Genomic DNA, 130,740 nt, shown 5'->3' on the forward strand with positions numbered 1-130,740 from the left:
TGCTAGAAACAGCAGCCAAATTTTAATCAACTCTCAATGTGCTATCTTTACAAAGAAGGAAGGACATGTTGGATCATGTGACATGGTGATGACTAGAACGCTTTTTGATCATAAGTATATTCGATCTTTGCTGACCTAGGGCTCAACAACAAAAGCATGTTATGATATAATCAGACCATGATTCTTATAATTGCATTAAATGTTTGTTGCTTTATTTGTTCAGTTGATGTAACCGAACGGATCAAATTTTAACTACGAATCCACTGTTCGGCTGTGATTTTATGACTCTTCCTAAATTACACCATTGCATCAGCGTTCATTCAACAATCACGTGATCACATCAAGGTCTTTGCTGTCTGTCAATCGACAAGATATTTTATTAGATTTCTGCTCGTTTGCACAAACCTATGTGTTTACTCAAACATCATAACAGGGGATGAGGAGAGAGCAAGATAGGGAGAAAGGGGGTGGCAAAGAAAAGTCAAGATCAGAACAAAAAAAAAATACTTGTATGGCGGTTGAAAACTAAATTTGATTATGTTATATAATGTTTCAAGTCACGAACTTTCTATATATCATAACAGTGTTTATTCAAACTTCAAACGAAGAGAAAGAAACACAGAGAGAGAGAGGGAGTGAGAGACAATAGAGAGGAAAGCAACAGAGATAAAAACAGCGAGGTGATAGAGAGAAGAGACGAGGAAAGGAAGACGGGAGAAGAAACAATAAGAGTAAAAGAAACGGATGTGGAAAAGTGGAAAAGAAGAGAAAGAGGAAAAAACAAGGAAAAATCGGGAATATGTAATCATGAAGTGAGATGAAAGTTGGGAAATGAAATTTGATTATATCATGTTATATAACGTAATACAGTCACAGAGGCTGAAGGTTCGAAACTCAGTGAAATGAATAAAAATTATATTATTACTTATATATATTTTTTAAAGTTTTACAACGCTTTCTTTCGTCAAACGAAGATTGAAAACTTAAATTTTATACGGATTTTTTCGGTTTGAACTGCAGTTTTTAACATGATTTCTAGGTAACTAAAAAATTTAAAACTTCGTATACTGGTAGAATGTGTTTATAAAACATCTTTTTCTCTTGGCTTTATTGAGAAAATTCTATAGTTTGTAAGATATTTGTTGTGTTTTTTTTCTTCAATTTCTGCAATTTCAACCAATCAATGACGTTCTGTGCCGTATGAATATGTCCCTCGTTTAAGAAACAGATTGGGTTTATTTACATTTGTGAAGAAAAAAAGATACCCTTCCCCTCACCCCTTCCCCTAACTCTAAAACAGATTGAAATGCAATAGATCGATACTAGGGTCATAATTATGGGTGACAATTTCATATGACACCGCTAGAAAAAACTGCCGTTCAAACCGAAAAGATCCGTTTATACTTCGACTGAACTTAATGATGTGATACATATATATTTACAAATTTCGTCAGCACCATAGATATTGTATGAAGGTAGCGATCTGGTTTCAAATACTAGTTCAGTGGTTCCCAATCTGTGGTCCGCAAAGATAGTACTGGAGGTCCGTGAACATGTTAAACTGACAGACCTTTCAATATTCTGTCGTCCGTGGGAAAACTCATTTTAATAAAAGCAGTCCTAACCACTGTACTAGTTAGATATTTTAAATTCACTTCATTTTCGTTGATGTCGTCATCGTTGCTGTTATCATTTTAAAAGATTTTGCTGGCAAGGAAATTACAGGGGAACTTTCACCTGATTCTTCCAAATCTTTCTTTTGAAACCATTTGTGGAGATTTTTTTTTATCACAGCAACTGGTCGTACACCACAAGGTTTAACGGAACCTACCGAAGCAAACCAGCACGCTCGCAGCATTACCACGGACGATGGCGAGGGTAAGGCATTAAAGCTCTAGATCTACTCTAATCCTATAGAGCTATAATGAAACATGTTCCATCATCTATTATAATTCCACTTACGTTTTGGGAGCGTTATAGAAATATAAGTCGACTCCAGTTGTTGGATCTTTTCGATTTGAACGGCAGTTTTTTCTAGCGGTGTCATATGAAATTGTCACCCATAATTATGACCCTAGTATCGATCTATTGCATTTCAATCTGTTTTAGAGTTAGGGTTAGTTAGGGTTAGGGTTAGGGTGAGGGGAAGGGTATCTTTTTTTTCTTCACAAATGTAAATAAACCCAATCTGTTTCTTAAACGAGGGACATATCCATACGGCACAGAATGATTTTACCTCAATGGACGTATTTGATTGGTTGAAACTGCAGAAATTGAAGAAAGAAACAACAAATATCTTACAAACAATAGAATTTTCTCAATTAAGCCAAAAGAAAAAGATGTTTTATAAACACATTCTACCAGTATACGAAATTATGTTAAAAACTACCGTTCAAACCGAAAAGATCCCCATCTTCTATTATAATTCCATTTACGTTTTGGAAGCATTATAGGAATATAAGTCGACTCCAGTTGTTGACTAGTACTTCATTTTATTGACGTCAGAAGAATGAAGGGTAACAGTGACGGCATGCGTACACAAATGCGTAAGTACGGAAACGAAATTTGCTTAGTGGGTGCAGACCCAGGTTCGAATTTTTTTCAGTCTTAATATCAAAACAAACCCAGTTATAATAATTATTAGGCATTCTTTCGATATGAGTCCCATTTACCTCACGTGTATTTGTTTACATTTGAAGAGGATCGTCACTTTCCGTAATTTTTTTCTTTTTTTATATATGTAGGGTTAGGGTTAGGGTTAGGGGTGGGGGGAAAGAGTATCTTTTTCTTCAGAAATGTAAATAAACCCACGTGGGTTTATATAAGTGACAGTTATGTTACTAGTAACGAATGATCGCCAATTACGACGGAAACTTGTGCTACGACAAGCGAAACATCGCCGATGAATTTAATCATGAAAAGGTAATGTTTCTAATCAGTCCACCAGTGTTTCTATGTTCCTTCGTGGATGGAATAAAGTAAATTTTTTGAGTAACACCCGCACGATTTTCACGAAGTAAAAAAAACTCAGATTTTTTGCGTGGAATCAAGCACCCTGACCTCCTAATATGATGCAAATCCTTTATTTTGGTTCGGAAAAAATGGGGACGAGGGGGTACTTGATTCAATGCAAAAAATCCAAGTTTTTTTTTTTCTTAGTAAAAATCGTGCGGGTGTTACTCAAAAAATTTACCTGGAATAGATTCTTGTTCGTTTCGGCGAAAAAGATCTTCAGGAGGATGTTCAAAGTGTTTCCTTTACCTCCACCCACAAAGATTTAGAGGGTACGCTTGTACCCTGTCTTCCCGAGCCAATGCTCGGGAAGACTAAATTACGCAGGCAATTTTCCACCCCTTGCTAGTTGCATAATCAGCAACCACAAACCTACAGTGTGTTCACGCTTGACTTCGTTTCCTCATAACTTTCAGAATAATGAATATTTTTGAAGGAAATTTTCTACAAGTACACTGGGGTACCTAATTTCAAGATTTTAGGACACGTAATCACAGAGACACCCTTGCTGGATTTATATATAGTGTGCTTATTAAGAATAGCAACCAAATTTCCTTTCAGCTCCTTCCATCTTCAAACGGGAGAAAACGTTGAATAACGCAGTCCAAGAGTTTTCCTCACTCTCTGCTTTCCTCTTCACTTTTCCCTCATTCTCACTTTCTCGCCTTCGTCTCTCTCCATATCTATCTATCCATCCATCCGGACGGACGGACGGACGCTAGTCAAATGGGCTCCACGTAAGTTGTCATTTTGTACGTTGAAAATTATTTATTGTGAAATATTTTGTGTTTAAAAGTTGTGCAACAACATCCACTGTAAACCTTTGATAAATATCTACACAAAATTTGCCCTTGTGGGCAAAATTTAAAAGAAAAAATTCTCATAGCCTTGTGGTTTCATTTAGCCATTTTATTTCCAAAATGGCCACTGGTCACCACGAGGCTGAGGTGCAAGTCAACCGTGACGCAGAGGCAGAAAAACAGGATGCTCTGTTACCTTACGCTGAACCTGACAAACGCCACCATCAACATCGACAACAGCAACAAATACAAAACAAAGGTCGCAAGGCCAAGCACCGTCAACACCATCAGTGAGTCCACCACCACCACCAACACCACAACAACACCATGGCAGAATCTGCTACTAAAACTGCTATCCCTACTAAAGACGTCGCCACCAATAACAATACCAACATCACCATCACCGCCACCAAAGACCGTGCCGTCAATGCTACTAATACTACTAACACCACCGCCGTCACCAAGAACGACAATAACAACAACAACAACAACAACAACAACAACAACAACAACAACAACAACAACAACAACAACAACAACAACGACGACGACGACGACAACAACAATTCCCTTCAACCACTGCTCACTCCATCACCAACAAGTGAAAAAATAACGACGACAAGCAAACGAAATGCCGAAATTTGCGCTAATGCAGGACTAAATTACGCAGGCAATTTTCCACCCCTTGCTAGTTGCATAATCAGCAACCACAAACCTACAACCCACACCCCTGCCATCAACATCAACAGTAACAACAATAACAAAACAACAACAAACTTCGCCGAGGCGATAAAAGAAAAGGTAACAAAAGTTTCGTTTACTACACAACAGATTAAAGATTGCAGAAACCTTATTACAAATCAAAACGGAAAATACTCTTACACATACCTCAGCACATACTGAATGAGGAGAAAAAAGACAATTGTATATTAAATCACAAATAAAAAAAACAAAAAGTCCAGAAAAGGCAAGCACAGACAAAGTCGAAAAGTGCTTACGCCCCATCTGGGGATACAAGGATTGTGACTTGGGCGAACAAGTTCGCACACGTACAGGTGGTTTTTCAGAATGAAGAGTTGGCGAAGAAATTCTCAACGATAACCTTCATTCTGATGAACTAACGTTGACACCGAGTTACCTCGGCCAGAAGGTGACGAAAGTCATTATCAGTGTGTCCCCCAAGTGACTACAACACTGTGGATTACATCCGCCTTAACATCCGAAATGGAGGACATAAACATCCTAGATATCGGTGTTTCGGAAAACAAGGACTGGCTGGGAAAGAGAATAGAGTTCCTCTTCCACATAAGTCAAGAGGACATAAATAAAATCCCCACCACGTACATCTTGAGGATGGCCGCAAGTTATACGTAGTAGTCGAGGGCAGAGGCCACGATGCTATACATGTGGCAGTGAGGCACACCTCAAAAAGGAGTGCAAATCTGCCGCAAAATTACAACAACAACAACAGCCACAGGAAAAATCACAAAAGCCAGGATTATTGCCCACACCACAATATGGACAGCTAGTCAAGAAGCTGTATGCGGAAATGCAGGAAAAACAACAAAGAACAAACCAACCCAACCAAACAACACCAACACCAGCGCCAAGAACAGAATCATCACCACCAACAACAAATAAACCAATTCCAACACCAAGAATAACAACGAAGAAGACAAGCACCAAGGATGTAGGAGAGACAATAACCACAACAAACAAACCCCCAGCAACACCCTCCCCGCGCACCACAACAATATCTACAACCGCACAAACACACCCAGACGCTTTACCCTTGCCCCCTGCTGATTCGTCAGACTTTTCATCTAACGATGAAAGTTCGACAGAATGGCAAATAGCCACAGGGGGTAAAAGAAAAAGATCAAGAAAAACCAAACAAGAAATCGCAACCAAAGCAGGGAGATACCTGAACCCTGAAAACTCCATACACAACAAAACAAGCACCAACACCACAAAAACAATGCTATCAGCGATAGACACAAAAGACTCCAAACTAATGGAGTACATCACAGGATACACAAACATTTGTGAAGATGACTTTAAAAATAGCAATCATCCACGCACTACACCACCCAAACACATCAAAATACTACACATCACACAAACACAACACCACAAACTCAAAGCCCTCTTCCCAAATGCTGTAGGGGGTTTCCAGAAATATCTGTCCCAAAAAACTATAGAAACCTCCTCGAAGACACATCAAAGAACGAGGAAGCCAAAACTTTCGACACAAGTAAGTAACTCTCTGTACTTTCATTTGTGTGTTTTAAAGCACACACCCCAATAGAATCATGGTCAAGATTGGTTGTGTGAATGCGCGTGGCTTGGGGTCTCCTTGGAAACAAGGATACCTCCTAAATGACATCAAGTCACATGATTTGGGAATCATAGCCATAAGTGAGACCAGACTCCACGAGCCACGGGCCTAAAGTCCATGTTTGGCGGACAGTTTAACATTTATTTCGCTCCCTGTCTGCCGAGGATGGGCGGTAGTGGCACCGCGGTACTTTTTCACAAGAGCCTGGATCTCGAAGTCAAGACGATATTCGTAGACCCGGAGGGTAGACTGATCGTTCTGGATGTTGACGGCAGCAATGGGTGCGCTTTTCGACTCGTATCAGTCTACGCACCGCCCTTAACAGGTCGGGCGGATTTCTTTCGACGTCTAGAAGTATTCTTGGGAACGTCTCGTCCTTTACTCTTAGTGGGGGATTGGAATGCTACCTTGGACACGCATGTAGACTACGTGGGTAGAGACAGAAACAGAAGGGGATGCAAATGCCTCAGAGACCTGAGACGATTCCAACTGTCTGACAGGTACCGACTCGACCACCCAAATGCACCAACGTGGACATGGAGCAACCGCAGTGGGTCGTCGAGATCGTATCTAGATAGGATACTGTGTAGGACAGTAGACAAGGATAACTTAGGATGTCCACAATTCCACACAGTCAGCTACACGGATCACAAATTGGTGACGTGTACGCTAGACTTAGATAAGGCACATAGACAGGGTCCTGGGTACTGGAAACTGAACGCATCATTCCCGTCCAGACAAGTTTTCAGAGACCGGATTAGCACACTAGTAAAGAGGGCTTTGACGGGAGCCATCATCAACAACAAATGGTGGTTTGCCCTCAAGAGAGCAGTAAAAGCAGAAGCGATTAGGTACAGCAAAGCACTAGCCATAGATAGAAATAGAGTAGAGGGTGAGCTAGTTAAGAAGCTAGAAGAGGCAATTAGAAGCGGCATCGCATCCGACGTTTTGGCGGCGAGGTTGGCCCTCGACCAACACTTCAACGCCAAACACGAAGGATGTGCTGTCAGAGCTAGGATGCGTGCTCTAAGGAACGAAGGTGTTGGAGCCGCGAGAGAGGCCGGGTGGCAGAGGCGCAACAGGGCAACAAAGCCACCATTCGGTCACTGGTAGATGAACAGGGGCGCGAATTGCTCGAGCCAAGTAAAATGTGTGAGGCCTTTCAGCAGCATTTTGCCCGACTGTTCGGGACGAGTGGAGGGCAAGAACGTAGGGTAGACTTCAGTGCCTACCTACATAGCCTGCCACGACTCTCGACAAGAAAGGCAGGGTGCTGCGAAGGTGCCATCACGGCGGCGGAAGTGCGGAAGCGATGGCAGAATGCTCGAGGGACAAATCACCGGGTTTGGATGGTCTACCCTACGAATTTTACTATTGTATGCCAGACTTGTTTGGAGACGTCTTGGCAGCGGTATACTGCAACTGGCAGCAAAACGGGAGCATACCCGGTTTTGTGAGTCGAGGAGCTGTAACTCTGCTGAAGAAAGATCCAAACAAGGGAACATTATAGATAACTTTAGGCCAATCACTCTGCTCAATGCAGACCTGAAAATTTTGACAAAGGTGTTAGCCAAGAGGTGGCGCTTGTCATGGAGAAACTGGTCGACAACGCACAAACGTGCGCCGTGCCGGGCCGGAGCATCCATGACAACCTCCATCTGATGCGCTACATCATAGACAGGGTAGTTAACGAAACTGGCATGGGTGGGGCCCTGATCAACTTGGATCAATCGAAAGCCTTTGATAGGGTAGACCATCGATACTTGGAGGCAGTCCTGAGAGCGGCTGGTTTCGGTCCCGTCTTCCGCGGCTGGATAGCTGCCTTGTACAGAGGCATCCGTTCGGTAATTCGCGTAAATGGACATCTATCGAGACCCTTCGACATTGCACGTTCGGTCCGTCAGGGATGCCCCCTCTCGGCGCTTCTATACGTATTGACTCTTGAGCCACTACTGCGGAAGCTGGCGACTCTGAGGGGCATCCCGCGAGAATTAGGATGCGGGACGAGCGTGTCTGCATACGCGGACGACGTCACCGTCATAGTGTCAAGCCACGAGCACATCGAGCGGGTCGGCGAGACACTGAAAGACTACGAAGCGGTGACAGGAGCAAAAATCAACCGGGAAAAGTCAGTGGGCTTGCGGCTCGGCACCTGGAGAAGCAAACCCATGCCGTCCACCAGTACCTCCGTCGGGACGCTGGACAGACGGCCGGTTGAGTTGCTCGGGGTCTGGTTCGGTCCGGACCTCCAAATGGAGAAGAACTGGAACGAGATAACGAGTAGGGTGGTCACTCTCGCCCAGCAATGGGCCGAGAGGAAACTGTCCCTAAAAGGTCGGGCGGAGGTGGTGAACGCGTACATCGCGTCCATCATCTACTACCGCCTGACCGTCGTACCTTGTCCCGACCCTACCATCACCAAACTAGAACGCATCCTCTTCCGCTTCTTGTGGAAAGGATGCGTCCCGATGGTCAGGCGATCCATTTGCTGTCAACACCCGTTAAAAGGAGGGCTGGGCATGCCGTGGTTGATGATGCGCAGACACGCGCTGAGACTGCGACATCTCCGGCTCTATGTAGACGACGGTGAACAGGTGTGGTCGCCGTTTGTGAGGCACGCATTCCGCAACTCGTCTCCATGACCGAACTACAGTCGTGGATCAAAAAGAGGCCGAAGAAGGGCGAATGGCACCGCGAGTGTCGCGTTGCTCTCAAGCAACTCTGCCGTCCCGGGTCGACCTTGAGTGACTTCAACAAAAACAAAGCATTCTATAGGGGATTAGTGGAGGGGAGGTACGACGACGAGCTCGGGGCAAACCTGGGCGTCGACGAGGAATACCTGACCCGCCTGTTTCAAACGACTTTCGGCCCGGGACCTATGGACAACTTCCAGAGATCCCTGGCCTGGCGGTGCTACCGAGAAGCGCTACCCGTTCGGGATAAGCTCTATAGGCATGGCTCGAGAAACACGGGGCCGACCTGCCCGAGATGCGGGCAGAGCGACGAAACCGCTCTGCACGCAATCGTGCAGTGTCCAGCAATTTCCCACCTGTGGGCTTATGTCGAACGACTGCTGTCACGTGTGGGACGTGTCGGTTTATCAGCCGAGTCTATCGTTAATATCGTCACGCCTCCTTCCTTCAAACGGGAAGGAAGAGCTATTTTTATCATACTTGTGGCTATGGCGAAAGAATGTATCTGGTGGACGCGTCTGAAAGGATTAGAGACAAACACTTCCTCTCTGGTCAATCTCTCATCAACTTCTTCAAGTATCACTTGAAGAAAAGTGAGAGTAGAGAGGCAAGTTTTGTCTAGTGAATGTTTTAAAAAAAGATGGGTGAATGTAGCAAGGATGGCACGTATGAATGACGAAGCCACCTTGACTATGATTCTATGAACCGTAAAAATTAATACAGAGAGTTGCTTATTTGCAAAAAAAAAAAAAAAAAAGAAATATAACATGTGACTTCATTGACCGAGGTTACCGTGGTCTTTCCGTAGGCTTTTCTTTCCACGGGTAAACCTCACCTGTCCCCCCCTTTACACTCATATTGACATTTCTGTGATAACGATCCCTATTGATCAATTTTTTCCTCTCCCCCTTTTTTTTTTAACCCCCCTTTTTTTTTGTCCTTTCTCTCCTTTTACGATCCCTTTTGATCGACCCCCCCTTTTTTATTTTATTTTATTTCATTTTATTTTTTCTTATTTTTGATTTATTTATTTATTTTTTTTAATTTTTTTTTTTACCTTCAAAAGAAAAGCTCTACCTTGTAATTTGTTCTATCTGTGTGCAGCCCTGTGTGGCTAATAAAGAAACATATTATCATCTATCTATCTATCTATCTATCTATCTATCTATCTATCTATCTATCTATCTATCTTTCTTTCTTTCTTTCTTTCTTTCCTTCCTCTATGTCCTCCCCCATATCATGGGTTGATCTCAGCTTGAATGCCGTTGGAACAACAAAACCAGCAGCTGTGGTCGGTTTATCTCAAACTGTCTACATTACCTAATATGTCGTTCATTTTGAATTGAAATTCCACCGAGATTGACTCTACCTTTCGTCCTTTTGAGGTCGATACCAGTCAATCAATTTCCTCCTCTCCTCGAAAACTGCTGGCCCTGTGGCAAAATTTTAAACCATCATTTTTTTTAAAACGTGTGTGTTTGTGTGTATATACATGAGGAATTTGGCTGCTATTTCTAGCAGATCAAGTAATCCCGTAGTTGCTCCTTCGTCGTTGTTCTCAACTATATGAGTTAAAAAGAGTGTAGGAGGTAGTCTAAAACAAAACAACATTATGAAATGACACCATTATAGAAAGATAAGCTCAAAAACAGAAGCAAATAAGGTGCAGTTTAAGTGTCTCAGGAACTTCCCTCTCAACGCAATGAATGAACAAGCGTATCATCGAGATATAGTGATGTCAAAACAATTGAAGGTGTGGTGAAAGTTGTGGTTAAATGACTAATGTTCAACAAAGTTATTCAGGTTATCTCCCTTCTTGACCAACTCTCCTATTTCGTTACCAGTTCGCCAATAGGTTACTCTAGTTTTTCTCAACTGGGGTTCCCCAGTGACCTAAGGGTTCCATGAAAAATAGTGGTAAATAGATTAAGGAAATCTGGGGGATAGAAATGTTTGTTCCCACCCAATTTTTATATTTTATGTAATATAGTTTTTACAAAAGAAAGACAAAAGAAAAAAAAAAGCAGAAAAATGGAGGGAAAAGAGAAAAAGAGAAGAAAGAAAATAACATCAATGACACACCAGGTGTTTCAATTGGTCACACACCACAAAGTTCAATGGAACCTACCTAAGCAAGTCAGCAAGACCACAGCATTGCTATGGGCAATGGCAAGGCTAAGGTGTTGGAAAAGCCAAGCACCATCACGGGTATCACCTGGCACCTCGGTGAGACAAGCTGCCAACGATGACAAGAACTTCATGGTTAGTGGCCCAGTCCCTTCAGACATCTCAAATGCCACAGGCTGGAAGAAATTGTTCACTGTCAGGTCCTGATACTTCAGGACCTTCCCATTTACAACAGCATCCAGGATGTAGGAAGGAGCAAAAGATTCACAGACTGTAATGTCCTGGATGAGGCACCTACCTCTAACCCAGGGACAGAGGGTAAGACCATCTGGTCTCTTTCCATCACTTCTGGATAATCCCACTGGCTCCAGAACTGAGGAGATATCAATAGACTAAATATATACAAATACATTTTGAGTAATTTTCATGTTACATTCTACATTCGTGATTTTACACTGCATGCACTATTTGAAATACTAGCATCTGTCAATAGTAAGGAGAAAAAAGGAAGGAAAAATGACCCCTTGATCGAGAATTGTAGAGGAATTTGGTAAAAATAAACTCTTCATTAAAGTTTTCTTTTGTAATGTTTGGTAGAGTTAACAATGCCAGACCTTAGAGACAATTTTATGATTCGTTTGATCATCATCATTATCAGCTGTAGCAGTATTTATCATCCAATTTTCCATCGGTCAAACGGAATTTGACGAAGCAGATTTTCTATGACCAGTTGCTCTTCCTGTTGCTAACCTAATCTGTTTCCAAATGAAGTAATATATCCCATAGCCATACATACTTTTCATGTAAGAATGGAAACAATCAACACACATTCTCATTAATAAACATTACATAATGTCGAGATAAGGTCATATACACACCAAACACACACACACACATATCATCATCATCATCATCCTCATTTAACATCTGTTTTCCATGCTGGGTTGGATGGTTTGACAGAAGCAGGCAAGCCAAAGGACTGCACCAGGCTTTACTGTCTATTTTGATATAGTTTTTGCAGCTGGACACCCTTCCTAATCCCAACCACTTTACAGAGTGTCCTGGGTGCTTTTTACATGACACCAGCACTAGTGAGGTCTGCTTTGGTATGGTTTTTACAGCTGGATGCCCTTCCAAATTCCACAACGGGCTTCTTTGAGTTTTCACCCAGAACAGTTGATTGGCAGAAATGTTAGCACATCAATCAAGATGCTTTGTAGTTTCTGTTCTGGCTCTTTGCATTCTGAGTTCAAATTTTATCTGGTTGTTAAGAGCCAGGGCAAGTACTCTACCCATAGATGCACCGTATCCAATTTGCAGTTAGCCAAGGTGGACATATATACTTACAACCAGCGGAGCTAAGGCAGCAATGGTATTCTTAGGCATTTCTTTGGCAGAAAATCATCAGTGGCAGAATGAGAGAAAAAAAATACATGTCAAGGATCAGATTTGAGGGAGATATGACCACTATTTCTCACAGGTCAAGTAGTCAAAAGGGGCTATTACATTAGATCAAGTCCTGTTTTTGAGTGACATTTTTGTTGCTAACATAACCATTTGAACACAGAAAATGGATATCATATGATCATGTGATCAACCAGTCTGTCAGATATTGTTATTTATTACATACATGTGAGTGAGAACACTTTGAGATATTTTTGGTATCTAACATATGTCAGATACTGCAAGCGCTGCTTCAGATTGGTCAATCCATGGTGATGACCTGAGGTCACGGTGACAGCGCTGCTTCTGATTTGTCAATTCATGGTGATGACCCGAGGTCACGGTGACGGCACTACTTTTGTCATTCATAAGTTACAACTAAACGTGAAGAATTTAGTTATTGGATTAATAAAATATGGTCGTTTATTCGTGTGTAATAAATAAAATACCAAACTCATTCCCTATGGATACCGTATTTATTACAACTCGTGGCTTGTAAACGTATCTAATAAATATGGTATCCATAGGGAACTCGTTTGGTATTCTCTATATATTGCTGGTCACAATGTGCTTTGCATCGTTTTGACCATCAAATGACACCACCCTGCTGGCTAGGTGAGCAGGCCCACATTACCCACCTAATTGAAAGGAGAACTGGAGCAATGTGAAATGAAGTGTTATGCTCAAGAATACAATGTGCTGCCTGGTCTGGGAATCGAACCTATGTTGTAAGTGCAACAGCCTAACCACTAGGCCACGTGCCTAGTGGATATATCCACTCAAAATTTTGTTACTGTTAACTGGATGAAACAAGTAAAAGAATAAAAGAATAAACCTTACAGAGTAAAATTGTTGTCTTTTATTTGTTTCTTTTTTATATTTAAATTTTTTTTATCTTACTTATACTTCTGTCTGACTGTCTCTCTTACATGCACACTATATTTCTCTCACACACTCTCCCTCTCTTTCACACACATACACACACACACACACACCCTCTCTCTCTCACATATACACATACACACTCTCTCTCTCACATACATGCACACACACACACATACACTCTCACACACACACTCTCTCTCTTTCACCCTCCTTTCTCTCACACATACACACTCTTTCTCACACAACACACACACACACACACACTCTCTTTCATATACACACACCCTCTCTCTCACACACATGCACACACTCTCTCTCACACATTCTCTCTCTCTCTCTCTCTCTCTCTCACACACACAAACACATTCTCTTTCATATACACACACCTTCTCTCTCTCACACACACTCTTTCTCTCACACACACACACTCTCTCTTACATACACCCTCTTTCATACAGACATCCTCTCTCTTTCTCTCACACACACATGCATGCACACAAACACTCTCTCATACGCATACACACACACACACTCTCTCTCTCTCTCCACACATACACCTCTCTCTCTCTCCTCTTCTCTCTCTACCTCTCTTGATGGAATTTCATAGAAATTTTGCAAGTGGAAGGTGTTGACCATCAGAAAGCAACTACTGAGGAAAACACAGAAACCTAAAATCTGTAATCGTCCACAATTAAAAACCTCACAGACCCCCACATATTATGTATCTAGAAGTGAAAGAAATGAGAAATGCAGTATCCATGTCTCCCTTTTTTCTCCCATACACACAGGCATACACATGCATGAGCATGCACACACACACACATGCACATGCTCACAGATATATGCCCTATGTAAGTGAAATAAGATGCCTACAAGCTAGCAAATTTGATTCATAGGAAGTGGAAATGATAACATGCAGAACTATTTCAAATCTAAGTGTAAGACAATAATTTGTGGAAAAAGGAAAAGATTAAAAAGAAAAGAATATTTTTGATTAAACTATAAAAAGGAACAACAATAAAAGCCACAATATCAAGAATACTGGAAATGTTCCAGATTTTCAAATGTCCAGAAGCAGTAATTAATGAGTCGGTAGATAATATTTTAAAGACTGCAAAATATGTAAGATATGTGAAGTGTAGGAGTAACATGTGAATATGAAATGGGAATGGAATAAAAATAATTCTGAAACAACTCAATGTTATTTTTGTAAGCTAACAGTGAACAGGTTCTCCGTCAGTTTTGATGGTGATCATTCATCAACATCATCATTTAATTTCTATTGTCCATTCTGGTCTGAGCTGGTAAGCTGGGGATCTGCACCAGGCTCCAGTCTGATAGGATTTCATGCATCTAATAGTGTTGCATCAGTCTGTGCAGTTTGCATTGCATCAGGTACTGCAAAAAGAAGGGGATGTCCTGCTAGATATACTGAGTTGCCCTAGGCATGTTGTTCTATTGTCTTCTTTAAGCTTCCAGACAACATAACCATCCATAGTCTTTTATTTTTTTGTATGCAGAGACCAATATTGCGATGAGGAATCAGTTTCTGACTGAAGAACGAAGGCTTTGAATGACCCGTTATTTTTTATGTTCGTCCCTTCGTGTATTTCACATTATTTATTTATGTAAAGGTTTATTATATATATATATATATATATGTATGTATGTATACAAATAAGAAAATGGAGGAACAAATTCATTTCGATCATCAACTTACGGATATTACAATTTCATATTATTTATTAATTATACAAATAGAAACATGAAATACCTTCACCCATTCAATACAATAAATTAATTAATTGCATCGCAATTATAAGCATTTATGTATTTAGTATTTGGGTACTTTACCAGCAGTATATTGGATAACTGATATCCCATAGTGGTTTACCCTCATAACTCCTATCTTACTTTGTACTATATATATATGTGTGTGTGTGTGTGTGTACATATATATATATATACTATAATATATATATACACAATGTATATATACATTAATATCAATCAGTGTGAATGAGTGCTCAACACCGCATTGCTGGATAAATATTTTTTATTTGTGAGTTAACCAGGCTACCATTGGTTTCATGTTAAAAGCAGTACCTCTCTTCACAATTTTCATGCCTATTGTATGGGACGTTGGTATTTGCCTCCATATATACATATACATACATATTCTCACCCTTTTCAAGCCTAGCCAGGCTTATGGGCCCAGTTTCCTGGTTTCTGTGGCATATGTGTTCCCCCCAGCTGGACGGGACACCTGTCCATCGCAGCGTTACTCAAGAAACAGGAAAAGTGAGTGAGAGAAAGTTGCAGCGAAAGAGTACAACAGGGATCCCCACTACCCCCTGCCGGAGCCTCGTGGAGTCCGCTGCCCTAACCACTGGGCCATTGCACCTCCACATATATACATATACTTAACCATATATATGTGTGCGTGTGTGTGTGTGTATGTAAGTAAACATAAGTAAATATTATATATATATATATATATATATATACACTGTATATAAAATACAAATTACAGAGATTTTCCCCCTCATTGTTACTAATAATTTCTTGTGTCAGTGATATTTGTCAAACCTCTTGCTTTGATCATCTGTACTTTACAGAAATATGAATTATCTTTCCTTAACACTATAATGAATCTCAATAGCTGTTGTTAGAAATTGACGCATCAAAATTCGAGAGATTAGTTTATGAATAGCAAGGCCTTGAGGAAAACAAATAAATTGACAATGTAAAGCATAAGAATATATTACATACCCTACACATACATACATGCATACACGCTCACATACAGACACATGCAACACACACGCACACATACATTGAGCAACTGTCAAAACGTGACTATAAGTGAATGTAGAGATAATTTTTATCTATATCTATATCTATAAAAGAGAGTTTGTGTGTGTGTGTGTGTGTGTGTGTGTGTTGCGCGTGTGTGCGCGCGCGCGCGTATGTTCTTTATGCATTCCAAAACCGAGTTGCCAATTTTGCCGTTTGGGGTATCAAAATATTCAGTAAGCTTTCGGCTACCAACTAAACTTTATTTTCATTCACATATTTGCATTACAAAAATTTAACATTATAATTTTTGTAGTAAATAATAATAATAATAATAATAATAATAATAATAATAATAATAATAATAATAATAATATGGTTGTGTTTGTTTTATGTAATATACACAGTATACATATATGCATTTATGCACAATATCGGCACCGAAGTGGCTGTGTGGTAAGTAGCTTGCTTACCAGCCACATGGTTCCGGGTTAAGTCCCGCTGCGTGGCAACTTGGGCAAGTCACCGCTACTATAGCGTCAGGCTGATCAAAGCCTTGTGAGTGGATTAGGTAGACAGAAACTGAAAGAAACCTGTCATATGTGCGTGTGTGTATCTGTGTTTGTTCCCTCAACATCGCATGACAACCGATGCTGGTGTGTTTACGTCCCCGTAACTTAGCGGTTCGGCAAAAAAGCCCGTTAGAATAAGTACTAGGCTTGCAATGAATAAGTCCTGGGGTCGATTTGTTCGACTAAACGCGGTGCTCCAACATGGCTGCAGTCAAATGACTGGAACTCGTAAAAAAAGAATGTGTGTGTGTGTGTGTGGTGTGTGTGTGTGTGTGTGCGTGCGCGCGTGTGTGTGTGTGTTGGTGCAAACAGTAAAAATAGAACTCAAAATGTTAGTATATGTATATTTTTATAGATATTTAGCAGAAGCAACAGAGTGACTCAAGGTTCGAGAATTTCGATAAGTGCCAATGCACAAAACTCTCGAAACACAGCGTCCCTCCTTAGTTGTTCTGTTTGTCTTGTGTCTGAAAGTTAATTCTGCTTCCTTAATGCTTAACTGATATTACCTTATATATAGTAACATGCAACGTGTTTTACATCGGTCACGCTGGTCGACGGAAACCAAAACAACAAACGGAGTGGGCGTGAGTGACAATCAGAGATGCTCAATGCAAGTGAACTTTAATGAGATGTTTTGCTCTGAAGTCGCCAGTATCTTGATCAAAATGAAACGCGCGCGCATGCACACACATATGTATAGACGTGGATAAGAACAAGTGTCTTCTACTATAGCCCAGGGCTGACTAAAACCTTGCTTGGATATAAGAATTTTCAATGGTTAAATAATCTTTATCGTATTATATTTCTCTCGTTCATATATATATGTGTGTGTGTATGTATACATACACAAATATATATATATATATATATATATATATATATATATATACATACACACACACACACACACACACACACACACACATATATATAATATATATATATATATATATAATATAATATATATATATATACATATATATATATATATATATATATACATATATATATATATATATATATATATATATATATATATATATAATGTAAAGGCGTCGAGCAGGCAGAAACGTTAGCACGCCGGGCGAAATGCTTAGCGGTATTTCGTCTGTCGCTACGTTCTGAGTTCAAATTGCACCTAGGTCGACTTTGCCTTTCATCCTTTCGGGGTCGATAAATAAAGTACTAGTTTTGCACTGGGGTCCATGTAATCGACTTAATCCGTTTGTCCCCTCTATGTTTAACCCTTTGTGGGTATTAAAGATATATATATATATATATATATATATATATATATAATTGGTAACAGATGACGTGACCTATACTATTCCTACATAGTCTTCCATTGAACCATGTCTGAAGACTGTTAATTTATACATTTCTAAACTTGGAAGATTCCTTAACACGAAATCGTCCGATTACATGAATTGGCTGTTATCAAGTGAGTTTTATAATACCGCATAAATAATATATACATGTGTATGCGGGTGTGTGCGCTTGTTTGTCTGGAAAGCATTTCTTTGTCATTATGTCCTTTCAAAGCTTTTTTAAATTTGCTAGCGTTCCTTTTATTGTCACTTCGCTTTGATCATATACATTAATTCTCTCTACTAACACTTGTTCTCTCGTCCTTTTCTTTATTGCCACTTCCTCTCCTGCAATTTTTCCTCGTCCTTTCCTACATTTCCCCTTTCTCGCGCCATAAATTTTATTCCACACTGTATCATTTAGTTACACTGGTCTATGACCTATTTCTTTACTGCCCACAAGGGGCTAAACACAGAGTGAAAGACAGATAATATGATGCTTGTGTGCGAATAGCTTGGCTACATGGCAGTCAAACACGGGCTGTGGCAGCCGAGGACATGCGTAGGCTTGAAAGAAATGAAACCAGCATGCTTCGCTGGATGTGCAATGCCAGTGTATATGTTTGACAGAGTGTAAACAACTTAAGAAAAAAGTTAAGTATAAGAGGTATCAGATGTGGAGTGCAAGAGAGACGACTGCGCTGGTATGGTCATGCGATGCATATGGATGAGAACAGCTGTGTAAAGAAGTGCCGATCTCTAACTGTGGAGGGAACCTGCGGTAGCGGTAGACCCAGAAAGACATGGAACGAGGTAGTGAAGTATGATCAATGGCTAACACTGCTTTCTTCTGTCAAAGCCGTTCTTGAAATTTATTCAGATATGCTCATTTCCTTACAAGAAGCAACAAATGAGTTTGGCACCAACATTGCATCCAGACCTAATGGTATCCTTACGTGTCTCTCTACGGGCCAATGTGTTGTAGTTCCATTACTTCAACTCCTTGAAGGATTGAACAAATCTTTCCCAAGTACCACCGTCAATCTAGGTGGCATGCTGCATAGTGTCAAACTGGTGCAGGAAGAGCTAAAAAAATCTATACAGTTGTTACGGAATCACCCTCGTCGCCCGTCCCGAACGGCTCACACAAGTTCCGCCACGGAACCCAAAGAGGCGGAGAGAGGAGATACAGATAGATACTGCCACAACCTCAACAGCACAGAGATACAGAGGCACAACCCGAGATACAACCCAAAGAGGCAAGGCAACAACTGGCAACACTGGCTTATATTCAAACAACAGTTTATACGACAATCAATTGCTACACATCAAATACATTTAAGGCAAACAACAAATCAATACATCATACGGTATACCACAGATCAAAGCATTTAACAACATGCATGTAACAATATAACAGTGTTCAGTAACGACACAACAAGTCCAGATCAAATAATGTTCACGATACGTCACAGTCCAATCAGAACACTTCGATACATTATACAATGTTCGTATCACAACAATTCACGTTACAATTCAACAAGTCCTTTACTCAATTCACAATGTTCTTTATCGACTACATCGACAGAGTCCTTCTTTTTCTCTCTTCTTTCTCTTCTTTTCTTTTACATCGTGACACGTATCAATACACAATCACATACCTTAATTCCTAACTGAATCGCCAGCGTCCCATTCTTGTCTCATCTCTTAATACTGCTAAATCCTCTGAATACTCTGCTAATTCCCCTCTGTGCATATTCCAATCGCTTGCTCCTAGGCCTCCCCGCTCCCAGGAATTCCAACGCTTGCTCCTTAAATCCAAGGTCCGTCTGTGTTCTTCCACGACCAACCACGACTGCCAGATCCGTCTGTGTTCTTCGACGACCGCTCAACGACTGCCCAAAACCTCACCTCCTCGTCCTGACTTCCACTACCTCATCTCCCTCTGTACCGCTCACACCCTCTCTAACTGCCCTGGTCCCCATACTCTATCTATATCCTCAATCTGTCCCTTACTGCTTATCCTTTCTATTTGCCCTCTGCTCTTACTCTATCGCTATCGCCTGCCAGACTCTTCCTCTCTATCTGTCCCTTTTCTCTTACTGTCAATACCCTCTCCATCTGTTCTTAGATTCCCTTAATCTGTCTTCCTCTTTCACTTCTTCAAGGGGTGCTCAGAATGACCTCCAATCGACCGCACAAGGTCAGAAAGGTCTCATTAATCTCCCACTAGACAAAGGACCCGTCACTTTTCACCAGACATACTGGAACCATTATTCCTATGTGGGTCACCAGAAACACTACACTAATTAAACCCGAAATGCACTTAGCCAACCGTAACACAGTGAAGAAAAATTTCAGCTGTTCAATACAGCAGAAAAAATTATTTATCAACTCGGTGTTTCGGCTTTGGAGCTACCCAGGCAACGAAAAGCCCCTAAAAGATACTAGGAAGGAGATGCGTTAAAATATCAACACTGCACTGTTTTGGATCATTGCAGAGTGCAGTAATTACAGATAGTGGATACTGCAATAGCAAATTTGAAAAATTATTTTATTTCACAGGATTTAGCAGATTATGAAAAACTGAGCCAATTTTATTCAATGGAAATTTTTGTGCTGAAGTGATCATGCAGTATCCAGAGCTTGATAAATTTTCTTTAAGGAACGAAATACATTTTTTTATAGAAATCATCATAGTGGATCATCTCTTGAGGATCATCGTAAAATATTCGGTGAAATGCAACCAGAAGTTCGTTGCATGTTTCCAAATGTTGAGCGATTGCTCAGGCTACTTTTAGTGTTTCTAGCCAGTTCTTGTGAAGCTGAAAAATCTTTTAGCGGTTTGTGGAGAAGCAAAACTTAGCTGCGATCGACCTTGACTCAGCAAAGGTTGAATCATATTCTAATACAGTGCTTTTCAAACTTTTTGCTGGAGCGGAACCCCAAGGAAACATTCCACTGGCTCGAGGAACCCCTGTGCAATAATTTAATAGTCTTATGCACACATATCTGCACAGGAGAATTAAAAATTACTGCCGATTTTAGCAGTTTTGTAACTTCTTGCGGAACCCCTGGACTGTACTGGCGGAACCCTAAGGTTCCGAGGAACCCTGGTTGAAAACCACTGTTTTAATATGCCACGTTCATAGAGATGTTTTGAAAAAGATTAGTTGTGAAAAAGTTGCTAAATTATTTATTGACAGCAATGATGCGAGATATAATACATTTGGAAAGTTCTAAAAGACAATAAACTTTGTATTTTTTTATTCAAACGTGTGTATTATTTTTTTGATTATTTAATATAATATTACTGAGTGGGATATTATGTTCGAAAAGGAAAGACTTGAGAGTATGAAAAATGGTTGCACCTCTTGAATCAAGCGGCAATTTCTCTGTGAACAGCATTTCCTCACAAGGTTGAAGGTTTTCGCCGAAATACCGAACGTATATCATCAAACATTGATTGTCCACAACAGTTGACTCATCCGCTTGTATAGGAATTTCAGAACGATGGAGAATATTAATGAGCTGATGTTTAACATCGTTGGCCATTTTATCGATGCTTTGAGAAATTGTGTTATTACTAAGTGGGAGCTTCTTCATAATGTTATCGGGTTTTTCGTGCATAACGGTTAACAAAACCTCTTCGATAACTGGGCGAAGTGATGTTTCTTCAAATGTGTGAGATTTCCCTGACTTAGCAACAAGCAATGCAATGTTGTACGATGCAATCAATCCGTCATTCTCCTGTTTACTAATTTCCTGGAGTAGCGTGTTGAATGTTTGTATTTAATTTTTGAAAGAGGAGCTCAGTTGCAAAAAGTATAACGATTTATCCGTCTTCTCAGAATTCTTTGCATCTATGTGATACTTCAAGCGTGAAGGTTTCATTGCTTCGTTGGTCGGTGTTTGATGGCAAAGAAGGTACATTGGTAACTGACAGTTCTGAGGAGAGGGAATAAATTCAAACGATAAATAATCGCTACTGTACTGTCGACAAATTTTCTGGACTGGAGGCATAAGTAAAGTGAAAATGTGAAAACGAATTTCTACAGATGGTGTCAGAAATGCAGTATGGTATTCCCAAAGAGAAGAAGTCAATAGAGCAGAGTCAGATGAAACATCTTTACTGGAGCAAATACGGATCTAGTTCGTTTGGCTGCCAGCATTTCAAAAATTGAAATTTACGAAAATTTTAGAATTCGGCTCATTAATGTACCTTTCCAAGCTAAATTGCTGGAGCTATACAACTTTTTCCAGAAAGATGTTTTTAAAAAGTTCTAGAGGTTTAAAGTCTGATAATTTTCAACCAGTCAAGAAACACGATTTCAAAGCTGTCATTTTGTGCCTGACTGCGCATTTTATCATCATCCTGAAAATAGCACTTGTGTTTTGATACGAAGCCACAGAATTACGCACGGCATATAACACCACATAGCTTTTTTTTTTTATTTTTCGGAGTTTTCTACACGCGGGACTTCATACGATTATACCGAAGAAAAAAAATTGTGTGGGGTGTGATTTAAGGCCTAGGCCTATTTGGCAGCTATTTTTAGCACGCATAGCAACCATCTCAATAACTGCGACAAAAATATTCTATCGATAAACAAGTCCGCTTTTTTAATACAAAGGTACGTCTCATGCGAGTAGTCAAATCGATAAAAGTGCATCCTTATTCTAGGCATCCCAAGATATCAGTAAACGCAGACTTAATTTCTAAAAATTCATTGTCACCCACAAAATGTTCATATCGCCCGCCAAAATCTCAAATCGCCCACCATTTTCTAGAAATTCGCCCATCGCCCACCTGTAAGTTGAAATCGCCCACCAGTGGGCGATATCGCCCTCTTTGGGATGCTATAGTTTAAATGTTTGAGTAAACAGATGCATACACTGGCAGAAATGTAAGAAGGATATGATGGATGGATGGATGGATGGACGGACGGATAGAAGAACGAGCGGTCGGATGGTGGGGCGGGTGGATGGATGAATGGATGGATGGATGGATGGATGGATGGATAGAAGGGCAGGCAGGCAGGCAGGCAGGCAGATAAACAGACAGACAAACATATCGACTTGCCCTTTTAATTTCTGCCAACGTGAATTTTTATATCTTCTCAAGAATCAAATGTTTCAGAAAAATATACAATTTCATTACACAATTCACAAAATATCCGTGGAATTTCCGCCGGTACTGCTAGCGTAGAATATAATGTGTCTTGTTGCATAAAACGGAAAAGACAAGTGTGAGAAAGAGAGAAAGGCAAATAAGACGGAATGGGCCCTGTTGTCAATAGTTTAACAAGCTAAAAAAGAAAAATTCCGTTGTGATAGGAAAACAACACAATATTTTACAGTAAACAATGTAGCTAATATATACATATACAATAATCACTCGTCATATGGCGGTTCACCTATCGTGCCCTCAGTACATCGTAGATTCTTCTGGCTAATATATATAAATTTATATCGCGGACATCTCGGTATATCGCGGGTTACTGCGACCGATAGGTATTTAATATTATTATTATTATTATTATTATTATTATTATATTTCTTTTTAGACTTTAAGTGTTTCTGTGGTAAAACAAGTGTTTTCACGCCTAAATATTAATAAATGAATAAATAAAAATACAATACAGTACTGCACTGTATAACACATTAAAATATATTAAAAGAAAATACGGATCTTTTCGGTTTGAACGGCAATTTTTTCTAGCGGTGTCATATGAAATTGTCACTCATAATTATGACTCTAGTATCGATCTATTGCATTTCAATCTGTTTTATGGTTAGGGTTAGTTAGGGTTAGGGTTAGGGGTGGGGGGAAGGGTATCTTTTTTTCTTCACAAATGTAAATAAACCCAATCTGTTTCTTAAACGAGGGACATATTCATACGACACAGAATGTTTTTTTTACCTCAATAGAAGTCAGTGATTGGTTGAAATTGCAGAAATTGAAGAAAAAACAACAACAAATATCTTACAAACAATAGAATTTTCTCAATGAAGCCAAGAGAAAAAGATGTTTTTGTAAACACATTCTACCAGTATACGAAGTTTAAAATTTTTTAGTTACCTAGAAATTATGTTAAAAACTGCCGTTCAAACCGAAAAGATCCGAAAATACGTAGTGTACCGCTGATGAGTGAACAAAGGATCAAATACTGTATGGAAAACGAAACTTGGGAGGCGAGTGTGTGATCCCTGGGTTATAGCTGATCGCGGCAGTAACTCAGCCGGTTAAGAATTTTGCGACTGAAACCAGTAGTGACGACAATAATATACCAAAATATCATGTAACACGTTTGATATCCGATGTTTGGGCTCCCTGTGTAGGTTTCGACAACTTCTATACTCATAAATTGTCAACCATCCACTCAATTGTGTTGATCCAAATGATGACAGCATCCATACACAGACTATAGGAGGGTAATGGATACTCGCCAAGAAGAACACTTGGCAACAATATAAGAATATTGATATTTATATCTTCACTACCCACAAGGGGCTAAACACAGAGAGGACAAACAAGGACAGACACACTGATTAAATAGATTACATCGATCCCCAGTGCGTAACTGGTACTTAATTTATCGACTCCGAAAGAATGAAAGGCAAAGTCGACCTCGGCGGAATTTGAACTCAAAACGTAGCGGTAGACAAAATACCTATTTCTTTACTATCCACAAGGGGCTAAACACAGAGAGGACAAACAAGGACAGAGAAACGGATTAAGTCGATTATATCGACCCCAGTGCGTAGCTGGTACTTATTTAATCGACCCCGAAAGGATGAAAGGCGAAGTCGACCTCGACGGAATTTGAACTCAGAACGTAGCGGCAGACGAAATACCGCTAAACATTTCGCCCGACGTGCTAACGTTTCTGCCAGCTCGCTGCCTTATGCGAGAATATTGATATTTATATCGTATCTCCGTGAGCATGTGTGACGAAACAAATTTAGAAATCGTGAAATTTACGAATTTTCCCCAAAATGTGAGTGTTTTCATCTTATACAAAACGTATATACGGTTTCCGTGTTATATTAAATATATGTACGTTAAAAAAGGCAGAGATCAGACGTCGAAGACGCAAAGAGCGACTCGCACTTCCTTGTCTCCCGCTAAACTTCTCCTGTGATAAATGCTCTTCTATTTCGCCCTTAGATACGAGAATTGAAGACACTTCAGCCAATGGATCTCAGCTCTCCCGCGAGGGCGCCACTAGATAGTTGCTCGATCTGTTGGAAATAGCAAACAAAACTCACTTGTATTTTAGCCTAACGTCTTCAAAAAGAACGATGTAGTTCTGAATATACACGCTGACCGAAGCCTTACCTGTTGATTTGGTTGACGGAAACTGAAGAAAGCCCGTGTATGTCAGTGTGTCCCACCACCGCTTGAGAACACATGCTGGTTTGTTTACGTTTCCCTAACTTAACGTCGGCAAAAGAGGCCAATAGAATTAGTTCAACTGAATCAGCATAGGACACCGCTGCAGTGCGGTCAGCTGAACTAATCGCAATGACCGAGACGAGTAAAAGAAAACGTAGACGGATTACGAAGCTAGCGACCGCAATATAACTAAATAGAACCTAAAGAGGCCCGTTTCTCACTGACGATTACGTCAGCACAATTTGAAAAGCCCTACTTAGGCGAAACTTCGCAGTAGCTGTCACTTTAAAACGAAATAAGCAAAACATCCCACACACACAAACATACATACAGACAGACAGACAGACAGACAGACATACGCACGTTGGGTGGTTGTGGTGGTGGTTGTAGTGGTTGTGGTGGTGGTGGTGGTGGTTGTGGTGGTTGTGGTGGTGGTGGTGGTTGTGGTGGTGGTGGTGGTAGTGGTGAAGTTTGGGAAAAGAAGGAATTGTCTGACCACCTTAATAATCATAGGTCTGTTTGATCAAAGTTGACCTTGGGTTAAATAACAACGGCCACAAGTATAAAAGCTTAAAACAAAGTCCTTTGATGTATGGCTATTTGATTACACAAACATGTGAAATAAAATGGTTTATCAGTTTATTATTTTCTGATAAAAGGTTGTTTTTTTTTTTATCTAAGTGAAGGCTGCATACTTATTAAGCTTTACTCATTTCATGTTATGCACAACTATTCCTCCCGTTCCTTTCACCATGTAGCTTATCTGACTACCAAACGAAGAGTTGTCACTTTATTTTGTACGTTTTGTTTGCTCGGTTAACTACGTCGTTGTCTTCTATGGATGGTTTCCAAGAAACTGTTCGAGCTACGAAATCGAAAAAGTTTTTATTCGTGGTTTTACTAATCTTGATAATTTCGATTTCAAATTTCGGCACGAAACCATCAGTAACGAGGGAGAGGGTAAAGTAGATTACATCGACCCCAGTACTCAAGTGGTACTTATTTTATTGACCCTAAAATCATGGAAGTCAAAGTCGACCTTGCCGGAATTTGAACTCAGAACGTAAAGACAGACGAAATACTTATTTCTTTACTACCCACAAGGGGCTATACACAGAGAGGACAAACAAGGACAGACAAACGGATTAAGTCGATTATATCGACCCCAGTGCGTAACTGGTACTTAATTTATCGACCCCGAAAGGATGAAAGGCAAAGTTGACCTCGGCGGAATTTGAACTCAGAACGCAGCGGCGGACGAAATACCCCTGAGCATTTCGCCCGGCGTTCTAACGATTCTGCCAGCTCGCCACATAACTAATTTTAATAATATCGAAATATCTTAATAGTTTAGAAATGATAAGTCTTAGTACTATAAGAACAAGGCCTGGAATTTTGGGAAAGAAGAGCTCGTCGATTACATCGACCCCAGTATTTGACTGGTGATTTTATTATCGACCCTGAAAGCATAAAGGTAAAATCGAACGCGGTATTTGAATTCAGGTCGAAAAGCCGGAAGAAATGCTGCTTAAAATTTCGTCCGGCGCTCTAAGAATTGCAAAATTTTGCAAACTTACCGCTTTCTTAATAATAATGATTTTGAATTTTGGCACAAGGCCATCAAGTTCGGGGGATGGGGTTAACCAATTACATCGACCCCTGTGGTCGATTAGAACTTATCTTATCAACACCGAAAGGATGAAAGACGAAGTCGACCTTGCTGGAATTTGAACTCAAATGGACGAAATGCCACTAAGCATTTCTCCCAAGGCGGTAACGATTCCGCCAGATCGCCACCTTCACCTTCTTAATAATAGGAGTGGCTGTGTGGTAAGTAGCTTGCTTACCACACATGATTCCGGGTTCAGTCCCACTGCGTGGCACCTTGGGCAAGTGTCTTCTACTATAGCCTCGAGCCGACCAAAGCCTTGTGAGTGGATTTGGTTGAGGGAAACTGAAAGAAGCCCGTCGTATATATATATATATATATATATATATATATATGTATGTATGTATGTATGTATGTATGTATGTATGTATGTATGTGTGTGTGTGTGCGTGTGTTTATATTTGTGTGTCTGTGTTTGTCTCCCAACATCGCTTGACAATCGATGCTGGTGTGTTTAGGTCCCCATAACTTAGCGGTTCGGCAAAACAGACCGATAGGCTTACAAAGTATAAATCCTGGGGTCTATTTGCTCGACTAAAGGCGGTGCTTCAGCATGGCCGCAGTCATATGACTGAAACAAGTAAAAGAGTAAAAGAGAAAGATAAAATTAAAAATGCCGATCAGCTTTATTCAGCATTCTATATTAATCGAGCTGTGGGTCACAGAATGAAATCGGTTACATGAAAAACGAAATACAGTACTGGGAAATATTGGAAATAATTTCAGATGCTGATGACAGTTCCGAACTATGACTGTCGTACTAAAGAACCATTTCCTTTTTCTTGTTAACTTTTCGTACATATTTGATAGAAAAAAAATTCTTTTTATTCTATAACAAATTAGGCGGAAGAATTGTACGTCAGTCATAGACTATTTTGGTTTCTGAATAGTTTCTTAATTAGGTTACTGACCTCGCCAATTAATTATTTGATTGTTTTATTGTTAAAATTTAAATGGCGAGATTTGGAAGTTCGAAAGGGCTACATTACAATTTTTATGTTTCACTGATAATGAACAGCTGGAGTCGAGGGCTTCACTGATTTAAGTTGTTCCATATGGCACCAACGATTTGATCATTTCTCCCCAACTAGTTTCTTCTCGTGTGTTCTTGCCGCAGCATTTACACTACTGAATTGGGTTGAATTGAAAAGCGTGAGTTCGTTGTTCAAATCGTTTACCTAAAATCCAGTATGTATCTGTTCCCGGATCCGGTAACTACTTGCCATGATATACGCCTGCGAATATCTCGTGGCAAGTCACAATCATCTAAGTTCAAGAAACGTGTCCTATATTCAGCGATCTCCTTCATCCATGCTAACCGCTACGACAGTTGGGAACTGGAGAGCAAGAAATGCAGCTGTGGATCATATAATCACAATGCATGTTGGGGAACGCCTGAGAAAACCAAAATATTCAACAAAATTCTTGCATGAAATCGTACACACTTCAGAATTCGGTTACTGCTATGACATTCACGAAATTTGACACACTTGTTCTCGAAGCGGAACAAGTGATAAATTTACAAGCTGGCGTACTAACTCACCGAGAAGGAAGCAGTTTCTGTTGGAGGTTTACGAAAACTGAACCAACTTCTAGGATCAATCATGAAGGACTATCCACCATTAAGTGAAACCATTTTCGATACCCAAGATGTACAGTAATTATTTCGAATCCAGATGTTCCCGGTTTATGATCATTTTGCAAACCACGTTTACAAATAGCTATATATTTTACTCTCTATACAGACAATCCAGATATATCAGTGAAACTGGTGATCGGTAATAAAGCCACAAATTTGGCTAGGAAAAAAGTCACAATTATTTTATGATGGCCGCTAATAAAGTCACAGGAAAAAAAGTAACAATTATTTTATGATGGCCGCTAATAAAGTCACAATTATTTTATGAAGGCCGCTAATAAAGTCACAATTAATTTATGGGATCTGGACAAAAAACCCTCGTACAAAACTCCCCGTCAAAACCCCGGTGACTTTATTACCGTGACTTTTTTTTTTACCGGGATTCGCGAAGCTATCCATATATTGAAGAACACCGGGGCTTCGGATGAAAGTGATTTAACTGTCACGATCTTCAAAACTGCTCCGATTGCTTGACCTTCACCATATGACCATTCTTGTCTGATACATTGAATCTCGCGCAAAAATGAAACTCGTGTAGGTAAAGGTAAATAATCTCCGAAGGAAATTGAAATTCGATTGAGGACTCGTTTTTCTATTTTCTGTTTCACCGAGGGGAAACCTCCTCCCACCATCCCTCATGTCTCGTTGGTTATGAATTTTCATCGATGCTTCTGTAACTTACCTTTTTTCTAGGTAGTGTTGTTGGCCTATATAAAGCTAATGCTGTACGTCTAGCAAGAGGTGGTCCATATTAATCTGACCTCTATCCTTTGACCTTTCCTGTATGGGAGGTCCTACTGGGAGTTTGCACTCCGTTGGCATAGCTCTCAGAGTCACTGAATTACACAAGCTACCGCAGTGCAAAAAGGAGTAAACCTTATCGTGGATACCACCGCAGTGTTTAAAGCAAAATACTCTTGAATTACACAATCTAAAAGGAAAATAAAAATTACCCATATTTTATTACCATAATTCAATAATTTTCTGTGTGGAAGTGCATATTAATATTAAAGTTGTATTTTTTTATTAGATTAAAAGCAATGAAAAATATGAACAGATGTACTTTCTCCTTATTAATTCGTTAGATCGATTGTGTGCTCTCTCTCTCTCTCTCTACGAATGAATGAATGTTGTTGACCTCATGAGAATTTTTTAAAAAACTTCAAGAACGCGAAATAATTCTTTTTAGGAACCATAAATCTCGAAAAAAATTATGTTGTTCACACGAGATGTAGATTCGAGTCCCACGAGTCGTCTTCGACATTATCTATCTAAAGAATTTTAACACAATATTTTCATGCTATTATTTATAGTTTTACCGTTCCTATGTATCTTTCAGGGCCGCATAGAACATTAAATCGCCCCTGTCGTTTCTGGTTTCATTGAATGATTTTATAAAATGATGCTAGCCCCTAGTTCACCTCTCCATAACAAGGGAAACTATTCGTGTCTCCTCACCTCCGTCCCATGCTCCTTTCACAGTGCAGCATAGCCGATTCTGAATGTAGAAAGTGAATTAAGAACGAAATGCAAACCTGGCCTCAGTGAAATTTGAACTCAGGATGCAAAGAGCCAGAACACTTACCGCGAATCATTTGTCCGACGCTCTAACGATTCAGCCAGTTAATCACCATAGAGGAAAACATGACCTCGCACGTTTTTAATTGTGTCAGATCCTATAATACTTATTTCCAATAACTTATCACTTTCTGGAATTACTTTCTCGCTAGCATTTTTCTTCCTACTCACCCTCATTTGAAAGGTCTTCACTTGCAAGTTACCGGATGACATCTCTGGTGCGGGTACCATGTAAAGAGCACCCAATACACTCTGTAAAAATGATTGGCGTTAAGAAGGGTATGCAGCCGTAGAAACTATACCAAATCTGACAGCAAAGCTTGGCACAGTCTTTTGGCTTGACAGCTACCAAACTGTCTAACCTAAGTCTGTTAGATGATTATGATGTTTAATCGGAACACTGATTTCATTGTTATTAAAGTACTGGAAACAAGGACAGCCTAGATAATGGTTGTAACAACAGATAACGAGCACTAGAATCCAGGAACTAAATATCTCTCAAATCACTGTTTAATGCAGTGTTAAATATCTCTAAAATGACATAGTCATAATTAGTTCCAGGCTGAGTTGGAGCTTAATAAAACATTTCAGACACGACAAACTACGGATTTCTGCGTCTGAAAGCGTCTCCAGAGCGCAGGCCGAGTTAGGGTTTCATCTTCTTTCTTTATTATTACTTTTTTCCTTTCAGTGTATGTGGGAAACGGCTGTCCGTGCGTAAATCACCTCTCTCTACACCACCTATGTTGTGCAAGGTAAAAACAAAAGCCGATACTGCTCAATACCGATGTTGCTACAAACGTTGCTGCCAGGACGCAAAGAAGTGGAACAGATGTCACGAAGAATTCTGCCCATTGCTCTAACAGTTTCGCTACTCCAGCACACAGACTGTCGGAATAAATACAAGGCATTGCAGTCGAAACTCAAACCATTCTACCATTGCAGCAACTAGACAATCATGCTTCGAAGCATGGCATTAAAAAAAGATTCCTGTATTTAGTTTTCGTTCCTCTTCAATCGATGTCTTTAAATAATAATAAAAATAGAAACGAGATGATGACAAGAGAAGGTCTTTTGCAATAGATCTGATGGATCAAGTATAGCTTTGAGCTAGACAAATTTAGATTTCTAATAAGAGACCTTCTATGCGGTCACTTATTTTACTAAAAATAGCAACTAAATATCCCATTTCAAAAGAGCATTCGAGTATCTATTCTTAGATTAAACCGCCTGGGCAAAAGACACTAGTCACGGCTGAAGTCGTCTTTTCAAAGAGGTGTGCAGAATCAGGGTTACAGCACGTTCGAAATTACATGGCTATCGATCATCCTTAAGACAAGCAACTAACGCAGTTCATAAAATTTAAAAGCAGCACAACAGTCAAAATTTGTTTTGCAATTAACTGGCAATAGATCTTGACAACCGTAACATCAATATTCAGATATTGGAATTAGAATATGAAAATGAACGAAGTATGCGTAGCATTAAGTTGACGACTTAACTACGTACAACTCCTTCATCCCTGAGAGGAGCACGAGTGTGTTTATACATCACATAAAGGTAAATTTGTTAGTTCGGGTCATAGTGCTAGTGCATGCATATACAGCTGCGTGCGTGCGCACATACACGCGAGTACTGTCCAATCTCCGACCAATCACATACAGCTAGCTGGCATTCAATTGGCGTATCAAGTTTCGGGCATTTTGATTGGGTTTTGGATAGAAAATTCACAAAAAAGTCACTTCTATTGATTCTTTAATGGCTTTGCGGGGTGACTGGGGAAATGTAAAGATGTGCACGACCACCCTTGGACGGTTTTGAATGACCATAGAAAGTGCGAGCCCTCTAACTGAAAAATTGTGGATTTGTATAAAGGATACACACACACACACACACACAGACATTTTGCCGTTTATATTTATATATATATGTAAGATCCAGTGATCCAAATGTAGGGAGTTAGTAAGCTTCAAGCAGTCCGTGGCAGGTATAGATAACAGAAAGTGTATAATGTACCACTCGTTGAATAATTATTACATCAGAGAATCAGTTAAGAAACATACGTCGCCTAGATTTTGTTCCAGTCCCTCAATTTGTATGCACACACACATCTGGTTTGCAAGATTCTTGATGGGAATTCGTGTGTTGAAACAAATTTAGTAATTACGCCAATAACATACGCACAGGTTCAAATTCATTTCTATGTTAGCCAATTGGTTAAATATCTAACCAGCCAACTAATCGATTGTCTAATGTATTGATTAAATAATTGATTGGTTGTTCGCCGCCGTTTCATGACTTCTCTTTCCTCTCGCTCCAAGGTCTGCTTTGCTTGTCTGAGAATTGGTATTATGCCTGTGTATAATATACATACACACACGTATATGAGAAAACACGTGGTTGACTGCATTCAAATGAGCTGTACATGTTATATAGATCAGTAATACCAAGTTATTTTCTAGAGCAATGTTAAAAAAAAAAAAAAGAAAAATCCATAGATCACACAAATAAATTAGAAGATAAATACATAACAAAATAAGACAAGAGACACATTGGGATTGCTTCACATGAATTAAATATTTATTTGTCCATTAATAGTACGTGTCATTAATAATATACACGACTCATTTTAGGTAAGACAATTCACAAGTTTGTATGTTTTCTACATACACTGTGGGTCTAGTATCCGGAAAAAATAGTAGAGGATAGGTTAGGATGAATTTAAGGACCCCAAAAGTCAATTTTATTAGTTTTTTTCCTTTTGTTTTTTTTTCTTTATTTTTCCTTTGTCTTCACTAAAATATAAGTTGAGAGTGGGGGGAATGTTTTGAGGTCAGACTGATGAAAATCCAGTCATCTGGTCAGACTAAAAATAATTGATAGGAAATGTTTCGTAAGTAACCATACACCCCTGACTCAACAGCAGTTATTTTCTTTCTCGTGCAGACTCTCTCCTTACAAACAACGAACTGTTTTAAAGTCTAAGAGAAGGGGAACGGCAAGAAAGGGGAGAGTGGATGGGTGGGTGTACGGGAAGAGAGTGATAGGTGGCTTTTTTATTTGTTTTGTGTGTTCTGAAGTTTTACCAAATTATTCCTCACCGATCTTTTAATGAGTATTAATTTGATATGAAACTGTCCAGCAACTCTTAAGAATACTTTTGTTTTAGCTTTTAACAAGGAGAATTTATGAAACATACTGGACAAAGATGATTTTTTTCTGCCCCTTTCAGTGGGGTGGAAATCAAACTTTGAAGTAAGGAGAGAATTAATACATTCCCTCACCATCAATTGGAATCTGAAATACCAAACTGCTAATAAAACGGACAAAAACAGACATCTCATAATGTTTTCTCATTAACACCTTAAACTACACATAACATAATAACACTAAATAACCTGTATTTCTTACAGATTACAAAATAACTTCTGAGAATACCAGGTTCCACACAGAAACTGGAAAGTGTGTTAGCAGTGGAGTATATCAGTTTTGCTATGCTAATGTGAAAATTTTTATTATAGTTATTTACATAACTGCATTAAGTTTCAGTTTTCATTTGCCACAAAGTGTTGATGAGAGAAATCTTTTCAAATTAAAAAAAATAAAAATGCAGCCTCTTAGAGGCTTTCTAAGATAACCAACCTCAGAGTAGAGATCAATGGTCAAAATGATTATTTTCTTTTAATATCTACATCTCTCAATCAACACTTAGCTTAGCAGTTGAGCAAACGTGAACTGAGCTAGCTAGCCTTTTAGTATTTTCGTTTGTCTTTTTTTTTAATATTGATAGCTCTCAGGTCTCTCGCAGCTACTTTATTATTACTTGCCAGCAGTCTTATTTAACAGCTGCGACAGAAAGTGGTACTGGTGGTGTTGTTAAAAAAAAAAAAAAAAAAAAAAAAAAAAGGAAATTATACCATTATCCAACAGTTAAGTCAAAAGCACTAATACATGCATGGGAAGCTCAGATTTCTTGGCCCATACTTGTAAGTTTTTAATTATAAATAACAGTGCTTCCGATGTAACAAATTGGCCCAAGACACCATCACAGCAAGTAGTCAGCATACAAGTGAATCATATTTTAAGAATACATTGTTTAAGCAATATATATTTGTGCTGGTTTAGTCCTCATATTAAATCTAGATAGAATTCTTATTTTGTTTTATTTATTTTCACATTTCAAAGTTTCTCTTGCATAAAATTTTATGCATGTATTTATATGCAAACACACTCCAAAATGTGTTATGCAGTGAGAGAAAAGGTGTGAGGAAGAAGTAAAAACATCTGTTGACAGTTCTAATTTAGGTGGCCTGGTTTCAGAATTTGGAACATTCCCTTAATTTGTCCAATGTCAGCAACCAAAGCAATATATATATATATATATATATATATATATTTATTTCACTCAGAGGAAAAAAAAAAACTTTATGTAAAAATAATTTTTAGACATCAGCTAGATAATATATATAGGAACTTTGGAACAAATAATTTATTTTTTATTGAGAGGGACACTAACTGGGTGGAGATTGGGGGTTGGGAAAGGAACTTCCAGTTTGATTTTTTTTACAACTTTATAAAAGTTTTTACTCCTGAATGAACACCCACCCATCCCACATACAAGCAGTTTACATTGACCAATGCTAGACTGAGAAGATAGAGTAAAAGAACCAGCTAAAACAGCACTTTGATAAGAATAACTTCCCTGATTAGCTTAGTCAGTGAAGTTGATTCCACAGCAATGGTATCAATTTTTTTTTTCCGTTTTTGTTTGGTTTTTAAAACTGAAAATCAGCTTAGCAACAAGAAAGACACTAATAGTGCAACAAACAAAATGCTAAGTATTGAATTCAAATGACCTGTGAGGAGAAGAAAGGAAAAGAAAAGCTGTATATTGAGTAAAAGGTATATCAAAATGCATTGCTTGTTTGGAAGGTGAATATTCGTTTTTTCTTTCTTTTTAATAATAGCTGAAAATCTATCACATAACACAGACATGTCCAAGGACAGAGATTAAAATGGAAGTTCATTATACAGTTTGTCAGTATGTTTCAAGAGCATTTGTATAGGAGGAACACAAATTCTTGGAAAAAACACTATTCCAAGAAATAAATATATAAAGTTTATGCAACTGAAGTTTTTTTTTTCTTTTGAAATGAATTAAAAACTGGTTTAGTCCCCTATGTTGTTTTTGAAAGACCAAATTAGAACAATGTGTGGTGATGTAATTTCAGTATTATGCTAACTTAATTGGACACCAACAAATTGCATAAACAAGAGCAAGCAGTTAAATTCTCTATTAGATCGCTCATCATACAGTAAAGTGAAAAGGATAGGGATTAAAAAAAAAAGAAAAAATTTTTTTGAACCAAAAGTCGTAACAGAAAAGGTATGACTGCACATTTTGAAACAAGAGCAAGTCAATTTTTTTTTTTTAATTATTATTATGGAACTTAAATCTTCATGTTGCAAAAGGAATGGTTCTTGATATCATTTGAGGGAATAAAAAAGAAAAAAAAGCAGACATAACAGCAGAGGCACTTGGTCGTTCAGTTACCATCATTTTGCATCACAATCTAGTACTCAATACTCTTCAGCTTTCAGAGTGCAAGAGTTTTATTTGTTTATTTATTTTGCTTTGTTAAATCTTTCACCAAACAGAATATCTAAAATAAAAACAGTCTTATGCAGAAGACATTACAGTAGTTTATTCTTTTGGTTTCTTTATATCTCAAAATCTTGGACCTTTAAGGACAACAGAATATCACACATACAGAGGGTGGGGAAAAAAATTAAGGGCTATCAAAGAGCAGTAGATGTAAATAGGCGAGGCCTTGTCAGTGTAATTTTGGTAAAGATTCAAAACAACCTCATTGTTTTGCTCATTAAATTTGGGAGAAGTTCTCAGGTGATTTATAATTTTTTTTTTGTAGTAGTGGCAGATCCAGTTCTTTAACCTAAACTATCAGTAATTTTTTTTACAGTCCTTTTTCTTTTTCAGAAAGAGAAAAGATGTACTAGATACATTTATAACAGAATATAATTAACTTCAAATTACCTAAACCCCAGCCAAACATTTTAATATTCAAAAGAGATGGAATGGAATGTAAGTTCCACAGAGATGGAAATTTTGGTTATATATATATATATATATATATATATATATATATGATTCTATGCTATCATGACAGTACAATTATGTTACAGTCACAAAATCCAAAGTTGCAGATCACTGATGACAAATGAAAGTGCAGACATTTAGCAAAAATGAAACACTAAATTGCATACAGATATTTCAAAGAGACATCACTGCAGAAGCAGCAGCAGTATTCCAACTCCTCAGACATGACACTATCAATGATACAATCATTGATATCTATGAACTTAAAAATCAAAATTTCCATAATATGTGTGTGTGTATATTATAACATTCTTTACTTTCAGGAAATTTAAACATATTTATATGTCAGCAGAAACAAAACAGGAGTGAAAAGGAGATTAGCTAGTTCCCATTTAACAAAATGATCTGATATCGACACTATCTCGTTTCCATTTATTAAGCATATTATATCTTAGTTTTTAAAGCCATTGGTAGATAGAGCTTGGAAAAGCATGGTTGTTTGAATCAATTCAGAACAGCTCGACCAGATGGAATTACATGGTAATTTTCTTAAAGCTTATCAGGTGAATATTTTGCTATCTGTATTATAAACATAACAGAGCACAAATACTGTTGAATCTTTGATTCAATTGCAATCCATTAAAATCCCATACAATTATGTTGAACTATTTAAGACGTAGATTTGGAAGAAAACATTAATAAAAGAACTGACAGTTACAAGAGAATATGCATATCTTTAGTGTTTAGTACACCTGTTAAGGTATATAAAGCTTTTTGAAACATTTAAAAATAATAATAATGATGATAATAAATAAATAAGAGACCGAGATGGAACCAGTGCAGAACAGGCTTTGGAAAGTTTAGATTATGAATTTAATCCAGATTAAATAAATATAGAGGAAGATGCAAGAAAATAGTTACATAAATAGATGAAATAAATATAATCTGCACAAATCCAAAAGAAAAAAAAAATAAAGGGAAAAGAAAATGTTTAAAGTAATTTTAGACTCAACTGATGTACCAGACAGCCTTACTAAGTATATATATATAAAAAAAATTTTAAAAACCCAATAAGCTAAACAACCATGCTAATTCTGCTACATATAAGTCTAAGTTTGGTGGAGCAACAAATTATGAACAGAACTATCAGCAACCTAAAATTAACACCTGCCACACAATATCTTCACACTTTTCTCTCTCTCATAAATATCTATAGCTATCTATCTATCTATATATATAATAAATAAATCACTTATTTTTTTGAATCAATCTAAGAATAGTGTTATAAGTTCACAATGACCAATTCTCTTTTTAAAGACTAAATATTAAAGTATGCAAATGAAAAATAAGAGCACAAATTAGCAGCACAATGCAAATCAACAGTGTTAACACCAGCAGCTAGGAAACAGTATGCAGTAACATGAACATTTAGCCTTGATGCACATGGTGGTCTACTGGAGCAGAAAGGGTGAAAGAAGGAAAAAAAAACAAAAAAAAAAACCAAAAGCAAAATGAAAAATAATTACTCCATTTTGACACAATTAAAAGACTATTTTTGCCAAACCATTAAATTTGTGGCAGTGTTTAAAATGTCTGACATTGGAACTACATTCAGGAAACATTCAAGAAGGGTCTTGATTAGCAGAAACTTTTACAATTTACCTTCGATACAGGTTTTAATTTTGGAATGGTTAATTTGTTAAGTATTTGATTACTAACTTTTTTTTCCATAGATATTAAAAAATCTCAATAAAGGCTGTACTTAATCACATAACTAATGCAAGATATAAGGCTACCACACAATTAATGTTTCAACTAATGACATATTCAAGTTAGGAAATTTGGGTCCAAGCCAAACAATGTCAGTGGCTCTCTTCAGTAAATACTGAATAAATCTATCCAGGTAGACAGAAACTGGTATCCAGTTATATAGGACTGTCTATAATGGATACAAATTTCAATTATATTTTGATAGCAAACCTTTTTTTGGAAGTTAATAAAATCTTTGGAAATACTAAATGGGAAAGCTAAAGCAGTTATCTTACTGTATTAAATAAGCTGGAAGAGTGGAGGGGTTGAAATTAAATGCTAGTCTTGCTTTGATATTTAGCTAAAATGTATTTTCTTTTTGTTCTGTTCTGTATATTTTGAAATAAAAGTTGGAATAACCAAGACAGAATTATTTTGATTGTCTTTTTAAAGTAGTCATTCAATGAATAGCAGCATCACAAAGTAGAGCTATATATATATATATATATATATAATGTATATAAGTCAAATAGAGAAAGCAGAAAAACAAAATTAAAAAGGGTAAGCTACTAAATAGAAAGTTGAACTGAAATTACTCAAGAGCAAATTCAACACATCAAAGTAAAATGGCAGACAGAAAATTTAAGGCAGTGTCAGCAACTAATGGAATAAATTGATAGTGAAGATTGAAAAATAAGGTCTAGTTGGGAGGAGGGAAATGGTAAAGCTCGAGAAATAAAATTTGCAACAAGGTCAAAAGTAAACAAACACTGAATATTAGAAACCTAAAAAGAAAAAAAAATTACTTAAGGTTTCTCTACCAAATAGAAAAAAAGCGGAAGGGCATAAAAAATGTAACCTTCAGATAAATTTATAGATAAATTTCAGCAATTTAAATTCAACTTCCTCCATAAGAAAATAGTAAGAGAGTAGACAGTAACCTCACATCTAAACCAACAGTTCATAAACATGTCCAACACTTAATATTTTCATGGCAGCAGGCAACAAGGATTCTGTTACAGAAGACCAAATGGGTGTTCTTAGCTAATTTCAATATGCCGATTTCAAATCTAAAATTAAATTTTTTTTCTATCATGTCTAGATTTTGTGTAAACTGTAAATTACTCACTAAAATTTCCTACAACATCTAGATTTTGGTTTTAATCAGCTTAATGCCCATAAGATGAAACTTGATTTTGTTTGACAACTGTATACAAATTCTAACTATTTTGATCAATAAAATTTATCCCTAGTTGGCAACACTGAGTTAAGAGCGTAATAACAGCCCATGGTTAGTCACTACAGTCAAGTAAAGCTTTTGTTGAAGCTCTCTGCTGGTAATGAAGTAACAGGCTGTGGTAACGTGTTGTTATAGCATTTGTTTTGTACTATGATGTGTATTTCTTTTTACTTTGTACATCATAATTATTACTTTCTACATTTTTTCCCAAGATATTGTAGGATAATTAAAATGCATTCAAATAGATGTGCTTGTGTAAATCACCCAGACAACTTCTGCTATATCCGAGAATAATACACACCTAAGCCAAAACAAAGATTAAACTTGCCTACAAAATATTATTTTGACTAAGTTAAGAGAGAGCAAGAGAGGGATGAATTGTAAAAGAAAAGCTATGCCATTCTCAGTTATTTATATTTGACAAAGATTACTGGTTTCCCAAAGAAAAGTAAAAAATTGTGTGCCCAAACTGTGAGTCAGCAATAAGTACCACACGATCAAACAACTCCACCAGCAATGACAACAGACAGCAGTTCATCTGAAGATTCTGCAATTGATGCAGAAACAGGGAAAGATGCAACTAGTACCCCACATTTGTGCGGTCAAGTGGGTGTTAAATGATTAGTGTGCAATTTGGAGTTACCAAAAAAAAAATGGAAGAGTTGCCTGGTTCCAGACTTCAAACACCAAAGTTCCCCATTTCCAATATCGTCATTTGCAGTTTTCATTATTTTGTTTACTGGAGGAAAACGTTTGTTTCTGTCATGATATCAGTGGCCTGATGGAAAAGATTGGCTTTCACTATGATCCAAAAGAATGGAGACTGTTTACTGACTCTAGCACAGCTAACCATAAAGCTGTATTACTGTACAATGGCAATGAAAAGCTTTCATCCCTGTTCACTAATCATTTAAGTATGCTTGACATAAAACGCAGCATGGTAAAGTAGATTAGACAGCTTCTGTAATAGAAGTGGGTGAGAGAAAATGAAAAATATGGGTTTTCATTTACACAAAATCTGGACGAGATAGGAAAATTTAGATATCAGATCTGAAATTAGCATTAGAAATTTGGTAGGAATCAGTGTTTTTGTTTTTTTTTACATGTCAGTAACAAAAAAAAAATGTTTAAATTTGTTGCTTTTTAAGAGATAGAAACAGATAGTTTAGGTGATTTAAATAAATAAGAGTATATATAATTTAAATAAACTCACAAAAAAAAAATTACACTTTGAGATTAAAAATTAAATTTTAATATATATTCTATTGGGAGATTCATTCCTAGCTAGCTTTTCAGGACTTGTTATCTAATTACAGAAGTGGACGGGAGGTGAGGTGTGATGGGAAGGAGGCAGAAGATTAAGTTCGGGTGGGGGTAGAAGGTGCCAGCAAAAATAGTTTTAGGGTTATAGATTCCAACTTTTAAATAGTGTATGGGGTGAATGGGAGAAAAGAAAGCCAGTGGCCTTTTCTTTTTTTATTTTTTTTACACATTTTTACATTCAAGTTTACATTCAGTTGATTGGTTGAGACAATCTTATCCAACATCACTATATGTGAGCTAAAAGCTTTGCTATATCACAGTCTGTTCAGCAGATCCTAGCAAACCCGTACCTCAACAGGAAATAAAAAAAAAAAGAGCACGGATAGGAATCTAACTTGGAAGATATATTGATACAACAGATCAATGCAGAACTCTTTCTTTGCTTTTTTTTTCTTTCAGAAATCTCTGAAAATCTTTAGTAGTCGTTTTTTATTATTTTTAATTTTTGTGTGGTCAATATTTGGTTTTTATCAATCTAACATTGAACAGGAGGGAAGGGGCCAAACAAGCACACAATGAGCTATAGAATGTGTGTGTGTGTGTGTGTGTGTGTGTGTGTGTGTGTGTGTGTGTGGTGTGTGTGTGTGTGTGTGTGGTGTGCGTACGTGCTATTCCTTTCAATAATTTATTAGTTGTTATGCAAAGTAACATTCTTTTTAAACCTCAACAATAAACTGAATCTGCATTTACACACAACCAGAGAATGATTTCTGCAATTTTGTATTTTTTTGTTTTAACTTCAAGAAATTATTTCAGCAAGGTTCTAGAAGGAAGTGGGAAGTTTTGGGGGAAAAGGCAGGGCATGGGAAGAAATCAAACCAATATTATTTTAGTATTTTTTTTGTTAAATTTCATTGTTTTTTTTTTTGTTTTATACTTAGGAAAGGAAGAGCATGAGTTAGCTTATTATTTGTACACATGTTGGGGAGAAATCTTTTGAAAGACAAAAAACATCCTTGGAGGATCTATATTATTATTATTATTATTATTCCAACACACTTTGTTTGTACCATGTATTTATGTCTGTGTAAGACTGAGCAGGAGAGAGAATGTGTGCATGTGTGTGTGTGTGTGCGTGTATGAGCGAGAGAGAGTGAGGAAGGAAATGTATGTTCCAATTAAACTTGTTTATAATAAACAGAATCTGAAAAGAAAATGTAAAAAGAAATTGGTTTCACTTCAAGCCAATCTTTCGCTCTCTCACTTTTTAATTAATATTATTCTTTCTTCGTTTTTTTGAGCATGTATGTAAAAATTAGCTTTCTCTTGAGACTAGGAAAAAAAAAAGGAGGGGAGTTGGAACTGGAAGAGGTGTAGGAATGGATCAAAAAAAAAAAAAAACCATCACAGAATGAGTTGGAAGTTAAATACTGACAACCAGTCGGAGAAATAAACATACATTTACATACACACAACTCACACACATACACACACAATTCTGTAAAAAGATATTTTTTTTCTTTTATAGATTAGTGTATGCATTAAATGTATGAAACATAAGATAGCTTAACTATCATTCAAAAACTACTCTGCTCACCATTAGGTAACCCAAATAAGATTTTTGACAGAGCAAGATCTTGAGAGAAATTTGCAATCACACCTTCACTCTTGCTTTCTGTTGTTTTTAGTTTTTGTTTTGTATTTGAACAGTTAAAATTACTTAATGCTTTTTTTTTTACTACTTTTTCTTTTTTTCCTTTTACTTTTAGCATTATATAGGAAAGAACAGGGTTTATCCCCATTTTTTGTTGTTTTCTATTTTTCATTTTTTTTTCCATTTTTTATATGCAAATTTATAGCCAAAAAGTGTTTGGCTGAAGTTTTTTTAATTAGTGACTTAGTAAATCCAAAGTCCAACAATCAGCTGGTCATTTGACAGTGAAAAAGGTCTAGAATCGCCATAGCATAAAGAAGGGTCAGAAAAGAAAGCCAAAGAGCCAATGTTAGGATCTCATCATAGCCATTTGCTTTTGGTCATAATCTGAAACCAACTTTTTTATATGTCTCAATTTGCGGTGTAGGAATTCAAATCTAATTTTAGTTTCCATAAATTTTGTGTTGTTTTTAGTTAGTTCATATTCTTTAAATATTTTCCTCTCCAGTTTCTGAAAAAAAAAAAAAAAAAAAAGAAATAAATAAATTAAATGGCATAAGTAAAAAAAAAAAAAATACTGAAAAATCAGAACAGAAAAAAACAGTAAAAATTTAAATAAATGACAGAATAATTTGAATAAAGTCTCTGTAAAGACAAAAATATTTTTACAGAAATTTTGGGGCAGTCACAAGACTTTGGTCAATTTGGGGTTATAACAGAAGACATTTGTCTCAAGATGCCAAGCAGTGGGACTGAACCTGGAACCAAGTGGTTGAAAAGGAAAACTTAACCCATGGCCATGCATTATTATTATTAATTCAATAAGTATTCTAAATGTCAACTGTATGCACAGTAACAATTTACTTGCACTCATAACTTTTTTTATCCAAGTAAACAATACCCATCTAATGAATCATATTCAATTTGCTTTCGAAATGTAGCAGACTAGTCGTGTTCACAACTATTACAGTCCTTGCATAGATTTTATTATACAGTTGGCTTTTCATAAATAAAGCAACAGTACCATTATCACTTCCAAAACTTAACCCTTTAGCTGATTATTCTGCCACAGGTAATAATTGGGCAAACTGATTTGAATTAATCATGTATTATTTTATATCTTCAAGATTTCAATGACATGATTATTTTTAATATGATAGTGTGTAGGTTAGGAGTGAGGGGTCAAATCTGACCAGTTTGAACTCAAGAATAATTAACTGGAGTAAAAAAAAAAAAACAACAATGTATTTTACCTCGTAATCTGGAGACCCCTTTGAGACCTTCTTCATTTGGCTATTCCAATCCAGAAATTTCTGGGAGACTTTGTTAATAGCGATATATAATTGTTGGTATTCAAAATAGTCGACATTGAAGTCATTTTTATATTCCTGGCGTTGACTATCACGACATATCACAGAATATTTACTGAAAGAAAAAGATTCACAGTTTAGGAAAACTAGCATAATAAGTAAATCAAATAAAATTGAAGAAATCTCTAGCAAAAAAAAAATTTGAATGAACTGTCAGGAACTTACTTTAGATAGTTAGAAGTATCATTGTCTGGTGAAGACGAAGGAGAAGGTATTTCTGAAATAATAAAATTATACGATCATATAAGATATAAAATAAAATATACAAACAAAATAAAATAAACAATCAAAAGAGGCTCTCAAGTGTTTGCTAAAATAATCGAGTATTTTTAGTTGTAGCTGTTCTTTAACCCCAGATCAAGTATAGTGTTTGTTGGTCAAAAAATATTCCAGTCATAAACATTTTTTTTTCTTCTTTTTCTCGAGAAAGTACCCAAATTAGTAACAGTAACTAAAGCCAAAGTAACCTTGCACTTTTAAAGATAGTGAAGTGTGAAATGTGAGAGGTAAAGCTGCTATTTTGGGGAGTTAAAAAAAAAATCATACACAAGCACAACTTTCCTCAATAGCAGAGACATTATGACCAACTAGGACTTTTTTTTAACCACCAGGTATAATTTAAAACAAACAACCAAACAAACGTGTTTAATTTTTAATCACTAAACCAATTCCAGACAGCATTTAGTAAGATCTGAACAGCAAACGTAGTCCATGTATTATGGTATTATTAAACTCCAACTCAACCCTGAATTACTTTATGATCAAAAGCATTCCAGCAGTGACTATATCATTTTAGAGGTATTTACTTAATACTTAACACTACATTAAACAAAATGATTTAAGAGAAATTTAGCTTCTTTTTCCATCAGGGCTGAGAAATCAAGCAACTAGTGCCTTGCACATATGAACAAACACATACTTTGCATCTATTGTGATGGCACTTGTACTCCCCCAATACATCAATAAATTAACTACTAGACACTCTTCTATGAAAGCAAAGAAATAAAATTAAAAACAAAAACAAACCCCAACAACAACCCGTAATGTGGAAGTCTGAAGTAGAATACATACCTTCATTTTTGCTGGACACAACAGCTTGATGATCACTGTAGTTGCTTCTAGAATTTTGATGAGTCTGGTTCTGATCAGCTGTTTTGTTCAGGCCATTAGTTAAAATGTTGTTTGCGACGTTATTGGAAGCTGAGTGGTTTTCGATTTTTGCGGATGGTTTCTTAACAGTCCCGTTCATTTGTTTGTCTCCCAACATGGGAGGTGAAACCCGTAGTTTCTTTGGAGGATGAAAATTACCATCGACAGCTGAACTGTCAGGCATTCGCTTCTGAAGAATGCAAAATTGCTCAAAATATACCCAGAAATTGAAACTGGTAAAATGTTTATTATAACTATTACTATTACTAAGATTAATAAAATAAATAATGAAAGTGAACTAATGTACAGCACAGAAAACATAAACCGAGTACTGAATGATACTAACTTGTAAATTGTTTGCCCCATAAGGACTACAGCTAGTAGGCAGGCTGTTATTGTGATGAGGTGATGACTCTTCGGGAGAATTTGAAGCACTCCGACCATCAGTTGCTATTCTCCTGATAAAGATAAAATGACATTGAATACACTATGGAAATAATACTTTGGAGTTATATACATAGCCATCAGAGCAATAATTGATGACGAATATATGTTGCATGTTGCTCTGAGAATAATCGTCCTCTAAAATCCTTTTAAACTACTTAAAATTCTATTTAATATTACTTTCCTCTAAACTTATATATACACACCACCAAAATTAGTTAGAATAAACTTTTATAACAAAATGACTAGATTGCATATATATTAAGTATGCAAATAGGATAAGTTACTATGATTTTTAAAAGATACCTAAAAATTGGCTTCAGTTAAAGCAGTTGAGGAAGGATTAAAAAGCCTAATTATACTTAGAATTGATAGTGTTTCTATTTACAATACAACAGAAAAACAATTAGCAATTTCTTACTAGAAGAAAACTAAGGGCATTGAAAAATAAAATCTTGAAAAATCAAGGCATGGTGTTCATTCAATTAAGTGCTAAGTTTACAATCTTAACAGATATAAAAAATAAAAAAAAAAAGATTCCACCATATCATCTTTACGGCTAGATAATTCTATCATTCTCGTAATGACTTCTCCAAAGGGTCAAACTATATATTAAAAAAAAAAAAAAGAATTTCTGCTTTTCCCAAGCAGTTCAACCCCCTTAGCATTCAGATTACTTGGTCAAATGTAATGCTTATTTATTCACATTGTTTTGAATTAATTCTACATTATCTTGTAGCTTTTTGATTTTGATGACATCACAGGGTAGGCGTGAGAGGCTGGATCTGGGTAGTTTTAGTAACAAAACAGTATTCAGGCTAGATATGGCCACTTTAAATGCTAAATATCAATATCAACCAATCCAAGACTGCTAGGATTTTGTGAGACAAAACCCACTTGTTTTAGTGTTCATATTTAAATCTTTTTATGTACTATCTATCCCAGTGTATAAGATATGTTTATGCATGAGACACAGTGCATGAGGAAACATTAAATTTGTTTTTTTCCTACAAGTAGGGATGTATCTGATACAATGGCAAATATGGTAGTTCTGCTCCAAGCACCCATTCAATAATGTAAAAGTTATTTTTACAAATTATTCATTATTCTCAAAATCAAATGAAATGCATACAATGTGTTTTCATAAGAAATATGGTAACAAAAGAATTTAAAATTTTGACCTAAACATTTTAAGAAAAATAGTTACTGAATGGTTAAAATGATATTTCCTGAAAGAATTTGGAGAAATTGAACAATTAGCAACAGTGATGTTGCATGGCATGTGAATGCTATGTAGTTGCAGTTGTTGTTAAGCCCCAAAAGACCTATGATTAAAAGCATTCTTGTCATGACTATTGAATCTAGGACTACACTATTCAACGTGTATTTCTCTTTTTAGGATGACTGGGTGTGATTTGCGAAATGTTGGTTGCTATTTCTAGCAAATGGAGTGACCATGCAGGGCTAGCTTTGTTGGCTTACTGGAATTTTAAAGACTGAGACGGAAAAGTATTCTGTACTAATGGCAGTCAAGCATAGGTAAGTCAGTCCTAAGTAGGCAAAAAGCTTTCAGAGATGGTGCTGAGCTCACTGTAGTTGCCAAACTTGAAAGTTTCAGAAAGAGGTAAAGGAGAAAAGACATGTCCAGCAGTCTAGTTCTAACTCTCTCACAGCAGATGTGAAAAGGTTTATAAATAACAAACCTAATTCAATATTACATTGCACTTTAAAGATTAGCTGTGAACATATAATAAACAGGAAGTACAGAAGTGTTTCTTTTGCGAAAACGCATGACTATTCACAGCAGTCAACACATTAATTTTAATACTTCCTATATTTCCTTGAATCAGGTTTAGTTCCAAGCCTACAGACAGAACAGACCCATGATCAAAGATGCAAGCTGCATTTTTTCTTTCAGTTTTAGTGTATATAAAACAATATTATAAAATCTGATCTTCCATTTTCAAAGACAGTATGGTACGAGTTAGCTGTTATTCTCAGGCAGGTTATTGGCTCTTCATTCTTATGCTAAATTGTTTACTGTGACTGAAGATTTCCCCCTATGTCACTAGTCTGCATGATCAAAAAGACATACTTATCAGAGTTGAGGTAAAAACTATATATTAAATGATTGGCATTAAGAAAAGCATTTAGTAGTGGAAATACTGTCAAAGCAGTCCTCTTACTATGGAATTTGGACAGCAGATGACAATGGGCTTTCTTGACTTAAATATAAATACCAGCTCGGTGCTAAGACTGCCAAAAGGTGCAATATAAAAGGAGTTCTTCATCCAATGACAGTACAGAATAAACCTGCAATTTGATCTTGGAGGTGTAGAGTAGGACTTTGAAGCAATCTTAGGAGGGGACAACCGTTAGGAAGGGCTGTAGAAACCATGCCAAATCAGACTGGAGTCTGGTGCAGCTCCCCAGCTCTGATCAAACCATCCAACCCATGCCAGAATGGACAATGAACATTAAATGATAATGATAATATATATATATTTTCATTAGAGAGCTTAGTTACAATTTGGGGCAGGAGGAAAAAACGCAAAATGAAAATTCAAACCTATTTAAAATTGTAGGAGTATGAAAATTGTAAAACAACCTACCTTCGAACTAACTGACGCTCCCCGTCTGAGTAATAGGGCCATTCTAACCGCACTTCACTCAATACGTGTTTGGCCAAAGTATATTTATTATCTTTATATTGTGAGGCAACATCATCTAATATAGATGCTAAACATTCTTTATCCTTATCAAGTATGCCATCTGAAATTAAAAATTTGAAAAGAACAATTGAAAAATAAAGAAAGGAATTTTTTTTTTTTTTTAAACAAATAGTTTACTACAACACAGTTTAACCCTTTAGTGTTTGCATTATTCTACCAAAATTAATGCTGCTTTTTTATCCACATTGTCTTGAACTAATCATGCATTATCTTGTAGCTGTGAGATTTTGATGAGGTAGCTGTTAATTTTTAAAACAATATTGTAGGGTTGGTGTGAGAGACTAGATCTGGCCGGTTTGAACATAAAACAGTCAGAATACTTTTGGCCGGATATGGCCGGTTTAAATGCTAAAGGGTTAATTCTATTTCAAATTTTTTATGAAGCAGATCATAACTCAGGTATGGTTAAGAAGTTCACAGCAGAACCAAGTAATTAAGGGCTCGTTTCCAGTGTGCAGCACTGCTGGCTGGTGGTCATCTACTATAACCACAGGCTGACCGCTGCAGAAACTGTAAAGAGTCCATCCTGTGTGTGTATATGGGGGTGGGAGAGAGAATGTGTTCCCACCTCGTTTTGGACATCTGCATGCTGATAGGAAAAGCTATCATTCATAGAAGCAGTGTTGTTTTATAATATCCCCCCCAAAAAATAAAAAACATATTTGTGCATTGAATTGTGTTGTTTCAAGGAATAAGTGAATATATTAGCTTGTTTCCAAACAAGTGGATATCTTCTTGAAAATCCAGCCATTGAAAATCTGCTCTTGTGCAAGCAAGGAAATGCTGGCATTAAAACAGTGATGATGTTAATGATATTTATGTATGAATTAGTTAATCATTCAGTTCAAGATTCAAATATTTTAGATGCATTATTATTTATTTAGCAACAACTGAAACAAATTCGAAAACAGAGATAGAAAAAATCCAAAAAAATAAAAAAAAATGTCGTACCTTTTTTCAACCGTAGCAGCAACTCAGCCTTATTATAAGGTCGTAGAGCCAATAAATGAATAATTCTATCACTGAAATTAAATTTGAGGAACAAATTATTAGTAACACAGTAGAAGGTGAAAAAAACAACTGAAAGACACAAACACAGTTCTATGCTATAATAATGGATTAGATGGCAGGTGAATTAAAGCAGGACTTATACAGTCATGTGCTCTTCCAGTCATCAACCCTTAGCCATTTTACATGAAATTCAAAATCAGAGCTAGTGGAGGATTTGACACGATATTTCAACAACATCAAAACAAAATAAGAACATGCTCTCTTTCTCTCACCTCTCATACACTCATGCATACATAACACAACAGGCTTCTTAAAATAAACACAAAAGCTGACTTCGTTGTTTGTAGCCCAGTGTAGGTGGCAATCATTCATAGACATTACACAAACACATACATATAATTTAATGTTATATATATATATATATATAAATAAATAAAGAGGGAAATTAAATTTTGACACTAACCGATATGGTTCATCAACTATAGCTGATTTATGAGCATTTCTTTTTATGCTGCTCCCTGAATGAGAAAAACCAGTTCCAGTATGCGGTGACGATGAAGAGTGTAAAGATGGTAGTCTACTCTGGCTAGAATATCCATTACCAACAGAATTGGAATGACTACCAGAGTTGCCTGATACCCCAGAGTGGTGGGATAAGTGATGGGAACCATGGCCAGACCATGATTGGCTTATTGCACTTGGAGTTTTATTCAAAGACATAGCATTAGAGTTTTTATGGACCTTTTTGTATATGTGGCGCATAAACGACCCAGTTGGCTTGATTTCCTTCGTGCTGGAGAAGAAAAAAAGAAAATGATTATAGCATTCAGCTATCAAGTCATAAAGATAAACAACAATTAAAATTAGCCTTCTTGAGGAGTTCCATGTTTAGACCAACCAAATCTGGCCTATCACACCTACTCTACAATGCCATATTAATAATTAACAACCACATCATTAAAAACATGAAGCTATGAGGTGATGCATGATTAATTCAAAACAGCATGAATAGAATAAAAAGTGTTACATTTGACAGAGTAATCTGAGTGCTAAAGAGGTAAAGTATTCAACTAATTAGGGGGGGGGGGCGTGTTAAGTAGACAGAACAAAAGACCTCTTTATGCTCTGGAGAATTACTATCTTAACTATTCAGTCTTTGCTTTGGGAAGAATGATTATGGTATCAATTGGATTTGAAAGTAGGACATCAAACTACGATTGATATAGTAAAACATGTGCTTACAGCCAATGACCACAACACCTTGAATGTGATAATACTGAGGGGGATTAAATACAAAAAAATGCTAAAATCAACCAACATTTCATTTCATTTTTTTCTTCTTCTTTTAATGGACTGAGAAGAAAATCTCATTTGGTTTAATATCCCTTATTTCATATTAGTATGGCTAAGGTGGGGTGTAATCAAGATAGTAATGATGGCCAGAAACTCTCTCCCTATTGCCAACCCGTAGCTCATTTCTAAGCAAAGCATTTTTTTCTTTTTTTACTCCAGAGGAATTTGAAAGCATAGGACTACAATTTGTTAGCAGGAAATGCCATTGTCACCAATTGTAGCCATAACTCACTGTGAGTTGTCACAGACACATAATTTAAAATTAGAAATAGACAATATTGTTGAGGAAGAATAGCCTGAACATTGATAGACATGGTAATAACTCCAGGTAGGCTTCAGTCCTGATTATACCCACACAGTAGAGGTGTTGGCCAGATCAATAGGGAAAGGACAAAAAAAAAAAAGCATAATATTTGAACTATCCTGGTCAACTCAATACATTTCCAGTTTTTAGCTGTTCAAAATGAATTCTTTTTCCAGCCGAAGTTAAATGAGTTTTGTGAAGTTGATCATATGTAATTTTAGGAAGGGTATTTCTAGTTTCACGGCCTGTAACAGATGTCAGCTTATGTTCTACACAGAGGTAAGTAAAATATATTTTAAAAAGGAGCCATATTGCTGAATTAAACTTCAAAAGCATAAAATTGGAATTTAAATCATTCTAAACAGTCATAACTTAATGGTATTGAAGTATGGTATTCAAGGCGGTGAGCTGGCAGAACCGTTAGCACGATGGGTGAAATGCTTAGCGGTATTTCGTCTGCAACTAGGTTCTGAGTTCAAATTCCACCGAGGTCGACTTTGCCTTTCATCCTTTCGGGGTCGATTAAATAAGTTCCAGTTACGCACTGGGGTCGATGTAATCGACTTAATACCTTTGTCTGTCCTTGTTTGTCCCCTCTGTGTTTAGCCCCTTGTGGGTAGTAAAGAAATAGGTATTCAAGTATGATTTTTTATATGTATATTTTAATGTGAACAGAACTGTGCATACACATGGAACATATGGTTCTTAACACAGGAAATTTTCACCCCAAGCTGAAACAAGATATTCAATTGCTGTAAAATCCCCATATGAACAGCTATCTACAAGCTTTAGGGATTTCAGCTTACAGTAATTGATGAAATGAACTAAAACTTATTCAAAAGAAACCAGTATGTATTGTTTTGTAGCAGTTTAAAAGTAAAAAAAAAAAAAAAAAACTCACCAAACTTTTTTGCTCTCTTCTTCAGCCAATGTCATACGTTCCTTGGTTGTTTTGTAGACATCATCAGAAGCTTGCACTACTATCCTCTGAGTCATACAGCCTAATGAAGTTACATGGCTTCCAAATCTATAGGGATTGAAAATATAAAAACATTACTACTGCATTATAGTTTAGCAACATGCTTAAAGTTACATTTTATTTAATTTTATTCAAGAAAATTTGAGTACCTCCACCACTAGCACATTGTTGAAAACAGATTTTGGAAATGAATTTAAAAAAAAAAATGAGTGAAGGAATATCCTTCACCACTAGCAAATATCATTTTCCTAAAAGATTTTCCCCAAAACATTTTGAAGCATGTTGACATAAACCTCGCTTCTTAAATTGAGTTCTTGTAGCATTTTGTGATATGTTGCAAGCATATGAAAGAATAAATAATTTAGATGTGCTTTTGGAACAAACAAATACAGTAATGCCTTGATATATGAGTTAATTTGTTCCCAGAGAATGCTTGTAAACCCAGAGTCTTGTAAAGTGGATCCTCGTAAAGTGAGGTATTACTGTATACCATGTTTGTTTTTGCACGGTGTTATAGTGACATATAAGGAAACAAACTAAATAGGGAGACGATATAAAAATGTTATGAACAGAGACCTGTACATAACATTTAACATTATAACACCAAGACAATAAAAATCAGTTAATTCAAACAAAAAATCTACCCTACTCCATTTAAAAAAGAAAAGCAAGAAAACCTGATTGCTACCTAAACAGTTTATGTTTAAACACCAATTACCAAGAAGGGATGCTTGCATGCAGTTGCTGGGAAATGGTGTCTTCATAAAATTGGAAATATTTCTTAAGTAGGTCTACTACATGACAATTTAGTAGAACAGTCAAATATGGTAACTTCAGTACTTACCTAGAAGTAGATTGCTCTAAACAATCAAAACTGCCATTCAGGTCACCCTGTATACTTGATAATGAGAACTGGAATGTTCTATTTTCTCCTCTGAGCGATGGAATTTGGATAGACTGTAATGAAAATTCAAAATATTTTAATATTATATTTTGCATTTTTTACATGCTGTAACTAAACTCATATCAAAACTAGTGCTTTGTAACAATACTTTATACTGGTTAGGTAGACCAAACAAAATCTTTTAGCAGTGTACATCATTACTCATTGGACTAAAGAGAGCATGCAGGTGAGGGATGACCTCCCCCCATTTCCTGCATGCTCTACTTAGTCCCAATTTGTCCAGTTTCTGCCATAATGAAAGGGCAGCATGTCTTGGATTACAGTGTTTACTTTGATAAATTGAATACCGATACACATCTTTCAGAAGACAAAATCACATTTTAAATTTCATACTTTATTTAAAGGAATGGAGCTGTGACAACGAACATTTATGTTAAAGAACAAGTGTTGTTCTTTGCTTTTGTTCACACCTACGCCCTTACTGGTGATAATGAAATTAGTTATTTTCATCAGATTAAAATCTCCAAACACAAACAATTGGAAATACACGAACATGCAAAATACTTGATCAACGAAATATAACTTAGAAAAGAGATACTATTAATTTTAAATTTTTACCACAATCAAGCATTTAAAAAAAAAATCATCTTACATATCAACATATCACATAAAAGTGACTAATATTCAACATGAAAAACATTTGAGTTTACTGATACTTCCTGTACAGTAAGATAGGAAATGTCTACAGAATAAGCAGATTGTCGAGAAAATATAGCAGTATACTTTCTAATGTAGCATAAAATGTAAATTGCTCAGAACTATTCCCCCCTCTTCCTACATAAAATAGTCACTGACTGTAGGCTCCATTCTTCACTGTTGAGTGATTACAACAGGAAGGGTAACCAGCTGTAAAAACAATTACTGCAACTCCAACAATATACAATATGTTCAAATATTCCCCCCAAGCCAACTAGATATAATTACATAACATTCACAGTTAGCAACAAGGCTATTTGAAAGATAGGTTTTCAATCTAATTTCTTGCTGTGAATTTAGAAGAGTAGTTGACCTCTACAACAGAAATCAGAAGCAATTATTGAGCAATAAACCAAACTTTGTATCAGACAAGATGTCTCTCCAAATTTACCTGCTTCGAGAAACAAACAATGAAAGAATAAGCATAGATTATCCAAGAGTTAATTTTATTTTTGTATATACATGAAAGTACAAGTTTCAAATAAATTGCCAACTCAACCCACCACAACAATGCAATTATTCAGTTTTTCATTTATTTCTATTATTATTGCTGTTGGTGTTATTATCCTTCCTTCATTGTATCAAATAACCAATGTTACTATGATAAACAGCCATGGTTGCAAGATAATACGTCTTGAAAGCCATATTCATTGTTAATGAAATCTAACAGTTTACTTCTGCTATAATTGAACAAATGAGGGCAGCATTTATTATTTACAAAATTAAAACTAAAATGAAACCTTACATATTATTGGAAACTTTTAACATACACACTTCTCAGACCACAATGAAGTATACTTGCTTAAGGTGCTTCACCTATATTTCAATTATTAAAAAAAAAATCTTATCTGGGGAGGGGAAGCAACAAACAACTTTTTTTTTCCTCCATAACACCTTATTATAACTTGAGCATTTAGTATTCAGATCCCTTTATCAAGTGTAAGGCTTTTATATTCACATTGTTTTGAATTAATTACACATTTATCTAGTAGCTTTTGAAATTTGATGTGATTGTTTATTTTTTTAATGATGCAGTAGGGCATGTGAAAGAAGCCAGATCTGATTGGTTTAGACAGAACAGGTAGAATATTTGGGTGAGATATGGTTGGTTGAATTGCTAGTTTACTTTGTTGCAGGAAGTTCCCTCAGATACATGACAAATATTACAAAAAAAAAAAAAAGATTGCCTTATTTTTATTCTTCTGAAATCTTCATCAGATAGATAACAATAATTGAAGTTATCAAAAAATTTATTTAGCTTAACATCCAGCAGGATACAATTCCACAAAGCACCAGTCACTCCTATACTACCTGTAACAGTACAAATTGAACTACCCTTGTTTATGAGTTTAGTTTAAAGGAAGATATAAGTTATCTAATCTAAGAGAGAAATTTTTTTTCTTCTTAAGCTATCTTATCTGAGAAAATTTTTATTTCTTCTATCAATTATTTACATTCAGTAAATATAACATTCATAACATTGACCCACGTGTTTGCCTAAGAATGAAGGTAGAACAGTGAACCTTTTGCAAGTGGTGGTGCAAAAATATCGTTAAATGTGAAGGCTATATATATTTTTTTTAACAACTTTTTCCATTGAGTTTTGATCCAATTCAATTGCCCAACAAACTATGCTATACATAGAACAGAAGGGAGCAGTCGAGTTTGTTACTACATTGTATTGAAATTTGTGTATATATGGGCATGCTACTTTAGGTGAGAGTAGCCAGCTTACTAACAAAACACAAAATCCCTTCTGCAATACGACCAATTTTCAAAATAACCTGATCACAAGTAAAGACACTACAAACATTTGAATAATCAATCACATTTTTTTTTCTTGATATTTGTTCAATCATAACATGATTCAGCTTTAGACTTGTAAAAATGCCCAATGTTAAAAATTCAAGAGGTGCAACATAAAAACCTGTGTTTTGATGGTGTAAAAACTCATTGATGTCATTATGGATAGGCAATACTAAGAGAGACACTGTAAATAAATGAATAATATTATGTTATTCTACAATTAATATATTCCTATTAAGTTTTATTTATTGTACTATTCTGAGATTACATATGACAGTGTGATTCTCCCAACATTTCCCTGTAATGAAAACAGCATATGAATACCTTTAAATATACTGGGATTTTTGTTATTTTGCATCTCATATGCAGTATGTTGCATTTTAGAAATTATTTTACTATCAAGCTTCAATTACCAACTGAAGATTCCATAAGAATGAAACTAATTTCATCTAGCACCTATTTTTCCTTTACGTTTCTGTTTTAAAGAATTGCAAATCTGTTTCTTGCATCGGAATTTCGGTTTGCTGCATATAATTATATATATGCATTAATTATATTTAAATGTGTTGCTGGTTTGTTAAAGTGCATAGAAAAGAAAAAAAAATAACTGTCTTTTTTCTTTTCTTTTCCTTTAGCATTGGACAGTTTATATATTTTCCTTATCATCATGTCATTGAAATGTCAAGAGATTGTTATAATACAAACAGTGCAACCGAAATGAAATCCAGTCAAAAGATGTCAAGCAGTCTTATTCAATGTCAATATGTTAACTTACCAGTATGTGCTTGCTCAGCTGAATATATAGCAGCAGCAGCAATTTTAAAAGTTGCTTTTTCATGATATTTAAAACTTCAGGACTTATTCCTCAGAACAAATAGCATTCCATAAGATGAAATAAAAACCACCAAAGAAATTTCAAAATCTGTATTATCAGCGCTTATGCAAAAACTTTATGACAAAGCTGTTTAGTTAGGAAGCAATTTAGGTCAAGTTAAGCTATACACAGTAGCCATTTAATAATAAATTTGGAATGCATATACTAATATAGATTATGAGAAAATTTAAAAATCACTATCTGAGGAAATGCTGTCAGTAAACAAGACAAAAGCAGAATGGAGATAAAACGAGCTACATAAGCAGAAGTTTGAATTACTTTAGCTAATGTTTTTATACATTAATGTTATTAACAGATAGTTCAAGCTGTCCGATGTATGGTGTTAGAATTTATAAATAAACCGATCAACTGATCCAGATAATATTTTAACTCTTTAGCATTCAATTTACTATTCATTATTATTCTAAATGTCTGTTGTATGCACAGCATCTTAATTTACACGCACTCAAACTTTCTTTTTTAGCCCAAGTAAACAATACCCACCCAATGAATCTTATTCAATTTGCTTTTGTAATGTTGCAGACCATTTGTGTTCACAACTACCAGTCCTTGCATAGATTTTATAATACACTTGGCTTGGCCTTTCATAAATAAAGCCAAGACATAACCATTAACTATTGTACCATCATCATCATCACCAAGCTTAACCCTTTAGCATTCAGTAACACTAATTTGAATTAAGCATGCAGTATTTCATACCTTCAAGATTTCAATAATCTGATGGTTTACTTTCAGAATGACATTGTAGGGTAAGTGTGAGAGGCCAGATCAGGCCATAAAAATTGGTAGAAAACTTGAGCCAGATATAACTGGCTTAAATGCTAAATATCACCCTTTTTGTTGTTTCTTGAGAGAATAACTCCATAATTTGTACTGTAGAAGCACCAGTAGTCTTAGTCTCAAAAGAATTAAAAGATTATCAATGCTGGAAAATATTCAATTTCTGCAAACAATCTAATTGTTCAAGCAGAGCAAACAAAGGTTACTTAAAATATGAATATTTAAAATTAAAACAGTAGGTAATGCTAAAATTGTTACATCTCCTGCATGCAGTAATGGCATTGTCATAACATACAAATTATGTGGAATGGTGAAATAAAGAGTTAGATTTGTAAATGTTTCACAAAAACGAAATTGATTAAAACAAGCAAAAATCTTCTAAACTTTTATCTATACTGCCTTAGATTAAGACATTTAATACTGGCAACCTAAGTATCACATGATTAAACTCAGAAAAGAATAGATGACAAAACATTAAAAATACTGCTTTACATTAATATGCATGCGTGCATACACATATATCAAAGATCTTCAATGGTTTTTGCCAATGAAGGTTTGTTTGCTCAATCAACAGCTCTTTGAAACAACATGTAACTGAGCATTCTGTAGAATCACCAAGACACAAGCAACAAGACCATAACTTTTGAATGACATGTATAACCAATCCAACAAGCTTCTACAGTTTCCATCTGCCCAATTTCACTCACAAACCATGGGACAACCCAAAACGATGATAAAAGACGTTTATAAACAATAACATCATAGGAATCTTGAAGCTGACATAATGCATGATTAACTCAACAGTGTAGATAAATAAAAAGCATTAGATTTGACAGAATAATCTGAATGCTAAAGGGTTAAACCAGTCAGATCTGACCTCTCACACCTACCCTACAACGTCATTCTAAAAATAAACAATCACATTAAAATCTCAAAGCTATGAGACTGTGCGTGGTTAATTCAAAACAAGGTGAATAAATATGCAATACATTTGATGAAGAAACCTGAATGCTAAAGAATTAAATGATTAAGTCCTTCCTTATGGTTATTTTTGAAGGTCACTCTATGTAAACCCACCTAACAGAGATCTACACTCAAAAGTATTGCAACCTTGACCATTCTGTCCTCCTCCCATGTACTGCATATGTTGGGTACATTATAATTATTCAATGTAACCGTTTTTCAATTAAGACAGAAAAGGCTGCTAATTCTAGTAAACTGAGTAATCACTAAGAGGCTTTTCCCTACAATACAATCTGACTTTTTAAAAAAAATTAACCCTATAATATTGAACTTTAATCTATTTGCCTTAGCTAATACTACATGATAAACCAAGGATTAGCAAATTTTTTTGCCTGTTTAACAATCCAACTGAAGAATTAATTGTTCACACTAAATCTATCATTACTAGCTGCATTCTTGCTCATACCTAACATCTACGCATTTCTGTACTGTCCAGATTTCCCTTCATATAATACATCTTACTAATGAATTGCACAACTGCCTTAGCTTGGGAGATTAATTGCAGCAGATAAGCTCTCACAAATTACTCTGACTAAAATTATTAGCACTAAAGTAGTCACTTGCACTTGAAATAATACTTACGAGGCCATATAATTAACAAACTATTTCAAGCTAATAGTATTCAAGTATATTTGTATATGCAATACAAATATACATAGACATGTAGGACAGCGTTAGGATTGCTTTTTAACACCTTCAATCTCATGTAGAATGCTTCTTACCCGACCAAACTAACTGAAAGTGTAACTTTCCCATACCAGTTCCCTTTTTGTAGTTTTTGTTTTACCTTAAATTATTAAAAAAAACAACTACTTTGTTTTCTTGGAATCACTCGTTTAGCTAAGCTATAAAAACCAAGCTTCATCCAAGATATAATTTTGTATGCATTTTCCAAAATTAGATCTTGTTCAAAATGTTCAGAATGGCAAATGTTATACCTGCAGATTGCTTAGTTTTTGGCCTGGTTGAGCTACTGAGACCCACTTTGGTCATGACTGACCATGGGATTGCACCTAGAAAGTTACCCTTCTAGGCACAAGTCCGGGCATGGTTGCTTTATGTTAGACCAGCAGTCACCCATGCATACCGGGGTCCTCTCTCCACGCCACCAGTGTTATCCAAGGGAAAGGCAAAGGCCGATACAGCTTGGCACTTGTGATGTCACAACTCATTTCTACAGCTGAGTGAATGGAGCAACATAAAATAAAGTGTCTTGCTCAAGAACACAACACGCAGCCCGGTCTGGGATTTGAACTCACAACTTCAAGATTGTAAACTCGACGCTCTAACCACTGAGCCATGCACCTGGTACAACAACAGAATGAAGAGAAATGTGGCATTGATATTGAGTAGTAACACTGAAGTAGATAGGCCAAACTCATCCACAGAAATGGGGCTTGAGTGAAATAAACATAAGCAATAATCTGCCTCACATGGAAACTGCAGGGGCAACTTGGGTTTTAAAATATCTAAATCCATCACGAAGTTAGAAACTCTTCCATATCATCAGTAGGCATCTCAGGGTCATGGGTGTTTCATTCCTTAGCTTGTACACTTCGCTTGAGTGGAACAGCAAGGACTGAACTAATAATCTTCACCAACAGAAGAGTTCCACTTGTGGTCTCATCAACCATAGCTACCTTGAGCTGGTTTTAGCTGCCATGCCTATCTCTATAGTGGCTTTATTCAGTTGTTTGGATTTAAGACCTATCTTCTGGAAGAAATAGCACACCAATAAGGAATGAGTTTACATTAGTTATATAAAATGGGAATCTTAATCAAATTAACTATTGTAAAACAATACTTAACAGTCTGCCAAACTATCTGCTTACTATATTGCTTACATTTTATAAAGGTTAATTTTTTATGAGTGACAGTGCCATATTTTTTGTAAATGGGGAAAGTTCACAGCTGATATGCAAACAACCTTCAACTTTTTTTTTTTTCTTTCTTTCTTTTGAAGCTCTAAGTTAAAAGTGTTGATAACTTCTAGTTGACTGACACATCAATATTTTATTAACATGTTGAAAAAGAGAAAAGAAACAAATACAAAATTTAAAGTCTAACAATAAGCAATTTAACTCTACGTTGTAAATACTCTAAAGTATTCAGGACACAAAAGTCACATGTTGATTAATATTTTATGTAACATATATCAATTTCAAGCATCTCATTTATAACTGATATACTGATTCTTCCAATAAACTTTTTTTTTCAGGACATTTACGTAGTATCAAGACAGAAAAGACATATTTGAAGTAACTTTAATCTAATTGCAGCAAGTGAACAAGACTCCAACATGACTTCTTAAACTATAAGATGGCAGCCAAATCTCCCTTAATTCACATAGGACTATGTAGCTCTAAATACAATGATAAAAGAACAAGAGAGTCATAGTTGGAACAATGAGACAAAAAAAAAAACTGAAGCAATCACGACCTTATGACTGAGATTAATGAAAGACCGATAAAGAAATAGTAGGCAAATCTCATCCAAACTGCATCCTCCCATCTTTAAAAAAAAGACTGCATTTTCTAGTATACAAGTAGAATTTTTCTGATCAAAGTTTACAGCCAAAAAAGATAGGTCAACTTATTATACACCAAGACAATTTTGGAGGACCAAAACTGCATGTGAAATACAGCAGGTTTTAGAAAGATAGTGATGATGTTTACGCTGTATACTACATTGGTTTGTATAGAGGAAAATAAGGTATACAAGAATTAAAAAAATACAAATAATACAGTCTTGTACAGTGTGGTTGAGAATAAACTGGAACATCTTTGATCAGTCTGCTCAATCAAGCTGAGCTTGGGTAAAATACTACAAGAGGAAATTTAAGCCAATATAGGTTTAGAATATAGTACCGTACCAGGTGCTGTTAAATGTTAACCATAGCTTGAGCCATTGGTAGACGTAGACAAATCTTGCCTGAGGCTAGTTGGTTTGTTGCCATTCAGTTTATGATTTATTGGAAATCAAATGAGAGAGAAAGAGGGTTTTTTTTTTTCTTGCATGTTGTTTTTTAACCATCTTGCCAATGCATTTGGAAATATCTAGAAGAATAATCTCACACAAGCCGTTTATTCATTGATAATCAATACTTCATAAAAAGGAAAAGTGGAATAGCAGAAATAGTGCAGTGCTGCACTGACTTGGAGTTTGAATCATGCCAGTCCTAACAGTGTCAGGCATGTAATGAAATGGATTCAATCAACAGAACACACATCAAGTAAATTTGTAGCTTTCGTCATGAGAAATTACGTTGCATAAAATATCATCTGCTTTAAATTTCTGTTTAGAATTGAAGCAGTGGTTCAGATGTAGGTGTAGCAGTGTAGTAAGAAGTGTGCTTCCCAACCACATCATTCTAGGTTCAGTTCCAGTGCATGGCACCTTGGGCAAGTAGCTTTCACTATAGCATTAGACCAACCGAAGCCTTGAGGGGATCTGATAGATAACAACTGAAAGAAGCTTGCCACATGTGTGTGCGTTGAGTGCACATAAGCACACCTTTGACACTAGTCTGATGAAATGTCATTCTAACGTTTAAAACCACAAATATTATATAAATTTTCACTTCAAATTTTTGCATAATTTTGGCGTTGCAAGCAGCCAGTGTCGGTACAGAAACAATTGTAACTGATCATTATAGATGTGCTAAAGTATTCCTTTGCTTCATTATTTACACACACACGTGTGCACGCATATTTATACATATCTGTGCGTGTCTCCCAGCCTTGATATCACATGACAGTTGTCAAGTGAGTGTTGCTATCATGCAAGCAGCATCATTCATTTGCAATATTCTGCAAAAACGCCTGGCCACAAAGAAATATTACCTTACTTAGAAACATGAGGACTGGCAACAGAAAGGGCATCCGGCCATAGAAAATCTGCTTCAATAAACTCTACCTGACCCATGCTAGCAGGTTAAATTGATAATGATGGTTACTACAGCAGTGACATACATGTAAAATATCAAAATAAATGAGATTTCTAAGTAATTATGACAAATTTGATATTCTCCTAAACATTCAAATAAAATTCCTTCCTATCCTACAAATATTTTATTTATAATTTAGTGTGAATTAAGTTTTTTTTTTTTTTTATGATTACCACGTGATATACCTTCTGGTTTAGGGCAAAAAATATATAGATATATATATATATTCTCTACTTTTAAAGATAGAACTAATCAGGTTGGAAATGGAAATAAAATCACAGAGGTTCCAAAAGCAAAAGTTTACTCATTACAACAGTGCCCAGATACATTTTAATCTGTGTTATGCGATGGAAATGGGAAAAAATTTACAGGAACAACTTACCCCAGAGTTATTCTGAAATTTGATATTTGCTTTACGATGTACATCCTGAAAAATAAAGGAAAAGAAAAATATTAAAGAACTGTCAGTGTGTGTGTGTATGAGTAAATATATATATGTGTGTATGCATGTATATATATATATTTATATATATATATATACACACACATATATATATATATATATATATAAATATATACATAGAGAGAGACATTGACATACATATTAAGCTGTAACACTAAATGGTTAAGATTTTAAATATAAATTATGAGGTATAACCAGGACAGAAAATGAGAACAGATCCTCCCACAAGAGTTGATCATGAATCTGTTGCATACCAAGCAACTGCACTGCCAATTACTCAAACCATTACCATATAAACAAATAGTATTCCACAGTGTCGGGGAGGCCTATCAGCAGGTGGTTAAATAACTATGAAATTATCTGCAATCTACATGTGATAGGAGGTGAGAGTGCTGTTAGTCTACAAAGACAGGATTGCTTTGGTGCAATTGCCAATGTGGCAGCTTGATATGGTTTAAGTTCCATAGCAGAAATTGCTTGTTTCAGTCCTGAGTGTGCATATAATGTGTGTGTGTGTGTGTGCACAAATACACAATTAAGATGACCTTAATTAGAAACTGGAGAGTAATTAAAATTTACTTGTTATAGTAAACATACATTAATTGTTTGAAGTTAATTCAAATGAAATATTTTAATTCCACTATTTATAATCACGATTAGATTAAGTTCCATCTGGATATGAGCTTGGTAGCACTGAAGCTACATCTATATGGATTATATTTCATAATTTTACAGGAAGAAAGATAAACATAATAGTATAAAAGATTGAATTATTGAGGTAAGGGAACCAACCTCGAATTATTTCAAGAAAAGAAAGAAAAACAAGGAGATTAAACAGCAAAAGATGGGGGGGGGGCAGTTCATACACCCCAAACCAAATCATACATTCAGCTGTGCCTCACACATACACACACACAAATTATGAAGCCGTTGCCACAGAGAATGACCAGTGACACTTGCTGCAACAGCCACCCCATCACGTGGGGCTTATTTCTCAAGCAAAGCCACAATTTGAATGGTCATACAAAATGCTACTTGGATATTCTCTATCCAACACCATTTACAATCCATCTCACACCACATTACCACTAAAATACACTGGCCTTACACAGGTGTCCAATAACACCTTTAGATTAAGATATTCAATTTCTGTAGCTATTGATTGATTTTACTTACTTTTCTCTAATATATGTTATATTTGCTCCCATGTTACAAAATGTTTTAAAAATAAAAAGAATGTTTAATGACTTAGTTTTGTCACAATAAATATTAAAACTAGTATACAAGCAATAAAAACAAGAAATATTTTAAGGGGGTTAGAATATACAAAAATCCCCCCACATACACAATTTTTTGTTGTGAATCTGTCTAAATACTAAACTTTTTATTTGTCTCCCATATGTAAGTGCATACTTTTAAAGACCATAAACCGGCATGGTCTAGTTTCTAGCAATCTATAGCAAAATCTTTATGAAACATTCGTGAATATCAGCTTTGTAAGCAAAGTCAAATATAATGCTGCATAAATGTAAAGTTAACTGTGAAATTGATAATTTGTAGCAGCTGTGGTTGATATTAGTGACAGCTCTCAAAAAAACACATGTACCAAATCTACAGACCACTCCTCGTTGGCTTGTGTCAGTAAGTAGACAGCACCAACCACAGAAAGAGAATGCATAGGAATGTATATAAAGGTATATATAAATTACCCTGTGATTTTAGAAACTGTATGGGTGAACTTGGTAGTTATGAAGAACCTACGATGCCAGTCAGTAGTGACATGGTACAAGCTTCAAGAGAATAATCTCCCTGCAGTATCGGGTTATAAAAAAAATACAACATACAAGTACACATGTGTGATGTTCTAATAACAGGATTGTTAAAGAAATTAAATCTGGCACACTGGGTTAAAACGTTTGCCATCACTGGTCTACTAATAATAAAACAACAAAAACAATGACAAAAAGCCGAAATATTTATGCCAAGTGATACTAATGCTATATATATGTATATATAGATTGCGCGGTACGAAGCTCGCTTCCCAACCACATGGTCCTGGGTTTAGTCCCACTGCATTGCATCTTGGGCAAGTGTCTTCTACTGTAGCCTCAGGCTGACCAAAGCCTTGTGATTGGATTTAATACAATTTAATCAAGTTGTTGACATACAATTTTATTAAATATTTAAACAGAAGTTTATGCAAACAAAATATACCTCACATTTCTGAGGTCAAAGTCTACTGAGAGCGAATCGGCTTTCCTCTTCTCAAGTATCAATAACAAGGGGGTGGGATTTTCCATATATATATATATATATATATATATATATATATAAAAGTATAGCATTTGTGTGTGTCTGTGTGTATGTACAGCAAACTCTGTATAGTTTCTATCAACCAAATTCCCTCACGAGTCAACCCTAAGATGCCACACAATAAAGCCTGAACCTGAAACATAATTGCAGAAGGACTTAACCATAGTTATGCCTGCATGTATACATTACTACTTAACTCTGGTTATGTAACATCCTCTTAAAAGTCCCATGATGATTATTACACAATGGGACCTTACATTAGAGAGCTCCTCACTACCTTCAAAATGAATGCAAACAAGATTAGTATGATTCTTGTGATATCATGCATTTCATGAGTGACTTCACCCTTAAGATACCAACTAACTTGAAACCATCCCTGGCTCTGTTGTCTTGTTTTCAAAAGTTCTGAATTAAAATCTTCCAAACCTTAATCACAACTTTGTTTTTTTATACTACTGTTCTCTTTCACCACCAATTTATGATCTTAGAAATCCAGCTACGGCTGTTAAACTTACACACACCCAATCATGCCAAAAAATAGTAATGTGTTTGTAAATAGGTGATTGGATGCAGAGATTTTACTTAGAAGAAATTACTATTATTAACAATCAAAACTGTCCAAATTTTCTTCCTTTTTCCTTTTAGTTTCCAACTATATAATTTAACATCTAACAACTAATTTATTGAAATTTAATACCCTCTGTATATTTTACCCTTCATTCAAATATGGCATAATAATTTGAGTGCATTTGTAACAAAAAAAAAAAATCCAAATGCTTCAAACATTCATTTATATTATATATATTTTTGTCTGCTAACACAGGTGACCAGATTTTGACGTCTATGATAGTGAGAGAGAGAGAGAGAGAGAAAGAACTTTAATGAAACTTGAAACTTGCTTTAATGCCAAGCAGCTACTTTTATCTCAAATTGTTTAACAGTCTATCAGCTTTTCGATATGAAATTGAGTCTTGAAAGCTATCAAGCTATAAAATCTACACTTAAATAATATCTTTTGATACACAAAATATTAGCATACATACATAATCAGGTCAAACCTATTACTGACATTTACAGTAATATGAACTGTAAGCAAGAACATATTCTAATGAATGCAAGTATGAAGAACAGCTGAAATCTTAAAAGCTAACTGTCAACTATTGCATCAACATGTCAATTTTTATATCTTTTTATCAACTTCAAATGAGAATTTATTGGATAACCAATTTTGTTGGCAGTGAAATCTTGCTATGATAAAAAATCTAGACAAAGTAAATGACCTTCTAGTAATGACAGTAGTTTTTATTCAGTCCAGGTCAGCTCTGTTTGTGTAGACTTATAAAGAAAGGTACACCAGCAATAACCACTGTCTTTCACAGTTTTTAGAATTACATCATCCAACGTGTCCTCTTTTCTTAACCCTTTTGACACAAACATGCATAAGACCACGACTGTTTCTATAGCATAAACTTCCTGCTTTAAAGCGATCTGAGTTAAAAACTTGCATCAAATTTTCACATTAATTTTTGCTCAAAACACCAGCTTAAATGTGATAGTTATTTTGATTTTTTTTTTATTCTTTAGTTTCAAAATTAACTGAAACAAAGCTGCATATATCAACAGAAATATGTTAACAATAGGATTAAATTGCTTATGTGTAATTTGAGAGCGCTGACTGCTATTTGCAAAAGATAGAGCTACTTGGCAAAATTAATCTTTCATTTGATGTAATGTAAGTTGTTGATTAAGACTTACAAAAGCCACAAAGTGTAAACTTGCTGTATTTTATGGATGGGAACATAGCTTTTCAACCAGTGTGTGGATATCTCAATTTAAAGACTAAGAGCATAGCTCAAACCTACTGACTGTTAACATTATACTTTGTTAGCCAAAATATATTGAGCTGTCTAAATCTAGATGGATAGAGTGCATTTGCAATCACCGAAATCTGCTGGTGATATGCATGTACATTTGGATCTAACAGTTGAATCTAGGTATTAAATCTCACAATTATGTAGACAATCTAGGTATAGCTAAGCAGTTTTGCTCCACAACCACATAGTCCCAAGTTCTGTCTCCAACAGTTCAGCACCTTGGACAAGTATCTTAGACTGAGGCTGACCAATGTCTTCTGAATGAATTTGGTAGAATGAACTAAGTGTGGAAGCCCATCACATGTATGTGTGTGCACGTGTGACATTTTATTTCTCTTGCTATTTAACAAGTAGTGTTTGTGCCCTCAGTAACTTAGTGGTTTGGCCAAATGAGAATTATAGAATAAGAATAAGCACCGGGTTTTATTTGAAAAATTAAAGCCTTTAATTTACTAGTGCCCCAGTATAACCACAATTCAAGGATTGAAATAAGTAAAAATGCTGAGTTCTTATACAATACTAAATAAATTACGTTTATATATTCATGTTGCAAGATTCTTGATGTGAATTGTGTGTGTTGAAACAAATATTGTAGTATTTGGGGATGATCATGTTGCCAATTTAGCCAATAAAAACACATGCACTATATATTTGGTATTCATTTGTTTCAGCATTATTTTATATTAATTGTATTTTGGCCAGAATTCTTTTGTCACACTTCTGTGACCTCAGTGGTCCTTTGCTTTCTTTTTTCTTTGTTTGTGTCTCACCTTACTAACAATCTGCCATTTTGTATTCCTGTTGTAGGTGTCTTTATTTGCACATGCCTATATCCCTGTGTGTGTATGCTTAGTAAGGGTGTGTGTGGGAATGTGTATGGTGCCAGCATAATCAGTATCCCCGGTTTATACACGTTTGTTTAATCTTTATTCATTCATGTTTATATCTACTTTTTCATTTCTTTCTTTTTCTTTGGTATCAACTTAATTTATATCCCCCCCCCCAAAAAAGAAATGAAAAATATAAACAAATGAATAAATAAAAGTAAATTAAACAAACATGTATAAACAGGGGATACTGATAATGCAGGCACCACACAGGGATGTATAAAAGACAACAAAAATACAAAATGGCAGATCATTAGTAAATAGAGACACAAAAAAAGAAAGAAAGAAAGCAAAGGACCACTGATGAGGTCACAGACATGTGATGAAAGAACTTTGGTCGAAATACAATTAAAATAAAGCTGAAGCAAGTGAACACCAAATATATAGTGCATGCGTTTTCATTGGTTAAACTGGCAACATGACCATCCCCAAATACAACAATACCAAATAAACTACAATATATATGCTGATTATATATGTATGTATGTATGTATGTGTGTATGTATGTATGTATGTAAAGGTGTAGACATGGCTGTGTGATAGGAAGTTTGCTTGCCAACCCCGTGGTTCCAGGTTCCAGTGTGTATGTGTCTTTGTTTGTCCCCGATCACTGCTTAGCAATTGGTGTCTGTTTGTTTACATCCCCATAACTTAGCATTGGCAAAGAGACCAACAGAACAGCTACCAAGCTTAAAGGCAAAACATAGGTACTGGGGCTGATTCATTCGACCAAAATTCTCCAAGGCGTTACTCCAGCTTGGCCGCAATCTAGTGACTGAAACTAGTAAATGATAGAAGATAAAAGAGTCTTTCTTCCATATACTGGCTGTGAGATATAATAATATCACTCACTGGATATCCTCTGCATGGATATCTCTCATAGCCAAATAAATATAATTGACCGTCTGTTTCTTCATCCATTCTTTCTATCTGTATTTGTTTCTCTGTTCATCTATCTATCTATCTATCTATTTATCTATCTGTCTGGTTATCTATCTATCTACACTCGCGGAGTGGTTGGCGTTAGGAAGGGCATCCAGCCGTAGAAACACTGCCAAATCTGACTGGGCCTGATGAAGCCTTCCGGCTTCACAGACCCCAGTTAAACCGTCCAACCCATGCTAGCATGGAAAGCGGACGCTAAATGATGATGATGATTCCAAAAGATTACAAATCTTTGCCAGCCTTATGTGTGGCATCTTTCAGTTTACACAATAAATATAGATTGATGTCTACTTGCATTGACAAAAAAACAAATGTAGCCATGACATGGTCATTCAGCCTGCCTAAAACAGGAACCAACTCCTTTAAATCACCTTATTCTCAAAGGGGGGAAAAGAACATACTGGATAACATGATGGTCAAGAGCACTGACCCAAGGTATATTACACCCAGGAAAATGTGATGGTAATAATTGCAATGCCATTATAGGAAAAAATAATTTCCAATATACAACTTAACAGCAACTGTGCTAAATTCACTCAACACAGACACCCAAACGAAGCAAAAAAAAAAAAAAAAAAAACAACAAACAAAACATACATAGAGTAATAACTACACTAAGCAACACTAGCAAACAGAACTATTAACCCTACAATGCCCGTTGTTAATAAGTATTGGTGTTTCAAATACTATGCTTTTTGTGGAAAGAAAACATCAAAACTGAAAGCTTGGACAGGCTCCAAGAATTCATTACATTAAATACCATAGCATGTTAGCAATATCTGGCAATTTGTTGCACAATTGATGTGTGTGTGTGTGTGTGTGTATATATATATATATATATTAATTTAAAAAAAAAAAAAAACAGTTCTGCATGCTGATAATTTAGATATAGGGTTAATTACATGTTCCATTCAATAAGTTTGCTTTACTGTCATAATGTCCAACATTGCAATCTGTGTAACATCTTAGGTGTTTGCTACCATATCCACAGGTCTAGCCAAGCCTTATGAGTGAAACTCTATGGGAGCCCATCGGATGGATTGTACCTAAAATTCAATGGCTGTCTTTGTCAAATGATGACTATAGAATACTCAGCCACTAATTTATTGAGACGGCAGCTCAATTGTCAAAACCTAAAGCCATGCCAATAATTGTCCGATTCAACTTTTTATTATTTTTTATAGTTTTGTTTGAAGAGTCAAGTGAAAGAGAATTGCCATTCAGTTCTTGATTGTAAGTTGCAGTTTATTAAGCAAATTTCTTTGGATTTTTCCCTCCCTTCAATTTTTGAACATGGTTAGAAATTGGCAATGTTATTTATTAATGATTTAATTAGAAAAAGAGAGCTTGGACTTGGAGAAAATAATCAGAGTGATATTTCAATGTCATCTGTACATGCCAGCAATGTAAGTGATGTTAAGATTTATTGATTCTGAACAGGAATGGAATTACTACATAGTTGATCATCGATTGCATTGATGTTTCCATTAGTGATGTAGGTCCTACAAAACCATTAAACTTAGAAGCAAAGCCTGTTTAGTTTCCTCAAATTTTTTCTGAAGAATGATAGGCAATGAGACAAGGCATACACTTCAATAGGATACTATATCAATGGTAATGATGAAAGAATGTCTTGGAATGTTTTTCTCAATGCTAGTAGTTAAAGAAACAAATGAAACACAAATTCAGCTTTAAAACAGGAAACAAATGCCCAGGAATTGAATTGCTATTTTGTAAATATATGTGAAGACACTTAAGCAGTAGCAACTTTATGTTCGGCCTGCCTGTATAAGTAACAGTGATATGGCAACAAGTAAAAACTATATTCACAATGCACCCCAATGATCAATTTATCATATCAGCAAATTTCATCCAAATCCCATTTTACACAGGGCAAAATGCATTTCATACGATTGGGAAATGTATAGATAGAAAGCACTGTACACCTTTTAAAAGTTTAAGAAAAAAACATTTATGAAGCTATGCCAAAAGAAAATTCCAGAATCAAAACACAAAACAACAGGAGAAAGAGTTTATATATGGCTATGAGAAGTCGAACTTGCAGACTGAAGATAGAAAGTCCTTAATATTTATGGCAAGTTCCATTTTAAATAGGCATATTTCATCTCAATGAAAGTGATTACAAAGCTCTTAATTACACACACACACACAAAGTAGTGGAAAAATACAACAGCCAATAAAATATATGGGGTAATTTGATAATTTTATTTTAACATCAAGAAGCTTTTATTATAGGACACGCGTTGTAAAATAACTCCATATTACATCTGGTAGAATAAAGTACTTATGACATATATTAAATATCAACTATAACATATTTTCATACTATTTGACTCTTAAGCTGTTCTTGATTGTGCAAACCTTCAATGGAAGCATTCCAGCCTTGATCATTTAGTCCTTCTGAAGACAATGTCTCCAAGAATGCATTATAATCTGTGTCCTTTTTCACAGTGGAATATATAATGCTGTTCTGAAAGTTATTCTTGAATTAGCAGACCTATGAACAAAAGAATTTAAGATGTAGCCATCCCATCTTTAATCCAGACAGTATATCTAAGATGACATTCTAATAAATGCTTCTTATTTTTATAAAAAAGACATCGAAAGTTACCTCGAGGGAAGGAAATTTCTATTTCTAGCAGATCAAGCAAACCACATAGAAGCTCCTATGCAGATCATTATTGGCTTGTGAAGCCAAATACCCACAATATATTAGAACAGGTTTCTAATTCTGATGAGTTTCTTAAGAGTGTCCAAATTCAAAAATCAGTTCCATTTATTATGAGAGCTGGTTCCCAGTGCAAAATTACAGCAAAACAAATGCTATGGTATACTATAATCCTAACAAGCTTGGCATGACAAAGTTTTAAGTTCACTACATAAGAGATTCTGGGTTTTATCTCAATGTACAGTTATCATGTGCAACTGTCTTTTACTATAACCTCAAACATATAAGTGTGAGAGAAAGCCAGTCAGATGAGCTCTAACTTTAACCCTTTAGCATACAAATTCTGTCAAATGTAATGCTTACTTATTCACATTTTCTCATAGCTTTGAGATTTTAATGGTGTAATTGTTTATTTTAGAATGACATTGTAGAGCAGACTGGAGGGGCCAGATTCGGCTGGTTTGAGCATAAAATGACTAAAATATCTGGGTTAGATACAGCCAATTTAAATGCTTAAGAGTTAATTTATAAAGCCAGCTTTGTTGCACAATGTCATACTAAATCAGGCCAAGGATTATGTTATGAGAATATGAATGTGAAATACTCAGTTACATAAGTCTACATAACTCTGTAAGGAGAATAAGGCTGTTTCTCTGGCATATATATTCCTTCCTGGACGAGATGCTGTTAAGCGGACTGGAGCAACATGAAATGAAACATACTGCTCAAGAACACCAATGCATCGTCCAGTTCAAGACTGAAACCACAATCTTAGTCACGAGTCAAACACCCTAACCACTAAGCTACCTGCCTCAACTCTGCCACTTACGTAATATAATAAGTAAACACTGAATAATCGGATAAAGCTGTTAAAAGTAGAAGAAACAATTGATGATCCTTGGTAGAACAGAATTTTTCTTATTATTTTTTGCAGCTTTTAAGGGCACTGCAGCTAATTCTTTTTACAATATATCCATGCATATTACAAGTATATGGCTGAGTCTTAATTTCTAAGTCTCAGTCCAAAGCAAAATTTAGCTAAAAATTTTAAACAACTAAAGGAAGCTTATTGGAGAAAAAAAAGAAAATTTTAACTAAAATCTAGAACACGTCAAATGGGTTTAGTCATTTAACCATTAGTAAAAGTAATATATAGAAATAAAAATAATATATGCATGAGGAGTTAAAACTTTTGTATTGTTCTTTTTAATATCTAGTGATTACTCGGGTATCCTGCTAAATGATTATAAGTAGTAATTTGACAGTTAATGTTTATGAGACCCACTCATTAATCAATAGCATGGTTGCCTGGCAAACAATTGGTGTGTGGTTCAATTGTCAGCAAGGGGTCTCTTGTACTTGTAACTGCCATTACACACAAATATGGGTATTGGAAAATCCAATTTCTCACAATAACTAAACAGTTTCTTCCAAACCAGAATGAAAATACTAGTCTATGCATGATATTGAACCTCTAATAAAACTGTTCCTCTAAAAATGGATTGAGTTTTACTATATTAATCTCTGATTTTAAAGAAATACACAATGTTCTTATGTTTTTAAGAGGTGACTAAAATGGTTGATGACAAAGTACTGTCATCTAAAAAAAAATAAAATAAAAACTGTCAAACCCATGCCAGCATGATGACATGGACATAAAAAGCTGCCAAAGAAGGGAAGTATTCAGTTCTCTCGTTGAGATAAATGGACAGGGTTCTCATACTTCAATCATCATCATCATCATCGTTTAACGTCTGCTTTCCATGCTAGCATGGGTTGGACGATTTTGACTGAGGGCTGACGAACCAGATGGTTGCACCAGTCTCCAATCTTGATTTGGCAGAGTTTCTACAGCTGGATGCCCTTCCTAACACCAACCACTCCGAGAGTGTAGTGGGTGCTTTTTACGTGCCACCGGCATTTCAATACATGTATGTTTTGTAAAAATCTTAGCCAGAGGATTATGCAATCCCAACTCTTGGAATTACACTGACAAATTCAGAAGTTTATATATCTATGTTCGTGAAGCAAAACAATTTTCCCCATGGCTAAACTGATATTGTAAAATTTACATTTTTTTTCTTCTTTTGGTATAATTATTACTATATGATCAATTCCTTAAATAAAGACAGTATCTAACCATGAATCAATGATACAGGCAGTTTTAAATATGTCCAAAATTTTGCAACATTTAAATTCATTTATGAGCAAGGACTATATTCTGTATTTTTCATTTTAACCATATTATTTAACACAGAGAGGGAAAAAATATCAGGCCTCAAACTTTGCCAACTATTGCATCACTACCCACCTCCATTTCACACCACATATGGTAAATATTACATAATTCAGGAAGTAGCTCATGTCTACTTATACTCAATTTTTTTTTTTAAGAGATTCCTGAATATCAAGACAACTAGATCTGTTATAATGCAAAAATACCATTTCCAGTGCTAATAAAAATAAACAACATTCTAGGCAAGTTAACTAATTACTACTTATAGAGTCTCGACTGTGGAAATAATGGAATATACAGAATATAGATCCTGAACATAAATAGTATGCTGGAGTTTGTCAAAATAACTTTGTCTTCATTTGCTAATGTAGCCAAGCATATAGGATATTATTTGAAGTTCTAAATTGAGAAATGAAGCTTCTAAAATCTTATTTGAAGTTAATAAAACTTCAAAATCTTTCCCAAAAGAACAAATTCAAAAACAAATCACCCAAATTATTTTCCAAATTTTGAATTTTCTTGTGATTGGATATGAGGGTGGAGGTAGGGTCACTAAGTAATTCTAAAGATAGCATATGTAAAAGACATAATATTTGGCAGATCTAGTCTTCCTCATTCAGAAATGAGGGCCCTTAATTTTGCTCAGATTGCTTTCAATTTTGGTGTATCGATGCAACTCTGATCACATTTCAACAGCTTAACTGAAACAGGGACTGAGAGGGATATTGTGGAACAGAGAAACCGTAGTTGATACTGATAATTTAGCATTATTTTTGAATTCTGCATGCAAAAACATAAGATACAGGGATTCTTTCCCTTGGGGCCAAATTCTTTGATGACCAGAATTACTCTTATCATAGTTTACAAATCTAAGCATGAAAACATTACTCAACTTTGTATCTTTGGAGACAGACGCCACCTTTTCACACACGCACGCGTGCACACACATATCAATGATATACATAAATACATGGCAGATATACATAATACTGAAGTACTCAAAGTAAACACATGCAGACAAATATATTAATATAACAAATTTTTAAAAAATGATAAAAACATACAACCAATGAAAAGATAAAAGAAACAGTAAGATGATACGTGTTGATTTTATTAGGTATTTCTGTTTATTTAGAAACCTATAATGAACAGGTCAGACGCTAAGCTATAAATTTCACAGGGTACAACCTCACAGTTGACACCACTCCGCTAAAGACAGAAAATTTGTCTCTCTATTGGCTAAAAATACCTAATTTTTTTTCAATTTTGAACCCTTTTGTTACTGTATTTATTTTGAGATGCTCTGTGTTTCTTTCAATTATTTTAAATATAACAAAGAATTTAGTAAAATAACTTGGTTATCATTAGGCTAGTGTTAGGAACATAAATTGTGACTAAGGTTTGGTGGAAGATTTTAATTCAAAACTTATGAAAACAAGACATTTGTACTGAGAGTCAGAGCTGGTTTCAGCCGGGTTGGTATCAGACCTTCAAAGCAATGAGACTGGAAGGCTACATTATTATAGCCGATTTTCAGATTTTTTACTTCCTTTTAAAAAATGCATATTATGTGAATGGAAAAAACTAGTTTCTATTTGGCTAAGAAAAAAAAAAAAAATCATGTGAGCTATTTGAGAAAATGTAAGCAGATGAAAAGAAGTTTAATGCCTGTATGGAGAATGGACATATGATGATGATGGTGCTACGAGTTTGATATACAAAATCAAACTCGTATATATTCAAGTATAGCACATACATATTTTGAAAGACTTCAAATCTGTTTTTAAATTACTATTTCAGTGTTTCTAGGACAGTGTTGTGAAATATTCTTCATGGCTAGTCAAGAGGCCTTCAAAAAACTGAAAACCTCAATCAAGGCAGCAAGAGAGAAAAAGTGCCCAGTCATGAGAAACAAATACAAATTTATTTTTTAAAAATCCAACCCGCAATACAAGAAGGGAGGATGAAATCTGCATAAAAGCAGAGAAAACTGGTTGGATCAGCTTTAGCAATTCATACATGAAAAAAAAAGGAAAAAAAGAAACAAAAGAACTTTTTACAGCCTGCTTTTAACCTCCTTTAGCAAAACTACAAATACACTCAAGTTAGAAGCAATATATACAGCCTGATTGGACAGCTCCCAAGCTTCTGGTAAAGGACAGCAGGGAGCAGGGCTAGCTTTCACAGCTGCTGTAGACCTGTAGTATGAAAATAAGATGTGGAAGGCAGGTGGTCTGGAAAATAGATGTTAGGCTTGTTAATGGTCAATGAAAGAAGCCAGTTTTGTAGTTTCCTACATCAAAAATAATTTTCTCCCCATTTAAGTTTGATGAGTTCTTTCTTCAACTCTCAACCCAAGCAAAACACACACACAAAAGATTGTAATGGGAAGGGAATATAATATGAACTAAAATCACCAACAATACACACGCACACACACACACGTGCACATTTAGAAGATAATTTGTCAACCTCAATATTTGCAAATACTTTTATTGCACTTATCGCACACACACCCTTTTTTAAGTTGAACATTAATGATTGCTTATTGCAAAAATAAGAGTAATTTAAATTATAATAAGCTCAACCAAGAATAATAACTACAAAATGCATATGTTGTTGTTTAGCCTCAGGTTAACAATGACTGTGAAGACATATCATAGATTATTCCAACAAAGGTCATCTCTCATGTATTTTCCAGTATCTAGAATTTCATTGTTTAACTCATTTGATACCAACTTAGCTGAGATGGCTGGCCCTGGGTCCATAACATACTTGTCAGAAAGTGATCTAAACTTTCTACTATAGGCACAAGGCCTGAAAATTTAAAAAGGGTGGTGCTATTCAATTACAGCAACCTCCATACCTAACTGGTACTTACTTTATTGACCCTGAACAGATTAAAGGAGAAATTGACCTAGGTGGACAAAATGAAGCTAATCATTTTGTTTGGTATACTAAAGGTTTGGTCAGCTCACCACCTTTAACACCAGTTTATTTTACATAATTCATTATTTTCAAAATTACTGGACACAACAGCAGTATAAAGTAATGTTTATTGCCACTTCAACATAGTTTTTTCATAGGAACTATTGCTTTTAGCCCCAGGAGGATGCCTCCTCTAGCTGGTATCAATGCAATTTGCACCCAATATTATACTGCAAGCAGAGGAGCATGGAAGATGGAGGGGGTTTGCTTCCTGCTTGCAATATATACTGGGTGGAAATTGCGTTGATAACCAGCTGGGGAGGCATCCTCTTGGGGTTAAAAACGGTAATGTTGGTTCCTTGAAGTGGTGATCAACATTACTTCTCAGTATAGTTACTACTGTCATCTCTTATAGAGATTTTCTAAGCAGCTACTTTTTCTTAATGGTAGTGTATTTCAACAGAAATATGGTAACAAAAGGGTTAATGTGACCTTTCTTAAAAATGTGTGTGGATACTCTTAAAGATCTGAGTGGGTCATCAGCCATCTCTAGCAGGTCAAGCAGGACTTTGGCTTGTAAAATTGTTGAAATAGAATGGCTAAGGCTATAACTGAAGGAAATTAGAACTATTAGAAAAATAAGTAGTGATGGGACGCAACATAAAACATTGCAAGAGAAACAATGAGAGATTTCAATGTATTAAAGTATTTAGATTTGATTTAGTTTTAATATGAGATGAGGATTATTTAGACATTGATTATGCTATCAACAAGGTTTCCCAAAGCATTTTTGTAGTCAATTTATCAGCTGATGTGACTACTTTTCATACAATTAGAGTACACTGCAAAAGACTAACAGCCACTGATTACAATACATTCAATGGACAAAAATCTTTACAATAGTCTTTAATTAAGTGTCTAGACATCAGTACTGAAGTCAGTAAATAAGAAAAAGAAAAATTTTTTTAAATACTTAGGCCACAAACATGTCACTAAAAACAATTGTCATGGGAAATGTGATCACAATATAATATTTATAACAAACCACAAATTATATTATTTACATAAAGGTATGACTGATGAAAAAGCCATTTCTTGAAGACATCAGACATTACTAAAACCACTAAAATAAACCAAGGGGAAAATGTTATGTAATTAAGTTATATTAAAATTTTGCTTCAATCCGTGTCCAACACAAAAGAAGAATATTCAATAAGCAATGGAACATTTAAGTAATGGCTTTTTCCTTTTTTTTTTTTTTTTTTTTGAATTCTTTAGAAGCTTATAAGAAAAGCAACATTACTTTCCAAAGGAAATTTACTGTGATGGAAAGTAGTTTCTTTGACAAATAACTTTTGTCTGATATAGTTAATGTCAAAGTATCTATCCCAAGAGAAGTAACACATTTGATCAGCATTTTTATTAAAAGTCAAATAAAATACTTCTAGAGAATAATTTAAAATTTGTATTAATGTATCATTTTTTTGCCGTTTCATTATTCATTGGTACCAAAACAGCCTGTACACTTTCAAGAAAAATACAACAGTATGCCTTATCTACTCCTGAACAACTCAACTAAAATCCTGACAACCTCTAAAAATATTTGACCTCAGAATCTCTGATCAGGTAACTATATCAGTGTTTCTCAACCTTTTTACCCTTGCCTAACCCTTAAAATAAATTACATTTCAAGAAATCCCTGCACAAAAAAAATCATCATATACCATATCTTCCTCATTTTTTCATCGTAGTTCACATGGTAAATGTCATTATATATATATATATATATATATATATATATATATATATAATGATCATGAAATTAGCATGTCCCTTTTTCGCAGAATCCCTAGAAACCTTATGCTGAACCCTAGGGCTCTGAGAAACAAACCCCAGCTGAGAAACACTGCTCTAACACCCCTAAAACAGTCATTTAGAACCAGAAACTACAACAGCCTAGTCATTACATTAGAATACCACTTATGTCTGCAACTAGGCAACCAAATATGAAAATATTTCAGAAACTCTCGTAAAAAAATAAAGAAAGTCACATGACAGATTGCTATCTGGGCACTCAGACACTAGCAACTGTGCATTTCCGCTGATGCCAGAACAATGCATGTTCTTTTGGATTATTTCCATTCAATTCATTCACCCTTGCTTTTTGCATTTCTATTATGTATCACACCACACTAAACAATTCACTCAAACCTTTATACCAAGAACTTTGACATATGGAACACCGTCCTGGTCCAGAAATTTAAGCTGATTATCAATTACATCAGCCTTATCAGTATGAGATGGCTTCCATAAGCTATAGTTAACTATATAATTTTAAAGAGACACACATAATTGCAAATAGTGAATAAGTTACCATCATCAACATAATTTAATGCCCACTTTTCATGCTGGTGTGGATTGGATGGTTTGACAGAAGCTGGCATACTGGAGGACTGTGTCAAACTCTACAGTCTGTTTTGGCATAGTTTCTACAGCTGAATGCCTTTCCTTATGCCAACCACTAAAAAGTTTAAAATATTTTAAAATCTATATTATCTGTTAACCATGCAAAAATAGCTCACGGTATCTTGGGTAAAAATGAATTTAAATTTCTCATTTTTTGAAAATTGAAGACAATTTCAAAAATTAACCAACTACTCTGAAGTTAATCTTTTACCAAAAGTGAAACTAAAATTTTATATGTATCTGGCAAATCAAAACTAGAGAAAACAATCTATAGCCACTTGTTACACACACACTGTAAGGTTTTCAATTTCAAAAAGATCTGCATATTTCTATTTTGAAAAAAATCAACAATCTGAAAACTTTTTAGGATAATAACAGCAAAATTGATTATCATCATCATTGCTATTATTGGTATAGTGAACTTTTTATTTTTAGAATAACTTTCATGTTAATCTAAAAGCCCATGTTAGATAAGAAAATAAGATTTCAATTAAATGTGAACACCTTGCAAAATGGATTTCAGATATTTTTGTTCAAAAGGTTAACCATTTAAATGAAAATGTGAGAGAGAGGGTGGGGGCACTACCAGACCCATGCTATCAAGCTGTTCTAGATAAAAAGTGATTGTAATTAACCTTTCAGCAATTTAAACAAGCCATATCTGGGCCCAACTATTTTTACTGTTCTTTGTTTAAATCAGATAGATCTAGCCTCTCACACCTACCCTACAATGTCATTCTAAAAATAATCATATCACTGAAATCCTGGTGCTTATGAGTCAATGCATGATTAATTCAAAACAATGTGAATAAATAAACAATACATTTAACAGAATGAGCTGAGTGCTAAAGGGTTCACTTTTACTACAAGCAAATATTTCATCATAAATTAATGTTAGAGGAGCCATCTCTAGTTCTAACAACAAATTGTTGTACAAATAAAGTTATTTTATTCAAATCATTCCAAATACTTAATTTTCCCCAAACTTTATTTATTTGAAATATCATCCTGAAAACATTAACATAAGTATCTTGGATATCTTCAACGACTTCTTTTTTTTTTCTTAAATCACTGATTTTCAAGCATTCGAGTAGAACTTTCCAAACCAAAATTAACAGTCAAAAATGGTAGGTTGACTTACACATCCATATAGATTGCAGCAGGATTCAAAAAGACAGTGACAATGTTTGAATGTTTACATTATATACTATGTCAACTTGTATGTAGGAAAATACAATACAAACTGTTCCCAAAAGAGTCCTAATCATTTCAAAACAAAAACAGTGGACTAAGTTATTAAGGTTGAAGAACATTATTATTACTCATGTATCCAAATGGTTTCATCCATTTCCAAACACTTACCACAAGAGTTCAATCCTAAACTGAAATTTAACCACAACACATTAAGCCGAAGCTGTTTTTCTTTCACGTTATATTAACATGACATAGGCAGAGTGGTTTAGAAGCTTACTTCATAATGGTCTTGGGCTCAGTGACTGTGCAGTATGTTGAGTAAGTGTCTTCTACTATAGCTCAGGGCTGACCAAAACATTAATAGTGGATTTGGCAGACGGAAACCGAAAGAAGCCTATTGTTAAATTTACGTATGCATTTGTCACCCACCACTGATTTACAACCAGCATTGGTGACCTAACTGTAACTTAGCAGTTTGGCAAAAGAGACTGATAGGGTAAGTACCAAGCTTTTAAAAAACAAGTACTAGGGTCAATTTGTTTGACTAAACCCTTCAAGGTAGCACTCTAGCATGGTCACAGTGCACAAACTGAAACAAGTAAAAAGGAAAAAAACAAAAAAAAAACCAGAAAATGTCATTTCTAATGATTTAGGATTTATTAAATGGAATTCAATAGCAAATCTTTATGACAATCTGAAAAACACACTGCTTTAGTCAGTAAAATAACTAGTTTTAAAATTTCAATTTCATCAAAATTAATTTTGAACAAGATAAAATTCATAATTTGCAACAATTTTTGAAGTAATATGTTTGAACTGAGTTAAAGAACACTAGTTTCGCTGATTTTAACTAGTATATGAAAATTCCAAATTCATAAGTGTTAGAACACCTAAAAACTTGTACAAGGTACAAACACACAAACACTCACACACACAGACAGGAAATACAACTATGAAACTTGAATAGTTGGGAAACTTCTCTGGTACATAGCTATTTCACATTTACTTAAAATGACAATGTAATTATCAAATCTAGAATGCTATACACTAATTAACTTGCCATAAGCTACAGGAGGTATGCTTTGACTCAGCATTCAGGGTCTACCACCTTTGTTAGTCAGCAACAAGCAAGATAAGGACATTTACCAGTCCAATGTTTTGTTGTCACACCAGTCATGATTTTCTTAGCTCATCATACAAATGTCAACTGTTCCTTGCAGACAAGGCTGTCACATTATCTAACAGCTCAAAATGAATTACTTTTCCACTTTAAGTAGTTGCTTTTCGCATTACAAACTTTTTTCCTAATTTTAAAAACCATCTTTATCACTTAAATTAAAGTGCCTCTGATCCTGGTTTAATATTTGCTAATACCAAGAAAAACAAATAAAGTCACGAGAGATGTTAACAAGCCAATTCGTTAGTTATATATTCTAACCCTTTAGCATTTGAACTGGCCATATCTGGCAACATATTCTACATGTTTTATGTTCAAAACAACCAGATCCAGTCTTTCTAAAAATAAACAATTACATCATTGAAATCTTCAAGCTACAAGATAATGCATGATTAATTCAAAACAATGTGAATAAATAAATATTACGTTTGACATAATAATCTGATGCTAAAGGGTTAATATATGAAACCCCCAAAATACAAAAGCCCTAATTGCCTTCCCGAATTTAATGGTATGCCAGAATTGCTTTACTGCTTCCTATGAGTCAGACTGCCAAGAAGCTATCCTATGCTTCACATAAATGTAGAAGTGTCTCTTGCTGCTTTGCTTCTATTGCATTACACAAAAAAGAACAAGAACTCGTAATTCGTTTAAGCTATTACTTTTCTCGACAGCTTAGATAGTGCTATTACCAATATACTAATTAATATTCATATTTCAGTATTTCACAACATGGGTTGGGTAGTTTTCTAAAGCTGATTATTTTTCATGACTTGAGAAAGCTAAGTATTTTTAGAGGTGAACATGCTAAAACAACAGTGTGGATTGGTAACAACTTACTATCTTTCAGCTGATTTGCAATATCACCAAGTGGAACAAGAAAAATCCAATAGAAGAAACGAAAAAAAAAACTGAACTCCCGATTGTGCGCTTTGACTCTAATTAATTTGAATTGCCTCTTCAAAGAAGGGATTCTACATCCAAAGCATTCCTAGTAAACAAATGAATACAAATAAAATCTATCTTATTGATGAAGGATATTTCCAATGTAGTAACCATGAAAATGACTTCAACAAAGCTTCAAGTACAACAGATTGCAGTAAGATTTAACAAGACAAGTAGATGAACAAAACAGGATTCACATCAATATAAGCATATATATGGAATTTTAATATTGATTTATTTTACTACACTGATTCACTGATTAAATAACTAAAAGTGTCATTCAAATAATTATTATAATAGCTATAAGACAAAATGTTACTAAACATATTTGAAAATCTTAAAATATTCACAAACTAGCAGTATCGCCCGGCGTTGCTCAGGTTTGTAAGGGAAATAACTATAAAGCATTTTCAGAGAGTTATAGCCAAAAAATAGCAAAAAAATGGAAAAAAATTATGGCAAATTTTTTTTTGAGAGTTAAAAAAGGATAAAGTTGCGTCCCCTAGACAGTTTGTGGTTCGTGTTTCTGATTATCGACCCCATGTCGAATTTATCGATTTTTTTCAGAACTGGGGGAACTTTTCAAAATTTTCGCTGCGTTAGTTTTGAATTATGACATTGGGCTATGTGTGTGTCAAGTTTCATCAGAATCGGTTGAAAGCCGTGGTCAGGGTGAGGGTACAAGCAAACAGACACACAGAAACACGCACAGACAAACTGCCGTTTATATAGAGAGAGATTTTTACGAAGCATTGCAAATGTTTGTGTAAATGACTTATTTAGGAACACAGAGAAAGAAAAAACAAAAGCTTAAATCAAGACAATAGTGATTCAATAGCTAACCATTCAGTTATCATCATCATCATCATTTAGTGTCCGCTTTCCATGCTAGCATGGGTTGGACGGTTCAACTGGGGTCTGGGAAGCCAGAAGGCTGCACCAGGCCCAGTCTGATCTGGCAGTGTTTCTACGGCTGGATGCCCTTCCTAACGCCAACCACTCCATGAGTGTAGTGGGTGCTTTTTACGTGCCACCCACACTGGTGCCAGACGGGGCTGGCAAACGGCCATGGATGGGTGGTGCTTTTTACGTGCCACCAGCATGGGGGCCAGGCAAGGCTGGCAATGGCCACGATCAGATGGTGCTTTTTACGTGCCACGGGCACGGAGGCCAGTCAGGGCAGCGCTGGCAACGGACACGGTCGGGTGGTGCCTTTTACATGTCACCAGCACTGAACTGAATCTAGAACCATATTTATGTAGGGCACTCCGGCTGTGGTGCTGAGTGTTCCAGTTGATTTGATCAACAGAACAACCTGCTTGTGAAATTAATGTACAAGTGGCTAGGCACTCAACAGACATGTACCCTAGTATAGTTCTCAGAGATTCAGCATGAGAAACTGAATGTGACAAGGCTGGCCCATTATTGAACTACAGATACAACTCATTTTTGCCAGCTGAGGAAACTGAAGTAACATGGAATAAATTGTCTCGCTCAAAGACAAATCAAATTCACAACCTCATGATCAGGAGCCAAATACACTAACCATTAATCCATGCACATTCACATATATATCCACACATTATATATATAGAGAGAGAGATAGATATGTAAGTATATGACTTTAACCCTTTAGCTTTCAAATTATAGTCTATCAAATGTAATATTTATTCACTACTTTGAATTAATCAAGAATTATATAATGGCAAGATTTCAATATGACTATTTTTAAAACATTACGTATGTGTGCGAAGCAGGATCTGATCAAGTTTGAACATAAAATGGGTAGAATATTTGGGCCAAATATAGCCAGTTTAAATGCTAAAAGGTTAAAATACTAATCTGTCCTCAGTTATTTAGAGAATCTCAGGAAAACAACTGCATCACAGATGAGCTTATCCCTTTGACCTCAAGAGTGCATGACTAAATGAACAAAGATGTCTTCTGAGCAAGAGTTGTAAAAGAGAACCAATCCAATAACAGTGATGAACTTTGGAGGCGGATACAAGTTTTCAAGTGCAAAAAATAAAAATTGCAGTCAAAATATTTCCAGTAAAATCTTCAGCTCTCACTGGCCATGCTTCACAATTAGGAGACGCAAACTTTAGTGGATACATCAATCGCCATCCTAAAAGGAAAGTGATTATGAAGATGACAATGCGGTATGTTCATTGTTGATGTGGCGAACACCGTGTTTTACCTTGGTCTCGGGCAGTGAAGGGATCACTAAGACAGACGACTGACAAAATGTCAGAGGATACAATTAATATCTTAATCAGGATTGTAATGCCAACATGTGACACATACAGTGAGGCATTCAACAACTGATTGAACATCCATTTAACTTATGGCGAATTATTACATGGTCATCTGCACTTCAAACCAGTCAAAATACTTTTCATATTTCTCATTCTTTTATCTTGTCATTTCCCAGCATAACGTTGCCCCACTGAAGGTTAGCAGTCTTGCAAATTGCATGGTGGTCTCACTAGTGAAAATGGTACAAAGAAAAAAAAAAAAAAAGGATCCAATAAGCACTGTGAATTGGTTGGCATTAAAGAAGGGCATCCAACCATAGAAACCAAGCTAAAGAAGACCCTGGAGTATGCAGTCCTTGAGTCCCTGGATCTTGTCAAACCATACCAAAACAAATGGAGTCTGGGTAGCCCTGTCAAGCCGGCCAACTGCCAAACTGTCCAACCCATATTTGCATGGAGAATGAACGTTAAAAGATGATACTGATCACACATATATACACATTTTTTCAGCAGAAGTTACATACATCACACTTATCAAATGAAATGTTCAATCTCTAAGTCAGTATCTTCTGTCAAAAAAAAAAAAAAAAACTGCTCATGTTTGCAAACTCTTTACCTTGTTTGCACAACAAACCTGTTTATTTAATAAGTGTATGCATGTACACACAAGTATGTACACATTTATACACCAAATTAATCATTTGCATATGTACACAAACACGTTAAACAGTGGAAGCTGCTCATAATCATTAGTAATATTATCAAGTAGTTGTTGCTATCAAAATTAGCTTTACAAATTTTAAAATGAACTATCAGCCAGTAATTATTAACAAAAAGGCTTCGTCAACATTATCACAATAAATGGCTTCCAATGTATATGTACACAGATCTGCAGTGGAAGCTATTTATGATGGTGTGCATGCACACACACTATATATATATATACACACACACATATAATGTACATACATAAACCTGTATGTATATTTCTATATACATATTACACGTACACATATAAAAGTTATAAGGAATATATACATGTGATTAAGAAATGTGCTTCCTAACCACATGGTTTTGAGTTCAATCTTCCTGTATGGCACCATGGGTGTCTATTACTATAATGCCAGGTTACACAAGAACAAGTAGTGAATTTGGCACATTATGCACACACATATGGTGAGTGTTGTCCTACAATGCTTTGCCATATGGCATATGTTTTGATATGGTAGTTGCATATGAGTGCATGGTATCAAAGCTGTATAAATGTAGGTTTTTTTTCTTGTGAAGCATGCAGTATAATGTAGGACAAGTATAACCTTATGAGCATTGAAAACGGTTACATTCTTGCGTACTTGGGAAGTGTTGCCAAATTAGAGAACTAATCTCGAGTTATATTCGAAATATCTACTTTGAATGGAAGATTGAACCAAGTTATTTTTCTCTTCTGAACTATCTTTTGTGGGTAAGGGATCCTCCATATACATTAATTTGTTAAAAATCACTGTTCTAATGGTTCTTTATAACAGGGTCCATGTCTACAGAAGAAATCTCTTTCCTATATGAATATAGGTTAGAGAGTTTTCTACAATGTTTTATAGTAGTGAATAGTAAGAATTCCTGTGAGTACATGTGTAAATACATTATGTGACAGCATGTGTATCGTTGGCGATTTTTTCCCCTCCGTCTTCCCTTCCTTGGATCTTTCCATTTGCTATGTTTCTGATGAAGAGCTCCGCTCGAAACATTAAATCCTCTTTCTTTCCTTTCCCGAGTGTCCAATATCCTTCTTTCTTTCCTTTCTTGAGCATCCAATAACACTATACTTGTTCCATGTCCTCGCGTTGTTGTGCTTTCTCTTTGTGTTTTCATGTTTGGATTAACTATATATATATATATATATATATATATATATATATTATATATATATATACTTACATACATAGAGTCATCTCAGACTTTCTGTATGGTATTTGCCATTTGCCTATGCAACCCTTTAGCATTCAGGTTATTTTGTCATATGTAATACTTATTCATAGTGTTTCGAATTGATCATGCATTATCTTGTAGTTTCAAATTTTGATTGTGTGATTGTTTATTTTTAGAACGACATTGTAGGATAGGTGTGAGAAGCCTGATCTGACTGGTTTAGTACTAAAGGGTTAAAGTCTAATGTCCCAAAAACTGTATTTACAGTGCTGATGTCAAATTCCCTTAAGATTCTTATAAAGTTCTTAAATTCATTCACACTGCGGCTATTTATGTTACTTCAAATTATTGACACGTCATGCCTCTGCTAAGCCTGGGTTGTGGGGGAAATGTATGCTTCCTAAGAATATCTAACATAAATAATCCAATGAAATTGGCTAACTCCATTGTATTTCTTGTGGGGATAGCAATGTTGTTGCTTTCCTTTTTAATCCCGGAATCATCATTGCACAAGAATAACTTCTTAACATTCATAATTATTCCAAAAGCTGAGTGATCTTAATATAGAACAGCTAAAGTGTACAAAATTATACCAGGTAAATTTGCAAGGCTGCCATATTCTGAACACTGCAAAACCAGTCAATAGCAGTGAGCCTTAAGTTCCATTGACCTAATCCAGTACCTCTTGGTATCAGACCTGACAGCATCAAGGATGTGCTTCTTGTGCCCATTTTAGGAAGAATTAATTAGCTTGCATTAAGGGTTGGAAAGTAAATTTGATATGGAAGAAGCAGCTTGGCAATGCAATCCCACACTATCTTTAGCATTCAGATTTCTCTGTCAAATGTAATGCTTGTTTATTCATATTGCTTTGGATTAATCATGAAATACTTCGTAGCTTTGAGATTTCAATTTTGTGAGTATGCTTAGAATAATTATAGTAGGATAACTGTGTGGTGGGGTGCATATCTGGCTGGTTTGAACATAAAACAGGTAGATTATTTAGGCTGGATATGACCAATTTAAATGCTAAAGGGTTAAACAGCAAGTTTCCTTCACTTTTATATTTGCTTCACATGTTATTTCTTGCACATGTACTAGTGAAGATGTTAGTTGTGTATAGCAGGACTTGCCTTATGTCTTTGTTTTATCACCAAAATGTGCACTTTCAATGAGTGTTTGAAAGAAAGATCTATAAAGTGTGTAACTGGAAAGATTTCAACTTCATTCCTACTGCCAAGAATGGGGCTAACTGCGGTCATTAGCTGTGAATACCAACCATTACCTATACTTCCATATCATCATCATTAAACATCCATTGTCCATGCTAGCATGGGTTGGGTGGTTTGAGAAGAGCTTGCAAGCTTGTGGGGTGGGGATACTGCACCAGACTCCAGTCTGATTTGGCATGGTTTCTACAGCTGGATGCCCTTCTTATCACCAACCATTTTACAGAGTGTGCTGGATGCTTTTAAAACAAGTTAACAAGAATCCAAATGATTGAAAGTTTCTCTCACTTTCATGTAACCTCAAATAATGCAATTTTGAAAAACTATTAATACAAAATACTAACTTTTACTCAGTACTCCCCCAATCTTTCCAAACTTGTCTTTAGCTTTTACACTATCTTCTGTACTATTCCACAACCATATTATCTTCCAAATAGTTGGGATCTTTCAGATCTTGTCCAAGTCTTGTTACTTATTGAATGCCAATTACTTCATCCATTTCTCTGCCAATAACATACCTACTCCACCAAACCCAATGCTATCCAGAAGAATTTGTACCTGTTGAGAGGTTGACTTAGATGGTCAGGTTTCCACTTGACCATACCATTAGCAAGTACAGCACTAACATTGTGTTAATTCTGTTTATGCTATTTGGGCTTTCCATTGTATTTGTGACTAAATTTCGGAATGGATTTGAAGAAGATTTGGTTGCTATTTCTAACAGGATTTTTTTCATTCTGTCTGACATTGTTTAACTATTTTGAAACCAAATTACCTTGTGTCCTGCACCACTGCTTGACAACCAGTGATGTGTTTACGTGCCCATAATTTAGCAGATCACCAATAGAGACTGATAAAATAACTAACCTACTCTTCCCATAACCAACCACTTGACAGCATGGAGTGAGTACATTTTATCATGCTATTAGGATTATAGACAATCATCTGTCGAGACTAAAATGATTATAAATATTAATATTCAGATTCCATTTGCCTTTTACTATTTAGAAATAGATAATGCTTTGCTCTAACAACAAAAATCAAATAAAAAAAATAATTCAATGTCAACAACATGATTACAAAAGGAATTATTTTAAGACTAAGGTGGAACCTGATATCTGTCAGTAGTAGAGATTGCAACAGGTAAGAAAAAGCAGATAATGTTGGTGCTTCTAGTTTTAAGCTATGGCTAAATTCAGTATTTATGATGAACTGATTAAACACCCAGCTATTTAGAGTGTAGAAAAGCACATGACTGAATAAATATTCTTATAAAGAATGTGGTAGCTATAAGGATTAAAACTACTTGCTATCAATAAGATTAAAAAAGCTCTAGACAAGCTAAAATCTGATATAAATAACAACTGCACAGTTGTGTGAAATAACAGGAGTTGGTAGTGTACACTAGAAGAGTCAAGAAAACTTTTTTTTTTTAAATTTCAAATGAGCAAACGAGCAAAGTTAGGTAACAACAGCAATTGTTATAATAGAAATGACAAATTCTAAACTATGCCCATGTATCTAGTTCACATTATTTCTCAAGCCAGATTTACTTTAAAATATAAATAAAACATCATTTAATTAAAGTAAAATACTATTCCATCTGTGAGCTTATAAACCCAAACTACCCACAAGATTTATAAGCACTATATATTACAAATAGAGAAACTCAATAGCTACTGTCAACCTAATAAAAGGAATCTACTTATACCTTTTACAGATTTTCATAAAATATGTTGGAAAAGCAAAACAATATTTTTATACTCTTATACTTAAACATGCCTAAATATGGATCTTTCAAACACAAACAATATAGGAACTGAGTACAAAGGAGTTGCATTCTTTAGCATTATACATAATAGGTTTCTTACGTCACAATTACAAATACACATTCGCGCGCGCGCGCACACACACACACACACACACACACGCGCACAAAATGCATAGATACACATGTATCGAAGATCTATGACAAAGTAGTTCAACCACAGCTTTTTAAAAAGCCTTCACTGTGAAACTAAACAGATGTAAATAGAACTTTGTATTCTTTTCACACAGATAAAAGAGATCGCTCTAACAGGTTTCCCAGTTTGTTGATCACTCAGCAAACAAGTACATATACATGCATGTGTGTGTGTGTGTGTGTGTGTGTGTGTAATTTCCCTTGTATACCACACCTTGCTCAGTTTTCAAACTAAGACCTATTTTATGTTGTTTGACAATTATATATGCCATCACTTGAAGCAACTTTTCCTTTGGAACTCTACCTGCCAATTCACAGCCAATGTTTAAAATGAAAAAGCAAACTTGACTTTTCTACAATGGCTGTCAGTCTTAACTTACTCATGTGTGTATATTATTATTACTTACAGACAATCTGACCCCTCTTCAACATAGTATAGCATAAATTTGCACAAGCCTACCTACTCATTCAAACTACTAAATAGTTTCACACTAACAACTACCTAATGCTACTTGCTATTCCCCATAAACGAAGTCTTGTAGTTTAACTTTCTCTTAGTCATCGGTCTTGAGATGGCAACGCTTACACTAAAATTACACAAAAGATTGTAACACATGTTAATCATTAACAAATTATCATTAATCAAGAGTGGAATACAAATACAGGTATGTAAACAATTGAATAGGTTCCAAAATTTCCCTTTAAAATCTAGATTCACAATCTGTTAAAACTTTGCAAACTACCATTCAAGTCACAATACTTTCAGAATTTTCAATTTCTTGAATGGTGTACCACATATATATTCTCACTCTTTCTTTTCATCCTTCACTTCATTAACCATTACACACTATGGGGTGGTAGAAGTGTGCTGCCATACAGAAGAAATTGTCACATCTCCCCATTCTCCAAGTATCTACACTAGTTTAACTCAAATTTCCTAAAAACCTAGCTCCGGAACAATAGACCAAAAAGTAGTAATTAGCAAATTAATCCCTTTTAACAAGCAAGAAAAAATTCTTTTTTTAGATCAAATACTGCTGTTTCATCCAAACATTACAATACCTTCGTTAAATACATAAAAAGACATTATGGAAAAACAAAATTTCACAACCATGTTCTGAAAACACATGTTCCACGTTTGGGAAACATGAATGAAACGACAATGGTTCACAGACAATACATTGCATCAATCTTAGACTTAGCCAATCTTACAGATTTTTTTATATCTTCGCAATGTACACATACCAACTACACAGTGAAAGATCGCCTGAACATGGGAGGGCACATGTTATGGTGGTCTTCCACTTTTAGCCTATTTCCACAACAAGCAAGCACGCAGTCACATATACCAAAACCAAAACACAACAGGATCTGAAAATCACTCATCCACTCAATCCAAACAAGCATAAAAAAAAAAAAAATCAGAAATAGCTGTAGTTAAGAACAGCTTCATGAGGTCAAAAAACTATAATAAGATTCACACAATTAACAATTAGTGTAGAAGAACAGCAACTGTTATGTTTTGAACAAGTCCATCTTGCCAACCTTCACTGTAGCCACCACCATACTATACAGCAGAGAGTGCAACACATCTAGGCTGACACATTGCACCCATTGATCCACAAGGTGGATTGCACATTATGGTATTCAGCCAAAGAGAGGTATGATATTAAAATTAGAGGTTGACTGAATATATACCATAGAACTGTTTGATCATGGCTGGCAACAAAAGCCCTAAACACATTCTAGTTTGCCCTTTAGCATTCAGATTTTCTGTCATATGTAATACTTAGTTATTCACATAAATTTCAGTTAATCATGAATTATCTCATAGCTTCAAGATTTTGATGATAGTTTATTTTTAGAATGACAGAGTATGTATGAGAAGCCAAATCTAACTGGTTTGAACTTTAAACAGGTAAAATATATGAGCCAGTTATCTGGCTGGTTTAAAGAGTTATTGCATTATAATGAAATTAGATTGTATTTAGGATTTAAACGAGAATCTTGCCGAAATAAGGAAACAAGAAAATAATTCAGTTACTGTGATATAAGGAATTATATCCAGGATGTTATAAAGCATTCTTAAATGGCTAAACATCCATTCATTTGTTTTATCCTTGATAAAAGGTCAAGAAAGTTCAGTTCGGTAAATTTGAATATTTGATTAATTTGTTGAGGTATATTTCACAAATGGGTATATTTATCAAAACACATTTTACAAATGAATATATTTATGTAAAACATGCAAGTGGTAGCATCAACCTGAGTATGGTCATGGGAGGAAAAGTACAAAGAGCTATTTCTGCTAACAAAACACATAGCAAGGCAGGCATATCATATTAACAAAGTGCAATACAAAATGTGAGATGTGGACCCCTGATAGAAGAGGATATACAAAGACTGGAAAATAATGGGGTCAGCACACTTTGATGTACAATTTCAGCATGAATGAACAACTAAGTGCAAGCTTGTTGAGAGAAGCTAGGCATCAGAGGTAGGTATCTGCTGAAATGGCATTATGTCAACACAAATTGATAGACATGAGAGTATTGACTAAAACAAGTACAAGACTGGGGAAGAGGAAGACCAAATACAACATGGCCAGAAGTAGTCTGACTTGATGTTAGATTGCTGAGCTTCATAAAGGAGACAGCGAACAGCAACAAGTGGAGATGCAGCATTGTAACTCATCCAAATCAAAACAGCATTAAAAAAAAAAGGTCATTCTTCAAGCAAAAGATTGCTTTCAGGATTTGACTTCATAACCTTTCAAGACACTAAAGCCAGTTAATACCCCCAGATTCTATACAAGCGTAGCTGCGTGGTAAGAAGTTTGGTTCCTAACCACACAGTTCTGGATTCAGTCCCTCTGTGTGGCACCTTAGGCAAGTGTCTACTATAGCTTTGAGCTGACCAAAGCCTTGTGAGTGGATTTGGTAGGCAGAAACTGAAAGAAGCCCACTGTGTGTGTGTGTCCCCCACCACCACCTGACAACCAGTGTTGATGTGTTTAAATCCCTGTAACTTAGCAGTTCAGTAAAAGAGACTGATAGAATCAATAGCAGGCTTAAAATATTGGGATTGATTCATTCAACCAAAAAAAAAAAAAATTCTAGGTTCTACCCCATCATGGCCACAGTCTTAGGACTGAAACAAAAGTTGGACTTTTTCAAATGGGTTAAAAATGTATGACAATGCTGAGAGGAGGAATTTTATGTCAGTGATTGGAATACTAACGAGTTCATTAGAAAAGGATATAAAATGTTAATTGGGAAAAAAAGAATCAGTCTTCTTGGAAAATGAAAATACAAAATAAATTGCAAACTATTTTTAAAATAAAATTGTTCATTTACGATAAATATACTTTCACTGGGATCAGTCATTGGACTGTAATACAACTACAGCAGGGGTCTGCAAGTTTTACCCCGCCCCTGAATTGTCTGGCAAATTAGTGTATAAATAAGCATCAAGAATTTCAAATATGGGAGTTATCCACATATCAATTAACACTCACTTTCTATGCTGGCATGGGCTGGCAAGCTAGAAGATTGCACCAGTCTTCAATGTCTTGGCATGATTTTTACAGTTGGATGCCCTTCCTAATGCCAACCACCTTAGAGTGGACTAAGCATTGTTTGGCAGGCTTATATGTACACACACATGTAATGCATCAGGTTATAATTTTCATTAAATCAATAGACAGTGCATGCTATAAAATCATTTTAACTTAGTAATGGATACCAGTTAATAATTAAAAAAAAATTCAATTAAGCTGCTATTTTTTTTAATGTAAGTAAATTTTGAATATATTATAAGCTATTTTTAAACAAAATGCATAGAAAGGTGGTAAATTGTGTATAAAATAAACTTTTAAAAAATATTAATGCAAACAGTATTTGAAGTATTGAGGAAAACTGATGCAGTATGTTGCACAAAAGCTCAATATTGAGTATCAAACTTTATGTCAACATGAAGACATTATCCAGATGGGTATCTTAAATAGACCTTGGCGTGCCTCATTTAAAAAAAAAATAATTGCCCTTACAAGATAAATGTTCAAATAAGAAATGATTCTTCTCACTTGAATGAATATATTTTCTACACAATTCAAGTAGACACATTCAGAATGAAATTTCCATTTTAGTATGTCATCATACTGCATTTCAATCAATTCTTTTTGATATTTTTTCCAATGCAGTGTCCACATCCACTTCAAATAATGGCACCAAACAGCAGAAGCTTATTTGCATGCAAGTGAAAAACCAACCAAAGTAAGATGAAAACTTTCCGTCATTCTTGGACCAAATTCAGAAAATGCTTTTGATCTTTTTTTTCTTCTTTTTGTTAAATAGTAGAATGTGTACAATTTCCTTTTTGAAGTTGGTATTCCAACAATTGTAGTTCTCTTTCAAACAAAACACTATGACCTTACTTTCTATGTCTCAGCTGATCTCCCCCCTACCCCCACCCTTCAATTTGTATCAAGGTATTTAAATAAGATGCCATAAAAAATGCCAAGGTTGCAAGCCAATCAGAATCACGATAAAATTTTTGCTTTGATGGAATATTGCTATCTTATGAAATACAAATACTCTATCCAGTATTGACCTTCAGCTAAGCCAGCCTACATTGCTGAAATAATCCAGATCTCCACATTCAGCTTCTGTATTGAACAATAACTGCTGAAAATGACAATGACTTACTTCATGAAACAGGACTAGATTCACAATGCCCATAGTATATTCCAATTTGTAACACTTGGCCACATAATGCAATGGATTTTAATCAGTTTCTGTGATTTTGAAGCTTTCCAGTTAACCTTACAGCAATGTAACGATTTTTTTTCTGGCCCAACAGCTGTAGTGTCAATTAGCTTCAGCAGTTTCATTTAACTCCATTCTCAAGAAAACTTCAAAAATATGCTCTATCAACTACTCGAGATAGGAATTCAATACCCACATCAAAACACCAAGTTGAGCAAGGTCTCTAAAGTCTACGCTCTCATTAAGCAGAAGCTAAAGATAAAACAGCAATTTGTTGTAAGCATCACTCAAACAAGTTAAAACATCTGACATTTTAACTTGTCAGGTCATTTCTGCAGATAGGCTGATAAGATGCAAAATAAAGATTTCTTTTCAGGACAAATCCACCATTACTAGTAAACATTTTTAGACAAACTCTACACCTGTTGAAATGCTTCTTCATTTCTGAAATATCTTTTGAGATTCATAAATGATAAAATATTTTTTGCATGTCAATGCTTTGCTTGAACAAAAAAAGAAAAAAACCCTTATGTTAGTTTTCAAAAAAATAGTCAATTTTCAATCACTAAGCTTTACCTATCCTTGTTAAAATTTCCAATATGGTGAACCTTGTAATACTGCCTGATATTTTCCACTTTCTTCACAGCAAATTTTCCAAGGTAAATATAGCAGACTGGTTTCCCAGTGAGCTCGAAATTGTACTCTGAAGTTCAAATACATATAGAAAATTTCAATACAGCATCTACCTTACTGCATTTTGCCTTCGTTGCCAGAAATGCCTTTTTATTTATGTACATGATATTATTCAACTATTTTGCCTGCCTGGCTTAAAAGGATTACTGTTTTTCCCTGGGTGAAAATATTACAGCCAAAAAGCAGTTAATAACGCACATTAGTCCGTCAGCATTTAAACCAGCCATACCTGGCCCTAATATTCCAAATTGTTTTATGTCAAAACTGGCCAGATCTGGCCTCTCACACTTATTCGGCAATGTCATTCTAAAAATATACAATCACATCAAAATTTTGAAGCCACGAGATAGTGTGTGACTGATTCAATACAATGTGAATAAATAAGCATTACATTTGATAGAGTAATCTGAATGCAAAAAGAGTTAAATATTTGACATCAATATTGTTTTGGGCTAACAATCGAAATTCGTCTTGGAGGCGAATAGAGTACATGACTCAGATGAGTTGAAATAACAGTGAAATATCGATATTTGTCGTTCTTGTTCACCTCCAGAGCAATTCATTTCGTCTGGCTTTGAACACACTATATCGCTAAAAGAATTTTCCTTGGACAGAATGTTGCAGCCAAAGAAAGCATTTAACACACATTAAACATGTGACGTCGATAATGCTTACTTTACAGAGCTGCTTTTCAACTAGAAATTTAAAATATCTGGTTCATATGATATCGGGGTTATTGCGAAAGATGTCAAGAAAGTACGTGATATACCCAACAGTATGTGAACTTGTCAAGGAATCACCACCATATGGTGGACAGAGAGGGGAGAGCATTCATGGTCTAGTGTTACATTAGCCCAGTCTACAAAGCGAAGAAAGTCATCCGTAGGATACTTACACCAGTTCTCATTAATATTTACTTACACATCACCTCAACATGAACGAGATTCTGCCACCAGCCCCCATTATAAATGCGATGTTTAGGGAGCTAGCTGTAACTATATAAGCTTTAAGACTGACAGAAAAAAAGTTTCCAAGTGCGAGAAAACAAGTCCAGCGTATAAAATTTTTATAAATGAATTACTAAATAAATGGGCAGAGACTCCTAATCCTACAATATAAAATACCATACATATAATAAAATCCTGCTCGTATAAATTTGACATTCTAATAAAACAAGCATTTTAGATAAGCATTTTTCTGAAGTAACACACGTACGCAAATTAATTTAGGCAGAATGTGTGTGTGAACAATTTCTTAGAAAGTTAGTCTTCAGTTTCACTTGCGGAGATCAATATTCACCAATGAGCTACAAATACTTAAAAGGTGAAAGCTTATGCTACAGAAATATTAAGATATTTCAAAAGTAAATGCAACAGAAACTGAAACAAAAGGTTAAAAAAATTTTTTTTTTTTTTTTTAAAGTTTCACTTGCCCTCACTAATATTTTTACAGTACCATTAACCAACGAACCAACCTTTAAGCTGGTACCAGGCAAAACTAGTGAAATGAACAAATGTAAACTTTGCAACTTTTGATCAACACTAGACATATGTGTCAGCATGACTTAATGAACACGTTTTTAATGCAAAGCTATCAGAGCAAAGAAACAGGTTTAATAATAATATTCGCCGTATCTCAAATTAGTCTAATAGAATTCAACTGTGGTAAAATAAAATTACTCGAGCTATGTAAACTGCAGCAAGCCATCATCATTTTGAAAGGTGGTTGAAACGAATTAGGGTTGAAAGAGAAATTTTCTTTCTCCTGCTGATACAAAATCTAGCAGCGAAATATCAGTCAGGCCTCTTACAAAAAAATAAATGAATATATAAAGAGAGGAGGAAGCAGAGAGAGATAAGTCTGAATAAAGGTCACGAACGGAATGCCTGCTCGATCAGGGCCGGCCTGGGGTTAAAACCACTACAACAACTGTGTTACTAAATCTCCAATAAAGGCGAGAAAAGTTGGGAGCAAGCTGGCAAGATCAACAGGCACACTCACGTAAGAACGTCAAGTACGTCAGGTTGTGTAGTTGTAATGTTCAATTTAACACTACAGGCTCTGTAACAGACATGACTTTCTCACTTGCTAGTTAAATACATTTTACTGGCAAGCCAACAATTTCTCATAAAATCCTCAACTCCATGAAGCACGCAGTGGTATAAAATCAATTAGGACTGATGATAGAACAACGTTGATAAAACGTGCAGCAAGCATGGTCTCGAAAACCAGAAATCATCATTATCAACTCACGTAAATGAGTAAAAAAAATAATGAATGGTATAGAAGAGTACATTATGTGTGATGAAATAATGTATTCCGTTAATAATAAGAGTAATTTTGCAGCCCTTTTTTGGCATAGCGATAATTGATACGTACTGCTCCAGCATAACCGCAGTCCAGTGACTGAAACAGGTAAAAAGACAGATAAAAATTCGTATGTATATGTTATAAACACAGTAAAGTATATGCGGATTCGACGCATTCGCCATATACACACAATAAGGCATGCATCATATAACTGTATATTTCCCTAATAAATTGCTGGATTTTTACATCCAAACCTAGAACGAAAAGAACTTTCAGAAGTTTTATTTCTAACACAAAACATCTGAGGAACCAACCATGTTCTTCGATAACCCCCAACACATCAATTCGTTGCGAAAATAATCTATGAGCACAATAGATCTTTCGGTCTTTCTCAAAGTTCATCTCGACACGCACAAATGTCATTTTCCTCAACTTCGTTCATTCATATATGAACCCAGCCACAAAACGTCAGAAATGTTGTTCTCTGTTTGAAATATAAATACAAAGCAAATCTAGGGGAGAGAATTTCTTTAAACAACTAAATTGTTTTCCTCTCTACCTTTTTATCTATCTCTTACATGTTCCAGTCATTGGACTGCGGGTGTACTGCCTCGAAGGCTTAGTCGAACGAATAGACCGCAGTACTTATTTTTTTAAAAAGCTTGGTTCTTATTCTGTTGTACTCATTTTGCTGAACTGCGGGAATATAAACTAATACTAGTTGTCGAGTGCTGACAGGAAGGAACACATACACACACACACACACACACACACATAGGCACGACGGGCTTCTTTCAGTTTCCGTCTACCAAATCCACTCACAAGGCTTTGATCGGCCCGGGGTAACAGCAGAGATTTGCTTCAGGGGTACCACACAATGAGCATTAACTCTGAATCATGTGGTGGTGGGAACAATTTTTTTTTTTTTTGAATAATATAACCCTTTTACTACAGAAAGCAGATATATATCTACACAAAATTTCATTAACCTTAACTGTGGAAAGTAGTGTAATATATCAACCTACTTTGCTGTTGAGATATATCGAGATTATAGAAGCACCGTGACTTGCAAATAATAAGCAGTTCTAATTTACTTTTTTTATAAAACATCATTATTGGAATAACCATGAAATTTAATTTTCTCAGTGAAAGCATTAAAAGATATATATATATATATATATATATATATATATATAAAGAAATAAACACTAAAATAAATATTGTAGCAGTTTATCTTTCCAATTTCCACGCTTCGACATTAAACAGTTTAAAACAATGAAAACTGGAAGAAAAGCTAGATTCTCTAAAAAAAAAAAAAAAAACTTGTTAATACTAACTTCGAAGTTAACTACTAACAATATTAAAAAGTTCCAAAAGAATGTACTAGAGCTGAAATCTCTGCCGTCTCAACATCTAAGAGAGGCAGTTTGTTTGTTGTTTAAAAATTTACCAAATAAACTCTGACGGCAGAACAACTTCACTCCGCAAGTCCATCCCATTTCCCAGTCAAAATAAATCTCGCGGAGCTTCTCTCACTGACCGAAGAATAAAAACAAACGTTTATGCGCAGTACTAAATGAATCAATTGATTGATTAAAAGAGTCAGTCATTAGACCGCGGCCACGCTGGAGCACCACCTTCATATTATAATTCGTTCGACAAAAATTCAAGGCGGTCTTCCAGCATGGCCACAGTCTAATTACTAAAACAAGTAAAAGATTAAAAAAAATATTTAACAAGAATTGTATCGATAGTGACTTCGAAGTTTCTGCACGCTTAGCTTCTTTCATCGGACAGGCCTCGGGCTAACGCAGGCCGAAACTCCGAAGTTACCGTCAACTTTATTTTTATGTACTCTAAAAGAAGTACTAAGTAATCCTTCATTTTAACATAACATTAATTTTATTATAACCTGACATAAAAACAATTATATACATACACAGTTCCTTCCATTTTAAGTGGATTTATTGTTGTCAATTGTCTCTAAAAAGAATTTTGAAAAAAATACCCGTTTCCAGATAATCCCCAAGAAAGCTTTGGACTTTAGGGAAAACTAATTAGACTAAGTTTATATTGAGATATAGAAAATACGAGAATGTAAGTGCAAAAAGAAGAAAGGATAGCGAGGGCTCAACAAGAAAAAGTTGGATTTGATAGATTTGTTTAATAACTCCTATGTTACAAAATCAATGATAGATAAAAAAAAAAATCGTCCGTTTATCAAAATAATACAGAAAAAAAAACGCTTTTCTCTAGCGTCATGGCCACCTACAGAAAACAAACCAATAACGAATGGACGTGTATGTATGTTTTTGTCATACCAATAAGAAGTAGCAGGCAAATTCCCTTTAAATCTGATCCCTATCATCTTCGAAAAAGGAAGGATACATGAAAATAATCTAGTCCAAGACACCAACTAACAAGTATGAAAATTAGAGGGGGGGGGAAGACGGTAACGATTGGAACCTGTTCGACCATAGAGTAAACAAGCGCCGACCTGGCACTGAATGAACAATGCTACCCTAATCTCTCCCGCAACCTACAGATTCTAAGGATGCATGCAAAGCATACACACACCAAATTGGGGCTGTGCCGAAATATACCTACAAAAACATACGCACGTACATACAAGGTGGCAGGCAGGCAGGTTGGCTGGCTGGCTGGCTAAGCTTGCAAGACAGAATTCTAGCTTTTAGCAGCAGCTTCATGTAAACAAAGCCTTGTGTGCGTGGTGGTGTATATATATGTATGGCTGACAGTTGCAAAGAGGAGGAAATATATTCATCCGGTGGTTTACAACAGTTATTCGTACTTAAAAGTCATTTACATTTAACGCCAGCAGCAAGCAAAGAAAGTGAGAGAGAGGAGAGACAAGACAGAAGAGACACATAGCAACAAGAAGTTTGTGACTTTAATGCCTTGCTGCCAAAATGCAGAAGATTTTTCATCAGGGTGCAAACACAATTCCAAACACGGAATCGGAGGTGTGGGGGGAGAGACAGGTCGATGTCATTCATTCAGTGTGACGCAAGGAGAGAAACTTGTAAATATAAGAAACAATGCAAAACACTAATTTTAATTCAGCACACTCTCAAATTACAGGTCGGTTATTCCAAGACCAAACTAATTAGAATCATTTTTGGAATTATAGTCTCACCATTGACAAGAAATGTCCTAAAATTTTCCATAAGAGTCGGTAAGGGAGATTGTTTTCGTGACGTTCCTGATAGTCAAATAAAGTAATATTTATACCTTAAATAAAACTATACACACACACATATATATATATATATATATATATATATATATACAATATATATATATATATATAATATATATATATATATATATATATATATATATATATATAAACGGAGATAAGAGCACTCAATACATATAGAGTTCTTTCATCCTATCTTCGAAGTTAACGATTCACGAAGTCGATACTCCGAGTTTCTCGCTTTGTTCATTCATGGTCTGTAATGCATGCGTGTATAAATAAATACACACACACCAGAAATTTCTGTTTACGAACATTTAAGGCATTTGTATTGAGACCTTAAAGCTAAACTCAGTGTTCTGTATTTTCCTTTATAATGTAAGCTCCTTCGATGACGGCCTTGGCCAACTGATTCATAACGGTTGAAACTAGGAAGATAATATCCAAAACAAAAGAACGCAACGCCTGATAGCGAAAACAAAAACGAAGCATTAATCCATCTTTACCTCTAAAAGCCAACAGCAAATAATTCAGGCACAAGGCCCGAAATTTTAGGAAAGGGATAAGACGATTACATCGACACCAGTTCTGAGCTGGTGGTACTTATTTCATCGATCCCTGAAAGGTTGAAAGCCAATGTCGACCTCGGTGGAATTTGAACTCAAAACGTTAAGATGATGACGAACAACAGCTAATGTCAGACTGAATTTTTATATAATATACAGAAAAATGTTAATGCCGAGGACAGAGGAGTTATGTATGCGGTGGGGTGCCAAAAATGTAATTAGTTGTTTTGTTTTTTCAAAGATGACCCAATTCACAAATGACAGTAAACACAGACTGCCTGCCATCTTTATGTCACACTATTCAATCAACTAACAATGGGGGTTGCGTTAACTGCCAAATAACACTGAATAAAATACACATTTCTGGCAAAATGAATACAATATATCTAATAAAAGTTATGATGCAAAAAAACTCAAGAAATTCAGATCCCTCTCCCTAAGGGCAGAATCACTTAGCAATCCTTTTTTACCAGACAAAAAAAGGTAAACGATTAAAAAGGCGGGAAATCGTTGAATATTATATAAAAGTGGGGTAGTAACAAAACAGTAAACAACGATGTCGATGTGTTTTCCCTTAATTCTCATACGAAATTCAAATGAAATAAGTCCAAAACCCACTAATTCTATATCGAATATACAGCTGAAATAAAACTATAATTATCCTCGAACATCCACATATTTTTTAATGTATTATTTTACCCCCTTTTCTTCTTAGATGTGTATGTGTATATATATATATATATATATATAATAGAATTGCAATTTACATGAATTTTAGTCCTTCAAATTGTGTATATCTATTTATATATGTGTGTGTATTCCAAACATCAAAAACACAAAGTTCAGGCAGAAAAAAATCCCAGTTAATTTGGAAAGAGTATTCACGATTGAAGAACATCCAGCTGATGCTGTTTGTGTCAATATGGTATTTTAAACGAGGAAAACAAAACTCTCTGTTCACTATAAGAACCAGCATAAAAGACGAGGGGAAACATGTACGTGGACGTTTTAATATACTAGAAATAGAAGTCATATCCTAAAAAAAAAAAAAATGAAGGACCTACTAGTATTACATAGTGTAGACTTAATATATTTAGTACTAAATAACAGTCTCTACTCGATCAGAAATGAACAGACCTCAGCGTTATCACAATTGTTAAAATATAAAGTGCAAATTAAGAGTAAACTGCATGAAAAAAAATTGAAGTCAGTATTATTAAAGAATAAAATTAAAAGCTGTTGTAAAACCTGCTGTAAATTCTAGATATATAAACAAGAGAACCACTCCTAGAGTCATTGGCACGTTATACTGATGATATAAGTACCATATTTGGAGATAACCCTGCATATTGCGAAAGGATATGATACATTGATTGTTGGAATTCCTTACATTAATAAACATAACTTCTTACATTGACACAAGGTCACATATTAGGAGGGATGGGGGTGAAATCGACCCCAAGAAGGCACTTCATTGATACTGACTTAGAAAAAAACCTTCGGGACGAGACAATACCGTATTTTTGTGGTAAGACGATGCACCGAATACCTACTACATTATCCAATGTGTCCTTCCTTTTAAGACGATAAGGGTGTGATTTGAGGGAGATGCTATTTTTACCACGTACAGGAAAACCCCGTTGACTCCATAAGTACTTCTGGGATTTGAACTTAAACGTAAATGTTAACCAGTATTCTAATTTCGCCAGAAACTCGTCAGCATTGTTTCTTATACAATGTGTTAAGTATATACATATACATATGTACACACTATATATATATATATATATACACACATACATTATATACATATGTACACTATATATACACATACATTATATACATGTGTACACTATATATACACATACATTATATACATGTGTACACTATATATACACACTATATATATATATATACATACATATGTACACTATATATATACACACACATGTACACTATATATATACACACACATGTACACACTATATATATATATATATACATACATATGTACACTATATATATACACACATACATTATATACATATGTACACTATATATATACACACACACATGTACACACTATATATATACACACACACATGTACACACTATATATATATATACACATATACATTATATACATATGTACACTATATATATATATATATATATATATATATATTCACACATTACATACATATGTACATTATACACATTAAATACATATGTACACTATATATATATATATTCACACATATTACATACATATGTACATTATACACATATGTACACACACTATATATATATGTGTGTACACACTGTATACACACACACGTATGTCTTCTAGATTAAGACTAAACAATTAGGAGAGAAACGTTTGTTTCCATATAATGCAAAAAAAAAAAATTAAAAGACTGAAGTGATAATTATATGAACTACAATTAATAAACATGATTACACTACATACAGATAACTTATTTCAACTGAAACCAGTTATCTTTTCGAGAGAAAAAAAAAGACAATAAAAGGAGATTATGAATATTGATCGCATATATCGAGTGACATTAGGTTAACATGCTGTTTAACTGAGGAATGAATAGATTTAATGACCAACAACAGTTGTTATTTACCCTCTGATCAGCTTCCGAACAAGCGGCGATATGATCAGTTATTTGCCGTAGTTAGGAAACTATCCCGTATCTTTTATTACTTTTCTAAGGTTACAATTTCCAATAAGTGGGGTGGGTTTTTTTCTTTTTGGCCTTTTTTACGAAGGAGTGTGTTGCGGGCGAAATTTACACTGTTGTTTCTAACAACAAGTCGAAACGTCTGTTCCAACAACGCATAACAGACTCGCTAAACTGAGCGGAATAGGGTGCTAACCGAAATAGTTAAGTCTCTCAGAATTTCCCTGGGAAAAAAAGTTAACAGGGAAATCGAACAGGGGAGTCGCTGACCGACATCACGGGCTGGAAAGTACATTGCAATGCTGATAAATACTCGAGAGGCCGGTCAAACTGACCGTTAGCAGCAACAGAAAACATCAATAATAGTATTAGCTCACACAGTATAAGGCCAGCCGTGGGCAATCTGCTAAATGGCACGCCTAACGAAAAAACTACTTAGAAATTGTTTAGTAGTGTGGCCACCCTGATTGATGATGAGCCATGTCTCACGAGGACCGCTTCTCGAAAAAGAATTTCCCGTATCTGGTTTTTAGACAAACTGGGTACGACATTTATTGAAACATGTTTTAAATCTACCAAAACATCTGCGTATGATAATTGTTCCTAAACATAGGCATAGTCGCAGTTTCTCTGAGTGTACACTGATTCACAATCGAGGATAAAAGCTCTATGACGAAAAAAAATAAAAACCAATGAAGACTCCTCGTATATGTCCGAGAAAAACTTCAAGAAATAGAGAAAAAGATTAAACAAGCGAATCAGCAGGTTTGGAATAAAACCAAAAAAAATTTTTAAGGCTAAGGAAGCATCGAGAACAGGTTATATGTCAGTAATGTCGGATAGACAAAAAACCTAACCAGATGTTATAGGAAATGACTGGGATGGAAATACCCAAGACAGTGATAGCCGGATAGCCGCCACCAGGAGAAGCAGGAGAGAACCAACCAAGAGCAACCTAGAGACATTTTAGAAAGCAACTGAAACCAAGGAGGGGGGTGGAGAACTAAGAATCCTAATAGCCGATCCTTCTTCCACTTTTGCTTTCAGTCAAACAATCCACACACACAAAACGAAAGGGAAATGTGACAGGTAAAGAACCATAAGGACGGTGGAAGAATTTTATTATTATTATTATTGTGATTATCATCATCAATTAACAGCTAATGAAAAACTTAGTTGAAATATAAATTGAACAGAAAACAACCACACAAATAATAATATCTGTTCGTTCTATGAAAATGGTAAAAACCTGGCCTTGATTGGGAAAAGTGGGGGGGGGGGCACTAAATATAGTTATTTTGTTAGTGTTTAGTAGCTGACTTGCTGGAACGAAGTACTTACTACTACTGCTATTACAACATTACAGACAACTACCAGCAGTGTGGCACGCAGACAACTCCTAATTTGAACACATTCCTTCCTGCCAACTTTCATACGATACCAACAGGCAAAAAAACATTGCACTGTAGTCGAATTGAGAAAAAGACGAAACAAAACAAAAAAAAATCACCATATATATATATATTTATATATATAGCCGAATAACAATGTCCTTTATACATTCTGTAAATTTTTTTCTCCGATGTTCCTTTAGAGTGGCTAAACTCCTAAATCGTGTCAACTGATAAAGCGTTAAGATCTGTCATTCCTCACAACCACCCACCACATCGGATATCAAGAAGAAAAAAAACTTTTTACACACACATATATATATATATATATATATATATATATATATATATATATATATATATATATATATATATATATATATAAAGGCTGTAATTATCGTGGTCAGAGGACACATGTATATATACATACACGTCCAGATTACCTATAGCTACATAACGGTAAAAATGTTAGAGAGAATTGCCGGCTTACACGACACTTAGGTCTCCAACACAATCACTCCATATGTTTGAGAAAGTTAACATGGCCTACAGCTATTGTTGACGAAGCACTACAGAATACCAACTCCAAATCCGTGCCCTCTCAATTAGTTTTACTAAATAATGTAAATTTACGGTTAGGTTTTACGAATTTTAACTTCTGAGTAGTCTTTTTTTTTTTAATAAAACAAGCAGCTGTGTGGTTTTAATATCCACTGCCATGAAGAAAATCTGGCCAACTTTGACAAAGATTTGTCAAAATGCCCTCCAAGAAGAATAAAAAGGATATGGAAGGAAGACTGCGGGACACATTACACAGGATACTAATATAACAAACAACCATTGGGGGTAGCTCAGCAAGAAGCGAGCAACACCATCTGATGACAAATAGTAGCGAAAGAAAGACAGAGTAAGAGACAGTGAGAGAACAAAAGAGCATCTTGGGTAGTCTTAAATATGGCTACCCACAGTGTACCACTGGCTTTTCATGAGTGTTATCTTGAAAGGGAAATTACTAGTAGTCCTAGAAAATTTACAAGGTAACAGGGCAGGCAAGACAAGAAGCTGACACGAACACACTAGCTGGCTTTTTTTTTTTTTTTTTTTTGCTTTTTTTCATTGTACTTCAAACTCTTCAGTGAGAATTGAGCGAACCATAAGCATAAACAGTAATAATGGACAAGTAACTCGATCACATTTTTTTAAGACTCCCATTGATTAACTGATAAAATAAAGAGAAGAAAAATTGCTCCCAAAATATGTTCAGTCGTTCGTAAGAAATGATCAGATTGTAGATGAAGGTTTTAACTTGCTCGTTCAATTAATAAGAATATTTCATTCACTGACGATTTACAATTTACCGCAGTTCGAAATACAAGATAACCTTATTTAGATACCAAATAGCTAGAAGTCTACATACAACCTCGTTCCAACTCAGTATTTACAGTGAATTTCCCTCAAGTTTTTTATCATCAGCAGTTACAATTAAATGATTACGCACATAGTTCTTTTTTTTCCCCACCAGCTTTATTTAATATAGCCACTTTTTAAAAAGATTAGTGAATTATTTAAGAGGATTGATACATTTAAATCAACAGTGTGTGAGACTCGTAAGCTTTACTGCATAACGTCTGTGATGTATAATCTATCCATCGAAGTCCTCGATCGATGATGGTGTAATATCCATTAAATAAAATAAATAAATATATAAAAACTCAAATACATGGAAGTGTACAGCAAAAATAAATTACAAGTTTTATATATTCAATCAGTGATAACTAACTAATGGATAAAACTTTTAAAGTCGTCGTCTACTAACCAGCTGTTTTCTTACGAGTCTCGAAGAATCGAGAAAACAAAACTGTGTTCAATATATCAGTTATTAATACTGTTAATAAGATTATATTGAACTTCCTAGAAACAGTATCTGATATTAGAAATAACATATATATATATATATATATATATGGTACTATATTGTACATGTATATATATGGTACTATATGGTATATATATATATATATATCGCTCAACTTATATTCAAACTTAAATTAGTAAAACTTTCTTTGTACAATACCACTTGTAATTTATAAAAGAAAATGTTCGAACTTTTCGTGAAACTAGTAAGAGAATATTTTCGTTATTTAGTTCATTTTATAGCGCTGCGTCAAAAAAAAACTTAAAGAAAAGGAAAAAAAGTTAAAGCAAGTAACCTCACTCACTAATGTTTTCAAAAACCTACAGACTAAGATAGTTTCTTTTTTTTTGTTAAAAAAAAGGGGGAAACAAAAAAACATTCCATGAATTCGAACCAAGAATCTGTCAATTCAATGAAATGTGATGGAGTGTTATACCCCTACCACCACCGTTACTTCATCATCTACCTAGTTTGATACTAAAATGTATGTAACGGAATAAAATATGGGATATAACAGAGTCAAGACCCTTCTTCTTACCTTATTTCTTGCATACTCCTCAAGTGTTTTTAAAGCAGAATCAGTAAGTTTCAAATGAATGATTGTTTTGTCGCCTTCATTGCGGGAAGACAATCCATATTGTTGTCTTTCCTCCAACGCGGCCATTTTTGCTATGTTTTACCTTTAACCTCGCTTTGCAACAGCAGCAGCAGCAGCTCGCTTGAAGCGACCAATCAGCTAGCATCAGATGACCGTTGACCTCGTTGATGATGAAAGCAGATGAATAATTCTGATTGACCAATCAACAACTTCGTTACACAAAAATTCGTCGTTGCTAAATTGTTTTCTTCTTTCTATCTCCTATCTGTCTTGTTTAGGCTTCAATACTTTCTTATTTTAATTTTATACGCCTGAGAACGAGGAGCTTAAATTTGTCAAATACAATAGAGCAACGAACAATTAATCTTTGTTGTGTTTAGTCAAGTTGGAAAATTTTTAGATATTTCCCTGATCATATCCTGTTAAGTTCGATTGCATTTCATTCATCTGGGGTCGATAAAATAAGTACAGTAATATAGCAGAATTAACAAAGAAATAGTTTTGTAGTTTTCTACTTATACTAAAAATAACTTCTATGCTATTGAAATATATATATATAAATATATTTATAGATAAATTTTGAGCTACAATACATCGGATATATGACATATGGGGTGGAAGAGATGTGATTGTTGATTTAATTACAAGAAAATTTAAAGAACCACACATGGGAAGTAAAATAACTTCAACCGAAAATTCACTTTCAGTTGCCTATCGAAGATATATTGAAAATTAAGATGGACCAATTACTAAGTATTAGAAAGTAATTGTTGATTTCTAACTTCCACAATAAGACCAGCTTTTTGTTTAATTAATGTATCATATTTTAGTGCGGGATATTTTATCTGAAGACCATTAAATCAATTTGGAATATTACTGGGATGTATCATATTATACAGCAATACCTACTTTTGTTTTACAATATATATTTATATATATTGGTAGGGACTTCGTATTTCGTTTAACAACCTTAATATACTGTCAAGTATAAAGGTACATGAGTCAATAGAAAATCTGTAGAGATACACTTCAAAAGTAAACACATACATACATGTGTATATATATATATATATATATATATATATATATATACATACATACATACATACTTACATACATACATATATATGTATATATATATATATATATATATACATACATACATACATACATACTTACATACATATATATGTATATATATATATATATACATATAACATACGCACACACACCACATGCATACATACATTACATATATATAATACATTATATGTATGTATATATATTTATGTGTGTGTGTGTACATTCTCCGAAATATTGATTTCAAGAAAAAGCACGAGTCTTCACGTTTATACCGGAGTGAAAATGAAAATACGTCTTGACTGATAACCGTTTTCAAGGACATAAAAAAAAATAACAATAAATCATTATATTTATGTAAATTACATTTCCTTATTATCGTTTTTAACAGACGAATAAATTTATTCTCGACAAAAACTGTTATGTCACTTATGACTGTATTCCTGGTATTAGTAAAGAAACGTGATTAAATTGAACGTGACCATTTTTAACTATCGTGCAAGTGAAATTAGAATATGTTCCTGTTTCGTTCCCGGTAATGACGTAGCCCACGCAAACAACCAATCCGTAGTAAGAATTTGTGTGTGTGTGTGTGTGTACACCCACACATACATAGACATATCTTTTACATGTTTCAGTCATTAAACTACGGCCATGCTGGGGCACCGCCTTGAAGAAATTTTAGGTGAATGAATCGACCCGAAGACTTTTTTTTAAGTCTAGTACGTATTCTATCGGTCGCTCTTGCCGAATTGCTAAGTTATTGGGACGTAAACACACCAACACCGGTTGTTAAGCGGTGGTGTGTGTGGGGGGGACAAACAGACACACACACATATATATACGACGGGCTTCCTTCAGTTTCCGTCAACCAAATCCACTCGAGGCTTTGGTCAGCTCAAGGCTATAGTAGAAAACATTTGCCTAAGGTGTCACAGTGAAACTGAGCCTAGAACCATATGGTTGGGAAGCAAGCTTCTTTATTTTATGAAGTTGGCCATGAAGGCCATACATAAAGGGGACAAAAAAAAAAACGAATGGAAAGGATGAATTTAAATATAATGAAAGATGAAATGAAGCCATTTGACCCCACCTCCGAGCGACTTCATTAAACCTATTAATATTAACTTTTTTTTAGATAACATTAACAGTACCATTTGTAACGGCAAATTCTCATTTTTTTGGAGAATACCTATATAAATTTATAATAACCTTTTTTGGCATTGCAATGATGTCCATTTTCTTGACCCACCAGGCAAAGTTGATATCTTCCTCGTAATTCGTTAATCATTATTCCGGGTCTGCCACTGCACACCAAACGTCCCCAGGCACTACCCTTATTACACCCACTTCTATTACTTTGTCTCATGTCTTTATCTCATTGTAAAGTTCTTTTTTCCTATTATACAATATAACAAATTTATCCAAGGGCCAAGGTGGGGAAATTTGGGGCTCCTGTGTGTTTATGTCTGGCAGGGTATGGGGAGAGTTGGTGTCTGTAGGGAGTGGTTGGGGTAGAATGGGTGCGGGCGGGAGCCAGGTGGGTGTGAGTTGGGGGATCGTCCTTTACCACAAGTGTCCTCTTTCTCCTCTTCCTTCTCTTTTTTCCCCACCGTTTCCCTGCTGGTGTTCACCCCCTCTTACTTGATTCAGGTACTGGTCTTTGTCTGTGATGTTGCTTCACTCTCCTTCTTGTGCTTTTCTTCAGCCTCCATGAGCAGTGGAGCACCAACCACTTTCTCACTCTCTTGCCTTTCCTTAGCCTTCACAGGTGGTGGAGGACAATCCACACTAATGTGGCCTTTCAGGTCACATTTATAGCACCACAGAATCCTCCCTTCCACTTTGACTTTCAGTGTCATGTCTGTGACTGTAATTGTCTCCACCATACTTTCAATATCATCTGGGGCAACCTGTACCACCATATCCAGACTCTGCCCATGCCAGTTTCTGCAGGGTGTTCTGGTGGCCTTTTCTTCCATGCCTGGCAGTATAGCAGCCACCAACCAGGCTACATTCACTTCTGGAAGTATGACTTCTACCCTAACCCTGGAAGCATGTCTCCCAAGATATATGGGTAGAAGCACCACTTCTTCAGTTTTTAATGGTGTAGCTGAGTGCAATTTGGCAGTAGCTATATATCGAAACTGCACCTCCACCATTCTGTACTTTCTTCCCTTGGCAAGGTATGAAATCTCTTGCCAGACTGGTCTCAGTGCCTTTTCAACATGTGCGTCTGACACTACTTCTATTTTTCTTGTTACCACTGCGTATGTCCTGTAAACAATTGTCCTCTCATTCTTATCCTTTAACACTTCTTTGAAGGGGGGGGGACACTTTCACATCATCCCCTCCTTTTTGAGTATTTCCTTGAACTTGCTCAATTCTTTTAGACATATGTCTTCCATTTTCCCTTTTGTTGCTGCAGCATAATTCCTTGTTTCCATTACTTCATTAGTTTTCTTTAAACATTTTACCATTTCTTTCTCAGATGACACAAAGTCTGAAGAAGAATAATTCAAATCTTCACAACTCATCACATGACGCCCCTTCCATTAAACAAGAGGGAAAACATCGCACCGCTAAAACAGTACAAAAACATGTGTGTTACACACAAAGACAATAATTCGACTACCAAATGATATACCAGAAGCAAGCTTTTAACCACACAAACAGGCTTGCGCCCATATATATATATATATAGAGAGAGAGAGAAAGAGAACAAAGTGTACGTATGCCGCTATATATATATATATAATAAAATACAAAATAGGACAAGAATGCAAAACATCCAGATAGATGATACAAAAAAACACGGAGGGTCATTCGAAGCCTTTTATCTTCAGTCAAGAACCGGATCATCCTCGCAATTTCGGCTGATTATATATGTGTGTGTCTGTGTGTGTGTATTTCTTTTATCTTTTACTCTTTTCAGTCATTAGCCTGTGGAGTTGCTGATACACGACCTTGAAGGGTTTTAGTCAAATAAATTGACTCCAATAGTCCATTTTTTAGTCTGATGCTTACTGTACCAGTCTCTATTGCCAAACTGCTAAGTGCAAGGACACAAACAACCAAACACCAGTTGTCAAGCTGTGGTGGGGGACAAACACTGGCAAAAAGATGCACATACATAATGTGTGTGTGTGTGTGTCATTATGCAGTTTTATTTCAAGATTTCATGCCTATAGAGAAAGAGCTGGTTTCTAACCTAGATCCAAAGCTCCTTCATTGGAATTTCAACATCAACAACAGGGTATTTATTTTTGTGTGGAATGTGTGTATATGTGCAGATTTGTGTGTTTTGTTTTATGTATGTCTTCTCATGCATATAGTTGCATATCTAGACATGCTCATATATACTTAAATGATAAACTTCATAAAGTTTTACAGATTTTTACAGTGTGTTACATATCCCAGAAAGTATATATATATATATATATATATATATATATATATATAATATATATATATATATGTATATGTGTGTGGGTGTACAGGATGTTCTGGGTAAACTTGACAATTTGCATAAGAGGAAACGAAAACAATATCCTTTCCAGAAATAGAAGTATTTTTTAAAAATCCAAAAAATATCTACTAGATTACAGTCAAGAGATAACAGTTTACTCAACGTAGTTATCCTCAGCTTCCACCATGTCCCCAAGCTGACCCCCAGAAACTGGCATATGGATTCCTCACCGTGTTCCTAAGAAGATCTTTGGACATCTCCTTGATCATGACTACCAGCTGGGCCTTGGTAGTACAGATAACTCTTTTGCATTGTTCAGATGTCATTTATTACATCTTACTTGTCATCTTACTTCTCTCAACTACAACTTTAATGTCATCCGTGTCATCTAACTTCTCAACTACAACTTTAATCTTTATGTTCTTCGACACTGTTGACACCGTTCAAGAATTTGGATCTGGAGATCTCCATTTCCAGTGACTTCGAGGGCCACCTCCCAGTGGTGTTGGGCGTCAACGAAGAGCCCTCGACTACAACAAGACGACAAAAGTTTTTTTTTTTTCCAAGGTCTGGGGTCTCCCATCCCTAAGCTCTAGACCATCACCTAATCACCCTTACCAGTGTTGTTGCTTAACAACAACAACGACACTGTTGACTGTTCACCAAAGCATCAAGCTGTTCCAAAAAAAAAGCAACATTAAAAAAAATCATCAAATTTAGTTCAAATACTCTGTATATTTATATGAGGTTAGAAAGAAAGTCCTGTTGAGTTTTTGACACGACTCAACTACTCTTTTATTTGTTCCAGTCATTTGACTGTGGCCATGCCGAAGCACCGTCTTTAGTCGAACAAATCGACCCCAGGACTTTGTAAGGCTAGTACTTATTCTATCAGTCTCTTTTGCCGAACTGCTAAGTTATGGGGATGCTAGCAAACCAACATCGGTTATCAAGCGATGGAGGGGGACAACCACAAGCACACAAACATATACAACTATTATATAAAATCCGTTCTGCCTGTCTGTGTGTGTGTCTTCAAGGATCTCGGGCATCCTCCATCCGATTGTGCTCAAATTTGATATGTAGATACTGACGGTATCAGGGTGTGTATAAGTCTTGAAAAAATTACAAAAATCGATTCCAGGTGAGAATGCGATCGATAAAGTGAATAAAATCGTTTTTCTTCGGAATAGAAGAAAGTCTATCTTTATTTTTATCTTTTGCTTGTGTTTCAAATTTAGGTTAAATCAGTGTTTCTCAAAGGGGAGGCCTATGGGACGGTTGGACAAGTTGTTTTGAGAAAATTTGGTTTAAATGTTGACAACTCAGCACCATCTATTGGACAGGGGGCGTTTTGCTTGTATATATATATATATATATATACAATGGGCTTCTTTCAGTTTCCGTCTACCAAATCCACTCACAAGGCTTTGGTTGGCCCGAAACTATAGTAGAAGACACTTGCCCATGGTGCCACACAGTGGGACTGAACCCGAAACCATGTGGTTAGTAAGCAAGCTACTTACCACGCAGCCATAATTTTTGCATATTCTTTTACTCCTTTACTTGTTTCAGTCATTTGACTGTGGCCATGCTCGACACCACCTTAAATGTATATTATTTACATTCGACGGATATTTGTCCTCATCTTGTTTGCTGTTAACACAACCTTTTGGCTGGTATACTCTCCAGCCTTCTTCAGGTGTCTTGGGAAAATTTCAAACTTGGGTTTGCATTCCTAAGGTATTTTTTGGTGTTATTATTATTATTGTTCTGGTCACTGCTTGGAATCAAACTCAGAATCTTGGGGTTAGTAGCCCACACTCTTAACCACTACGCCATTATACCACGGGCATATGGCGTAGTGGTTAAGAGCGCAGGCTACTAACCCCAAGATTCTGAGTTCGATTACAAGCAGTGACCTGAACAATGATAATGATAATAATAATAACATCAAAAAATACCTTAGGAATGCAAACCCAAGTTCGAAATTTTCCCAAGACACCTGATGAAGGCTGGAGGGTATATCAGCCAAAATGTGTTAACAACAAACAAGATGAGGACAAATATCGTCTAATGTAAATAATGTACATAATTCCTCATCTCTTAAATATAGAACTGTACCACCTTAAATGATTTTTTAGTTCAAGAAATCGACCCCAGGACTTATTCTTTGTAAACCTAGCACTTATTCTATTGATCTCTTTTACTGAACCGTTAAGTTATGGGGTTGTAAACACACCATCGATTTTCAAGCAATGGTGGGGGACAATCACAGACACAAAGACACACACGTATATATACATGACGGGCTTCCTTCAGTTTCTGTCTACCAAATCCCCTCACAAGGCTTTGGTCAGCCCGAGGCTATAGTAGAGTTACTTAGTAACCCAGCCAGTGCTGGTGACATGCAAAAAGCATTCAGTCCACACTGCGAAGTGGTTGGCATTTGGAAGGGCATCCAGCTATAAAAACCATACCAAAATTGGTCTCACTTGTGCTGGTGCAACATAAAAACTACTCAGTCCTGTCTGCAGAGTGATTGGTGTTAAGAAGGGCATCTAGCCATAAAAACCATGCTAAAACAGGCACAGAAGCCTGATGTAGTCTTCTACCTGTCTGGCTACTGTCAAACTGTTCAACCCATGCCAGCATGGAAGACAGATGTTAAACAGTGATGATGATGATGATATAATACTTATATTTTGGGACAGGATATTGTGCTTTCTTTTCCTTCGCCTGAACATCCTATTTATATATAAACATAATATATAATAGGCGCAGGAGTGGCTGTGTGGTAAGTAGCTTACTTACCAGCCACATGGTTCCGGGTTCAGTCCCACTGCATGGCATCTTGGGCAAGTGTCTTCTACTATATAGCCTCAGGCCAACCAAAGCATTGTGAATGGATTTGGTAGACGGAAACTGAAAGAAGCCTGTCATATATATGTATATATATATGTGTGTGTGCCTGTGTTTGTCCCCCCCAACATCGCTTGGCAACTGATACTGGTGTGTTTACATCCCCGTAACTTAGTGGTCCGGCAAAAGAGATCTTGACTAAAGGTGGTGCTTCGGCATGGCCGGAGTCAATTGACTGAAACAAGTAAAAGAGAGATAAAAGAGATACATACACAGAATATATATATGTGTGTATATATATTTATGCATGTGTGTTTGTGCGGTGTGTGTGTGAGAGAGAGAGAGAATATGTATACACATATACATATTTTGTCCAACAAAAAATAAACATTTGATCAGATTGGAGCCTGGTGCGGCCATCTGGTTCACCAGTCCTCAGTCAAATCATCCAACTCATGCTAGCATGGAAAGTGGACATTATGATGATGATTTGAATGCTGAAATACCTTTACTGGTAATAGCAATAATCCTTTCCAGTACAGGCACAAGGCTTGAAATTTTAGGTGGGGTAATGAATTAGTCAATTACAGCAACACCAGTGCTACACTGGTTCTTATTTCATTGACCCTGAAAGGATGAAAAACAATAATAATGTTTTCTAACAGACATACAACTACAAACTTTATGAGTAGAGTAATTTTGTATCCAATAATTTGATTGATATTTATTTTATTGATACTGAACGGATGACAGACAAATTTGATGTGATGAGAGAAACTTAAAAGGAACAAATCTCAGTGTCACAAACTATTTTATTCCATGTTCTATGAGTTAATTCCCAAACTATCACTCACCCTTCTAGTAATTCTTTCCACAACAGGCTCAAGGCCTGAAGTATTAAGGAGGTAGGAAGAGAAGGAATCAGTTAATTACATTGATCTCCCTACCCAGTCTAGTACTCAACTGGTTCTTATTTTATTGACCCTAAAGGATGAAAGGCAAAGTTGACCTCACCAGAATTTGAATTCAGAATGTAAAGCCAGAAGAAATGCCTTAAGCATTTTGTCCAACATACTAACCATTCTGCCAGCTTGCCCACGTTCACCCTTGTAATAATAACCTGTAACATAGGCACACAACCAGAAAAATTCAATGCATATTAGCACTTGGCTGATACTAAAGCAGTCAACTTCAATTAATTATTGAGTGTCCAGCCTATCTTTCTGTCTGACTTTAATGATTTTATGTCAAGGTAGTTTATAATTTATGGTTTATTGCAAATAACTTCCTAAATTTGACTTCAAATTGTGTAGATTATAAATAAGCTATTACAGTAGAACCTCACAATATGAGGGCACCGTTGTTTGAGTAATTTGCTGTATGAGCTGAGGCTCCTGTGAATTTTTGTCTTGAAGTACAAGCAGAAATCTGCAGTACAAGAGAATTTCATACAAGCGACTGAGAAAACTGAGGCCTGACTGCATATCTGAAAGAAACTTTGAGGAGATGAATCTAAGAACCTATAGTCAAGGAGATAGTGTCTCTTGGCAAGGTCATGGCCTTGAGGCTGATGATGGGAACATTAACGATCTCATTGAGGAACACTCAGGGGAGCTGACAATAGATGAACACCTGCAGCCTCAGTAGCAGCAGCATTTGGACGCAGTGGAAGAGGTTGGTTCCTGGAGGAGGACAGTGTAGTGGAGAAGGCTATCTCTATGAGTAACATAAAGGCAATGTTGGTAAAGTGGAAGTATGCTTCTGAATTTGTAGAATAAAATCATCTTGAAAATATATCTATGGGTCATGCAGCTGCTTTATTTAATGACACTGCTCTGATGCATTTTCATAACATTTTGAAAGGCAGGAAAAACCAGACTTCTCTTGATATGTTACTAATGAAACAACCTGCATGTGTGAAAAAAGCCAAAATTAGGTGGAAAGAGAAAATGCCAGAAATTGTTCTTCATGAAGTCTTAATGGAAGGAAATTCTCATTCCAAACAGTAATCCTTCTCCTCGAATCTCCATTCTCTTCCTTGCACACAAATAGCCCCATCATTAAGGTAATTCAATTAATGAAAGCAGTTTACATATTTGTTTTGTATTGGCCTTTTATTTGGTTTTTATAATTGTCATTTTCCTTGTAACTGCACCTTTTCCATTTTAAAACCCATAAAAATTGTTTTGGGGTGATTTTGTGGGGCTAGAATGGATTAATAATACCTTAATTAATTTCAATGGGGAATATTTATTTGTAAAACAAGTAAATCATAAAATGAGCTCAGTCATGGATTGAATTGTCCTTGTACTGTGAAGTACCACTGTATTTTTAATTTGCCTTGGATCCAGAACTACTTGATATGGTCATAGGGGTACTGTCTCATAATATATTGTGTGTCCTAGGCACTTTTAGATATAGTGGAGACCCTCTTCAGTTTTCACCACATCCAATTTCTTCCTAAAAGAGGGGAAGAGAGAAACGGAAAGAAAGTGTGACAAAGAAAAAGAAAATAAATAAATAAAAGTCAATTCCAGTAGAGAACTGGAACTTTATTTATCAACTCTGAAACGATGACAGGCAAAGCTGAGCTTAGTGGAACTTGATCTCAGAATATTAAGGCAAAAAGAATACTTGCAATTCATTTTGACCAATGTGTGTTATGGGGCATATAAGCTCTCAACAGAAAAAGTGGGTTTTCTGTATGGGGTTCCAACTCATACCTCTCTGCTTTCGTGACAAGTGTTTTCACAAAAACAGAGAAGTGTGGGTTCAAGTCCCATGCATATGGTAAACACCCCAAATATTAGACTACCTTTTTTTCAATTAACACACAGTGATTGCTTATAAGCTTTAAGCTCATAAAATATTATCATTATTTACAGAATTGTAAAATCAGCACCACTTATCAAATCATAGCATACACACACACACACTCACACACACACATGCACACACACACACGCACAGATTAGATAGTAATACATAAATACATACATATCCACTTCTGTGAAGTCACTGGATTTGTTGCGCATAAAGACATTGGCTACTTGTTCCTCTGGGATTGGTTAAGTGATGTAGACACCTCAGATGAGAACTCAATTAGGTCTGAAAATCAATTAAGGCTGTTTGTCACTTTTCAGTCAACTGAGAAATAGTAAAAAAAATTGCCCTGTTTGTATATCAGCTGCACAGGTTACACACACACACACACACATTACATACACGTACTTATGTATGCATGTATAATTATGCATATAATAAAAAGAGACCTTTGAAAAATATCTGAGTAGCTAGTGTAATGAATTTGAGAAAAAGAAACAAGGCCAGGGTAAGTATACAAAATCTAAATACTATATATCATAATTATTTGTTTGAATGAAACCATCTTGGCTTCAATAGACAGGTAGACAAGTGCATAAAGCTAACTGCAACCAACCTTCAATAAGAAGAGGAGATCCACTCACACAATAATTGTTTTGTTTGTTCCTTCTTGAGCCATGCCTGGCTCATAAGGGCCGGTTTCCCGGTTTCTTGGCGTATAGGTTCCCCACCTGGATGGGACACCGGTCCGTCGCAGGTGAGCTGCAAGATGCAGGAGGAAAGAGTGAGAGAAAGTTGTGGCGAAAGAGTCAGCAGAAGTTCGCCATTACCTTCTGCCGGAGCCGCTTGGAGCTTAGGTGTTTTCGCTCATAAACACACACATCGCCTGGTCTGAGATTCGAACCCGTGATCCCTCGACCACGCTGCTCTAACCACTAGGCCATGTGCCTCCACTCACACAATAATTAATCCTTTAGCATTTAAAATCGCCATATCTGGCTAAAATATTCTACCTGTTCTACGTTCAAACTGACCAGATTTGGTCTCATCTACCCTATGATGTCAACCTGAAAATAAATAATCACACCATCAAAATCTCTCAGCTATGATGTGTTGCGTAGTTAAGACAAAACAATTGACTAAATAAGTATTATATTTAACACAATAATCCAAATGCCAAAAGGTTAAAGGACAGTCTGTTTTTTCTTGGAAACAAGAGGACAGCAGTAAACACATTTTGTGTCAATGGGTATTCTCAAGACATTGCCCTACTTCTGCTTCAGTCGCATATAAAACTTAAATATATATGAAATGAATAGAGACACTAGGATTGATAAAGTAAAGTACAAGTCATGAACTGGAACCAATGATATTAACTCTGTCTCCACCTTTCAGTTGGAATGTTACTTCTAATATTGCCTGTTTCTTTCTAAACTTAATCAGTAGGCACTTTCCTACTAGCCATAGATTTCATAAAATTCATATAAATAGGGAGTGTTAAGGTAAGTCATATCCATATGAATAATTTTACTTCTTTCTTTCAACAATAATTAATAGGAGCAAATTAACATCCATTATCACACAGGATTTATTATTACAATGTAGTTGCCATACTAATAACATTAGTCTTATAAATGTTAAATATTTTTAGCTGAGTGCCATATACTGTGCTAAAGTTTCCACTAGAAACAATGACTGTACAAAGTGCTATATAGGCCTCATGGAGAATGCTTTTGAATTCAGATATAACCAGCATACTTTTTCATTCTGGTATAAAGAAAACTAAACTGGTGCAACAAGCCTTTCCAAGTACAACTGAGATTTAAAGAATAATGGTATTTGTAATTATAATATTAGCTGCCAAATAACTGAATTCACACCTGCTTATATTAAAAACTTCAAATGTGATCTCTGCTTATCAATGAAATATGTGTTCATGTTAACCTGTTCAGTTTTTTAAATTAAAAATTAGAATTGGTTTCCTCATCTTCTTATCAAAGGAAATTTATTTTACAAACGTCCATGCTACCTTGTGGATCATGCTTGTAGTGACACCACCTTGGAAATCTGCATGCATGCACAGAGTTGGATTCTTCCGGGAGGCCTACCAGAAGTTCCTTCATGCGCATGCGCAGAAAACTAGCAGCAGCGATTTTTTCTCTCATATTGGCCCCTCGGATGCTAACAGCTGAACAGGACGGACCTGTTTTAGCAGCTCTCTGAAGCCGCACCTCGTGGCATTGCTACGCTATGCTTGAACGGACAGGATTTGGCTCACTCCACTTGACTACTGCAACAAGCTCCTAGGCTGCCGATTCGCCCAGAAGAAGAATGTATATATTGTGAATCCAGAAATAAAATATTTATGCTGTTGAAGTTAATTGGAAGTCTTGACTCTTTCCTTCACTTAATATTTTAATGTAAAGGATGAGAGCTGTACCCATCCAGTGTTACAGACCTTTCTTCCTGTTACATGCTATTCACAATTACAGGAACTTGTCACATGTCTGACCATACCTATGAATTTTTAGATTTTGTTTACTTCTGTTACAATTTCTGCAACCAAATCTTTTATAACCTTTTGTATTTGTGTGTGTGTGTGTGTGTATTTTGGTTGGTTGTCTTTCCTTTTCTCATCTTTCCACCTTCTATATTAATGCTATTCATGTAGCCATCATTCACTTTTATCATGCTGCCACACTCCACGTGTTGCAACATCTACAAATACACACCATGTTTCTTTTCTTACTTTATAAGCTTCTACATTAAATTTAATAATGTATATCAACTAGTAATGAGATATTAATGAGAGAGTAGTACAAGGGAAAACTTTTATAAAGCTTAGTACTGTCCTTAGTCAATAATACCTCATTACTGCACGATAGACATTATTAGTTTTCACTTTCCCTAATTTTATTAATGACCTATACTCACCCCACTTTATGCAAATTTAATGTTTTGGTTTTGGCCTACTTTTTGCCATACAATTTGCACAAATGAACTTTCATGGCAGATTGACTTTGTATTTATACTTGTAGTTTTCCTATGCATTTTATGTAATTTATAATTTATATATTGTTTTCTACAAATGCTTGTATCTACTTATTATTTATTTAGATATATTGCTTTCTCGTGTATTTGTTTACACATTTGTTTTGTGTTTTGCATTTCATTCCATGCTATGCATCATTTCATGATTGTGTATGTTATCAATGGAAATGCATTTCATTTACTGTCGAGTATTTTTATGTTGAATTACATGTTCATGTGTGGTTGTATAGATCTGTATTTTTTCCTATAGGCATGGTTATACAGTATTCAAATATTTGTGCATTTGTATACATGCAGTAATGTACCTGTATTTTTGTGTATATGCTCGGCCATAAATTATATACATGAATGTGTATATGTGTGTGTGTGTGCGTGCACATATGTGTCTGTGTGTGTATATGTGGGTACAATTAAATATATGTATATATATATAAACATGTATGTTTGTACATATGTATGTGTCCATTTATTTGAGTTTATATGTATATATGTATCCATATGTATATATTTTTGTCTGTCTATCTACCTATTTATTTATCTATCTACCTATCATCATCATCATCATTTAGCGTCTGCTTTCCATGCTAGCATGGGTTGGACGGTTCAACTGGGGTCTGTGAAGCTGGAAGGCTTCGTCAGGCCCAGTCAGATCTGGCAGTGTTTCTACAGCTGGATGCCCTTCCTAACGCCAACCACTCTGTGAGTGTAGTGGGTGCTTTTTACGTGCCACCTGCAATATATATATATATATATATATATATATATGGTTTCAATTTCTAGAGCGTTTGGCATGTTGTGTTCTTGAGCAAAACACTTCATCACTCATTGCTCTGTAATCACTTTGACACCTGAGGTATGGTACACCATGTACCTGTTCATGCAACGTTAATTTGATGGTGGGAATAAGCTAATATACAGCACATGCATTTGGTCCCTAAAAAATCATTTGTGCAGGTCATTCAGTAAAAGCTAAACTCTTACACATTGTCTTCAACAGGAAAGTTCATCATTCACACACACACACACACACAATGGGCTTCTTTTGGGCATTGGTTGACCCAAGGCTATAGTAGAAGGTACTTGCCTAAGGTGCCACGCATTGGGACTGAACCTGAAACAATGTAGTTGGGAAGCAAGCTTCTTACCACACAGCCATGCCTGCACCTAATATATATATATATATAATATATATATATATATGTATGTATGTATGTATGTATATATATATATATATATATATATATGTATATAAAGAATAAAAGAATATATATATATATATATGTATGTGTGTGTGTGTGTGGTAAGTAGCTTGCTTACCAACCATATGGTTCTGGGTTCAGTCCCACTGCATGGCACCATGGGCAAGTATCCTTTTCTATAGCTTCAGGCTAACCAAAGCCTTGTGAGTGGATTTGGTAGACGGAAACTGGAAGAAGCCTATTGGACATATATATGTATGTGTGTGTTTGTTCCCCTACAACATCTCTTGACAATTGATGCTGGTTTGTTACATCCCCGTAACCTAGCAGTTCAGCAAAAGAAACTGGTAGAATAAGTACTAGGCTTACAAAGAATAAGTCCTGGAGTTTATCTGCTTGACTAAAGGCAATGATCCAGCATGGCCACAGTCAAATGATTAAAACAAATAAAAGAATATATATATATATATATATATATACATATATATATATATATATATATATACAAAATTTAAATAATCAGAAAATGGAGAAAACTTTTGATCGATAAACAAACAAATTGAGCCACAGTTCTAAATTTAAGAGATGAGGGATTATGCACATTATTTACATTCGACGGATATTTGTCCTCATCTTGTTTGTTGTTTACACGTTTCGGCTGATATACCCTCCAGCCTTCTTCAGGTGTCTTGAGGAAATTTCGAACCTGGGCATATGGCATAGTGGTTAAGAGTGCAGGCTACCAACTCCAAGATTCTGAGTTCAATTCCAAGCAGTGACCTGAACAATAATAATAATAATAACATGGAAAAATATCTTAGGAATGAGAACCCAGTTTCGAAATTTCCCCAAGACACCTGAAGAAGGCTGGAGGGTATATCAGCCGAAATATTGTATTAACAACAAACAAGATGAGGACAAATATCTGTTGAATGTAAATAATGTAAATTGAACCACATAGGTTGATTATTTTTTTTAATACAAAACATGGCATAACATTTCTTACAGCCATTTCTGCTTCCAGTGTTAGTTGGTGCTTACAAAATTCTGAAAATATTATTCATCATCTTCATAGCACAGAGTGAATAAAAATGTGTAAAATAAAATAAGCAAAGTGAAGAGGGAATTGGAAAGAACAGGGCCTCGAGAAGAAGCCAGAAGGCTCAATATATTAAACTCATTCCATCTTGCAGCGTGGAGCTTGAAGTTGATAGGCAATAGAGTGAACTAGCAGTGATCTAGAGAAATATTTTTATGGGTTATTTCTATATAAAGGGGAACCAGGGTGTTTGAATAGTAGCGAAATGAAGCTAAAATAAGACAAGAATTATCAATATATCTAGAAAAAGAATAGTACTTATGATATCATAAACAGGGCTAATTAATATTTATACCAAAACAAAACTGTAGAGTTCTTATAATATCATCAGCCTAACTTAATGCAAGACACATATAATATACTCTTTTTCTTTTTCTCTTTTTACTTGTTTCAGTCATTTGACTGCGGCCATGCTGGAGCACCGCCTTTAGTCGAGCAAATCGACCCCGGGACTTATTCTTTGTAAGTCCAGTACTTATTCTATCGGTCTCTTTTGCCGAACCGCTAAGTTACGGGGACGTAAACACACCAGCATCGGTTGTCAAGCAATGCTAGGGGAACAAACACAGACACACAAACATATTCACACACACTTATATATATATACATATATACGACAGGCTTCTTTACGTTTCCGTCTACCAAATCCACTCACAAGGCATTGGTCGGCCCGGGGCTATAGCAGAAGACACGTGCCCAAGATGCCACGCAGTGGGACTGAACCCGGAACCATGTGGTTGGTTAGCAAGCTACTTACCAAACAGCCACTCTGTATAATATAATACACTTATAATATAATATCTGAAATATAGAGCACCACCTGTTTTCCACAATGGAATTGACCAAAGTTTATCTATTGGTCTATTATATTTGAACCAAGGGCAAAAGTTAAGACCGTTACAGGGGTATATGTAAATAAAGAAGAAAACAAACCAGTAAATTTGTATTTACTCTGATGATGCTCCATGTACTAGATCAAATGGGATATGAAAATGACGAATATTATTTTCGGAATTTCTCTCATAACCATAAACTAACATTGGAAGCAGAAACGGCCATAAAAATATTATGTCATGTTTTGTATTAAAAAACAATCAACTGATGTGGTTCAATTTGTTAGTTTGTTTATCAAAAATTTTCTCCATTTTCTAATTATTTAAATTTGATTTCTGATAAACTTTTGTTTATTCTGTTGTTACCTGTACCCTATGAGCAAAGTGTGCCTGCATACCCATGCCCAGGAATAGTGTAGGTAATTGATACCGATAGTAAATATCGATGCTATTATCCCTTAGACGGTTACTACAACCACTAACTCTGCTTACCTTTGACATATCTTGTCCACTAATTTATGTATATATATATATATATATATATATTCGGTACAAGCAATTAAGATTCAAGTGAGTTCTGTTGAATTCACATGAATATGGTACTTAACTTGGATGCACCAGAAATCTATATGGTGTTAACCATACGACAATGCAGGGTGATTATAAATAGGAAAAAAGCAACAAGAATGGATCAATATTTCGGTACAATTCGTATATTAAAATTATAATTTAGGGTATCTAAGAGATACCTCCACGCTAGAAATAGCAGCCAAAACTTGACTCTAAAACCACATTAAATGTTCATACAGCACCAGGAGAGAAGACAAATGACAAGATGAACTAGCAAAAAATTCCTGGATAATTCCAGATCCTGGATTTCTGGCCTTGCATAAGAAATGGTTTTAGAGTCAAGTTTTGGCTGCTATTTCCAGCGTGGAGGTATCTCTTAGATACAACTAAATTATAATTTTAACAATAATTATTACCTTTGAAGGTTTTTATTTCCATGCTGGCCACTTGATAAGATCGATAATTAAATTAACGATCTTATCCTTTTATATATATATATATATATATATATATGGTTCCGGGTTCAGTCCCACTGCGTGGCATCTTGGGCAAGTGACTTCTGCTATAGCCCCAGGCCGACCAATGCCTTGTGAGTGGATTTGGTAGACGGAAACTGAAAGAAGCCTGTCGTATATATGTATATATATGTGTGTGTGTGTGTGTGTTTGTCCCCCTAGCATTGCTTGACAACCGATGCTGGTGTGTTTACGTCCCCGTCACTTAGCGGTTCGGCAAAAGAGACCGATAGAATAAATACTGAGCTTACAAAGAATAAGTCCCTGGGTCGATTTGCTCGACTAAAGGCGGTGCTCCAGCATGGCCGCAGTCAAATGACTGAAACAAGTAAAAGAGTAAAGAGTAGAGTAATATATATATGCATAAATATATGTATGTGTATATCTGTATCAGCACTACCTTTAACCAGTCATTTTCATACTGTGCAAATGTAAACTTCTTAAACCTCTCTTTCACTGGCATTTGCTAACTAGAAAGTTTTTCATTAAAAGTTTCCTTCTTTGGTAAATTGTGACACAAACATTTAACTTTTTTTTTTTTAAATTATCAACGTACTTATCAGGACTTTACATCAAGTCTGATACTTGATCTGCACACTTAGAGGCCACTCCAATTTAAGAAGCACATTAAAATCTATGAAAATATAAGATCCAAGCAAGCACTTGACTTAATTTTATTCCTATTGTCATGTATTGTTCTCACTCTAGACATTGCAAAATTTAAAAGAATCACACATTTGGTTAAAAAGAAAGTGTAGTTTTTAAATCATTAAAATTCAGCCAAGTTTTCATAAGGGTGCATTTCCATAACCTTAATGTTTGGGATGCTTGTATTAATGTTCCATTGTTTCTGTGTAGTTGGAAATTATACAATTCTACAATTGTTAGAGCAAAGCAGACATCAGCTCTTTCTTTGTATGTGTATATGTGTTTGTGTATGAGTAAGTGTGTGCATGTATATGTATGTATATATATATGTATATAGGCTGTGTGGTAAGTAGCTTGTTTACCAACCACATGGTTCCGGGTTCAGTCCCACTGCGTGGCACCTTGGGCAAATGTCTTCTACTATAGTCTCGGGCCGACCAAAGCCTTGTGAGTAGATTTGGTAGACGGAAACTGAAAGAAGCCGTCGTATATATGTATATATATGCATGTGTGTGTTTGTGCGTCTGTGTTTGTCCCCCTAGCATTGCTTGACAACCGATGCTGGTGTGTTTATGTCCCCGTTACTTAGCAGTTCGGCAAAAGAGACCGATAGAATAAGTACTGGGCTTACAAAAGAATAAGTCCCGGGGTCGAGTTGCTCAATTAAAGGCGGGGCTCCAGCATGGCCACAGTCAAATGACTGAAACAAGTAAAAGAGTAAAAAGAGTATATATCATCATCATCATCGTTTAACGTCCATTCTCTATGCTAGCATGGGTTGGACGGTTCGACCAGGGATCTGGGAAGCCAGAAGGCTGCACCAGGCTCTGGTCTTATCTGGCAATGTTTCTACAGCTGGATGCCCTTCCTAACGCCAACTACTCCGCGAGTGTAGTGGGTGCTTTTTACGTATATATATATATATATGTACATAATTACAGAGGTATCAAGTTGTTGGATCAGGTAATGAAGGTCACGGAGAGGATCATAGCCCAACTAATTAGGGAAAGAGTCAGTTTAGATGAGACGCAGTTTGGGTTCGTGCCAGGGAAAAGCACCACTGATGCTATATTTCTGGTAAGACAGCTGCAGGAGAAATACCTAGCCAATGATAAACCTCTGTACCTGGCTTTCATTGACATGGAGAAAGCCTTTGACAGGGTCCCTCAATCCCTTATCTGGTGGTCAATGAGGGAACTAGGGATAAATGAATAGTTAGTGAGAGCTGTGCAAGCTATGTACAGGGACGTTGTCAGTAAGGTGAGAGTTGGCAAAGAGTACAATGAAGAATTCCGGCTAGATGCAGGGGTCCACCAAGGTTCAGTCCTCAGCCCCTTCCTATTTATCATAGTCCTCCAGGCAATAACAGAGGAATTCAAAACAGGATGCCCCTGGGAGCTCCTCTATGCTAACAACCTTGCTCTCATACCTGAATCACTACCAGAACCAGATAAGAAAGTTCAGGTGCAGAAGTAAGCTCTAGAATCAAAGGGCCTTAGAGTCAATGAAGAAAAAAAACCAAAGTCCTAGTAAGTAGGAAAGTGAACAAATCACAAACTCCTTCAGGTAGATGGTCCTGCTCAATCTGTAGAAAAGGTGCAGGTAGAAACTCCATTAGATGTACCCAGTGTAAGCTATGGACGCATAAGAAGTGTAGCAACATCAAAGGAGGGTTAACCGGGATGATAGTTTGTGTGCAGCAGATGCACAGGGGCAATAAACACTGAAGATGTTTAGAAAACAGATTCCATCACATGCCAGGGGAAGAAACTAGAAGTAGTTGATAGCTTCTGCTACCTAGGTGACCAAGTTTGTAGTGGGGGTGGATGCTCTGAGAGTGTTGCCACTAGAATAAGAATAGCCTGGGCAAAGTTCAGAAAGCCCCCACCTCTGCTGGTGACATGGGCCACTCACTCAGGCTGAAAAGTAGACTGTATGATGTCTGTGTGTGAACAGCCATGCTACGCGGCAGTGAAACATGGGCCATGACTGTTGAGAACATACATAGGCTTGAAAGAAATAAGCTAGTATGATCCACTGGATGTATAATATCAGTGTGTACATACAACAGAGTGTAAGAGCCCTGATAGAAATGATGGGCGTAAGAAGCATCAGATGTGGTCTGCAAGAGAGACGACTGCACTGGTATGGTCATGTGCTGCGTATAGATGAGAAGAGCTGTGTGAAGAAGTGTCACTCTCTAACAGTAGAAGGAACCTGTGGAAGAGGGGGACCCAGGAAGACATGGGATGAGGTAGTGAACCATGGCCTTCAAACGTTGTGCCTCACAGGGTAATTGACAAGAGACCGAGACCTTTGAAGATATGCAGTGATTGAGAAAACCCGGCAAGTAAAGTGAGATCACAGCTGTAGCCTAGTAAAGTGAGATCACAGTGTTGCATAACCAGCCCATGTAAAAAGTACTTTTGAATTGTTGGGCAACACGCTGCACTTGAGAAGACCTATCAAAATCACAATCAGAATCTCAATGAAATCGAAATCAAAATGGAAATTGTAACAATAAGCACAATTCACGTGTGACTGGCACCCCATGCTGGTGGCACGAAAAAAGCACCATCTGAATGTGGCCGATGCCAGTGCCACCTGACCTGGCTCCCATGCCGGTGGCACGTAAAAAGCACCCAGTATACTCGCAGAGTGGCTGGCATTAGAAAGGGCATCCAGTTATAAGTCCTGCGGTTAATTTGCTTAACTAAAGGCAGTGCTCCAGCATGACCATAGTCAAATGACTGAAACAAGAAAAAGAATAAAAAGAAAAATACACACTCACACACACACACACACATTCCTGTGTCTAGGGAGAGTTGTTTTGCTAGTATTGTTAACACATGCACTGGTTGAATTCTACTCCTTTATTATTAGTCAATTGGTTGATTATTCAACTAAGGGTATCTATTGTTTGTTTAACTTGGTTAAAACAGTAAGTCATTTGTTTTCTTTTTGTTTGTCAAAGCTCTCTCATTGCTACTTGTAAACTTTTCAATGACTTTGACTTAGCCCATTACAGAGGCCATGTTTGTCTGATTGAGACCTTGTTGTTCGCATGCATGTGTGTGCGTGCCAGTGTGCATGCATTTGTATGTATGCATGTATGCATTCTTTTGCATATTCATGTGTCTGTGTGTGCATGCTTGTGTGTTTGTGTATGTATACATTTAGGTTTGTTTGTGTGTGACTCTTCCTAAACACACCAAAATTTGTTTCAACACATGAATTCACATAAAGAATCTTATAACCAGATATAAAAATGAAGTATATATATATATTTGGATGTATCAGAGGTGGTGCCCCAGCATGACTGTGGCCTTCGGGCTTAAACATTTTTAAGGATTTAAGGATATATCTAAGAGATAGTGTGTTTTGAGCATTTGAAATCTGGCAGTGTTTATCACCCTCCAGTTTTGAACATAGTTTCTTTCCAAGAAAAGAACTGACCCAAGTACTGGACAGGTATATTATTTATTAACCCTAAAAAGGACGAAAAGAACATTTGACCTCCAGAATATTTAACCGTTTGCCTGCCCAAAGCATATTCATAAATTTGTCTTAAACACTCCTGCCTGTTTTCAGCCTTTTAGCCCATTTCATTCGTTATGGGTAATAAAAAGCTTTCCTATCATGGTGGTTTCAAGTAAATTTGAAATGTGTGTTATATAGGCACAGAGGTGGCTGTGTGGTAAGTAGCTTGCTTACCAACCACATGGTTCCGGGTTCAGTCCCACTGCGTGGCATCTTGCGCAAGTGTCTTCTACTATAGCCTCGGGCCGACCAAAGCCTTGTGAGTGGATTTGGTAGACGGAAACTGAAAGAAGCCCGTTGTATATATGTATATATATATATATATGTGTGTGTGTGTGTGTGTGTGTGTGTGTATGTGTGCGTGTATGTTTGTGTGTCTGTGTTTGTCCCCCTAGCATTGCTTGACAACCGATGCTGGTGCGTTTACGTCGCCGTCACTTAGCGGTTCGGCAAAAGAACCCGATAGAATAAGTACTGGGCTTACAAAGAATAAGTCCCGGGGTCGATTTGCTCGACTAAAGGCGGTGCTCCAGCATGGCCGCAGTCAAATGACTGAAACAAGTAAGTAAGTAAAAGAGTATATGATGCATGGACACCATGGAAATATGTCCTGTGTCTCACATGAAACACAGGATATGCAATGGGTTAGTTAAACTTAGAACGAAGAGAGTCTAAACAAATACTGCAAGTTTTTGTGTCAAATCATTACCTCGCACATGTCTGCTAATTTTATTTAGTGGAACAACAGCTTCAACTTCCTTGAGACTTTCAACAGATATAAGACATATTTCTGCATCACTTCAAAAAAACTTCTGATCACCAGAAAGTACTGCGTTTTCCAACACAGAAGTCGTCGATGTAGTATTCAGATAACATGTGTAAAAATTCAAATATTGTCTCTATCTTTCCCAGTCCCACTACATATCACATGGATTTTTGGTCCTCCAAAGGGATCTTTTCGGTTTGAACGGCAGTTTTTTCTAGCGGTGTCATATGAAATTGCCACCCATAATTATGACCCTAGAATCGATCAATTGCATTTCAATCTCTTTTAGGGTTAGGGTTAGCGGTGGGAGGAAGGGTATCTTTTTTTCTTCACAAATGTAAATAAACCCAATGTGTTTCTTAAACGAGGGACATATTCATACGGCACAGAATGCTTTATAACTCAATAGACGTCACTGATTGGTTGAAATTGCAGAAATTGAAGAAAAAACAACAAATATCTTATAAACTATAGAATTTTCTCAATAAAACCAAGAGAAAAAGATGTTTTATAAACACATTCTACCAGTATACGAAGTTTAAAATATTTTAGTTAGCTAGAAATTATGTTAAAAACTGCCGTTCAAACCGAAAAGATCCCTCCAAAGTTGTTTCGATGTATGAGTTGACCTATCGGTTTTGGTGGTGAATTTTTGGTCCGAAAAATTCGATTTGTATTCCAGAAAATATGGTAACGACATTACAGTAGAAATGCTGAAGAAATGTGGAAGAGATTATAGAAAGATGGGTAGCAGAACTAATAAAGTGCAGGGAGAAAATTTTGCCATGGTCGGATATGTTTTCTATCTTTCTAGGGTCGACGAAATAAAGTACCACCAGCCAATCTCTTTTGTAATTTCAATAATATCTTCCTTTCCCCTCACTCCACACACCTAAACATGCACAA

The 130,740-nt window shown here is 35.7% G+C and overlaps 1 protein-coding gene and 1 long non-coding RNA gene across 2 annotated transcripts in view; both read right to left on the minus strand.

The window, feature by feature from the left end:
* LOC118767901 overlaps positions 1-534 on the minus strand; it is a 33,591-nt gene extending 33,057 nt beyond the window's left edge. Inside the window, exon 1 of the long non-coding RNA XR_005003812.1 lies at positions 1-534. This exon is cut by the window's left edge and continues 122 nt beyond it. This is a non-coding gene — a long non-coding RNA (uncharacterized LOC118767901).
* A 32,279-nt stretch (positions 535-32,813) lies between these two features.
* LOC115232506 (RNA polymerase II elongation factor ELL2) lies at positions 32,814-107,476 on the minus strand. The gene is made up of 12 exons (XM_029802412.2): positions 107,320-107,476; positions 62,120-62,164; positions 52,472-52,584; positions 51,550-51,675; positions 49,455-49,784; positions 48,932-49,002; positions 47,861-48,020; positions 45,151-45,262; positions 44,727-44,994; positions 43,821-43,872; positions 43,539-43,710; positions 32,814-42,796 (listed from the first exon to the last, which is right to left on the minus strand). Exons 1-12 carry the CDS (start codon positions 107,443-107,445, stop codon positions 42,635-42,637), a joined length of 1,737 nt encoding a protein of 578 aa, XP_029658272.1. The 5' UTR covers positions 107,446-107,476; the 3' UTR covers positions 32,814-42,634.
* Between the last annotated feature and the right edge of the window lie 23,264 nt (positions 107,477-130,740).

Source organism: Octopus sinensis, linkage group LG2 (genome assembly GCF_006345805.1).
Source record: "Octopus sinensis linkage group LG2, ASM634580v1, whole genome shotgun sequence".
Taxonomy (NCBI): Eukaryota; Metazoa; Mollusca; class Cephalopoda; order Octopoda; family Octopodidae; genus Octopus; species Octopus sinensis.

What these genes read in the sequence shown, in the direction of transcription:
- LOC115232506 (XM_029802412.2), bottom strand. Translation starts at nt 107,445, where the DNA reads ATGGCCGCGTTGGAGGAAAGACAACAATATGGATTGTCTTCCCGCAAT. An exon ending in AATTTCAGAATAACTCTGGG is followed by an intron (nt 52,585 to 62,119) that starts GTAAGTTGTTCC and finishes TTTTCATTACAG; the next exon opens with TCTATCCAAATTCCATCGCT. An exon ending in TGTGTCCAGCAAAAATGAAG is followed by an intron (nt 43,873 to 44,726) that starts GTATGTATTCTA and finishes TTATTATTTCAG; the next exon opens with AAATACCTTCTCCTTCGTCT.